The sequence below is a fragment of the Oryza brachyantha genome, chromosome 3 (assembly GCF_000231095.2).
Source record: "Oryza brachyantha chromosome 3, ObraRS2, whole genome shotgun sequence".
Classification (NCBI taxonomy): Eukaryota; Viridiplantae; Streptophyta; class Magnoliopsida; order Poales; family Poaceae; genus Oryza; species Oryza brachyantha.
In genome coordinates, this window is record NC_023165.2 from 5,550,374 (window position 1) to 5,663,602 (window position 113,229).

At 42.5% G+C, this 113,229-nt stretch overlaps 13 protein-coding genes and 1 non-coding gene across 26 annotated transcripts; 9 read left to right on the forward strand and 5 right to left on the reverse strand.

Moving 5' to 3' along the window:
* The first annotated feature begins 7,656 nt into the window (after nucleotides 1-7,656).
* Nucleotides 7,657-13,360, forward strand: LOC102706731 (two-component response regulator ORR21). 2 transcript variants are annotated; one of them, XM_006649597.3, is made up of 6 exons: nucleotides 7,657-8,020; nucleotides 9,315-9,467; nucleotides 9,547-9,945; nucleotides 10,114-10,190; nucleotides 11,275-12,609; nucleotides 13,046-13,360. In XM_006649597.3, the coding sequence occupies exons 1-5, from the start codon at nucleotides 7,900-7,902 to the stop codon at nucleotides 12,592-12,594; spliced, it is 2,070 nt and encodes a 689-aa protein (XP_006649660.1). In that variant the 5' UTR covers nucleotides 7,657-7,899; the 3' UTR covers nucleotides 12,595-12,609; nucleotides 13,046-13,360. The 2 variants fall into 2 exon arrangements, with proteins under 2 accessions (XP_006649660.1, XP_006649659.1); XM_006649596.3 differs by having other exon boundaries at nucleotides 7,658-8,020; nucleotides 11,275-12,617.
* Nucleotides 13,361-13,915: 555 nt separating this feature from the next.
* Nucleotides 13,916-18,256, reverse strand: LOC102708322 (alpha,alpha-trehalose-phosphate synthase [UDP-forming] 6-like). Of its 5 annotated transcripts, none has more exons than XM_040521953.1 (5): nucleotides 17,932-18,256; nucleotides 17,681-17,834; nucleotides 15,325-17,580; nucleotides 14,802-15,075; nucleotides 13,916-14,714 (listed from the first exon to the last, which is right to left on the reverse strand). In XM_040521953.1, exons 3-5 carry the CDS (start codon nucleotides 17,316-17,318, stop codon nucleotides 14,391-14,393), a joined length of 2,592 nt encoding a protein of 863 aa, XP_040377887.1. In that variant the 5' UTR covers nucleotides 17,319-17,580; nucleotides 17,681-17,834; nucleotides 17,932-18,256; the 3' UTR covers nucleotides 13,916-14,390. The 5 variants fall into 5 exon arrangements, with proteins under 5 accessions (XP_040377887.1, XP_040377888.1, XP_040377886.1 ...); XM_040521954.1 differs by having other exon boundaries at nucleotides 15,325-17,433; nucleotides 17,581-17,834; XM_040521952.1 differs by having other exon boundaries at nucleotides 15,325-17,433; nucleotides 17,513-17,834.
* A 16,556-nt stretch (nucleotides 18,257-34,812) lies between these two features.
* LOC102708604 (heat stress transcription factor A-9) lies at nucleotides 34,813-38,809 on the forward strand. Of its 4 annotated transcripts, none has more exons than XM_040522703.1 (4): nucleotides 34,813-35,290; nucleotides 36,842-37,727; nucleotides 38,005-38,063; nucleotides 38,442-38,809. In XM_040522703.1, exons 1-3 carry the CDS (start codon nucleotides 34,958-34,960, stop codon nucleotides 38,025-38,027), a joined length of 1,242 nt encoding a protein of 413 aa, XP_040378637.1. In that variant the 5' UTR covers nucleotides 34,813-34,957; the 3' UTR covers nucleotides 38,028-38,063; nucleotides 38,442-38,809. The 4 variants fall into 4 exon arrangements, with proteins under 4 accessions (XP_040378637.1, XP_040378639.1, XP_040378636.1 ...); XM_040522705.1 differs by having other exon boundaries at nucleotides 36,842-37,721; XM_040522702.1 differs by having other exon boundaries at nucleotides 38,445-38,805.
* Nucleotides 38,810-38,861: 52 nt separating this feature from the next.
* TRNAG-CCC lies at nucleotides 38,862-38,932 on the forward strand. The gene has a single exon. It is a non-coding gene; the product is annotated as a tRNA-Gly (tRNA).
* A 3,754-nt stretch (nucleotides 38,933-42,686) lies between these two features.
* LOC121053855 (mitogen-activated protein kinase kinase 9-like) lies at nucleotides 42,687-43,930 on the reverse strand. The gene has a single exon (XM_040521991.1). It carries the CDS (start codon nucleotides 43,883-43,885, stop codon nucleotides 42,866-42,868), a length of 1,020 nt encoding a protein of 339 aa, XP_040377925.1. The 5' UTR covers nucleotides 43,886-43,930; the 3' UTR covers nucleotides 42,687-42,865.
* An 8,544-nt stretch (nucleotides 43,931-52,474) lies between these two features.
* On the reverse strand, nucleotides 52,475-56,990 carry LOC102708882 (cyclin-SDS-like). 4 transcript variants are annotated; one of them, XM_015834995.2, is made up of 8 exons: nucleotides 56,286-56,990; nucleotides 56,013-56,183; nucleotides 54,721-54,887; nucleotides 53,683-53,811; nucleotides 53,404-53,584; nucleotides 53,105-53,149; nucleotides 52,923-52,973; nucleotides 52,475-52,785 (listed from the first exon to the last, which is right to left on the reverse strand). In XM_015834995.2, exons 1-7 carry the CDS (start codon nucleotides 56,943-56,945, stop codon nucleotides 52,938-52,940), a joined length of 1,389 nt encoding a protein of 462 aa, XP_015690481.1. In that variant the 5' UTR covers nucleotides 56,946-56,990; the 3' UTR covers nucleotides 52,475-52,785; nucleotides 52,923-52,937. The 4 variants fall into 4 exon arrangements, with proteins under 4 accessions (XP_015690481.1, XP_040378182.1, XP_006651183.1 ...); XM_040522248.1 differs by having other exon boundaries at nucleotides 52,475-52,973; nucleotides 54,721-54,800; XM_006651120.3 differs by having other exon boundaries at nucleotides 52,475-52,973.
* A 2,157-nt stretch (nucleotides 56,991-59,147) lies between these two features.
* On the forward strand, nucleotides 59,148-63,778 carry LOC102709162. The gene is made up of 3 exons (XM_040522847.1): nucleotides 59,148-59,210; nucleotides 61,732-62,079; nucleotides 63,446-63,778. Exons 1-3 carry the CDS (start codon nucleotides 59,148-59,150, stop codon nucleotides 63,776-63,778), a joined length of 744 nt encoding a protein of 247 aa, XP_040378781.1.
* A 3,934-nt stretch (nucleotides 63,779-67,712) lies between these two features.
* On the reverse strand, nucleotides 67,713-74,617 carry LOC102709450 (peroxisomal nicotinamide adenine dinucleotide carrier-like). Its single transcript, XM_006651122.3, has 12 exons — nucleotides 74,316-74,617; nucleotides 74,134-74,222; nucleotides 73,941-74,039; nucleotides 73,783-73,857; nucleotides 73,490-73,620; nucleotides 72,512-72,566; nucleotides 71,893-72,048; nucleotides 71,441-71,509; nucleotides 71,249-71,356; nucleotides 69,325-69,393; nucleotides 68,130-68,184; nucleotides 67,713-68,008 (listed from the first exon to the last, which is right to left on the reverse strand). The coding sequence occupies exons 2-12, from the start codon at nucleotides 74,212-74,214 to the stop codon at nucleotides 67,812-67,814; spliced, it is 1,095 nt and encodes a 364-aa protein (XP_006651185.2). The 5' UTR covers nucleotides 74,215-74,222; nucleotides 74,316-74,617; the 3' UTR covers nucleotides 67,713-67,811.
* A 1,259-nt stretch (nucleotides 74,618-75,876) lies between these two features.
* LOC102709727 (nuclear pore complex protein NUP133) lies at nucleotides 75,877-83,105 on the forward strand. Of its 2 annotated transcripts, none has more exons than XM_015835680.2 (8): nucleotides 75,877-76,221; nucleotides 76,408-76,532; nucleotides 76,629-78,404; nucleotides 78,949-79,676; nucleotides 80,310-80,468; nucleotides 80,653-80,971; nucleotides 81,907-81,974; nucleotides 82,349-83,105. In XM_015835680.2, the coding sequence occupies exons 1-8, from the start codon at nucleotides 76,046-76,048 to the stop codon at nucleotides 82,886-82,888; spliced, it is 3,891 nt and encodes a 1,296-aa protein (XP_015691166.1). In that variant the 5' UTR covers nucleotides 75,877-76,045; the 3' UTR covers nucleotides 82,889-83,105. The 2 variants fall into 2 exon arrangements, with proteins under 2 accessions (XP_015691166.1, XP_015691167.1); XM_015835681.2 differs by having other exon boundaries at nucleotides 78,949-79,664.
* A 374-nt stretch (nucleotides 83,106-83,479) lies between these two features.
* Nucleotides 83,480-89,417, forward strand: LOC102710008 (conserved oligomeric Golgi complex subunit 6). The gene is made up of 11 exons (XM_006651124.3): nucleotides 83,480-83,821; nucleotides 83,916-83,968; nucleotides 84,475-84,622; nucleotides 84,774-84,881; nucleotides 85,345-85,412; nucleotides 85,789-85,912; nucleotides 85,997-86,143; nucleotides 86,476-86,736; nucleotides 86,814-87,098; nucleotides 88,077-88,220; nucleotides 88,786-89,417. The coding sequence occupies exons 1-11, from the start codon at nucleotides 83,606-83,608 to the stop codon at nucleotides 89,299-89,301; spliced, it is 2,070 nt and encodes a 689-aa protein (XP_006651187.1). The 5' UTR covers nucleotides 83,480-83,605; the 3' UTR covers nucleotides 89,302-89,417.
* A 2,393-nt stretch (nucleotides 89,418-91,810) lies between these two features.
* On the forward strand, nucleotides 91,811-97,488 carry LOC102707196 (wall-associated receptor kinase-like 14). Its single transcript, XM_006649598.2, has 3 exons — nucleotides 91,811-92,577; nucleotides 93,786-93,860; nucleotides 95,943-97,488. Exons 1-3 carry the CDS (start codon nucleotides 91,815-91,817, stop codon nucleotides 97,211-97,213), a joined length of 2,109 nt encoding a protein of 702 aa, XP_006649661.1. The 5' UTR covers nucleotides 91,811-91,814; the 3' UTR covers nucleotides 97,214-97,488.
* Nucleotides 97,489-98,365: 877 nt separating this feature from the next.
* Nucleotides 98,366-100,277, forward strand: LOC102707473 (allene oxide synthase 2). Its single transcript, XM_015834928.2, has one exon. It carries the CDS (start codon nucleotides 98,594-98,596, stop codon nucleotides 100,016-100,018), a length of 1,425 nt encoding a protein of 474 aa, XP_015690414.2. The 5' UTR covers nucleotides 98,366-98,593; the 3' UTR covers nucleotides 100,019-100,277.
* A 5,076-nt stretch (nucleotides 100,278-105,353) lies between these two features.
* Nucleotides 105,354-106,490, reverse strand: LOC102707753 (non-symbiotic hemoglobin 2). The gene is made up of 4 exons (XM_006649599.3): nucleotides 106,246-106,490; nucleotides 106,024-106,138; nucleotides 105,809-105,925; nucleotides 105,354-105,713 (listed from the first exon to the last, which is right to left on the reverse strand). The coding sequence occupies exons 1-4, from the start codon at nucleotides 106,380-106,382 to the stop codon at nucleotides 105,573-105,575; spliced, it is 510 nt and encodes a 169-aa protein (XP_006649662.1). The 5' UTR covers nucleotides 106,383-106,490; the 3' UTR covers nucleotides 105,354-105,572.
* A 1,305-nt stretch (nucleotides 106,491-107,795) lies between these two features.
* Nucleotides 107,796-110,310, forward strand: LOC102708038 (probable protein kinase At2g41970). The gene is given in 10 exon segments (XM_015835015.2): nucleotides 107,796-107,898; nucleotides 108,519-108,760; nucleotides 108,833-108,892; nucleotides 108,895-108,961; nucleotides 109,266-109,363; nucleotides 109,366-109,541; nucleotides 109,674-109,703; nucleotides 109,705-109,801; nucleotides 109,943-110,029; nucleotides 110,126-110,310. Coding segments are annotated over 10 exon segments (1,080 nt in total). The 5' UTR covers nucleotides 107,796-107,798; the 3' UTR covers nucleotides 110,249-110,310.
* The last annotated feature ends 2,919 nt before the right edge of the window (nucleotides 110,311-113,229 follow it).

Sequence of the window (113,229 nt, forward strand, 5' to 3'; positions counted from 1 at the left end):
CCTTTGACGTAGATGTAGAAAGCTGCCATCCAACCAGCGGCCGGGGAGGCCTCGCCACGTCGATGGGGATGGCCCCTTTTCCATCCCCCGGTGAGGATAAGTACGAAGAAGGAAGGTGAGGTGGCACCCGGTGCGACCCAACGCGACGCGGTTGGATGTGGATCCAAACGAAAACGGCGACGCGCGACCGTGGAGAATGTGTTTACGACGCGGGGGGGAAGGAGGCAGCAGTCGATGGCTCGGCGCAAGCCGGCCGGCCGACCGAAAGCGCACCCCGGCGCGCCGCGAATTGTGGCGTCGCCTCCGTGGACGCGTGGTGCCAAGCGCCCAGGCCCCCAAGTGAGATTTTTTGGCTTTTCCTGCCGAGGCGGAGCTGGCACTTGTGTTCCAGGCTCCAGGGGCGCAAAAGGCGGCAGCGGCGGAAAGCGTGCGGTGCGGGAAGCTGACGACGAGGAGACGTATGTTGTTTGGTCAGAGTTGGACGGCGTGCTTTGGCTTAATGGCTACTCTACTACTACTACTCTGTGCTCAATTATTCGCGGCTTTGGTCCAGTCCAGTCGATCTCTATACGTGTTCCACTTCCAAATCAAGGAATTATAGGAGTTCTACGTGGAGGAGGTCGGCTCATGTTAAGGCCCCATTTAATTCAAAAAAATTTCATAGGAATTTTAGAGGATTTTATTTTTATAGAAATTTTTCCTACAAAGCTCTTTGAATCAAATAAATGAACCCTATGAAATCCTATGAAATACATCTTCCTATATAAGTTTTAGAGAAATTTAACAAGATGTTGAACCTCATGAAAAAAATCCTTTGAGTCTATATCTCTCCTCAATTTCCTGTGTTTTTCCTGTGGTCCAATCAAACGGTCATTCCTACATTTCTTTTAAATCCTATGTTTTTCATATTTTTCTATTTTTTTCATTCATGTGATTCAAATGGGCCCTAAAACTGCAAAGTTCTACATTCGTTTATATTATAATGCATTGTAAACCTATATATATATATTCATTGATATATATATTATATATATGTTTTGATTTATTAATATTTATATAATCTAGGTGAAACTAGAAATTCTTAGAGCAAGTATAATAGCAGGCTGTAAGCTGGCTAAATGCTTACGTGCAGTAGATAGAGGAGGAGAGAGTTATAATCTTATAGCCAGCTGGGACACAAGAACCAATAAATTACGTGAAAAGGACATGTGAGTCCTGTATTAATAATAAATAGCTAACTACTATATGAGTGAGTTAAAGAGAAAACTATAAAGAGCCTTGTTGGCTATATTACTAGCCTTGCTCTTATATCGTATTCTACGGTGAAGTGGATGCCTGCAACTGTCCGATGAGCCAGCGGGAATCGACTTGCAGTCCGCGAAGAGCCAGCATTTTCTTGGAGGCACGTCTCAACTTGCAAGCTCCAAGGGCTGTAACACATCTGGATCAGACAGGGTACCTTGGAGATTGTAGTTTGGCACGAAAGAGTAAACGCCTACAGCAACCAGGAAGCAAAAGAAGATGGTGGATCCAACTTGGGGGGCAGCAAACCACAAAGCACGCTACAGCTACAAGCCTACAAGCTGGCCATTTGGCTTAATGATGCTACTAAATCGCTTTCCTACAAATTATAAGACGTAGCATCAAGTTGTTGTCATGTAACTGCTTGCGTCTGCATTGTATAGCAACGAATGCTCTCATGCTTTTATGAGCCTCCTGCATAACAATAACCAAACAAATGGCACAGAAGAAGTACAGAACACATCGATGTCAAACAAGACGCAAAATATACTACACAACACCTCTCGCAAATGGACACAGGAAGCCACAGCAGCAGCAGCAGCTGCTGCTACTTGTAAAACAAGTGGACCGCGAGCCGCTGCCCCCGGCCTGTTTGCACTAGAATAACAAAAAATTAAAAGCCCCACTTGAGCTAAGCTGTGCGGCTCTGCCATGCCCATGCCCATGCCCAAAAAGATTCGCCATCAGGTGGATTTAGTTAATTAACTGCTTGCTAACCCATCGAAAGAAGAACCAACCTATCCTTTCTCGGAGGAACGAAAAGAGAGAGGAAAAAAAAAAGAAAAATGAGAGCAAATTCAATAGTATAGCCAACTATTCAATCTAATAGTTAATTCATACAATAACAACCTACAAAACATATATTACATGTCCTATATATCATTTATACATTATGTCTTAGAGGACGTGCTACAATTGGCTATAAATCTACAGCCACTTTCCTTCTCTCTTATCTTTTATCTACTTAAAATATCTTTGTAGCTGGCTTATAGTATACTATTATACTTACTCCGAACAAGAAAAAAAATGAGCTCCAAAGATTCCCTATCACCTTGAACGAACACCAACACCAGTAGTGCTGCTCTCTTCCCATCTTTTGGAGGTTATTCCAGTAGTTTTTCATAGCAGGATCCAGATCTTCTCCTCGTATATTATTATACTTGAGATAAACCTGGCACTATGTGCTGACCCTGCTGATAGTGCGGCCATGGTTTCGTCTGTGTCATGCAATGACACATGCTTGTTATAAGGGTGGTCCCTGATCAGTGATCACCCAGTGCGCAGCGCGTGTACTTTTGAGTTGCTCGAGCTGGAGTATCTCGTAGGCGTCACGGTTACCACAGTAATCTATACCCAACAGGTATGACCAGGTAACTTGTGTATCATCAGAAAGTTGCTTTTCAAATTATCTTTCGCAGCTAAAATTTAAATTTCTAGAATTTCATTTTAGAGTAGATTTTGATTTTTTTACTTGAAGCTGTAGACGAAACAATCACACCTGCAACTGGATGACCCAACCTATGCTGAAACAGCCGAATAAAAAACAAAAAAAGTCAAGAGGTGGATCAGTTGATCCTTTTCTCGATTGAATGCGCTTTCTGAACGCGGATTTGGTTCTGAACACCCAGTATATGATCTTGTATGATCACTGCTGGATCGACGAAAGCGTTTTAAAAGCATTTTCACCATTTGATTTCTGAACCAATGTTGTTCACTCGTGGTGTAATGTTTTGCTAAACAAGGAGGCTTATAATCAAGTTTTATTTGAATTGGAACCAGAACATTTTCAATGAACATAGCCAAAAAAAACCCCATGCATGCCATTGTTAACACATCCCAAGGTGGCTGCAAGATCCCCAGAGCCAGGAGAGATTGGCCGTTTAGTTCTCCAATTTTTTTTCTTAAAAACATCACATCAAATCTTTGGACATCTAAATAAAACATTAAATATAGATGAAATAAAAAAACTAATTACACAGTTATAGGAGAAATCGTGAGACGATCTTTTGAGCCTAATTAGTGCATGATTAGCCATAAGTGCTACAGTAACCCGCATATGCTCATGATGGATTAATTAGGCTTAAAAGATTCATCTTACGGTTTTCAGGTGAGCTATGAAATTTATTTTTTTATTTGTGTTCGAAAACTCCTCTGACGTCCAATCAAACGTCTGACATAACCTTAAAAAAAATTTTGTTTTTGCAAACGGAACGGGCCAATTGCACGTAGATGCATCGAAAGCAGGATGATGTCAAAGGAGCTAGCGCAAGGCAAATTCTGTACTCGCTCATCACGAGCCGAGAATGGATGGATGATCCAGCGAATTTTCTTGTGCAGATTTTGCTGGATGATGTGACTGTAGTTGTACTCCACCCAACAGTGGGGACAGGGGAGTCGGCGGTTTCTGAATAGGCACAAGTTTGGTGGCTTGCTTTTGCGTTGGCAGTTGCCCATTCGCTGCGTGCAAAACTCCGAATTTTTACCATGGTTGTTTATCGCCGTTGGTCCCAAAACCGAGAACGATCTCTTTGGCTGCCGAACCGAATGCCTTGTTGCTTAGTTTTGTGTTAAACTAGGATGGAGATTTTGTTTGGTTATAATTGGCATACTATTTGGGATTAGTTTGATTCTTAAAATAGTTGTCTGGTTAACGATATTCATGATACTAGCAACCATTATGACCCCAATTGCTCAACTAGAGTTATTTGTACTACCAATTATGGTGCGGTTTAATGCTTCTTTTCTTATGGTTCTATTCCAAAATTTTGAGATGACTCACTGTGTTTTGTTTACCTCAACGCTACACGAACCCATCATGTTGTATATCCTCCTACTAGAATTAGTACTAAAATACTACCTCTGTTCCATAATAAGCTCATTTTTTATTTTTTCCGTGTCCAACGTTTGACCATTCGTCTTATTTGAAAAATTTGTATAAAAACCTAAAAAAATTAGTCACGTATAAAGTACTATTCATATTTTATCATTTAATAATAATATAAATATTAATCGCAAAAAATTTCAAATAAGACGAATGGTCAAACATTGGACATGTAAAAACAAAAAATGAGGTTATTATAGGACGGACGTAGTAGCTCTATAGTAACAGTGGAGGCAGAAACGCAAAAAAAAAAACTTATTTAGAGGGAGCTATTTCTCTTAATTTTTTCTAGCTATATTAATTTCAGTGTAAAATTTGTAGCCATGGAAAATGCCAAACTTCTTCAATATTTGTTTTTTATGTGCAATGCTACTAGAATTACATCGTTTACCTGTGCTCTCTCTTTTCTTAAATATAAGAGATTTGGGGATATTTTTACCTTAAATCTGTATTTAAAGTATGGTCAATTAAGCAGGCAAGTACCTGGCCTGACTGCTTGAGACTTGTCAAGTGCCGGAAGTTCACATGATTCCTCCATCATGCTCCGTCCTGGGCTTCTTACGCCAGCCAAGTCCCATCACATGCAACACATCGCGTCACCTCACAGGATCCCACAGCCACGACGAGTAAAAACCTTGACCAATCATAGCCTCATAGTCACAGCGTGCTGGGCTCATTCTACGCCTTTCTACGGTGTGACCAAAGATGTGGCGTTGGTAGGAGCCACACAGGTGTTGCCAACGTTTGTTAGGTGAGGTGTCACGGATCATTGTTTTCTTTTCATTTTCCTCACTTGGTATAACTTTGTTTTCATTTGAGAAGAGAGGTGTCACAACTCATAGACTTGGTTTCTCATGTAACCCATTCATAATGTCTTGTCATGATCAACATTATTGTTTTTATTCTAATTTGACTTTTCTTAGCTTAAACATTATACGGAGTATTGGTTATATAGGTAATTTTATAGTTAGAAGTAGAAGGTTTTAGATTGATTTCATTTTTACTCTTTTCAGTGTTCAAATATTGATCGGCATGCTGAGGCAAACGTTTTCTAGGTTAGTGTTGATTTCGAATTCTTGACCGAAAGAAACTAGTGTCTCCAAAGGTTAGAAAAAAATTATATATGTATGAGAAGGTAAATAAAATGTTCTAAAGTCTTACATAAATGTTTGCAATAAAAAATATATATGAGAGTTGAATTTGTGTTTGTTTAAATTGATTTTTTTCTTGTGATGGAAAGTATGGTGTCATTCCAGCATGACGAGACAAATTTCTGTTACTTTCGATAGTAAAAAAAATACTAGTTGCTAAAAACAACCCCCACGAACACATAATTTTTGTAATTCAACTATTTTACCATCCTTATTTTTCTTTATTTTAAAATAGACCTTGGATCGTTTACCGTTCGATCAACATCGCACGGACCTATTTCTATCCCTCATTCTTTATATAGCCACCTTTCTCATCCACGCCCTAACCCTAGTTCAATACCTTCCCCTTCCCCCCACCTCGCCGCCACCGCCACCACCATTCCTACATACTTGCCTAGATCTCGCCAACAATTTATCGTCAACTATCCATGTTGATAATGATGTTTCCAGTAGATATCATCACGATTTACTCACTGATTACCTTTGCAGGTGCTCTTTCTAGCTCGATGTGTATTGTTCTTATAATCTCAAATCTTCTTTGGAATGGACGGATTCTACAGGAGTATCACAGGAATTGAATCGATTCCTAACATTCATGTAAAATTCCTATGTTTTAAAGAAGCTCTCAATGCCTTGTTCCCTAGATCTTGCTTGATTGATTAGCTTTGACAACTCCGATGCTCTTGAGTCTTTACCAAGACTGGAAAGGTGGGAGTGCCAACACTACATACACCAAAAGAGCAACACGATGCCGAAATCAAGATATACCCGCCTTCAAGCCCTTGGCAACAATAAATTGGTAAGAAACTAAACTAGGTTCAATGTGAACCTCTTCAATTTATTGGTTGTGCATATTTTAGATTGTATAGATTTTTTTTAATGAGATGGCAGTAGTGCGATATGTATTTTCAACGAAGAAATGGGGAAAAAAAATTAACTGCCAATTTCAAAACATATAAACTTCTTCAGCACTCGTTTGGCTGTCTATTTATTGAATTTTTCATTAGCATAAACATCATGGTGTACTATATACACGCTAATTAACACACATGGCAAGTGGCTACTACATGCAACACACAAGGAAAAAAAATCAAAAGCAATTTGTTGTGGAAGATTGTTCTTTTCCCTGTTTTATATTCATATACCTAGTAAAAAAACGTGGATGTATATCATATATGCCCTCTTGAGCTTGTTGCGATAAATAACTAGCACTGATTAATTTAATATTCACCTCTTTATTTGCATACTTTTACGATGAACAAATACTAGAACGAGGGAAAACTAGGCTTCCAATGTCCATCACCATCTGGAGACAACGATCTTAACATTATTGACTTCATTTGTTCTCTAATCAACAAGGAAAGTATATGTAGCAACCCTTGATAGTTAAGCCGCTTTCATCGTGTCAGTTCAGACCATTGAGGTTGAGGAAAACGTCTACAAGGACGCCTTCTTCGTACACATGTTATTTCCAAAGATTAAAAAAACTTGTCGTCCGTTAGATGCTCAAATGGAAAACTAGCATTAGAGTAAACGAGGCTAGTGAATTATCAATTGAAAGCTAATACAAATTATATTTCGAAACAAATCAACTTTTGATTTCCTATGAATATTGAAACATGCATGTGTGCATTTTGTTCTCGATTTTATTTGCGAACACCATTCACGTGCATATATAATGGTGTATTTCCTAGCACAAAACATAGAATACGTGCTCTAATTTTGTTGACACTCTGGTGATGTGTTCTCCATACAGTCAATTATAGTCCACTGGGAAGAATCTCTCGCCTTAATTTATCCGATTCTTCAAATTTAAAAATTTTGATATTCAAACAACACAGCCCATAAACACAATAGAAATTTGGCAACATCATAAAAGACACCGTAAACACACACAGCTGTGCAGTTCAGGTGGTGCCAGCCATGTACGCATGCTGTGTGCCACAGAAATCCTGGCACTACAACTGTGTGTATCTGTACTGAGGAAAATACATTTAATTGTTTTAATTGCAATTCCCGAAACAAAGGGGGAAACCCAGTTAGAAAAAGGGAAAGAAATCAGGGGAAAATCAACGCGGCCCGTTTTTAAAAATTTTTTATTTTATTTTAAAAAAGGGAAACGTCCCGGTAGCCGCCAGCTCAGCGCGCACGCAGCCGTCTCCGGTGAGGAGAAAAAGGGAGGAGCCGCAAGTGGAAAGCGGACAGAGCAGTAGCAGCAGTAGGCGCGGGGGCATCATTAGCTGCTAATTAATCCTCCAATCGCCAGTATTTACTCGGTTTACTAGTACTAATCACGCCTGGCGATTTGGTCTTCTCGTTCTCTCCTCCTCCCCCACCTCTCCCTCCTCCTCCTCCCCTTTCCCCCTCCTCTCTCTCTCTCCTCCTCTCGCGTCGCGTCGTCACATCCGCGGTTCCGGAGGAGACGACGGCGTTGGTGGGCGTGAGCGCGGGGGTTGGATCTGGCTGCCGTGATGGCGGCGGCTGGAGCGTGAATTTGTGAGGGTGATACGGGTTTGGTTTTTTTTTTTTTTTTTTGGGGGGGGGGGGGGTGGTATCCGCGGGGAGATGGCGCCGGTGGAGGATGGCGGCGGGGAGTTCCCGGTGGGGATGAAGGTGCTGGTGGTGGACGACGACCCGACCTGCCTCGCCGTGCTCAAGAGGATGCTCCTCGAGTGCCGCTACGACGGTGAGCGGCTTTGCCTTTGCCTCCCGACCCGCCCTCCCTATGTCCTCGTGGTCTATATCCTCGTGGTCTCGCTTGCTTTGCTGCTGTTGCGGGTGCGACATGATTGGTTTGAGGCGGTTGGTCAGATAAGTTTCGTTGCTTTCGGGGCTAGTTTTTCGTGTTTCGATTTGTCTGGGGTTGGGAGGCGGCTGCTCTGTGGGTTGATTTGCTTTTCCGTGAATTCTGGGGGATTTTTATTATTTTTGTACATCTCCGTTATTGGGAATTTTTGCCTTATTGGTTTTCTCAATCCGGGAATAGATTTTTTCAATTTATCTATCTATCTACATGTGGATTATTGATTGTGTTGGAGATCTGAGTGGGTTTGCTGTGTGAGAAATCCGAGCAGTGTTCTAATAGCTAATCCTTACTGTTTGTGCTTAAGAAGTAGATTCTTATATTCCGAAGATTCATATGGGCTTCGACTTATGATTGTATCACCGCAACTAAGACTTACAATATATTGGGAATATATTGTTGATACGCTTAGCTTTTCTTCCCTATCTTGATAATATTTTGTTGTCCACCACATATTGTCACGGAAAGTTTAGTTTAGGATAAGGAATTTGTTAGAGGAGCTATGCATCACATACTAACTTCTCTACAGTTAAGTTCTGTTGCAACAGGCAGTTTCCAAATGAATAATCCAAGGATGCAATGTGGCATTTCTAGGTTGCAGCCTATACAGAATCTGTGTTCTGTAAAGTGTTGCTATTTCTTTCTAGTTTCTGTTCTGGGCGCCAATGGTCGCATAAGTGCATCAAACTTTCTGCGAAAATAAATGAGAATTGGTTCTGATTTATTTTTTCTATACTACAGGTGTTTTATTTCCTTCTATACGTTGACTATGCTTGACTATTAATTCATGTAGGATCTGAGCTATCGATCTTTTTTAAGCATGAGAAATTGTTGAATTTGATTTCTTGTCCAGTGTTCTCTATCAAATGATCTACCTGCTTTTGAAACGAATGAGAGTAGCTTGAAACATTGGGCATGCCCACAAAGGTATATACCTAGATATAGGCGACTGACGATGTAATGCAATGGTACATCAACTATCGTTTGTGCTTTTATGCCTTCAAATATTCTTGTAAGTTTATAATACCATTTAATCTTACCTTCTGCATTGCTTCATTTTGTTTCCATTCCATGGTTCTGGGAAATTCTACTCATCCGTTGAAGGTATTACTGTAATTTGCATCTGCTTCATTTATATGTCTGATTTGTTTTGCATACTCTTTTTTTCATTTGGCAGCGACAACTTGTTCTCAGGCCACAAGAGCATTAACTATGCTGCGAGAGAACAGGCGTGGTTTTGATGTTATAATTAGCGATGTTCATATGCCTGATATGGATGGGTTCAGGTTACTTGAACTTGTTGGCCTTGAGATGGATCTTCCAGTTATTAGTAAGTAGATTAATATTCTGTATCACATTTGTTCATTCTGGTGTGTCAAAGGCATTACTGAAATCTGTTGATATTGCAGTGATGTCTGCTGATTCAAGGACAGATATCGTGATGAAAGGAATAAAACATGGGGCATGTGACTATTTAATTAAACCTGTCAGAATGGAAGAATTGAAAAACATCTGGCAACATGTTGTAAGGAAAAAGTTTAATGAAAACAAGGATCATGAGCATTCAGGAAGCTTAGATGATACAGATCGTACAAGACCAACCAATAATGATAACGAGTATGCTTCATCTGCAAATGATGGAGCTGATGGTAGTTGGAAATCTCAGAAAAAGAAACGGGATAAAGACGAGGATGACGGTGAATTGGAAAGTGGTGATCCTTCTTCTACATCAAAAAAACCAAGAGTTGTTTGGTCAGTCGAGCTCCATCAACAATTTGTAAATGCAGTTAATCACCTTGGGATAGACAGTAAGTTTTACGTACTAATTTTGACACTTATTTACATCAACATAAATGTCCGATTTTCTGTTTTTTGTTTGTTTGAGTGTTGTTACCACAGTTGAGCAGCTGAATCTTGCACTTGCATCAAATCTCTCCACTTTCATGCTTACACAAATTTTACAATTTTCTCTTCAGAGGCTGTTCCCAAGAAAATTTTGGAGTTGATGAATGTTCCTGGTTTAACTAGGGAAAATGTGGCCAGCCATTTGCAGGTTTGATTCTCGTTTTCATTTGCAATCCTAGATAGTTTTTCTTCTATCATATTGAGAATGGTGTGGTGGATGTTATGTTTTCCGGCACTGTGGAATATCTGCGCTTTCGTACGATCCCAACTGTTACTACTTGTGTTTCTTTTACGCATCCTTGCCTCACCTGAATTTATTACTCTGGTTTGGTTAGAAGTACAAATCAACTAACCATGGACCCAGATACTTTCTGTATACACTAGTATAGTGTTGTTACGCTCTTTTATTGTAGAATATAACCATAACAAGTTATGTTGAGTAAAATTTCACATAACACTCAGTATTATGTTTCTTGTTGCACAAATCCATACTAATTTTGGCACGTGGCATATGGCCACTGGTATTATGGCCCTAGAGTTTCACAAGGCATGCTGTTAATTTGTTCTTTGATTCACCATACCTATGAGTTCTAAAATTAACCTCAAATTTATGAATTCTTCAACCCTTCGCATAAAAGGTTTTTAACCATCTAAGTTAAATGATTTTTTAGTTTGCTACAGTAGCAAGTCAAATTGATTACACCAGTGTAGCTTTGTGAAACTCACCATGATACCCAGGGTTATGTGCCACGTGCCAAAACCCTTGTGTTTTTGTGTTACTAACAATTTTTTATCCTTCAACTCCAATACTATGATAGCACTACTTATAACACAGGGCAATACCATTGCTTTATGAGTGTTTGATCATAAACATTGCTTTTCTGTTGTTCGTTGCAAAAGGATCATCTATTTGATTCCCTTGTTTTGTCTACAAATAAAAATCCATTGGCATCACCACCTTGTGCTTCTGTTGAGCTCCAAGTTCATCCTTCTGTTCTTTTATATCAGACGATCCAAGTGTTCAGTTCAATATTCATGATATATAGTTGGAGCTTAGGGCCTGTTTGAACGCAGGAATTTCTTAGGTATCTATTGAAATTTTACAGTTTCCTACAAAATTTCTTACGCACAGTGAAGTCACTGAAACTGTTTGCTCTTGCTGTAACTTCCATGTTTTTTTGTCATGTATTGATAACCATGCTGATACTATGTTTTTTCTTTCCTATTTTCAGAAATTCAGATTGTATCTGAAGAGGATTGCTCAGCATCATGCAGGAATAGCTAATCCATTCTGCCCGCCTACTTCTAATGCTAAAGTAGGCTCACTGGGAGGACTTGATTTCCAAGCTTTGGCTGCCTCAGGTCAGATCCCTCCTCAAGCCCTGGCTGCCCTTCAGGATGAGCTCCTAGGGCGGCCTACAAACAGTTTGGTGCTGCCTGGAAGGGACCAGTCATCTTTAAGACTTCCTGCAGTCAAAGGAAACAAGCCCCATGGGGAGAGAGAAATAGCATTTGGTCAGCCTATATACAAGTGCCAGAATAATGCATATGGGGCATTCCCTCAAAGCAGCCCAGCTGTGGGAGGAATGACTCCATTTTCAGCTTGGCCCAATAACAAACTTGGTATGGCAGACTCGAGCAGCACATTGGGAGGCATGAGTAATTCTCAGAATAGCAATATAGTCTTGCATGAATTGCAACAGCAACCAGATGCTATGCTGTCAGGAACCCTTCACTCACTAGATGTCAAACCTTCTGGGATAGTTATGCCCTCGCAGTCATTAAATACTTTCTCAGCCAGTGAGGGTCTGTCCCCAAATCAAAATAACTTGATGATATCTTCTCACTCTTCAGGTTACCTCGCGGCCATGCCTCCATCCATGAAGCATGAACCTGTTATCGCGACTTCTCAACCATCAAGTAGCCTGTTAGTTGGTATTGATCTGGTTAATCAAGCTTCAACAAGTCAGCCCTTAATGAGTACCCATGGAGGGAATCTTCCTGGTCTTGTAAATCGGAATCCAAATGTGGTACCTTCACAAGGGATTAGTACTTTCCAGACTCCAAATAATCCATATTTGGTTAGTCCAAATTCTATGGGAGTGGGCACTAAACAACCACCTGGTGTTCTCAAGACAGAAAACTCTGACTCACTGAACCATAGTTATGGCTATCTTGGTGATAGCACCCCCCAAATGGACTCTGGCTTACTCTCTTCACAATCAAAAAATACACAGTTTGGTTTACTGGGTCAGGATGACATCACTGGTAGCTGGTCGCCTTTGCTGAATGCTGAGAGTTATGGTAATAATATTGGGTTAAGCCACCCTGGATCCAGTTCGTCTAGTTTTCAAAGTTCTAACGTGGCTCTTGGGAAATTGCCTGATCAAGGGCGAGGAAAGAATCATGGGTTTGTTGGTAAAGGTACTTGCATTCCAAGCCGCTTTGCAGTGGACGAGATTGAATCTCCAACTAACAACTTGAGTCACAGCATTGGAAGCAGTGGAGATATTATAAGCCCTGATATTTTCGGATTTAGTGGACAGATGTGAAGGCTTCTTGAATTTGTAAGTAGGTAGGGACTCTATCCTAATTTTGGTAGCAGATATATTGCTTTGATGTATTTATCCAAAATATTGCTTTAATGCATTTTGTCATCTCTACCTAATGGTTTTGATTTAACTAGAGTTAGTAGACTAGTCCCATAAATTTTGGCATATGGTTCATGCTGCTTCTTTTGGACAGCTAGTCATTGGTTATGTTTCAAGCTATGAACACCTTGATGGCTTGGTTGCTATTTTTATTTTACTTATACATTTGTTATGGCTGTGAAACACTTGCGTTATGTTATGTCTGATTTGTTTCGTATTTGCGACGATAGTGATTTTGCTGTAACAGTTTTGTTTCTCCCTTCGCAAGCTCTGCAAGTTGGAATTGTTGTTTCATTCTGCAATAACTGAAACCCCTATTTTTTCTCTAATGCTAATTGTTTATTTTATGCAGGGTAATCACTGGAAACAATTTTAGTGGGTTGATGAAAGGTTGCCGTATTTTCCATTTCATCTTTTTTTACTTCTGTAATTGGTTTATAAAGGGAATAATTTATGTGACAACATGTCGAATCTTGGTTTATAGAAGGTTGTTCGGTTTAAAGAACTTTGGATTATTTTAGCCGATGTGACATAGCTCCTCCTTTTCCTCTGTTCATTTTTTGTGTGTACAGTTTTCTGATTTGGTTGCATATCTTTTTTCTGCCTTAGTTCTGCTTTCCTGTTTTCCTCTCAAAGTTCCAAACTGAGATTGTTATCAAACTAGCTATTGGTCCTTGCATTTTCTGTGCATGTTCCAGTCACTTTTCGTGGATAAGATGTTCTCCAGGCTCATTACTTGTCCCGTAAGATTAACATGTTTCTTAAGTAGAGCAACTTTGGGGTTGTTTAGATGGGGCTAAACATATCACATCAGATGTTTGGACACTAATTTGAAGCATTAAATATAGATTAATAAAAAAACTAATTTCATCAGATGTTTGGACACTAATTTGAAGTATTAAATATAGATTAATAAAAAAACTAATTTCATAAATGAGTGGTAATCTACGAGACAAATTTTTAAGTCTAATTAATCTATAATTAGAGCATGTTTATTGTAGCGTCACATAGGCTAATCGTGGAATAATTAGGCTCAATGGATTCGTCTCGCGAATTAGCCTAAGATTATAAATGGGTTTTATTAATAGTCAACGTTTACTATTTATAATAAACATCTAAACATTTGATGGGACAAGGGACTTAAAAATAAGTCCTTTTCCCAAACATCACCTTTATTTGCATATGCACCAGATTTCACGTTTATGCATGTCAGAATTTCGTGCCCGAAGTCAATATGCACCATTTAATCTCAGTACACTCCATGTTACCAAACCTGTCTATACCCTTCTCCATGTGGTCATACTCTGTATATCGCATAGGCAGGCCCTGGTTGGGGAAGCTCTGCTAGACTGCATAATAAGTGTTCATCGACGAATCGGTAGTGAAATCAGGCGGGCAGATTTGCTCCAGATGAACTGGTCATCCATCGGGCATCCGATTTATCAAGATCTAGTTCGACACAAAAAAAAAAAAACCATCGTTGTGGTAACATGAGCATTAATCTAGATCAAATGCTGAATGACACTCTTATTACTAGCTGGCAAACCAATTCAGCAAGGACTAATTCACCGACGGTAACAATACCCTGAAAAATCGTAGGAAATCATATACACCTAACTACCCAGCAAACGCTCAAAGCGGGATAACAAACGCGACTCGCCGGTGCACTGCCTACTCCTTGGCGCGACGTGCGCGCCCTACGCCTCCTCTGGGTCGTCCTCCTCGGAGGGGTTCGCCGCCTGAACCAGCTCATCTGAGACGGAGGCCAAGCCCTGCATCAGCCTGACGACCTCCGCCGTGTCGTCGAGGTAGTACTTGGCCTTGCTCGGCTTGCGGCCGACGGTGCAGGCGAAGACCTCCGCTGTGGCCGCCAGCGACTCGCCGCAGGTCGGGCTGGTGATCAGCTGGAACATGTCCTCGTCGGAGCGGTCGTCGCCGATGCACAGCACAAAGTCTGTGCACATGCCCCTCTCCTGCATGATCGCCAGCAGCCGCCGCGCCACCAGGCCCTTGCTCACGCCCTGCCAATGGCAAAAGAATCAACGGCGCGAACGACCATGACGCTTCATGCTTTACGACAACAATGACGACGATGAGTATTTATTTACCTGTGGCTTGACCTCGACGGAGTGGATGGTGCTCTTCACTGAGACGGGCTCGTTGGCGAGCACGCTCTCGAGGTGGTCGACGAGCTCCTTGGCTTGGCACGAACCGAAGTCAGGGTCTGCGTCCTCGTAGTTCCAGACGAGCACCGTCTCCCTGTTCTCGATGATCGAGCCGTCCGTTGTCTCCCTGTACAGGCACATCACCGGCTCCGCGATCTGCTTCCAGCTGCAGTCCGCAGCCGGAATGGAAGTCTCCCACTCTGCATCCCTCGACGGCCTTTTTTTCAGTAGAAACATCATACATTTGTGTCAGTGTTCAGATTGTTCCCCTTTGCAAGAACAACATCATGGCAGCAAATTCCATACTTTTCCAATTTAAAAGTTGTCATATTTCCACATGAATCGTGTTAAAGATGATACATACACGAGAAATTAGATGACATCATGCACAATTTGGTACTTCGATTCATGGATCATGAGCGAACCTTGCAAGAACACAAACCAGAGCAAAGCAAAATGATCATACCTCAGGAAGTACCCGTGCTCAGCTGCCAAGCCGATGTTCTCGCAGGGGAACCAGTCATGGAGAGTGCTGCGGTCGAACCCGCTGCAGAGGAAGACCTTGTTGTTCTTGTCCCTGCAAAGGCTGGTCAGCGTCTCGACGGAATTGGTGCTCGGGCTCTTGTTAATCGCCTGCGGCATCAGCGTGCCGTCGTAGTCGAGCAGGATGGCGCGCGTCTTGGCCCTCCGGTAAGCAAGAACAATGTGCTCCATGGCGAGCTTCCTGAAGCTCAGGTCAAGCGACACCACCCTGAACCGCAGGCCGAAGCCGATGCCCCAGCACCGCCGCTGCGAGTGATCCTTGCACGTCCTCTCGAGGTCCTGCAGGAAGCTGGTGGCCCAGTAGCCGACGTCGTGGGTGTCCACGTAGCGGTAGTGCTTGTCGTGGCGCATCCTCTTCTCCTTCTCCGGCAGCACGAGCGCGCTCTCCATGGCGTCGGCCACGGCCTCGATGTTCCACGGGTTCACCCGCACCGCGCCGCTAAGGGATGGGGAGCAGCCGATGAACTCGGACACCACCAGCATGCTCTTCTTCTCCTCCGGCTTGCTCATCTCCACTATCCTGTCGAGCGCCTCGTTGCCCTGCCGGGAGACGATGTACTCGTAGGGGATCAGGTTCATGCCGTCGCGGACCGCGGTCACCAAGCACACCTCGGCGACGACGTAGTACGCCACGCGCTCGTAGAACTGCAGCGGCTCGTCGATCAGCACCACCGGCTCGTACCCTGGCGCGCCGTACGCGTCGTTGATCCGCCGCACCATGGCGTACGTCTCCCCCTTCACCTCGTCGACGTCCTTGCCGCGGCCGCGCGCCGGGTTCGCGACCTGCACGAGGACCAGCTTGCCCCGCCACTCGGGGTGCTGCCGCAGCAGCTCCTCCATGGCGAGCAGCTTGAGGCTGATCCCTTTGAAGATGTCCATGTCGTCGACGCCGAGCATGACGACCCTCCCGTTCCCGGAGTAAGTCGCCATCAGCTCGGCCACCTTCGCCTCCGTCTCCGGCAACCCGAGCACCGTCTTGAGCTGGCCCATGTTCACCCCCACCGGGAGGATCTTGATGCTCACCGTCCGGCCGTAGTACTCCAAGCAGACGTGCCCCCGCTTGGACTCGTAGGAGAGCCCCAGCATACGGCCGCAGCAGGACAGGAAGTGGCGCGCGTAGTCGAACGTGTGGAAGCCGATGAGGTCGGAGTTGAGCAGCGCGCGCAGCAGCTCCTCCCGCACGGGGAGCGTCTTGTAGATCTCCGAGGATGGGAACGGCGAGTGGAGGAAGAAGCCGAGCTTGATGCGGTTGAAGCGCTTGCGGAGGAAGGTGGGGAGCACCATGAGGTGGTAGTCGTGCACCCACACGAAGTCGTCATCCGGGTTGATCACCTCGAGCACCTTGTCCGCGAAGATCTTGTTCGCCGACACGTACGCCTGCCACAGCGCGCGGTCGAAGCGGCCGCCGAGGTCCGGGGAGAGCGGCAGCATGTAGTGGAAGAGCGGCCACAGGTGCTGCTTGCAGAAGCCGTGGTAGTAGCGCTCGGCGATGTCGGGGGGCAGGAACGCCGGCACGCAGCTGTGCGACTCGAGGAGCGCCTGCGCAACGGCGTCCTGCTCGGCCAGCGGGATGTCGTCGCGGAGGCAGCCGATGTAGATGAACTCCATGGCGGGGGAGGACGACGAGTGCTGTAGGTGGCGGAGGAGCGATTCTTCGTCCCAGGAGAAGGTCCACGGCTCCGACGGCGACGCCGGGCGGTGAGCACGGATAGGCAGGTGGTTGGCGACCACGATGGTGCGCGGCCGCGGCGACGGCGACGGCGTCGAGGGCGACAGCGGTGAGTCGTCGATGAGCCCCGCGGTGGTCACCACGCGCGGCAACCGCCGCCGGAGCGCGCCGAGCGCGGCCGGCGCCGGCGCCTGGTCCGCCGCACCGGTGGCCAGGTCCAGCAGGTTGGAGTAGGAGCGGGACACCATGGCTTCTTCACCGGAGCCTGCCTACCTGGTTCCGAGTGGAGCCTCGGATCAAAAATTTGGGATCTTGGCTGGGAGAAGAACAGTTCTTGCTGGGGAATCCAAGAATTGCGAAGACCTGAATCCAAACAGAGCAGCAACTGGGGTTCAGGGGAGGGATTTAATTAGCCAAGAACAGAGCCGGTGTTTTGGCTCACAGTTTCTTGCAGGAGAGTGGCACACTCGCAGCAGTGGTTTTTGGCTTTCTGGGGGAGAAGTGGAACACCTGGATTCAACGAGCCTCTCCAACTGTCAGTATCCTCCTCACAGTGGCATCTCTTTAATCTCGAATCAATATAAGTTGCGGTTTTAATACAAGGGAGAACCTTCTCTTGCAAATTGGTGGTGCTCTTTTCCAAGTTCTAATAACTTGTTTGGTGCAAAAACATGGGAGGCGCAGAGAGAAGTTCGCTCACAGAAAGTCTCTGCAGTAAAAATCGGATCTTTTTCAACTAATAATGAACCTGAAGATTTTATCTCCTGCAATCCAGGTGCCAGAAAAAAAATGAGGCAAAAGTGCCAGAAAAACTCAAAGAAAAAGAACCCAAAAAGGAATCTGGGAGCCTCAGTGCCTCACCGCCTGATCCAAGCCCAGATGATCTAGAGCTGATCATGTTGTGTGAGAGGGAGCCAAAAAAACAACTTTAATAGGAGGGTTCACTTCACCTCATCGCCAGCATCATCTCATTGAGTTGTCCTTGGATTGATCAAACGACCGGGACAAAATAGTCGCATAGGACAGCAGCGAGTGAGGGAGACTGCAAATTTTTTTTCTCTTCTTTCTTTTTTTGTGGTCGATGGATCAACTCAAAGCCGAGCAAGGGATGGGAAGTACAAGAAAAGGCACAAAAAAGGACGAGAGATTATTCTGAGTTCGAGAGGAGGGTGGCTTTGCTTGGTTTGGTGGTGGTGTTTGGATCTTTCGGCAGCTCACTCACAAGCCCGCATCTGTCAGATTAAACTGGCTAGGAAACTTACCGAGGGGAAAGAGAGACCAGTGGTTGTTCCAATTAATCAATCGTTTTATACTAGTAGGACACAGTGAAAGAGAGATCAGTGGTGGCTGACTGGCTGTGCCAATTCAAGATTCCAATTAATCAATCGTTTTATACTAACACTGGAATTTGTTTTTCAGAACATTTTGGCGTTTTAACACTGGATTTTTTACATGGCTCTACGGAGAAAAAAAAATGGACAGATGATAATATAGCGTGGAGGGTAACAAGTGAACAACCGAAATAGTAAACTGAACTGACTCCACTCACATATCATAGCCAAATACAGCCTTAGATAATATGCTCTCTGCCCAACAGAGAATATTGCCTCCTAATCTAAGCTACCGGTAGATGAGATCTATCCATCAAGACACTGTCAGCCTCCATCCTCATCAGTTCGCACCAAAGTGATAAAAAAGACCACCACTACTAAAACTTATGTTTAGCACCAGGGAATCTTGAATTCTTTGATCACTCTCTGCAAGTCTTTAACCTCACTCCGGTCAAAACAAGGAGATGCCCCCTCGCGTTTGGGTGGAGGCACCGGACAATCTTAGCTAGCGCGAACCTCCTTTCGTGCTTCACGATTGTTTGTTTAGTGAATATTTAACCTTTAATCAGTGTGGATTCCGTTCTCCACCGATGACTCTTCTGCCCCCCATGGAGAACAGTGAAAACGCGCTCTCCACTGCGACGGCTGGAGATGCGATGCGGATGCGCAGCCGCGATCGAGCGGCCGGCAGGGAGGGGGAGGGGCCGCGGCGGCGAGCGTGGGCGGCACACGTGGCGAGCGGGGCAGCCGCTGTCCCTGCGGCGGCAACAGCGACGGGGTGGGCGGGGGCCGGGGGGGGGGCGGCGTGGCGCGCTGCGGTACGTCCGCGGCGGCGAGTCCGGTCGGGCCAGTGCACCGGAAAAGGGCTTGACAGGTGGGTGCCAGGAGCTGGCTGTTCTTCTCGGGGAATGCGATAGGTTTGAGGAAGAGTGACAGTGACCAGTGGTAAATGTCACGGCTGAGGTTGGGTGGGAGGGCATCTGATTGGGTATCCACTTTACTGTCATCCATGCTGGATTTGGCAGTTTCCCGTGGAGTCCAATTCACCTAAAGTGTTTTTAGGTTCTATTGGAGGATACCTGTTTCTACTTGATTTATTCTCACCGGCCATCTTCGGTTTACAGGATTGCATGGCAGAAAAAATAAAACAGTTTTTCTTTCGTACAGGTCAAAGGGAGAAAATGGAGGAGATTTTTCATCTGGTAGGACCTCATGAGAAAAATCATTGCGAACCCTCTCGTGGCAAAAAAGGCAAGCGCGAAAATAATAAAAAAATCCTGACATAATGTTCATTTGTTTTTTTTTCTTTGGATGGATCCGAATACACTTTGCTTTTGAATTCTGGAGGTTTCGTTTACTATAGAATTGAAGTGCATGTGTCTTCATAATCCTTCACTTTTACTATCTCTATGGATTTGTATTCCTATGAAACGAATAGGATCTTAATTAAGTACTTACAAACATTCTTAATAGTACAAAAGAAACTCCAACAAATCAAGTCAGCATAAACGTTAGATCCACATGCCACGTCAATGTATGTTTGAGTTTTGTAAGAAAAATGTGTGCTTACGGTATTTTCCCTTTTCCTTCTAAGTTAATGTAACCTTAATATCTAGTATTTCTCATCTAATAGTATAATGTTATCGGTTAAAAAGAATTTGTGTTTCATCTATTTAACTTCTCATATGTAAGTGTTATCATATTTTTACCCTAAATAGTTATATCGGTTATGTAGCATAGACAATTTTAATTTTGCCATGATGTTATGTTTGCCCCCTCCCTCTTTAAATGGAGTACTTAGAAACATTCTTACAAAAGAAACTCTAACAAAGCAAGTTAGTATAAACGTTTGATTCACATGCCACATCAATGTTTATTTGAGTTTATGAAGGAAAAAATGTGCTTATGGTATTTTTCTCTTTTTTTCCTTCTAAATCAATGTAACCTTAATATCTAATATTTCTCATCTAATAATAATCTTATGGGGCAAAAAGAATTTGTGTTTCGCCCATTTAACTCGTCATATGTAAGTACTATCACATATTTTTACCCTAAATAGATTTATCGATTATGTCTTTCCAACTGAACAGAGACGGTTTTAATTTTGCCATGACGTTATTTTTGCCCCCCTCCCCCCAAACTAATTTTCTTAGAGAAAGTAAGTATAACGTTTGATCTATGCACAAGTCATGAGTACACAATAATATTTATAGGCATATGATTTGGACCATGTTGAGTAAATTTATGCACTCGTGACTTCATCACCACACCAATGGTGTTTTCCATTTGTACAATTCCCCTCAATTTCCACCATCCCCATATGCTATGAGATATAGTCGAGAGAAGGGAAAAGTGGCAATAACATGCCTTATCCTTCTCCCTCAGCATAACATCAATGACTCACAATCTCCTTTGTCCTCTTGCAAGCTCACCAGAATGGATCCAAGCGATGTTAGCTAATGCCTAGTAGATTTATCCCCATTTGTCCATTCTCTAATTGTAGGTTAGGCTCATGTGGTCCAGAAGTGATCGTTTCATGCTGGTTTTGTATCACCTTGGAAGTTTAGGTGGGTGAGGGTATGCTTATAGTTCTTGCTAATTTAACCATGGTATCTTGGATAGTTGGATTAACCCTTTTACACAAAGTAAGGACAAAAGTATAAGTGGAATACGATGCGAGCATAGGTATGTTTACCGTGTAGAGTAAACTAACGATGATTTGGAAACAAGTTGTAACTTTGGTATGAGCATACTTCTACTATATGATGTGTGTGCATTGATCCATGGTTTGCATCGAATGGGGTTTTGGGCTCTACCGTGTAAATGGTAAGCTTCCAGGGTGTCAACCTTTAAGGGGTGGTGGATGTAACATTCAGTTGAGGGCCTGCTTCGTGCTCTAACCATGGTATCATCGGATTAACCATTACATAAATCGAGGATGGAGACATGTGTTACACCAAGTGGTATATAGACATCTCGGTGGCTAGTTAGAAGATCTTGTGTAGCGCAATGATTTATAGTGGAGACGCAGAGGACATGAAGCTTGGATCCATGATTATGCTACAAAGAAAGAGATTGGCAAGGAAAAAAAAGGAAGCGGCACCGGTGGTGTTAAGTTACCGAGCTTAGATGGGGTTTAGAAAGGTGGATCGAACTTGCTTAGTTGCTAGTTTGCCACAACAATGCTTGTTAGAAAAGCCATGGTGCAATAACTGGTTATGGCGTAGCGACAACAAGCCCAAACAAGTAGGCCTGATGATTATAAAAAAATATATTGGATATAATGTTACGGTGATGAGAACAATTGTAAATATAGCTCGTACCATCCTAATCCTAACTTGACTAGAGCAGAGGGGTAGAAATGGGGAATAAGATTAACCTATTAATCATGCTAATTTGACCCGATGCGTGTCAAACCATGTCCATATGGTCGTAGATTGGACTTGAAGGGTAGATCCATAGATGTGAGACGTCGTTAAGTGTAAATAACATCATGTACCATAACATGGATGAAAATGATGTTTCAAGGAATAAATAAGATTTGTTGATTTAGAAAATGAGTGTCAAAAGTATACATTTGTTAATAGGAATTACACGTGCAACATACTTCATTTGGTGTTGATTCAAATATTAATTAACAATATAGTTTGTATATGTATATAGATTCATTAACATCTATATAAATCTAGATAAATTAGAAAATCTTATCTTGTAAAACGGACGGAGTATTTATTTCCATCCGAATACGTGAGATCGTCTACTATTTGAAATTGGTTTTTACTAACGCTCTACTCGTATGTAAAGAAAATGCATTCATAACGTACTAGCACAATGTCTCGTTACATGACTGAAATACATAAAGTCATCGGAGCATAGCATTTCTTCCATCATCATTTGCGCCATGTCTCATTACAGTACTGGAAATACAAAGTGGCCGTATCCTATTCTGCCCGAGCCTGTGACTTGGTGGGGTCAACTGGGCCACATAAAAGCATGTACAATAACAGGTTACAAGTCAACTATAAGTATATTTTAAACAGATAATAGGAAAAGAGAAGAGATGTGAGCTACTAATTTATAACTAACTGCACACAGACTCAAAAACAGAGTATGTATATAACATGTGAGATCATGTACTAATATTTTATAGGTAACTATCGTATAAATTGGCTATTAGATTGACTGTAGATGAATAATGTTTGGAGCTAGCAGTTGGCTATACTATTGACCTTGCTCTAAGATAAGGTTCCAGCAAGTATACAGCACACGTTTTGTCACCTGGTGCTGCCACTTTTTTCCCGGGCGTTGCACTGTCGATCCCGCTGGCGCCCGGCGGGCCTCGCGCGCAGAGCACCGTGCTGCTGCGCCGCCCTGCGCCCAGCCGCCCACCAACGCTGCTCGCCCGCGCGTCCCCCGTCCCCCGTCCCCTCCGCTGAAACCGAACCGAGCAAGAAACCGGGCCACAAGCCGCGAGCGCGCCCGACTCGACAGACATCGTGTGATTGTGCAGACACCACCAACGCTGTCGACTGCCAGAAAGCCAACAAATCAGAGCGAACGCACACGCACGGACGCACCCACGATGATTCTTTCGTCGGTGAGGGAACGTGACGGGCCGGAGAGGCCGCCACCCTACCTACGTACGTTACGTTACGACCACGTCGCCCCTCGTGGTTCGACCGCGATCCATCATCATCAAGCGAGAGACCGCGCGAGATGGCCGAGATGACCCGTGGGCGAACGGTGCACGCTCGTTCTGCGTACGCACGAACTCCCGGCTCCGATCCGGATTAGCCGTGCGAAATCCATCGACGAGACGGCTGCGGCGTTTAGTGCTATTACGGCCTTTTTTTCGGTGGGTAATTCGGCGTGATTGTCCCAGCCCATCATTCATTCGCAAATCATATAAAAGTTAATAATATATTTATAAACAAAAAATAATTTATAAATAAAACTTTTATACACGTATTTAGCGGTTTATAAACCAAGGTTAGAATAAACTTCAATAAAATAATATTAAATCAACTTTAATTTAAAAACTAAAAATTTTAATTTTAATTTATAAATATAAGCATAGCGAGAGGTTGGGCGATTGATTCCGAGTGCGAGCACGTCGCGTCGCTGCAACTTGCGATACCTGCGGCCCCGGGTTATACGGTTTGTTCCGCTATGGTGGGCGGTGGCTGATCACACTGTGGCAGTACTGTACACTACCCTGTGCGCGCGGTGAAGCAACTCTATCGTCGAGGAGTAGTGGGGGGAGGCCGGATGCGGGCAACCGGGCATGCCACATTGCCGCACGCAAAAGAAACTCCCACTGATCAGGCCATCAGGCACAGTGTGCTTCGGTTTAGAAGGATTTGGTGGTGTTATCTGTTTTCTTTCAGATGGTTGGGTCTCGTTGTCAATGGGGTCAGGTCGCGTATCGAGTGCTTAGTCACCTGGTCATGACGTCCTGCTGTTATTAACTGCTCTGTCTCCAGGAATCTTGGATGCAAGCCAGCCGCTAACAAAAGAAAAATCTTCAGGTAAATACCGTCGGTGCGATGGACCGTGAGAAGACTGCAACCGATGTTGGTTTCATTTACTACTAATATGTATTTGTCTTCGCGCGTTCATTGGTCGTTAATTACTCGATGTCTCCGGTACGACTTATACACTAGCAATCTATAAACCAGTTAAAAATATATTTTAAGAAGATAAGATTAAAGAATAAAAAGCAGTGGACTATAGATTTATAACTAACTGTAATAGAACTTCATATGAATGATGGATATGACTTATATAAGCAGATACAATAGCAAACTATAAGGAGATTAGAGAGGTGTGAGGAGAGCAGTGAGCTATAGATTTATAGTCAGCTATAGCACGAACTTTGAGACATAATGTGTATATGAATGGTGGATATGATAGCATATATTTTATAAGTGACTAACGTATAAATTGACTATAGATAAATTGGAGTGAGTAGTTGGCGATATACTATTGAACTTGCTCTACAAGAACAACTTTTTCGTTAAACAGTGTACTAATTGATTGATTGAGCTACGTTAGTCGAAGTATTATGAACGTAGACACTAATATCTAACGGTAAATTTACCACTAATTTAAATTATTATCGTATGATCACAACTAAATTATTAAAATAATAACATAATTGCTATTCGAGTGACATTCCAATATAATAAAAAACAAATAACAATATTGCAAATACCCTCCCAAAGCTTCATGTATTTTTTTATATGTAGTATTTCACGGTAAACTTACACCCTCTACTGTTTTTCTTCCGTTTATACTTATAAGTCAAATTTTGAATTTTTAACCATAAATTTTGAGTTATTTTTAAGGTTTCTTATCGAAGTTTATTCCCCAACATTAACTTTAGATTGCTAAGAATATATATATATATATATATATATATTATTCATAAATTATTTTTTATTTGCAAATATATTATTTGATTTTTTTTCCTTGAAGAATCACGCCCTTACTGTTTCACATTGTCTTGGTATTATTACCTTGACACACCTTTGAGTCACGAATTCGAGCTGGGTTCATTCACGCTCTTGTGCAGAGCAGCAACCGACGGTACATATTATAATATAGAAAACTAGTGAGTACCCGGCGTTGCCCCGGTAGCCAAGTTACCCTAATTACTTAACTAATGACACCACTGGAAATTTGACCGCTGGCGCCGTTACTCCTTGTTAGCCACAATTTAATCTAGAAAGTCAATATAATTGCTTTAGCTTCATTGAGCATTGAGGCACTGTGCGTCGCCGAGGTGGTAGGGGAAGAGCAGCCCGGCGGTGGAGAAGCTGAACCCAGGGCTGGTCAGCTCCCGCCTCCGTCGCTCCGCCTCGACGTCCTCGGGCCGCTGCTCCCACACCACCCCGTCCCTCGCCTCCACCTCGTCCACCGCCGCCGCCCCGCCCCTTCCCGCTGGCAGCAGCAGCGCCGCCAGGCCCAAGAGCAGCTCCCCCGTCGTCACCGCGAGCGACCTCCTCTCGGCCTCCTCCGGGGGCGCCGATGGCTCCGTCTCCGGGTCCCGGCCCACAGCGGCCCGAGCGAGCGTGAGGCGACGGAACCACCGCGGCCGTGCGGGCACGGAGGCGGGGGGTTTGGTCTTGGGCAGGATACCAGAGACGGAGGAGGAGGTGGCGGCGAGGAGGAGGAGGCCATGCGGGCTCGCCGGCAGCCGCCGTCGTCGACACGTGTGCTCGCTCGTAGCATCCGACGACACACATCTATAATTAACTTGCTGTATCGAACGGCTTGGAAAAGAGAACTGTAGCTTCTACAGTAAAAACGCACCACGTGGCACCTATGCTCAGTTGGTATAAAAAACTATAAGTTTTATAGATGTGATCTTATTATCCACCATTGTCATACCCATGGATGATACCAGTAGAACTCAACACTATTACCCTACGGTAGTGACATCACCGCTTTTGACCATTGGGTGTTACCACTCCGAGCCTCTCTTAAGGCTCTGCTCATGGTTGCTAATCAAACTCAAAAGAGAAGAAGACAGCGCTGCTAAAAAGGTAACCACCAATCATCAATCATAATAGCCATCCAATAAAAATAGATTTTACTAGTTATTTTGGATAATTACTTAAATGTTTGTGTTTTGCTATGGATAAAAAGAAAAAATAACATAATATTTGTTTAAATTAAATTAAATCTTATTTTTCATGAAATATGTTTCTCACTTTTTTCTATATGGAATATACATCTTAACTTATTTTTATGTGACTATTCGTTTAGATATTATTGTTATGTAATATTAAAAAGTTCAAAGGATAATATAAAACACTTCAATAAAAATAGGTAAAAGTAGGCGTAGTGTGGATGATCCATTGCGCCATCGTCAAAGTCTTTAAAGAGTATAGACTTAAGCATATTTTGTTTGGCAAATCCCTTAAATCAATTAGTAGCAAGAATTCTATACTGCGAGATTTCAGAAAAGAAAAACAAAAACATATAGTGAGAACTGTAGCGATTTCGGACTGTTGGTACAATGTACAGGCTCTAAATGCTTTAATATCTGGATAAGATCCGCAGCTTGTACGACCCACTAGTTGATGTGCGGTTCATGTCACCCTGTCCGGTTGAGGATCAATTTTAATTTATGGACCGTTTAGATTGAAATTTTTTTGGGGAGAATTGTCACGTTAAATGTTTGATCGGATATTGGAAGAAGTTTTCGGATACAAATAAAAAAAATGAATTTCACGGCTAGCCTGGAAACAGCGAGATGGATTTTTTTGAGCCTATTTAATCCGTCAGTAGCACATGTTGGTTACTGCAGCACTTATGGTTAATCATGGGTTAATTAGGCTCAAAAGATTCGTCTCAAGATTTCTTTCATAACTGTGCAATTAGTTTTGTTGGTTCATCTATGTTTAATGATTTATTTAGGTGTCAAAGATTCGATGTGATGCTTTTGGAAAAAAAATTTGGAAATTTGTTACCTTAGGCCTTGTTTAGTTCCCAAATTTTTTCTCCAAAAACATCACATCGAATTTTTGGACACCTAAATAAATCATTAAACATAGATGAACCAAAAAACTAATTGCACAGTTATGCAAGAAATCTTGAGACAAATCTTTTGAGCCTAATTAGCCCATGATTAGCCATAAGTGCTACCGTAACCAACATGTTCTAATGACGGATTAATTAGGCTCAAAAGATTCGTCTCGCTGTTTCTAGGCTAGCCGTAAAATTCGTTTTTTTTATTCGTGTCCAAAACACTTCCGACATCTGATCAAATATTTGACGTGACGCTTGTTCTGATAATTTTTCTAAACAGCACCTTAGTCGATCGCTGGACGATTTCTTATTCATCACGCAGAAGGAAGCGATGACGACACTGCCGTCTGTGGGTTAACGGCGTATTGTTGCGGCTGTTTTTTTAGTCCGGTCCTAAAATAAATCTGTTTTTCAGTTTTTAGATATAATCTTTAACTCTTTATCTTATTTAAAAAAATATGATTAATATTTCTATTATCATTGAATGACAAAGCATGAATAATACTTTACGTGTGACTATTTTTTTATTTTTAATAATTTTTTTAAATAAGATGGATAGTCATAAACCGAAAAATAAAGTATTTTTTCACTCGTTTTCAATGTTTTTTGGGGCACGGTGGCCTCGTTCCGTGCCAACTCGTCACCACCAACCGGGCCAACCTTGCTTGCCGTTTTGCCTACCTAGTACAAACCTTTTATGATGCACACAACATTCCATTTCCGTTTTTGTTCTCGTGATTATCCAAATGATCGTTGGCAGCCAAAACTTGCAACAAACCAAACAACTAGCTAGCTAAATGAAGTGACAAACTGCACACAACTTTCTCATCTGAAATGTAGTGTCTGATCCTTACGCATTCTTCTTAGGCCGCGTTCGGCTGGGAGGGAGGAGTGGATTAATTATCTAGCGTGAAAAATTAATACATGCTTAATTAATTATTAATTATTTAAAAATATAAAATAGATTAATATGAATTTTTTAAACAACTTTTCTATAGAAAATTTTTATAAAATATACACCGTTTAATAGTTCGGAAAGCGTGCGCGCGAAAAAGAGAGAAGTTAGATATCTTATCCATGCTGCCAAACGCAGCCTTAATACTACCTGCAGTCATTATTGTACGATAGTTATGGCAGAAAAATATAACTATATTCAAGTCAATTTGGTTGGTCTAAAGGTCATGTATTCAAAAATGGAGGTATTATATTGATACTAATGTGTTTTTCTTCTTAAACATATTGACACTGCCTCTCCTGAAGGTGTGCTTATATTGGGTAGTAGGTAGGCAGTTGCTTGTCACTTTCTTTTCAATTAGATGGAAATGATTGAGCATCTTAAAGTTCAGTTAAAAAATGTTTCCCGAGCCAAAACATACAAAGCATTGGTAAATGAGTATCCCACATCTTTTGGCCCTTTCAACATAAACAGAGATGAAACTTTTCTGTTGGCTAAACACTTTTAGATGGACCCTATTTGGGAAGGAAGGAGGTGATTGTTTGGTTTTTACAGATAAAAGACCAAACGATATATTTGTAAAAAAATTAATAAATAAAATTTTAGATGTACAATAAAAACTATAAAATCAGCTTCTGGTTTAAGATTTAAGATTTAAATTTTAACTTATAAGTATAAGTAAAATCGAAAAGACGAGGATGAAGTCTAGTAGTGTACTCACCGATTGCTGAGTACGCACTACAACAGCTACCCAAACAACCCAAACAAGGCACCCACATCATATAGTACAACTGGTGATTAGATAAAGCTACGTCTTGCGGGGGACAAAGAAAGGTTGATGCTTTGTTAGTATCAACTTGCGGGGATTGTTCTCAAAAAACTTGCGGGGAAGATTCAGTGAACCTGAGACGGTGAGAGCAACGCTCCATCGATCAGCTGTAGAACACTGATAATAACTAGTGTAGTATCTTGACTTCAAATGGAAGCTGCTGATTTTCTAGCCATAGCAGCATCGCATATAACGCGGTCGCATTGCCGGCTGCTAGAGTGCTAGATTAACCTTGATCATGCAAGATGACGAAGCAAAGCTGCAAAAGCGACGGCATTCATGTTAAGTTCGGTGATTTACTCAAGTACTAAGCAAAGCCTTTGGGTAACCACCACCAGAGAAAGAAAATGCAGGCAATGCATTCCCTGTCGATGCAACATTTTTTCCTATGAAATTTCATTTAGGAGGTTAGGAACACATTGTATTCAGGTCCACTTATGGCATTGATAACTTGTCTCCATATCATCATCACTAGTAGGAGTACTAGTTATTAACACGATAACCATCTACACTTGGAATTATTACCTACATGAATTATTTGAAAAAGGGAATCAATGAAAGTTCAAAGTAAAGTCGATGAACGATAGTGAAATTGTCCCCTTGCATCAGCATCTACCAACCTGCACACGGCTGCAGGACCTGGCAGGCTCTAATTAATTTGGTTTGCTAATTAGGTCATTGCCTTATAGTAAACAAAGCCATATATACTCATGCCACTCGCAATTGTTTGGTCTGTGGATGGTGACGACCGATGACGTGTGACCGGCGGGCGGGCCCACCAGCGGGAGCGACGCCGCCGATACGTCAATCCACTCAGTGGGCGGCCGGCGGCCGGCCGCCCTGGTCCAACCACGCAGTTCACGCACGATGGAACGGCGCGTTTCCGTTTGGATCTTCTTCTCCGGCGTTGGTGGTCCTGGTCGTGGATGAATCGAAGCAGCAAACCATCATGCGGTGCAGTGGCGAGAGCTGGAGACCTGGAGACAGTTGCGTTATCCAGCGCGGAAATGCGTGCTCTGATGAAGAAATATATTGCTACCCCAGTAGTATGCAACTTGATAGATGCTCTCTATGATTCTATCCAGTTCTAGGGACCGTACGAGATAAGGTTGGGATTAGTTTAGTAGAGGTGTCATGTGCCCTGCATCCTCTGTTCCCAAGGACGAGAGAGGAATAGGATGGAGCCTATAAAGATAATGAAATCCATCTCTCTGTTTTTTTTAAATATAGTAAATCTTTGCTTAGAGAGTAATCAAGCAATCATGGTATCATCTTGCTGCGGAAACGACGGGTCCGTAGCATTGCCATTGTCAGCTCTGATCAGCACCGGCCACTTTGTCGACAACGATCTGCACACAGTTTTCTTTCAAGAGCAACAAAACGAAAACAAAGTAGGGTTGTGGACGATGCTTGGGCCAAGAAGGAGCACTGTTGCATATACGTGGGCCTTATCGTGCTCGCTGAAAACTTTACTGGGCCTACATTATGGCCTGTTCATTTGTACTAGCCCCGTCCGTCCGGCCGCCCCCTTCCTCTCGGCGAGGAGCGGCGGCGGGCAGAGAGACCGACGAGGCCGCGGCGTACTGCCGTCGACACGAATCAAACGGACATCGTCGCGGCGAAGCCGGAGGCTGGTCTCTCTCTACGGCTTCGATGTGCCACACCGTGCACATGCCCAAGAACTTCTGGCGCTTCGTCGATGACGCCGTCGAGAGGTAAGGTTCAAAATCCTGAATTCGCCCAACGTCCGATACTTCTCTCACCTGCGCAGGCCGGACGAGTTGATCTTGCGGCTGTCACCGTCACTGGAGATTGTCCGCGTCATGGATGAGATACCCAATACTGTAGTCTAGCCGGAGCATGGTTGATGTCTTGATGATCATGATTTGGTCAGGTTTACTCTGTTTACGATTCATAAGAGCTGTGCAAGAATAGCTAGATAGACAGGTGAGTCCGTGAGTGCATGGTGGTAGCATCTTCTGAGAACTGCATACTCTGAAATAAGGTTTGTCGGTTTGTAAATTACATATGTACTTTGTGAGTTTGTGGAGATTTGTAACCATCTTCAAGTAAGCTTGATAACATGAACGAATTTTAGTTTAAACCACTAAATTTCATTTTCCTGTAACTCTATACAGTACCTGTAATCCTGCATACCAGTAACTAAGAATGCTGTACTTAAAAGCTGATATTGAAGACATGAATCAAATTGCATGCTGACTTTGGATAGAACAGAATTCATCTTCCTGGAGGGTTTCCATCGTAGAGTTATCTTTTATTGCCTCTGTTTTTTTTTTGAAAATATTATTGCCTCTGTTTGAATTTAAGTGTCACTAAAAACATAATGTTGCTCCCATTGCAGATAAACTCGATCATGTTAATCAGGTCAGCCTTGGGATTGCCTGGCTGGGTAGAAAGTGGGTACTGTACAAGTCTACATGAATTGGAGAACGGACAGTTGCTGTCAATATACCATTTTTCCTCGTTGAACTATTCATCTTGGTTTTGCATTCCTTGTTCCAGTTGACTGTATGCAACCTACTCTCAGCAAGTGATATCATTGTTTGGTAATATTACTTGTTGTGAATAAGATATAATTGTTCAGTATATATGGTGTTAATACACGAAACTTTGTTCAAATTCTCGGGAATACCAAACCGATGATGGTTTGTTGAACGAAATTTTCTCTCTTGCATGTACAACTGAAAATAGGAAACATGGATATATGATATTGGTCCGAGTGAATAAGCGTATGTGCTCCATGTCATCTACAAATCTACAATATGCTTGCAAGTGTATTTCTACATGTTTTTTCGTCCAAATGTCATTCTGAATTGCCATTAGTTTAACTGCCTACTTGCCCCTGTGGTGTGCATAAGCACTACCAGAGTTCCCCTTACCGTTACTGCCACGAAAACCGTGGTACCGCGCTCCCGCGGATCCCGCAAGGTAACCGCAAAAACCGCAACGAATTTGAAAACAAAAAATTTGAATTCAAAACGCACAGTAAACGTGGTTACTAACCGCGGTAAATACGTGCTGAAACAGCGCAGCGTATGAGAACGGCGGAAACCGTGGTTTCCCGCGCGGTTTTTGCAGCCAAAACCGCGGTTACCGTAAGGAAACCGTGGGTGTGATGTCAAATACAAAAAACATTAAAAAATCTTAAAAAATATATGAAAAATAGGAAAATATTTTATGACTATATTTGTGAGTTGTAACATAGGAAAAATAGAAAAATAGAATATGTTTTAGAGAAAACAAGAAAATTTTCATATGACCTTTTCTAAATTCTTGATATTGCAACATACAAACATACACCGTCATATGACTCATATCACCCTTTATCAAATAATTCACACCTATAACAAGTAATAACTTCATTTTAATTGCTGCGTCACAACTATAACTACTACCATTTATTACTAACGCGCACATATAATTTTTCTCCATACATATTTTCCATATATTCATCGTTGTATATTTGTATTTCAACATTATGAATCCTAGTGTCTAGTGTAAATTAATAATGACTTAACAACAAAATATTCTTAACCATCTTCCTTTGAAATGTTATTTGCAATAGGCTTTGTTTTAATTTTGTTTCCCGAAATTCTTGTTTATGATTTTTAATTACGCCGGAAATACATTTTTTTCGTGAATTTCTTTGACAAAACTACATTATATATCAACATATACAACATATACATTTTTTATTAAATTTCCTCAAATTTTTTAATTTCTCCTCAAATTTAAACTCGGTTACCGCGGTTTACCAAAACCGTGCCTCTGCGGAGGGCGCGGTTACCGCGGTAACCGCGGTTTCGGAAACCCTGAGCACTACCGGCGTGTGGTGGTGCCTTTTTTTTTTCTTTTCTTAATTCCATCAGTGCTAGACAGCTTAGGGGGTGTTTAGTTGGTGAAATGAAAATTTTTGCATGTCACGTCAGACGTTTGATCGGATGTCGGAAGGGTTTTCATACACGAATGAAATAACGAATTTCACGGCTGGCCTGTTAACCGCGAGACGAATCTTTTGAGCATAATCACCTACTAATTAATCCGTCATTTTCGCATGTGGGTTACTATGGCACTTATGGCTAAGCACCTACTAATTAGGCTCAAAAGATTTATCTCACGATTTCTCACGTAACTATGCAATTAGTTTTTCGTTTTATTTATATTTAATACTCTATTTAGGTGTCCAAAGATTCGATGTGATGTTTTTTGATAAAAATTTTTGGAAACTAAACAGCCCCTTAGTTGCCTTTGTGGCATTCCTGTAGCTGTCCTGTCATTTTTTCCCTCATGTATTCCTTTTATTTTATTCACTAAATTGAGTCTCGGCGTTCTAATATAAAAATCAATCTCATTGATCTGAGGTTCTTGTATGGCTTTTTCATGTTGGTAAACGAAAAATAATTTCTAATAAAACGTTTATATACATAATCTTAGTGATCTGAAAGTCAAACTAGAAAATAAACTACGATAAAAAACTTCGAAATTAACTCTAAATTTAAGACTAGAAAATTTAATTTTGGCTTATAAGTATAAATAAAACGAAAAGGTGTGAGTGGTAGAAAGCTGCATGTGGCTATTTCGATCTTGATCTTGTGCCAAGTTCAATGAAAATGCTATGAACAAAGCACAGACCAGGTCTCTTGTGGATGTATAAGGGTGCTCGGCCTCTTTCACTTATGCTTATATTTATAAGTCAAAATTTAAATTTTTATCTTTAAATCTAAAGTTGATTTTTAGTTTTTTTATCATATATTAATTTATTTTAGATCGCTAAAAACACGTCTATAAACATTTTATTCATAAATTGTTTTTTAACAGACATGTCGTTTCGTTTTTTGCCTCGAAAAACAAACAATCACCGCCGTTGACTGTCTAGAACAAAACAATCCAATGGATAATTGAAGCTAAAACGGTCCAATGATTAGTTATAGGTTCAAGAACATTGTCATCAGCACAGAGATGTCCCCTTCGTTCCAGTCACCAAACATTAGCTAAAAAAATTGTGCCCCTTGCTCTAATCCAGTTGTGATTTGGGCCATATGCAGTGGACTGTTCAAAAATAAACCCCGTGTCTGTTGTCCCCACTCTAAGCATGTTTCCTGAATTCTATAATCTAATCGAAAGTTGAAGAACCGCAATGGAAATTCTATCTTAAAATTGCGTCCTCTTGGTAGCAGTACTGTACTGCTGTACTGTAGTACGGAGCAGTTGGTAATGAAGACATGTAGTAGGAGCAGGTCAGCAATTCAGCAGGAAAATAATTTTGTCACGCGCCTAATCTCGACGCACAAGCGATTCGTGTGGTCAAAGTTGAGGTCCAACTCTCCAATACGCTCTCAAGTCTCAACTCAACAGCTCGTGTGAACGCAACGCCCAACGACAAAAAGGGAGCGTAGATTCTGCGCTGACAGGCGGGCCCCAACTAGGATGCAGCCGAGCTGCCGAAGCGCGTCCGTAGACTCCTCCGTACTGGAAGTTGCTACGAACCGACGCCAGCTGGCATTTTATTACCTCGCCGGGAAAATATTAATTATATATTTTTTTAAAATAAAACAAGGAGCAAAATGTTATACGGAGTAAAAATAGTTTTATCGTAGGACGAAGAGAGTATGGTCCTATGGGCCCACACGTCAGCCTTACGCCTTTGGACCGCGTCGTCTCAAAGATCTCGCTCCTTTCGGCCCGGCCCGCCGCTTCCCCTTTCTTGATATCAAATTCACCATTTTGCCGGTGGGGCCCACATGTCATTGGCACGAAAAGTCCAAACGCACTCCTCCAACTGCACCCGCGGACGTGACACCGCCACGCTGACTATCGTGCCCCACAAGAAAAAAAATCCGGGACCCACCACAGGACGGGGAAACTGCACGCGGTAATGTTCGTTGCGACGCTTTTGACCGACAGGTGGGACCCAGCTTCCGGGGCCCACAGGCCATTGAACAAGGAAGGGATTTGTAGTTTAGCGCGGCGGTGCAAAATGGGATCGCATAAAGTATTTTACGGGCCACGCGCCCTTCGTGATCTCAGGTATAAGTAACCCCTCTATTAGTCTACTCGAACCAATTTTTTCTCCCACGCAAATTCAACACACAAAAAAAGAAAAGAAAAAAAAATTAAGCCGAACCGAAATCCCCTCATCCTTCTCGTCTGTTCGTCCCGTCGTCGCCGCCGCCTCAATCTCGAAGCCTCGGCGAGGGCTAGGGTTTCTGCGTCTCCATGGGCTCTAAGAAGCGGTCCCCTCAGCATCCCGCCGCCAGCGACGTCGCCGCCTCATCCCCCGCTCCATCCGTCGGCGGCAGCGAGGTCTCCGGCGATGCTGGCGCACCGACGGCGAGCGGCGGGGCGGTGGTGCCGAAGCCGTCGGAGGTGGCGCCCTTCCTGACGAAGGTGTACGACATGGTTTCCGACCCTGCGACCGACAAAGTTATCTCGTGGGCCGAGGGCGGCGGCAGCTTCGTGATCTGGGACTCGCACGCCTTCGAGCGCGACCTCCACCGGCACTTCAAGCACAGCAATTTCACCAGCTTCATACGCCAGCTCAACACTTATGTGAGATTCCTCTCTCGATCCCCGCGTCTCGTCATTTGTTCAGTTATTGTGCCCCGTCGTTTCGTTGCAAGGCGCAAATTTGGTGTCATTTCCAGTATATTGGATGAAATTAGTAGTGAAAACTAGGTTCTGCTACCAAATTGTTGTTTCTTGTCGCGGATAGACAGCAATCTCGTTTGCAAGTATTAATTTGCAATAGCTTCCGCTTTGTTTGAATTGTGATTGCGTGATTTATTTTCGCTTGGTACCATTTTCTCATATGATGTTACTTTGTTCGATTATGTGTCTTTTAAGTTGATGAAATTGATGGTGTATATTTCGGATTAGTAATCGTTTTGGAGTATGTTCAAAGCTGTTGGTAATATATTGGTAGTTTATCTCAGTAGGCATGTGTTATGGAATCTCTTGAATTAGATGCTTTTCTTCGTCTGGTCGTAGAGACAAAAGACGATTAGCTTCTGTGGTGGCTTTCTACTCAACAAAAACTTCTAGTGGTACATAAAACACATGGCATTGAGGACATATATTGTTTCTTTGAAACCAGTATCTGTTCTGTTAATGTTTTATGTAGGTCCCCATTAATTTGGCCATATATGTGTTGACAATAAACAGGTGTGCTAGGTAGTTAAGTTGAGTTTTTTCAGTTAGCATGAGCCCACGGTGTGTGTTTAGCCGCACGTGTGAGTCGGAGTCCAGGTAATTAGGATGTCCGGGTCTTGAGGCTTAGGCTAAGTTGTTATTGAGTCGAGTCTGTGTTGTTTTGCTATTTATGTTAAGAGAAAGCCTAAAACTGCTGCAAGTATGTGAATCCGCTACAGTAATCGCTTGTGTGTGTGTGTTCTTCGTGTTTCAGCTAGTGATCTCCTGGGATTCCTGACAGTATGTGAATCCGATAGCTGGCTGTAGAAGCTATGCTAAACTGCTCCTAGCTTAGCAAATTTCCAAGGGATGGGCTTGTGTTGCAACTGTTGCCATTTCTGCTCCTTTTAAAATTATTTTTCTTATATATGTTATCTATTGAACTTCAGAACTAGAGAAAAGCATATTGTCACTCTTGTTTGGCTGAAAGAAATGCATGATTGGTTTGCTGACATTTTACTGCCATTATCTTCTTCTGTGTCATTTCCCTCTAGGACATTGTTTTGCTTGAAGTGGGCTTTCCTTTTCCCAATAAAATTTGTTTGATGAAATATAAGATTATGAATATGTTCTTCCACTGAACCATGGACACTGAATGTTCTGCTCTTGACAGTTATCCTCATTTTGACTGCTGGATACACTGGACTCTTGCAATTGCTTAATGCGAAAAGGACCCGACTTTTCTTCATTGGGTTGCTTTCCTGTATTTAATGTTTTTTTGAACCGTTTATTTGTTGCTCTTTGCTAATATGCTCTGTAAAACTTACTAATGAATCCTGAGCAGTGAAAATTTCCGTGGAATCTGTAGAAGCATTACTTCATCTGTTTTCGTTGATATTCTCTACGCTGTATATTCTTCTGGAGCATTCATTTATATTGGGTGAGCTAACTCATGTTTCCTATCATAATCAGGGATTTCGTAAAGTTCACCCTGATAGATGGGAGTGGGCCAATGAAGGTTTTATTATGGGCCAAAAACATCTTTTGAAGACCATCAAGAGGAGGAAGAAGTCTTCTCAGGAAGCACCTAGCGAGATACAGAAGGCTACTGTCAAAACTGCACCTGGCACTGAAAATATTGAGATAGGAAAATATGGTGGCCTCGAAAAGGAGGTTGAAACCCTTAAGAGGGATAAAGCTCTTCTCATGCAGCAGCTCGTAGATCTTAGGCACTACCAGCAAACATCTAACCTTGAAGTTCAGAACCTAATTGAACGGCTTCAGGTAATGGAACAAAACCAGCAGCAGATGATGGCACTTCTAGCGATTGTTGTCCAGAATCCTAGTTTTCTCAATCAGCTTGTGCAGCAGCAGCAGCAGCAGAGAAGAACCAGCTGGTGGAATCCTGATGGAAGCAAGAAAAGGAGGTTCCATGCTCTTGAGCAGGGCCCTGTAACTGATCAGGAGACATCTGGCCGCGGGGCACAAATAATTGAGTATCTTCCTACTGTCCCAGAAACATCTGGTCAAGTAACTCCAATGGAAGGAGCCATTTGTTCACAACCAGTTCCAAGTCCTGCAGTTGCCACACCCATGGACATGCAAACAACGTCTAACATTGGTGATACTCTTGGTTCATCTGAGGAGCCTTTCACTGACAATTCTACATTACATGAATGGGATGATAGTGAAATGCAACTTCTGTTTGATGATAACCTGGACCCCATACTTCCACCATTTGAGAATGATGGCCAAGTCGAGGCTCCTTTGAGTATTCAAGATTATGATTTTCCGCAGCTAGAGCAGGATTGTCTGATGGAAGCACAATATAACTGCAACAACCCTCAATATGGTAATGGTAATGACTAATTGCTGTATGCCCTATGTTCATCACTTTGTAGAAAACAAGTCCGTGTCATTTAGGTAGGTCTGGATATTCTAGGTGCATGTTTCGTGTCAAATGCCAAACAACGTGCTTCCATTTTTACAGATAATCTTTTATTTTGGTCTGTTGTGCTAGGATTTGGCAAAGATGACATGGATCCTTCTCAGCCTATTCTTTGCTTAATAATATCCTTTTCTGCTATTCACTCAGCAGTAGCTATACATGCCTGACCTCTTTCTTGTTTCATCAGCTGATGTCATAACCGAAGCTTGATTGGTGGTCCAGCAGCACATTTGGCAGTAACATTAGGTGGGTGCAGGTCCATTTTAACATGAGAAGAATTATCCCGATCTGCTTTGTTTATGGAATGTTACTTTGCATGTGCAAAACCAAACGGAAAGCAGTAGCACCCTTGTTTAATTCCTCTTGTTGTGTTTCTTTAGAATTTTAGGACAGTGTATGTTGATGCCTTCATCCGTGCAACCCTGCAATCGCCTCTTCTGAGAAGAATTGCCATCGAAACCATTTTAAACATAGTATGACCTTTAGCTCAATGCTGATTAAATCTCATGATTGTTGCAAAAAAAAAAAATGCCACCGGCCTTTCCTTTTAGATAGATTCCCAAACATATGATCTCTTTGTACGACCGATTTTTGTTCCACAGACTGATCCAGCTTCAACGTCAGCAGGTTTTCGGTGACCAACCTCAGTGCGCATGAGATGAGCAGGCAGACGCCTTTGGCATCCCGGAATGGCGTGGCCAGAGGGTGTACCGATGTATTATACTGACACAGAGGAAGATTGTAACACTTGTTGACCATATATGAACTGCTTTACTTTTTCGAGGCATTTGTTTGGACTGGGGACTTCTTTTTTGTAGTTCTCATCGTCTTACACTAGCGATGGCTGCTACCATCGAATTCGTTTGATGTATATACTTCGTTTTTTAAAACATGAGCAGTTTTGTAACTTACCCGCTGTCTTACTTTCACTTTCGCACTTACCTCTGCCTTTTGTACTCGATCTTTATAGATAGTCTATGTAGAGGCGCCCTGCAGATCAACCATCACTACATATTTCGAAATAAAGGCATAAACATCAAGTAGGCGCATCTGGTGTAGTGGTATCATAGTACCCTCCCACGGTACTGACCGGGGTTCGATTCCCCGGATGCGCATTTTTGTTGGTTATTTCAGTCTTGCTTCTCGCTTGTTTTTTTTATTTCTATTATTAGCATCATTGAGTGTTCTTCCTCTAATATTTTTTGGCACTATCGATCCACTGTCCTTCCTCTTATGGGGTGGTCCTCGGTTTGTTCCGAAGAGAAAAAAGCGAAATAAAATATCTACAAACAAAAATAATTTATGAATAAAATTTTTATACGAGGGAACTATAAAATCAGCTCAAAATATATTTTTTATGCTAAATTTTAGCTTATAAATATAATAAGAAGTCAAAAATCGACCGGATGTTTTGGGCACTACTGAACCATGATATCATCTTCAGAAACATGCCAGCGTCTATCACAAATATCGTGAGACGATCATGTATAAAAGACTCGAGACAGTAGTTATCTCCGGTTGGAAACACATTTGCTCCCTACGTGAAACTCGGTCTCTAACTATCCGATGTAATGGAATTTAAGTGGAGAAACTCTTCGCTGTGGTGATCTCTGCGGACCTGCGGCTGCGGTCATGGTGGACCTAACTGTCGAGAACGCCTACGTCCTCCGCGCGACAGCCTGCTGATCCAGCAGCACGCCAACTCGCAAAAGCCCAAGGATCTAGCCCACGATGAATGATGGTCACTTTGGTCAGCCGACCTCATCCTCGGCGGTGGCCACGCCTGTTAATATGCTGTGTTCTTTCTTGATAAGATTTATCTATTTAATAATATACATAATATAATTAACTATCATAAAGTTAAAAATCTATTTAAAAACAGAAATGATAAAATTTATATAATTTTCATGAAATATATTTAATAATTTGAGGAACATGTGTGCAAAACTGAAGAAAAAACTAAAATACACTATCTTGAAAAACGCAGCTTGCTTGTTCCAACTCTCTACTGGCCTCACCCGCACTATACTCGTGCCGGTCGTGGCTCGTCAGCACGCCTTATCCCGTGCTTGTTTTGTTGGGCGGCATTGGCAACGAGCCTACCTATACTCTTTTCGCACCGCTCGGTGGCAAAACAGACGGCCGTGATCGCTCCCAACCGACGGCCGGGATGAGTCGGATCCAACCTGTCGCGTGGAGCGATCCGATGGGCCAACACCGGCCAGGCCGCCAGGTCTCGCCGCACATCATGCGGCGCCACACACCTGCGGGCTCGCCGTGGGCTCCGCTTCCGTAGTTCCGTGAAGCGGCCGGCGGCGCTGTCCTTCATCGCAGCAGGTACTCTGCCCTTCTTCCGGCGAGGCAGCGGCGGCTTCCAGCTCCCTTCTCGAGGCCGGCCGAACCGTCTCCGATGATTCCACGCAAAGCAGCAATCGGGTCGCGCCAGCCAGCCACAGCCAGACATTCCTCTGGAGTCTGGACGCAATAATTCGCCGTCGGTTATCTGGTAACTGCACTGCACTACTGCTGCTGCCACCCCACTTGTGTTGGTCACTGATTGCTCTCCATAAATGCCCACATTGACAAAACGGCGACATTTTGGTAGTACGTTGCACCGTTCGAGCTGCAGTGGTGCATTGCCAGCCCCCCGCGACTGTTTGATCCATTTTGTTTTGCGGCCGTGTGGCTGACTGACTGGACCGCCGGACGTGTCCAAAGGATAAAGACGCAGAGCTGTCTGTCTCCATCGTCCTGAATTTTTTTTTTTTTGCTGAACGCAAATAGCAAAATGCGGCGAGGCATTTCGTTATTTTTACTCTCTCTTTTTGTTCGGCAAATTCTTGTTATTAGTTTCTACTCCTTGTTAGTTTTGATTGGTATTGTTACGATCTTATCATTAATAATTTTTAAATGGCTAGACTACAATAAATGAAAATTATATGGTATCCTTTTAAGTATTGACAACTTTTTTTTTGCAAAAATACAAGTATCAAAAATTAAATACGAATATTGTTTGGTGAAAGGTATTTAACGATTACATAGGGATTACCAGCACCGATGAATTTTTTTACTTAATGCATCATTTCTAGTTTTTCTTTTGAAGAGGTTAAGGGTTAATGCTGAGCTCCTCATAACGGGGGGCGGTTGGTGAGCGGAATACTGGTTGGAGAGCATGATTATATGAAAATTAAGTAAGAGTTATTATTGGGGTGGTAATAATTTAGAAATGTTTATATCTACAAATTAATCTATTATACATATGAAGTAATAAGAAAATGATTCACCATGTCACTAGCTAGAAAATATCACATTAATAAAAAAATGAATCCGATTAGGATACAATTTTATAATTGAAAAAAAAGAAAACTAAAAAGTCTCTTTGTAAATACAATTTAGAAAAAAAATCCAACATTCAGATTAAAAATCATAATATTGAGTGCAAAGTCCATATATAAATACAAGTTGGAAATATGTAAAAGTATAGTTAAAATAAGTAATATCAAGAGAAAGAGTCGACTTACAAATACATTTTTTGAGGTATTTAAAATTTGAATTAAAAATAAATATTATGCAGGAAAGTGTTTATGTACATGTAAAGTTTAGAATGCAAGTTGAGAACTAAAAATAAAGAAAAGTAAAATAATGTTCCAAGTAGAAATACAATTTAGAAAACTCTAAAATTCAAATTAAAAATTTAAAACTAATTAATACTCCGTTAAGATAAGAACCCATGTATAGGTACAATTTATAATTATGCTAGCCTAGTCACATAGTATATGCAGGAAACCATGCTAGTTTTAAATATTGGAAGTGTTTATATTTCTAGATGGATGAGCAACATATAGATACATTGCAAAATTATATATTTTATTTAAATTTACAGTTTTTAAGTAAATTTACGGTTCCCTACCCTGTCCCCCGGATCTTTAACGACCGTTTTTTTAGGCATTAACGACCGGTTGTTAACCTAGATACAGTGGATGGTTCTGGGAATCAGTCGCTCTATATGGTCCTGTATTACATATGACACACAAGACGCATATATATACGACATTGTCACTGCACGTGTTAATGAAGAATCTAGCAGGCCACCATCTGCACATTTACAATGTGTTGTCTATTGTACGTTTATGCATGCTTAATTATTTTGCTCACTACCTAATGGCAGCATTATGCAGCTGTGCTGTCAATCTGAAACTAAAACCGGTCGTTGGAACTACACTTTCAACTCACAGCGAGGTGGGTTAGTTTTCTGCACCCGTTTTTGTTTCTTTTCGTCTTCTGTTTATGCCGCTTCGCACCTCTGTCGTATATCTTGATATGATCCAATCAGCCAGGACATGAATCCAGCAGCTTCAACATAGACTTCTGTCTGAGAGAAAACAAAGAAAAAGATAGAAAGAAACATTGGATTAATTAATCCACTTAAATACTTCTGCTAGCTCACGCTCCCTATACTTTGTTACAACTTGGTCTCCTTTACAAATCGGGAGACACAAGCGACAGAGTTGGCAAAAAAAAAAAAGAAAGAAAAAGGAAAATGACAAGTTCCTGGCCCATTGGAAAAAAGAACAGTTTCTCGCGAGAAAGCACTGTAGCATATAGCCAGCATTTCAAGTTTTCAACTGGAGCTATCTGTTCAGTGCCGTCAAGTTTCCTCCAATTTATAGATGTCTCAGTAACATACAGTAAGTAGCATTTAGTGAATTTATGAATCCAGGAAATTTATTTTTTCATAAGATCGGATTATTTATCTGAACTATCATTTTTCTTTCTGTGCTCTGCGTTTCATGATGCGGTTGCCGAAAGTACTACTATCACAGTAGCGAATGAACTGGAGCAGAACTCTTTAGCTTCTCATTGCGATTCCACAAAATTGCGTCTTACAATTTGGCCAAGAGAGAACTAAAAAACGAACAAATCCTCGAAAGTTGAAAAGAAAAAACGCCACACGGGACAGTTTGTTCGTCCACGTTGCAGAGGTTATGTACACGTCATCTCTGACTAGCTCCTAAATCTCCAGAGCTATCAAGCGGCGGTTCGATTGTCTATAGATCGCCGCCCTGCTCGGCCTCGGCGACGAGCGCGGCGAGGGAGCGCTGCGCATCGGCGGCGTCCCGCTCGGCCACGAACGGGTGCTCGAGCAGCTCGGCGACCGACGCGCGCCGGCCGGCCTTCTTCTCGAGGCACCGGGCCACGAAGTCCCGGAATTCCTCCGACGCCGCGGCAGGCAGCTCCGGCGCCTCGCCGAAGCATATGGCGCACATCAGCGCCGCCCAGTCGGGGCGCTGCCCCACGGGGAGAAGAGGGAAATGGCCCAGGTACAGCTCAAGGATCGCTACCCCGAGGCTCCACACATCCGCGGCGTACGGGTCGTAGTCGCCGGAGTACGCCTCCGGGTCGAACCTCTCCGGGGACATGTAGGCCGCCGTCCCGACGTAGGAGGCGCAGGGGTCGAGCCGCCGCCGCAGGACCTTGCCCGCGCCGAAGTCGGCGATCTTGACCTCGCCGTTGGCGCCGAGGAGCAGGTTCGACGGCTTGAGGTCGCGGTGCACGATGCGGAGCGCGTGCAGGGCCTCGAGCCCGAGGAGCGCCTGCCTCGCCACGGCGGCGATGGGGCGCTCCCCCATCGGCCGGCCGAGGCCGCGGAGCAGCCCGGTGAGTGACCCCCCGGGCATGAGTTCGAGCGCCAGCGCGGCAGGCTCCTCCACCCCACCGGCGGCCGACGGGACCACCGCGTGGAGCCTCACAACGTGCGGGGCATCGGCCGCGAGCTTGAGTATCTCGGCCTCGCGCCTCGCGGAGAGGTCCCCGGAGGCGAAGAGCTTGAGCGCGATCGGCTGCGCGGGGCACCCCCGGCGGTGGCGCGCCTTGTACACGGTCCCTCCGTTGCCGTGGCCGAGGACGGAGATCCTCTCGAAGTCGGAGAGGCGTACATCAGACGAGGTGGACGGCGGCGCGACTGCGGACTGCTGCTGCTGCTGCGGCGGCGGCGGCGGGCGGAGGGCGAAGTGGTCGAGCGGGAGGGTGAGGTGAGGTAGGTGGCGGCGCTGGCGGACGAGAGCCATGGGGTTGGAGCGGAGAAGAGAGGAGAGGACTCGAGGGGAGCTGGGAAGTGAGGGGGGGATCGAGTGGAGGGGCGTATATATGGAGGGGGAGATCACGAGAGCGAGTGAAGGAGAGTGGAGTGCGGGTGGAGGCACCGCCAGGTGAGGTGAGTGGCACTGATTCACGGTGGGATTTGGGTTCTGTTTTTCTTTTTTTTTTTCCTTTCCCGTTTTACATCTCCTGTCCTGCCGTGTGTAAAAGTGATGGATGAGATACGTAATATTATTTAAATAGTGACAGAAATATTTATATTTTAGCATAAGATTTAAATTCAGAATACTTAAATTTTAAAATGTATTCTAAACGTTCTAGAATTTTTTTCAACAAAAAATAATAAGTTTGAAAAGTGTATTTATGATAATCTATAATCCATAAGAGCAAAAGAACAGGATCTACACAAGAGCAGATATAACAATGGTATAATTCTAGGATATCCACGATGCAAATTTTAGGTGGCACGAAGAAGAGAACAACATTGTGTGCGTTGGCAAGTGGCGATAGGAGTTGTGCTAAACAGTACATGTAAAATGAGGGATGATATTAACATATGACTAATTAAGTATTAACTATTGTAAACTTTAAAAATAGATTAATATAATTTTTTAAATAACTTTCATATAATTTCTTTTATCAACATACACATCATTTAATAGTTTGGGAAGCATCACAGCATTCAAACTATCTTATAGACTATTTTATATTTTATAGTATCATAATATTGTTTATATAATAAAAATATTTTATACCTACCCATTGTAAGCTACATATACAACTTTTTATGAGAGTTATATGTTATTGTCTAAATATAGCAGAAAATTTGTACGTATAGCAATTATCTGAAACTGCACGTACAATTAACAGAGTGCATGTGAGAATCTCGAAGGTTTGTATCATTCGAGATCTCCGTGCAGGCTATGAAAGGTACATATTTAACCGGACAAGCTATATAACTTTGGATAAAAATTCATCCTAAAAATTTTCAAATATAGTAACCATGATATAAGTAAAGCCTAGTTAATAAGGTTGAAAACAATACGAAAAATCTTGACTATATCGGCTACGGTTTCCTCGGTCTCCTAACCAATTTAGCCGGTAAGGAAATTCTTAAAAATGAAAATGGTAAAATTGTCCGGAAGCAATAATGCATTTTTCCGTTCATTTTGTTGGAATTACTTATTAGGCTAAATTTTTTTGGAAAATTTTCGAAAGCCCACAAAACCCACCAATCTACCTAAGTCGCACGGTCACGACCCATCAGCCCATCTAGCTCGCTAACCCTAAACCAACTTTTCCCTCCCATCCTTTATACCTAGCATGTTATTAATTGATATGATATGAGTATAAATTGGTTTTTTATATACTTGTCCTTATGCTGAATATGTAATATTGTTATCGACATGCATTTGAGCCTACCAACCGATATCAATATATTTTCATTCCAGTGATTCCATTTCTGAACAAAAATATGAAAATAGAAACGAGTGAGATAATTTTTTGACTATTTTCACCCCCAACTAGCACACTTTGAAATGCAGGATTCGAAAAATAGCAGAATAGAAAAAAAACACATGATTTAATATGTCATACCAGCTTAATCCTATGAAACGCCAAAACATAGGAATTGCTCAATCATCCTGTTTGGTTGTTTTATATGAAAATCATACATGAATTTGGAAAAAAAGAGTGACACACATGAAAATTTTCTTTATGTTTGAGGTCATGGTAGATTTTCTCCAAAATTTCTATGTTTTCAGACATTTCGTAGTAATTTTAAGTGATTTTATCTTTGATCCAAAGGAGCATATAGGGAATTTTTCCAAACAATTCATACCATATAAAATTCCTCTAAAATTCCTTTGTTCTACAGGAGCCCTTACATTGTAACTGGGTTTCTATGTATCAAAAATAAGTATAAGGTGCAGTGGTAGGGTTGTTCGGCTAACAGAAAGTTGGTCATGAGTTCATACCATGCCTCCCCAGCATGAATATAGCTCAAGGCACATCAGTTGGCTGGAAATTAAAGGTTTTTCCCAGATATCTCGTGCGGTCATCGTGGTGAGGAGCGTATTATGCTTCTATCCATGGATCTTCCTTCGATATAAAATTTTAATACCATTTGTTATGAAACCGATCCCGAGATCATTATCGGAAACCGAACATGAAATTAAAGCATACAATAAAAAGATCTAAATCTAAACAACGATGAAGTGCAATACTTGTTATCAAGTTCCAACCACAACCTAATCCACCAATCACAAATTACAAACACTCCTACCGGATTTAGCATATTAGCGTATTTGCAATCATTGGCTGGTAACATAGCCCATTAATTGTATCCTCACCTAGCAAAATATTCAGCCATAACCCAGTCCACTAGTATGGGCTGGTAACATAGCTCGCAAGTTGTATCCTCACCTAGCAAAAGGTTCAGCCATATCCCAGTCCACTAGTCACAAATTACGAACACTCCTATCGGATTTAGCATATTAGCGTATTTGCAACTATCGATTGGTAATATAGCCCGCTAGTTGTATCCTCACCTATGCTAGATCAATGTGCAGTTACAATATGGGTACCCCTTTATTTACGAGAGAACTTAGGATATAGTACAACCTTAACTCTACTATACTCCTATTATGTCTCAAAATCATAACCGACTATATGCACATATTGAATATAAATTCTAACAATATATACTCAAAATTTTAAAAAATGCCAATTTTATTGGCTCATAGACTAGTCAAGCCAAAGATAAGCACAAAAATACTCTTCCAGTCCAGCGCGTCTCATCCTTTTTTTGATCAATAGCCGTCGGTTGCATCCATAGGAGTATGATAACATGCTCGTGTGGTTTTGAAACACGACGACTCAACAACCGTGATATTTTTGCAAGTTTGAAGTCTCTATTATCATATTTCTAAGACAGTAAGACATACACAGTTTTTCTCACAGTTGGGTTTTATCACGTTTGAAGAACATAATTAAGCAAATTTAGGGTGAGTTTTTAAAGATTAAAATACGTCTTGAGTCTCGCGTAAAACAAGATAAACCATTATTATATTGTTAATTATTTTAAGCTTAAAATGTTTATGTATGGTTTTAAAGCAACTTTTATGTAGAACAAATTTATAGAAATATAATTAATCACGTGGTAACAACTTACCTTATTTTACATGAACAAATTTGGGACGTCCATTTCCGCCCAAAAGAGCTCGTCATCGGTTTATGCCTATAGAGGCATTGTGTTTGGTATGTTGATGCTTTCCAAATTGCTGATCACGTGGCATATTAGCGGTTTAGCGCACATGAGATAAGCTCGAGAGACTTGTAATTAATCAGACTCGTAGCTTGCGCCTACGTTCTACCCACCAAGTTAGGCAGCGGCATTCTTATTCGTTTCAGTCCCACATATCCACTATCCAATGATCGCATTAGCACGGCAATGCATATCCATTCGCACAACAAGAGCGTACAGCTTCTCAAAAGTCTGGAGCCAAGCCACCACCGACAACGGAAAAATTAGGCACGGCGGCCGCGAGCGGTCCTTCGATTTTCTCCGCCTATTTCCGTTCTCCCGAGACTCGACTGCTCGAGTGGGGTTGGTTCTCCGACCCATTTCCTTCCGTTCTCGGGTGAGGCGTCAAGTCCATTTCCGCAGCGTCGCGGTCTGACCTCCGGCTCCAGCCGGTAACCACACCACACCCCCACCCACTTCTTCCTTCACAAAACGTGCGGACGGAAGCCGGGGTCAGGTCCCCCGGTGCGGCGACGAAACGAAAGCAAGATCTAACCGAGAAAGCGGTCGAGGGCGAAGTGATCAGGGCCCCGCCCGCAGTCCCGCACGCGATAAGGACAAGCATCTTCTCCGCTTCGTCCTGATACGATATGCGTGACGTGACGGCGGCAGCGTCTCGCGAACGAAGAGGGGAAGAACTTTCCGACGTCACGGCGCACGCAACTTGCGGCAACGGGAGCAGCCGCACGGCAAGCGCGCGTGACTCCGTATGCCTCGCGCGAGTGGGGGTGTTCGGTTTTGTGCCTCGCGCTGCGCTTGGCTTGTCGCGAGGATTTTTTTTTTCTGGTCTACTCGCTTGTGCAGTTGAGCTGCCACTGCCACCACGTCCACGTACAGTGCAAATTGGCCGCCGGAAAGCGATGCTTGGATAGGTATTTTTGCTCGTCGTGTGGCCCGGATCTCGGATTCTCGGAGGGATAAACATCCATGTTAGTATGTACCGTGCACCTGTGTAAGTAGTGAGAGCGATGTCATCCACAGCCACAGGAAATTTTGATAGGTGGCACGGCAGCGAACACGAGTACACAACAGGCGAATCTCTCTCTTTTTTTTAACCAGTGGTATGGCTACGACGAACGATCCCGGAAGCGTGAGTGAATACGGTGAATTTTGCATAGATGTGCGACGAGCCAACGTCCTCATTTATTTTATTACTTTTGTGTGTGTGGCCAGGGTAATGTCAATTTCAGCGTCGTTTTCCAATGGCATAAACAAATGCAAATGACGCACACGTTGTTCGTGATAGGATATCCATCCGCCTCTCTATCAGGCCCCGGCTATCCTCTCCCTTTCTTCCTTTCTAGGCGCAACTTGTCAGTTGAACACATCTCGCTCTTCTTTCGCTTTGCGTTCGGTTCTCGCAAAGATGGAATAAATAAAAAACCGATACCTTTGTGAAGCAAAAGTAACCCGACCCCGTCACACAATCCAAACCGAGGTACACGTGATCGAATACGAAGCGCTCACGATGGAACGAGAAGGCGCCCGCCGAGGTGGATGGGATGCTTCTTCCGCCTCGCCCGAATCCGCAGCCGTCCGTTCCTACCTCCTTCCCTTTTTTGTGGGCACCTGCTCTGCTTTTTTGCTGTCTTGAGTAGTTCATTTCCTGCCTCACATGTGCAAATCCCTGTGCGCCATGCAGGTTGGAAGAGAAAGAGAGCGATACGAAGCTCGTGGTCTCGTTTCATCTCGTGATCATGCTCATGCACTAGAAATTTTGAAACGATGGCCAGTGTTTTAAAAGGTTTTTCCTTTTTGTGTGTGTTGGGGGCTATGGTGGTTTGAGCTCACATCAGCCGCCCCCTGAAGGAAATCTAACATCCCAACCATAAATTACAAAGTGGAGGGGTTAGGTGTAGCATGACTTGTTTTTTTTAAGATAATGGTGCCATGATTAACTAGGAGAATTCCAGCAACTGCACATTGCAGAAATGAATTAACGTACGCGCGCATTTGTCTGATTGCGGAGGACTGCTCGAAGAATATCACATGCTAGCCGTATTTGGTACGAAGCCGCTAAGATGCAGAGATAAAACAAGGGGAAAATAAAAAACCCATTGCTAGCCAGTGCAGCCCAAGAAGCTGGATCAACCAAACGTGCAGATGATTGTTGGAAAGATTCTTCTCCCCCAAAGCCCTCATTTATTAGCGTTCTGTATTTTGTCCGGTCATGTGCACATATAAATGCCACTTATTCTAACTCGTAGATTAAAAACAAAGTACAGTTGTTCAATTCGAAGAACAGTTCCTATATCCATTTCGTTTTCTCACCGAACCAAAACCCAGGTAAAGAATCAAGCATGTATTGCTTGCAATCGCACGGTACCTGATAGTTTATCATAACCGATTTACTGTTAAGTAATCACCATGAGTAAGACGGGAGGTCACCGTTTGTCTTTTTATAAGGAAAATACAAAACGATATATTTACAAATTAAAATAATATATAAATAATTTTTTATATACTAGCGACCTAAAAGCGAAGAGGGAAAATTAACTGTGATGAAAAAACTATAAAATCAAATATTAGTATTTAAAAATTTAAATTTTGGCTTATCAGTATAAGTATAACCGAAAAGACAAAAATGCTGAGCAATGACTTGTACGAGTAGTTCTTGGAGTTTCTCGCTGGCATTAAAAGAAATTGAGACAGGATGCCGGCAAGAGAGCGACCGGAACCTTTTTGGATTAGCTGAATTTCAATTTGCAAGAGAGAGCAACATTGGCATCATAATCATCCTCAACAAGTTGCTCCATAATTCTTGAGGTAGGAACATAAGTGTCTTCGTGATGTTTTTTTGTTAGGACACTTATGAGATGGTGCGTTTTTTGAAAAAACGAAATATATAGAAAAGTTGTTTTAAAAATTCAACTAAACCAAAATTTCAACCTTGAAATAATTAATACTCAATTAACTATGTGCTAATATCTTAACCCATTCTGCATGCCGCAAAGTTGCTACACCAAATTGCTGGATCAAACTCACCCAAAAGGAGCCACTATATGTGTTCTCACGGTCTATAAATTCTCACATCTATATCATTCTTAAAAGGCTTTGGTTTGGCAGAGTGGATGACGCATGGGCCTCGCGTGGGCCCGGAAAAGGTTGGGAGGGAGGACTAACTGCCTTTGGAGAGGGAGCAGCGAGGATGCCGTCGCCGTCATGCCGCGCCGCCCCGCCGCTGCATGGGCCGAGCGCCGCCGGTCGGTGTCGAGAGGGAGAGGGAGGAAAGGGCAAACGGGGGCGCACAGGCTAGGTCGCTGCCGCGAGGCCACTCGACGGCGGCGTGCTCCCCTTAGGAGAACGGACAATTTGCTAGTTAATTAAAAATAGTTCTAAATTATAATAGGTTAGATTAAACCAAAAGAGTACAAGTATAAACACAATAAAATTAAAACAAAGTGCCCAGGTAGAAATACAATTTAAAATATATGAAAATTGGAACGGGAATAAAGTAGATTCAAGGAGGAGCTCATATAGAACATATTACGGGAATAACTGAAATTAGACATAAAAATACAATAAAATCAACATTTTATTACAATATAAATTCCAAACTAAAACATAAATTTCACTAAAATAATTCAGAATTAAAAATATTAAATACAATAACATAATTTAGTTTTAAAAAATCATAATGAATCTACAAAATATTAAAAAATGGTGGATAGCTGAAATCTATGCAAGAGAGTCCATATCGATACTATTCAATATTCAACATAATAGCTGAATTATTAATATGAAAAGTAGCAATCGACTTGCCATGCAAATTTCATAACAAAATTCTAAACTTTATAATCTTGAATATAAATAAGAATATTTAAAAACTTTTCACGTTGAAAATGCATAAATATATTAGCCAATAGATAATTTAAGAGCATTTTTCCTATTCTTGAGAAGGTACCATGAGGTATCACTGTTTTCTATATAAAATTTGATACCTTCTAGTATCTAAAATACCAAGAGGTATCAAATTTTAGTATTTTACGTAGAAAACAGTGGTACCTCCTAAGGATGGTAAAATTGCTTATAATTTAATCTTAAATGTGCTATCAAAACATGGGGTTTCTTGAAATGAATTTTTGTCGTAGGGTTTTATGTTATGCATGCCTTAAAATTTGAGTTCTATGAAATTTACTCTAGAAGTGTTGATAATAAGGGTCATTTTCTTACTTTGAAACATGCTATAAACTATCACGAATATGCAACACTGTGTGTCATCCTTGGTAAATGGAAATTGGAAAAAAATGTCGTGAGAGAAAATGGCATTGTTAGTCTTAAGATGGAGGAATTAAGAGAAACAAATATGCCGTAAAATTTTTATGTAACTGATTTATTCTATACTACTTTAAAAAGAAGCAAAAAAGGAGCAATGGCAGCAGTAAATATGTCATCATCCCATCACAGTTCTCAGTTTTTAAGAATATGACAGGGACCCACATGTTATTCATCCTCTATCAACTCTCTATTTTTCTATGCTACTTTATTTTCACCATCTCACTCCCAACTCTTATTTTTTAAGAAGGTGACAAAGGAACCACATACCAGTTATCCTCTAATTGTTGTATGATAGCTCCACACTGGCTAATTGTGTTATTGGATATAAGGTGAAAAATTACGTGAGAAAACAAACCAAACACATCGAGTAAAGCACTTCAGGTTCAGTGCGAAAGCTGGCTTGATTGATCATTTGATCGCCATCGGCTCTTCACTTCAGCAGAAGCTGGAAAGGGTTGCCACTTGACACACCGCCCACGAACCACATTACCCGTCGCCGGGCCCGCTGCTAACGTGCCGACCCTATCCGGTCTAGATCCCCAAAAGGCAGACGGCTAGGCGAGAGCGCCAGCCAACCGGCACAAGTGGGGCAACAAGGGGAGATGTATGCGCTATGCTAACGCCCTCGCTTCTTCTGCAGACGCCCCCAACATTTGGGGCACATGCGTGAACGCTTGACTAGGATGGCTCAACAAATGTCACGCCCTTCATAGCGGAAAGAAGAAGAAAAAAAGGGGCGCTACGCACGCACGCACACACTCGTTTTCCTCATTTTTATGGCGCCCAGGAACTCTCGCGATCCAAGTTTTTAAAGTGGCTGGGGGCATCAAGCGCAGCCAGGGTCCCACTCGAGCAGCGGCACGGAACCGCCCGCTTCGTCGTTTTCAGGTAGCAGACCTGGATGGAGACCCTTTCTGTTGCATCTTGATTGGGAATAGAGAGCAAAACTGAAACCTGATCATTTTATTCACCCAGAATCATTTTATTCACCAAAGATCTGAAACCTGAGCGTCAGAGCATGCGTCTTTCAGGGTCACAACATTGCACCAGTTGCAGTTTGTAAACAGGATGTTTCATTAAAACAACGGAGCAAGTCGAAGGATACAGGTTAGTGGTTGCCCTTAACACAACGAAGAAATGATTTTTAAGACAGCTTACAACAACAGGTTAGTTCTACTCACTGAGGCTGACGCCGGCAGTTATTAGCAAAATTTCGTGGTTGCAATGCTCCCTATTGGACTGACGCGATCACAACCACGTTTGGCCGGCTTCTTGTCCTTATCTACCCTGCTGTCAAACTAATGGCATGTAAGGGAGAATTTGCTACGGTGCAATGTATTATGTACACCTCCGTTTCCTAAGCGACTCTGTACGCACGACGCTGTGTTACTGGGACTAAGTAGAAGATTGGGTCGGCATATCACCTGGGTTTGTCCTGGTTAGCAGGAAGCATAATTGATCAACCACTCGAGACTCTGCACGACAAGATAACTGAACATTAGATGCCGTGGCACACTAAAAGTCTGGTTAATTACTATGCCATATTGCTGCAACCTGTGAAGAACATTTTCAATTCACGGAATCACAATTTGAGGAGAAAACAAACCATTAGGCATTCAGGCAGATCATCATTGTTCGTCCTCATGTGAGTCTGCATTTATGTGAAGAGCAATTGGTTACACATTTCTGTTATTTGCAAGGATCAGTATACTGTAAGTTGGAATAAGCTGTGAAGATCTATCAGTAAGGCGATTCATGGAATTTGACACTGGATGGAGATAAAATGAAAACAACATACAAAACTGAGCAAAAGTCTGAAACTTGTGCTTCTGGAAGTACTGAACTAATAGCAGACTACAGATATAAGAGAAAAGGCATGCCAGTGATGGAAGATTGAAGTATTACCTCCATAACCAAATGGCATGATGACTCATTATCTGTGGCAAGGCAAGCAAGGGCTACCACTGCGGCTGCCACAGTTGAGGGCCAGAAGGAGAGATGTTTGTGGTCTAGAAGTGAGAGCATGGCCAGGTACTTCGCTAGGTCCTCGACTCTGTCATCTGCATTTGCAGCCTTCAGATAGAACCTACAAAGTTGAAGCAAACAATTGTTAGTTCCTTATTCATTCCGTACAATTGACGCAGAAAAATGGAACAACCACAAACATAGGTTGATAGGAAGTACCAGAGGAAATGGTGAGCTGTTGTGACAAAGCACTGGAAGTCAAGGACCTCCTGAACCAGCCATTCCATGGCAACGACCTCATTTCGGCTGTAAGTATTGATCCCTACTTTGAAAGTTTTCTGAAGGATACTGGAAGATATCTTATTATTAGGTTCTTATCGAGTGTTACAAAAAAAGGTTTCTATTATACATTGCCCTTAACAGAAACAAAGATGCATGAAACAAAAATGTAGATCCAGGGGCAAACTTATACGGTTCGAAAGTGATATTTCAGTGCAGATTAGACAGGTAAAGTTTCTGGGTGCGCTTCACATGCTTCTAGCAGTACTGATGCATCTTAATTTAGAATAACACTCATAATGCATCTCTCACAATAATGGATACCTAAGTTATTTTAGTAGTCTAAAAAAATAGCTCAAGCATGCAAACTGGTATGGTCAATTATTTTGAGGGATGCTTGATCATAGGCAACACAATCAAGAAACTTTATTTCTAAAATAATCACCCTGTGAACCTTTTTATAGAACAATGATTTATTGGCCTGAGTTCTCACATCACATGCAGTTCTAAGTCTTGAAAGTGATAAATTGCTACTGGATGTGATACGAGTTACAATTACTCCCTCCATACCATATTATAAGGTATTTTTGTCCTATCTAGATTCATCCATGGATCATTGTATATGTTTTATATATGTGCCTAAATTCATTAGCATCTATATAAATTTAAAAAGGACCATAACATCTTATAATATAAAACGGAGTTAATACCATTGTATGTTCCTGTTGTTATTTATAGAACAGAATCAAACTCAGATTCATGCTAAAGTCTGTCAGAGCCATCAAAGTGCAGAACTAGGGATTTTGCAGCACTGCAATTGATAACCACCCCATTAAATAACACATGCTATATTCAAATGAGACAACCTGAACCAACTACTTGCAGAAGTATTCATACTGAAACAGGTGCATTTAAGGGAGCTTGTAAGAAGATAAACCATTCAGCAAACAAAAACATGTATGGCAAGGGAGCAATTACCAATTATAGGGTTGATTCTCTTCAATGCGGGTAGCAAGGGTGGTGCAGGCGATTCCCAGCAACTGCAGATTCCTTGAGCCCTTTACATATCCACGTGTCAAGAAGCGGTCCATCAGTCCTATCCCTATGAAAACTGTCTCTGGCTGCAGCTCCATCACATGGGAATGCTAGCAATGCATGGGTAACAGTCATTCTTTGAAAATTGTGTATGAACTCTATGTAAGAACAAATATATTCTCCACAAGTGACAGCACATTATGTTCAGGAAAAGTACGTCACATTACAAGTATAGATGATCATATCACTTTACATTTACAAGTACAGATGATCATATCACTTAAGAACTTAATGCTAGGTTGCCTAAAAAGACCTGCAGTTGGAAAACACTCAGTGACTTCATTTTCAAAGGCTGCCTGAAGTTTATATGCAAATATAAACTGATGGAACCATAGGGTTAGAAAAGATTAATTCCAGATGGAGGATACACAAAAAAAAGGGAATACACTGATAATATGTTCTAGCACTTACATAGCTGCATACACAGATAGTAGTAAAAAGTAATCCAGATATCCTAATTGCTATGATGTGTGTCACAGACATTTCTTAAGGTCATATATCTGCCATGGGATTTCATATGGCAACAACTTTTCGGTGCAAATGACCAAATTATTTATCTCTTTCTTGTCATACAGTCATGCCAAAATAAACAGCTGAAAAATACTTATCACTGCTACAGTCATGCCAAAATAAACAGCTGAAAAATACTTATCACTGCTCTAGAAAGCCTGGATGTGACAATGGAAAATCACTGAGTAGAGTTACATTGAAATTACTAGGACTACCACTACAGTGTTGACAGACAATAACACAGGGACTGCTGCAAACAGTACAACTAACTCTGTGATAAATGAGTCAGCAAATGCAATACAACAAATTGCTTGGTAGCAGATAGATTCCTCCACACAAAATATGCAATATCATAACCGGATCTGCTACCTGAGCACTCACAACACAGAATTTACACTGGAGAGTAGCATGCTCCTATGCTGGTGCAAAATGCAAACCTCACATCTAGTGTAGTGTGCTTGCAGAACATCAGTCAGGCAGAAAAACTTACAGAATCTAGATCAGTAGAGGACTCTACAAGTATGCATGTGAATTACCAGCACAATGCCCGCATAACAAGCCTCTGCAGAACTACCGCACAACAAATTGAGTTCGAGCTAAATGCATTATCGGACGGAGGCAAAGTGATGATCGAAGCATAAGTGTATAATGCAGAGCATACTGACCTCGATGATCCAGTTCACCATGACAACGCGCTGCTCCACGACGGCACGACCGTAGCTGCCGGGCATGGAGGAGTACACCTCAATGTAGTCGCGGGCTACCACCCCTCGCCGCTCGCGCCGCCGGAACCGCTCGTAGCTCTCCTCGTTGTCCAGGTCCTCAAATCTCTTCCCCTGATACGATAATTCCCAACTAATTACATCGAATGTCGCACTGATTCGAGAGAGTAGCCAATTTCCAACAAATTTGAGAGAAATTGTGTGGAAACTGCATACCGTTCGTACAGCGACGTCCGTGACGGCGGGCGTTTTGGGATGCGGGCAGGAGACGAACTGCTCCGCGAAGGCAAGGAAGAGGGAGAAGGTGGGGGAGGGCTCGGCGTCGTCGTCGGAAGAGGAGGACTCATCAAGGGGGGCAAAGGAGTAGTTGGCGCAGATGCAGGGACCACTGCGCACCTCCTCATCCTCCTCCTCGGTCTCCGGCAGCGTGAGGTCCTCGCAGGCTGAGGAGTATTCGGTCGCCTCGGCGTCATCGGCGAGCCGCTCGGGGCAGGCGAGGTCAGACTCTAGGACGGAGGCGAGGCACGACGACTCGGAGACCGAGACCTCGGCGTCGCACAGCCTCGCGCCACCGATGATCTCGGAGCACTCGGAGGCGGCGGGCTGCGCCTCGTCCGCATCCTGATACCGAGGCCGCTTCTCCGGGCGCTGAGCTGCGGCGAGAGAGGTGGTGGTGGTGGAGGTGGCGGAGATGACCTCGCTGCGGAAGCAGGAGGAGGCCGAGGTGGACGACTCAGCGGGCCGCTTGGCTGCAGGCGCCGCCGCGATCTGATCAGGGAGCCGAGAAGGAACCGCCGCCACCGCGCCTCTCCGCCGCCGGAAAGGGTGGGAGCGCGGTCTCGTGGGCACCGATGCGGGCATGGTAGGCGGAGGCATTGGTAGCGTGCGGCGCTGCGTGTGCTTGTGCGTGGATTTGTGATGCTACGGCTGCGTGTTCGTCAGTTCGGCTTGCTGCTTCCCCGTTATATTATATTATAGGCCGCAGCAACTTGGGCTGTATCCTCAGGTTTGATGGGTACTAGGGGGCAAAGCGCCGAAGCCAGTGTGCGGCGGTGCACCGTGCAAATGCGACGGCGGATTGCGTGGACCCACGTCAGAGTTCGGTCCGCGTAGATTCACCGGCGTATCCCCATGGGTTCCATCTGCAGCTGCCAGCTGGTGCACGAGAGACCCGCCACGGCCTTGCCTCCCGGGCAAATCGGAGGGCCTCTGCTTCCAGTGGGAATAGCATTGATGGTGCCGGTTGGCCGCTGATTGCCCGGCGGGGTCCAGGTTGTCAAGATGCTACCCGGGAATCTCTGCTTATATCTAACCCAACAATCTCAATCGGACGGTTCGTGCTAATCCAGTTGGGCCCAGGATGTCTCAAGTTACCCATACATACCTATTTCGTTGGGTTCTCTGTGATTCTTTAAAAGATTCCTGTGGTGTTGATCAGTGAATCTGTTATCACCTTATCACCAGCTCCTTATTTTATTTGAAAGACCAAAAAAAAAAATCTATGGAGCTGCATAACCTTATACTACTGCAGAGATGCTACGGATGTTTGTATGATAAAGTGTTTCTCTCTTAATTAGGTTTTAGGCCCATGAGCGATGTTACGTCTATCCCCTGCTATCTACGCCTTTAAGTTTAATCGTGTCAAGATTAAAAGAAAAATCGTATGTGTAGCATTTTTTTTCTTTACTACTAGATCGCATAGAGCTACATAATCTTATACAACTACATTGTACGTGTATTGCTATGTGCAACTAACTTAGTACTTCTATTCTAAAATAAATCAATTAATAGAGTTTATACTTTTCGTAAATAAAACAACGTTTATATTCTTACATACCTCCGATCTACAAATTTAAAATGTATCCCTTTAATATCCCTCACCTACCTGTTGATCAATACTATTTACATTAATTATGGGTATTTTGGATTTTTCTTCTTCATGGTTATCATATTGATATTTTAGGGATCCATCGGGACACATGGAGAATGTGAGAAGAAAAAGGGAAAGAACATGAGGGGATCGGTGTTTAACAATCTTTTGATCATTTGATACGGGGAAGTATGAAGAATCACGCTCGTAGATCTGCCATAATGATGACCCACAAGGAGGGAATCTTGAGTTCCTTTTTTAGATAACGGAAATTTTATTCCGATCTTCGCTTCATAAAAGCTATAACTAATTATTGTAGAGATTGCACGCCAAAATAACCGTATATTAAAATTAACATCTTGATTACAAAAATTAAAACTACTTAGAACCTATGAGCAAGGAGTTATAGCTGCTCACACCTCCACCTTTGTTCGTCCTACACCTCCACTTGACGGATCACGTCATACCAGAGGTCACCACTCTCAGCATTGAATCCGGCCAAGATAAGTCCCCCACATCCGAACTCCACCACAACAACTGGCTGCGACTCCATAGGATCCGCGATAACCCCCTACATCTGTCATAGACCCGCCACCACAACCATCCTACGCTATGGAGCAAGATAAGGCAGGCATGCATGTGTCTTGGCTAGAGGTCACCGCCCCGACACCGGATCCGGTTAGAGCGAGTCCCCCATGGGATTCTATTGCCGTTGCGCCACCATGGGACTGTCATCCTTTTGTGTCTACCTCTTCTAGTCTAAGCCTCGATGCCCTCACCGTAGGGTCATCGCTGCTCTGGCTCCATGGAGAATGAGGTGGAGGAAGGCGCATGTTGTCGCTACTCCATCAGGGTGAGGTTCTAAGGTCGCATAAGTTGGGATCACTAGATTTATTGTGGTGGGGTGGAAGACGGAAACTCAAGGAAGAAAGGGTGTTGCCTCAATGGGACTCGCCGACGCCCATTCATTCCTCCTGCCACTATCCTCGCTCGACACACGTACTCCGGTGACAAACTCAAGTGACAACGAATGGGGGAGGAGGAAGACGATGCGGTGTTGACTAGGGTTGATCGCCTCTTGAGTCGCCCATGCAAATGAGGGGGGGGGGGGTCATTGCTACTCCCGCTCCACTAACACCTCAATCTTGAGTTCTCCACTGGCGGATCATTTATTCCTTAGTGGAACACAAAAGGAAATAAATGTGAATATGGCTGTGATATTTTTGAGAATGCATATGAAATGGGAATCTCCTAAAAATGTGCATGAAACGGTATTTCTTAGGACGTAGTATATACACTCGATACTCATTCACTCGCCCGCGACATTTAGCTGGATTTAACGCAAGCGTTGCTGCTTCTTGGGTTCCAGTTGTCACACAGAAGTCAAAAATGCAGAGATTAAGATGTCCGCTGTTTAGTTCCAACGGTACAGCGTTTATTTCCTTTTACAGTCAATTTGTCTCATGTTCGCTTCTAGCTAGCTCCCATAAAAGCCCATTCCTCTGCCAGTACAATTTGCCCATTTTCGTGAAAAATCATTGAGCTCTGCAAGCTCTCTGGACACCGCGCGCCGGCGCCGCCATGTTTCCCTTTGGTTCCTCCGTGCCACCGAGCAACAAGGTAGGGAAAGGGCTACGGTAAAGGTGTTGTGTCAATCTTTTTCTTGCGTGCGTCTGATTTCACCGTGGGATTCTTGCAGCATGGTTTTGAAGAAGACCAGGAAGGCAAACTCAAAAATATTGTGTTTTCAGTCTTCTTCTCTTTTTTTTTTACCGGTAGAAACTGCGTGTTTGACTTATAATCATCATTTCTATGGAAGTTGTATCCTTTGTTTGTGATTCCTTTCGGACTGGCACGCGAATTCTAGATCCCTTAATATCTAGGGATATTGGGTCTAATCTCTGTTTGCTTAACCAAGTTCCTGGAAACCAAAATAGTTTGAGTTTCGCGGTTTTCAAAAGAAAAAAAATCTAAATGATTGGGTTTAGTTTTAAATGAAATGATTGAGGGATTTGTTAATTACAATTTTTTACTCTGTCCGTGTTTTAAAAAAAAAATCAAATTTTAGGGATGGATCTAGATATAGATATCTAGGTATCTAGATCTACCCTCGTAAGTCGGTTTATTTGGGAATTAGGAAGTTATCTAGACCCTAGATCTATATGTGTGCTAACGAATCTAGACACACACATAGAACATATTCATTTATCTATGCATGAATCTAGATATTACTAAAATATCTTCTACTGTAAAAAAAATACATATAAGCAGTGCTCTTAAAATATATTTGTTCTTCTGGTTTCATATTTTTCTCTTAGTCATAACAAGACGTCCTCGCTTGCACAGCTAAGAAAAACGCACTTGTTTGTGTACTTGACACTCGATCAATTCATATATGTTCGGAAGCAGGGTTTATAGTTTTAAATTAAAAACTACTCCATACTGGTTTACCGAAAACCAAACAAAAATGGGTAAAACCGATGACTTTTGCTCAACATTTTTATGATAACTAGCTAAATCCAGTCGTTTTATTTTATAAACCGACCACTGATGTTTTTATGAAAACTATCGGTTTTGTTAGCCATGTCTCAAAGTCTAGTCTATTTGTTCTATACACTAGAGTAATAGCTAGCATAGTTTTCATAAGTTGCAACCAAATCATTAAAAGGGAAAATTAAAAACATCTCCAAATATCACTGTTAGCATGAGATTCCCCTAAGTTGATTTATTATAACAATAAATACCATCTCCTAACTCAGCTTGGTTTAAAAATTTTCACTTGTTCTCATGGTTCTTTTTCACATGTTTTATATAACCTAGCGCATATTATGGTTCCTGTAGACACATGGTTATCAAACCTAGTACAGTCGAACTCGTCCCGGTGGAGCACGAGACATAGTTAATTAAGTCGCATGTTTTATATATTATACATATGGCCTCGAACATATTAATGACGCAATGTTACGTGGAACTTATCTTCCCGCCTTAAATTTGCTATATAAAACTCAATAAGAAACATGCAATAGAGCATAATTCATTGATCTCGGTCAGGTCTAGCTGCTATGAATTATTACCACAATTGTTCTTCGCCTATATATATTCCTATGAACATGTGAGTTTGCGGCTAAAAAATACGTGAACAACAATAATATGGGGCAGTTTCAAAATAAAGTGAATTAGGAGAGATGTATTTGCAGAAAATCAACTTAAACTTATAAAGGGATCTCGTACTAAGAGTGATATTGGGGATTTGCAATTTTCCCTTTTAAAAAAGAACATTATCGCCGATTCGTTTTTGTCATTATTTTATACATTCTTTATCTCTTGATTTCATATTCTTATTTTTTTGCTTTTATTTATGCTTATAAACTAAAATTTAAATTTTTAGTCTTAAATTTGGAGTTGATTTTAAGAAAGGATTTCATAGTAGTTTTTTTTCCAACAGAGACTTTTAGATTGTTAAGAATACTTATATAAAAACTCTATTTACGTACTATTTTTCATTTACAAATATATCATTACTATGAGAAAATCCAAACAATCACCCACCCCTTCATATAACTTTTGTGTGGCAGGTGGGCTCTTTGGTCTCACGTTCTCTTTTTCTTTTCCTTCACATGCAATTGCACCTGCGTTCTGTTGGTACTGCTATATTATTGACTCTCTATAGTGTACGTACTGTTTGCGAGCTAGCTATCTTTCTCAAACGAAAAAGAAATCCATCAGGATTCAAATCTAACCAAGAGAAAATCGATTAATCTGTTGATCATCTTTGTGTTTGCAACTCTCAAGGGCAAGGAGATCACGGCGGATGAGGCCGGCGGCAGCAAGGGGTCGGGGCCCGGCTGCGAGCACGTCAACAAGCTGCCGCCGCCCCTGTCGGCCGAGGAGGAGGCGGCGGCGCCGGAATGGCTGCGCGTGCTGCTGCGGACCAAGTTCTGGGGGCAGTGCAAGCAGCACGTGGACGCGAGCCGCTCGGAGGAGTGCATCTTCTGCCTCCGCTGCTGCAAGGTGCTCTGCCCGCACTGCGACCACGCGGAGCCCGGCCACCGCCTGCTCAAGGTCCGCCGCTACATGTACCGCTCCGTCGTCCTCGCCAAGGACATGCAGGACCTCAACGTTGACGTCTCCAGGATACAGGTAAGTAAGCGTGTGCTACGTACATGCCTATACTTCTTATTTACTAAAAATTAGCTTAGATACATGTACGTTTGCAACAGGTTATTAAAAATATTTTTAATTGGTTGAAACAATATCGCATATGTCTATACTATGTTTAAAAAGTACAGACAAAAACTTTCATCTAAAACAAATATATCATGGTTAAAAATTAAGGTGTTGTAGAGCTGCACAACTACAGAGAGAATTAGAGCATATATTCACATATATTATGTTGATTAATGATTCATGGTATATGATTAGAAAGTACACACAAAAACTTTCATCTAAAACAAAAAATATCATGCTTAAAAAATTAAAGAGTTGTAGAGCTACACAACTACAAGGAGAATTAGAGCATTCAAGTATATTATGCTGAATAATGACCCACACATGCTAGTGATGGTAGTGGTGACAGACTCATCATCACCATTATTGTATTTTGTATTTTTATCGTAGTATAGAAAAGGCTGATGGCGGCAACAGTGAATCGATCAACCAACCAATTCTCTATATTTTTCACTAGTTATTGTTCCATCTGTTTTAAATTATAAACATTTATATAATTTAAATTTGTTCCTAATATAAATATTTTTTTCATATTCATGGTATCATTATCTCGTTAGTCATTTCCCATTTGAAATTATTTATATTGTATTTGCATCTATCATCGTATCTCTATCCATTCCTTATTTATTAAAAGACATATTGATATTGTGATATTTTCTCGCCAACCTTAACATCTGCTAAACCACCAATAAATACTTATATTTTTGAACGGATTAACTATTTCATATGTTCTAATATTACAAAATTGTTCTTTTACATTGAGTTTACCTTATTTTTTTTTCTCTCGAGTACAAATTTATTATGCAAGGACATCTATATCAACTAAAATATATATTCTGAAAACATCACAATTAATTTGTACCTAATGTTAATATATGTATAACTATTTTAATCCATAGTAAAATATGGGTATTTAGTCAGAACCAAGTAAAACTTCCAGTATGTGTTACTCGATATGCTTACAAGACATTCACTCGTAATTGCAGACATACGTCGTCAATGGGCAGAAGGGTGTGCACCTGAGGCCCATGAGGAGGTCCGCACAGTTTAAGCCTCATGCAGATACGCCTCGCTGCTTAACCTGCTTCTGCTGGCTCCGCAGTGCACCCAATAGGTTTTGTTCGCTCAGTTGCAAGGTTGCATTCTCTCGAGCACTCTTCTCATTTTCTTTTAATCGTCTGCAAATATACTCCCTACATCCAATAATATAGCCATTTAAAGCATTTGAATTCTGTATAAGAATATATTTGAAATCTTAATTTTTTTCTTTGGCATCCAGGTTGGTGTAGACATATCCCAGGATGAATTCTCGGGGCCTGAAGCTGAGCGCAGGCACAGGCAGGTTCTAGGAAATGTGATGGAATCGCCTCCCCTCCTGCAGAACCCCCCGCGACCATTTGATGCCTCGCCGGTGGAAGATGAAGACGCCATCATGGCTGAAGCTGAGCGTGGGCAGGTTCAGACGAACGCCACGGAGTCGGCGTCGTCCGCGGTAGCAGCAGCAGCTGCAGATGAGATTATGGCTGAAGCTCCTGTGATCAACGTCGACCCCCACTCCCTGAGGAGGCGGTCTCGCAAGCAGGCGGAGCCTCAGAGGGCTCCGTTCTTCTGAATCCTGATCTGATACCTCGACAGTTTAAGGTTTGCCATGGTTAAAGCTTTAGATGGAGGAATTGAATAAAATCTGGCCGTGATGGCTAGGTCTGAGACATTGTCTGTTGCGACATGGATTTTGTTCAGGGTGAACCTGTTTTGCTTTTGCTGCCATCTGGAAGATGGGCTAGCGTGCTGAGACTATTTTTTTTTTACTCCATTAGCTGATCTGCTGGTGTTTTAATGTTGATTTGCAGCACCGTATTGGATTTGGAGGTGCTAAACTCTGTAATAATCTATCTCAGTGACATCTGATACTGGTTGAATTTGTGTTCCTGTTATAGATTTTCCCTACTTCGTTCTAGTTTTTTTATTAGAGATTTGCTCCAGCCTAACAAAAAGTATCTCGAGGTACCAAATCGTTTTTCAATATTGGATCTAGCTGTGTATCCAATAATCAGAAATGATTTGACACCGCGAGATACTGGTACTCCAAGATACTTTTTGTTGGACTGAAGCAAATCTCTTTTTATTAATTCCATGTGACTAAAATATGGGTAATGTTTTTTATTAGAGCTTTGCTTCGGTCATTCCTTTTGTACCGCATGGTACTAGTACCATAAGATACTAAAATCCTCACTTGTGTTATCCATCTTACAATCAAGCCGGTACTATTGGTGATGATAGATCGAACGGTTATGATTGCATGGTACCTCGAGGTACCAATTTGGTCGTGAGGTGAATAGCATGAGTAAAATATTAGTATCTAACGGTATAAAAGAAAGGACCGGAGTAGAACTCTTTTTTATTATCACTCAATCACTCATGTCACTGGGATGTTGATCTCAGGCCCACATTCCAATGAAGCAATGAGTTCAAGTAAGGAACTGGAGATCTTTTTCAATGGCAAATGAAACAGGGACAAATCTTTTCGCTTATACTTTTAAAATTTAAATTTTAAAACATAAATTTAAAATTAGTTTTGGGTTTTATTCATCATAGATTTTTTATCCTTTGTTTTTAGGTCACCAAGAACACGTATAAAAGTTTAATTTATCCGTAAATAAGTTTTTATTTGTTAATAAGTGGTTTTGCTTGTGCGTACGGACGATCAAAAGATTGGCTGATTTTTTTTAGAGTGAGACGTATTTTTCTTTTGGGAATGGGATCATCTGTAACCCACATCAGTATTTGCAGGGCATCACGTCTTTGCTTTGTTGCGAACATGGTGAATGAGGGTTTGAAAATGATACCTGGTGACTGCAGTTGAATAACTTGTGATCCTTCAACATATTGAATCTTTTATTCATGCTTGAGCTTGTTGGCTGCTACAATGTTTTACTCCCTCCGGTCAAAAATATTTGAGTCTAGAACAAGATTTTATCAAAATTCTAAAATTTCAATCCTCGATAATTTCTTAAATATGTAGTTTAAATACAAGACAAATAATATACATAAATCACTATCATAATATCATGAAATTATCAGATTTTATAAATTTACTTTAACAAAAATATTATTTGTCAAAATTTTATAAGTTTGATAAATCTTTATCTAAATGATAAATATTTTTGGCTGAAGGTAGTAATTTTGAAGATGGAAAGGAAGGTTCTTCTCTTCGGCGGGTAGAAACACTTTAGTGAAGTCGGTCTTTATCAGCCTTGCCGATCTACCACTTAACAGCCGCACACACTGACATGGGTTATCATGCACATTGATCGCATTAGAAGAGGTTACCTTTGGAAAGGCGATCTCCAGAAAAGGTGAGCGGTGGTAAAAGTCTATCAAATTAGCAATTGGTCTGTAAGCCAAAACACCTTGGGGCCCTACGTATGTTATATTTCACATGACACTAATTAAGAGAAAGTCATATAGACCTTTGACGTAAGCCCTAAGTATCAAGATGTAGCGTGGGACTAGATGGTGAGGTGAGGAGAGAGAGGATGAACCACCTCTCATGTAAGAGATAAACTTTACTAACCGCAAGAAATTATAAATAAAGATAAGACATAATTAGTTACAAATGAATAAAATAAATATTTATAGTATATTGGGGCTAGTATACTAGTGGGCACATTGCATATGTTAACTTTTAATTCACAAGCTGATGATGGGTATTGAATTAGATGTAACTTGTTTTATGGCTTGGATTGCTCTGGCTAGACCGGAAAGGCAAAGAAAAAAACATGAGCTGGTTCTGAGATCTCATGCGACAATGCTGACTTTGAGAAACCACCACTGATACTAAACTCGGTCATAATGACCATTCCAATGGTATATTAATGATGATTTTTATTCTCACTGTCGTATAAACAAAATAACGATATGACAATGTAATTAATGAAGAAAGAGATGGATAAACCTAGAAATGGTTTTCTCGGAAAGAAACCAAATCTTCTCTTACCCAATGCATAAAGAAACTATGAAATCACCATTGAGGAGAAACTACTAGTTTCTAGAGAGCATATGTCATGCTCACTATTGGTGAAATAACGTAGAGTTAGACGAGAGAAAGAGAAAATAATTATTACTCGAAGACATCTTCACGGTGAAAAATGGTTTCTATAAATGATTTATTACACTATAGCAACCATATCATATCAGTTTCTTTCATTAGGACTGTCCTAAAGCATAATGTGGCTTCTGACACGACAATTGGCTTAACAAGCTGTGCCCAAAGGACACGGCACCCCTCCTCTACATATTAGCACATTGGTAAGGTGAAAACGACACTCGGTTCAGGATGAAGAGTAACTTTTCGGTGCTCTCTAACAATAGTATTATATTATTAATAGAAGTAAATCTTGAGCCGTTGATTCAAAAGAATATTCGAGCATTTAATTAATTAAGCGATTAGGAGTACTATTTCATTTAGATTTTTCAGTACAAGCAAAAAGTAATACGTCGGTACAAGGCAAAAAGAATACAATTAATCTCAACACCTAATAAGCACGGCACACTGCGGATGGTGCGCGACTGGTCGACGGCAGTAGTACACATTCACGCGCACCGTTATGGACTCGTGGCAAGTACGGATTCGTGGCAAGTATTAAATAGTCCCACGTTAATTGTAAAGGTGTAAAGAACCTAGGATATAAGTGGGGGAGCCTAACTTTTAAGGTGAAAAATGCACTTTACGATCCTACAATAAGCACGCACATCTAATCAGTTCTGTCCGGTTGTTGGATCGATGAACACGTCTTTCCCTACACAGCGTGAGCAGCCGAGCAATACAGGCACACAGCAACACCAAGTTTTTCCCGGCAATAAAACTCCGGGCTCATATTTTGATAGATGAGAATACCAATCCACGTTTCTACTACTAACACAGATGGTTGTATAAACTTAAAATTTAAGGTGTATAATTATCTATTTTACTGTCTATGTGTAATATGTCAATTACTTATAGATAATAATTGTCTCAACTGTTATACATGCAACCTTATGGACAAGAAAGACATAATTTGGTGATGGTTATTCAAGATGGCTTACACGGCCGAAAGCACATGCTTGCAGTAATTCCAGGATCCCCAATACAGTGTGCTTAGTGAGGTACTTAATAACATGATTAAGCTAAGCATTATATTTAAGCTGAGCTCTTAAGTATAGCACTTAGCTTAATTATATTGTTAAGCACCTCACTAAACACCTGCATTGGAGGTGCCTCATGTTAATTTTCTAAGAAGTTTTTTAAGGTATCTTTGAATGGATATGAACCATCCATTTGTTTCGATCGAACGTACCATGATCATTTCTACTACACCAAAACATCTGTTTCTAGGCCGGCTAATCCTCCACCAGAAAACCCTGGCCACAGATAACCTCCTAGCTAGACACTGGCCATGTAACTGGAAGTCTGGAACTGTTCGCTATGCACAGAGGCTTTCGAGGTCACCAGCCACCTCTTCAACGGGTAGAAATGATTATACTATGATACAAAATTTTAATCCTAAAAATAATTATATTTTAAAAATGGAGGGAGTATTTTAGATCTTGATATATTAGTCTCGAGGAGGACATTACAAATTGTGATGTTAAAAAAAAAACACCGCCTATCGTTTCCTAGAGCTAGTACCGAGCACAATCCTACTCCTAGCAATTAAAATGACCACGAATTTGACCAACTCTTCTTTTACCATAAAAAGAACTGAGGCCGCAAAAACACTCTGTACAATCTTCGTGCCCATTCCTTTGTAAAACCCGTGCAATCCTTCATACCGTATCATCTTTATGATCGCATCAATTGTACCTGGTAAACACAAGCAGTCGGCACAACATTACTTGCACGATAGGGATCAATTAGATGCACTGACACACAAGACATACAGCGACGAAGCACGATGATTCCAACAAATATCGGAAAATGATACCTGTGTATCTGGACATCACATTCCTGCCAATTTCTTGTTTCGCTTGCAACCTAGACTGCAATAGTTCAGATACAACAATCAGGACTGCGAACAAAACATGGCCCCTTCTTTTAGTAAGAAAACGTGACCCTATTTTGATATGTAAACCATTCGCACAGTAAACCCAGATAGATTTGTATCATGGCATGCATGCGGCATCGCTTGTAACTAGAATAGCAGGAGGACTAGATATTATTATTGCTGTTGTTGTTGTTATTGTTATTATTATTACATAGTATGAGAAAAATGTGACGTGGGATATGCAACAATGGGGGATTTGATTTTTTGACACCCGTCGGATTAATGTTTGATTATTTGACATTCTAGCCTGCAACAACGCAGGATATTTATTAGTAGACAAAATTTGCTAGAGGGCATCGAAAAACGTGTAATTAGCCGGTGGACACCGTAAGATCACGAATTTGCTGCATGACACCACAAAAATGTGGTAATTAGCTATAGGGCACTCCAGCCAATTTTTAATTATTTTCGGAGTCAAAAATTTTAAAAATGACGAGATTGCCCTCGGTAGCCAACTCGTTATGCGCTCTCATCGCAGCTAGGCCGCCGCCGTCGCCGCTAGCTCACTTGCCCTATAGGCTAGGGTACGGGTGTGGTGCGGCGCCGATACCGATTGGGTCTGGTTCGACCGAACCTAGTCAGTATAACGGATTGGTCACTAAGGGCAATCTCGTTATTTTTAAAAAAATTTACTTCGAACATAATAAAAAATTAACCGAAGTGCCCTATAACTAATTACCATATTTTTGTGGTGCTCTGCAGCAAATTCATGATCTTACGGTGTCCACCAGCTAATTACGAGTTTTTCTGATGCCCTGTAGCAAATTTTGCCTTATTAGTACTACTTGCTTTGGTGAAATCACTTGTTTTAATAACATCAGCTGGAGTATCAGACTACCCAACAGTTCCATATAATACACAATTTAATGACTTCCAGGTTTCCCTGAGCCTTTCAGGCTTAATTTTGTAAATCCCTAATTGCAGGCCCATCCCAATGGGTGGGCCATTAATCCTAATTTCTTAAGAAAAAAAGAGCTTTCAACGAAAGTACAAGTGAGCAATGAATCAACATTAACACTTCTTGCACAGGATAACGTGGTAAAAACTGCATATATGTATCTAAAATTAAGTTTACCTTAACCACTAGCAATGGGTATGTCACAACAGTAGCTCCCAGTTTTGCTATTGCACCTAATAAGAATACCTGCTCAAAGGAAAATGCTTAGAATAAGACATAAATATATATCAAAGGAAACTTCAAGGAGCTTAAGATGTTAATTTAGCAAAATTCAAGAAATAAACAAAAAAATCAAAACAGATGTTAATTTAGCTCTCAATCTGAAGAATAATCAAAGAAATATATGGTCTGGACTCTGGACTGTGGAATTAAACAAATGGAAGAAAAATGATGAATTTTTTATTGCATAATTCTAATAATATATTAATATATATGAAACTACTTTGTATAGCCAAATGATGCTCAAATAATTATAGCATGCATCTTTAAATATAATCATTCAAATGGAGTAAAAGAATTATAGACGAGTGATTTGAAGGTATTCAAAGCAATGACAACAACGATCCCTTTTACGTTGAACCAATTATTATTGATCAAGTAGATGTATATCTTCATTTGCCAAAGAAGATAAAAAGTGAAGACTGAACAGATTTGTAGGATGAAAGATACGTGCAGCTTTTTAGAAATAGAAAATATGAAGTTCCTAGAGTTGGACGATATAGGGAGAGAGATGTACTATGTAACTGAAATTGTTGTATTAAGCCTCGAGGGGCCGGTACATATAGGAGTATAAAAGGTAGAGATAAAGGAAGGTAGAAAGACTCTAAACAAATCAATCCTTTCCTAATAATTCACTAACTACCATATATCTAAAATCCCTCTGCAGTCCAAGCGTGAGCAGCGCAGACGCTTAGACTGTAGAAGAAACCGACAAGAGGACTCAACAATAGAGCTTTGTGTTGTAGTGGAAGTAGCTGAGACGAAGTTGTCAAAGTCGTAACTAATCGTTGCCGACGTCAATGCACCACAAAAGACCCAATAGTGTGCGACGCGATTTGTGGCAGTGATTGTGGTGCCAGGCGCGAGCACAGGCAGAAGCCAACAAACATGACGACAAAAAAAACACTAGAGTGATGATGGCAGGAGGACAATGGTGACGATTGGCAGAACAACGACATCAGGCAATATCACGTTGGTCAAGGAAGATGAAGCAACAACACCTTTGGTTTCGGTGGAATGATGGCAAGGGCAACGCAAACCGATCTATGATCGAGAAGAAGAAATCACAGCAACGAGGGGCGCCGATTGTGGTCTCAGTGGGGAACGTCGCAACGACGAGGGACTCAGTGGGGAACGTCGCAACGACGAGGGACAAAGCCTAGGTTGACAGTCGTGGTCTCGATGGGGATCTCCGTAGTTCGATGGCGATGGCAAGTCCACTAGATCCCGACGGCAGCTGGTGAAGATACCCCCATGAGAGGAGGGGACGGCAACAACGAGGACTCCAAGGGGTGACGGTGGTGGCCAGCAGATCCAGTTGTCGACATCGATCCGAGCGGCAGGGCTGGTGGAGCCTGACGACATCCATGGATATCGATACCTCCGTGGACAAGAACAGCTACAAGAACGACGACGACAAACTAAAAAAAATTCAAAAACAGGTGGCCGCTCTTGAGAGATTGATCCTTCCTGAGGACGACATTGCGAAAGTGTGAGAGAGGGATGATTAGATCACCCGCTCCGATACCAGGTTGGATAATATAGGGAGAGAGATGTATTGCATAACTGGAATGATTGAATTGAGCCTTGAGCGGACAATATATATAGGAGTACAACATGTAGAGATAAAGGAAGGTACTAGAGATAAGGAAGGACTCTAAACAAATCAATCCTATCCTAATAATCCACTAACTACCATATAATCTAACACCTAGGAAGATAGTACATCCAAACAATTGAAGTCATCAAACAGTTAATTATATCCAACAAGCACATATACAAGCAAAATTCTAGTGCAGAGCTAAATACAAAAAATCTATACCTCCATAGCAGTAATGTTCTTTTTGGGTTGTTCCTTTCCAGACCTCTTTGACTGGAGACGCTTTACCAATGTTTCGTAGATCATAAATTGAATTGATGGATTACATACCTGACAATTTAAATAGTTCATTCTGTACAATTACTTACATACCCACTAGTTTCAGGTCAAATGTTTTGAGAGTCATAAACTAACCATAATTAGTGTTGGAATAAGTCCTTTCCAGAATCCTCTTATGCCTGATTCACGGTAGACCTCCCGAACCTGTTTGATATTGATAAAAGTAAGAAAAATCATATTTGACAAAATTCAACTTCATTTGATGAGTTAAAAGTAAGTTAGTGAGACCCAGAACTTGAAATGCCATTGTAGCCATTATTCAATTTATACATACACATTTTTTTTGTAAATGAAATAACAAAATCCGTATGTGCAGTAACTAATCATAGAAAGGAGAAAGTGACTTAGTAAGAAATTCAAGAATTCTTGTACTATCTATACCCTTGGAGGACATTAAATATGTGGAGTGGATGTATATGTGATCTCAACCTATCTGGGTAGTTATAAGCTTCATGTATGTTGTATTATGTAAAATAATCTTTGGCAACTTGCCAAATTGAGAAATGTGAGTGTGCTCAGTTACTCACCGCTTGAACTGTACCATACGGTCGAGGCTTTTCAGAATCAAGTCTATATAACCTATCCTTAAGAATTGAGGCCTCTATCGAATTGGCCCTAGCGATATCCTTCAGCAAAAGCTCCTTTTTAGACTCCATGATCTTCTTTTCTGCTTGCGTATGTGTCTGAAAAATGGAACAAAGGTAATTACCGAACTGATGTATAAAAAATTAAAGATATTTTGAATAGCATTAGCATGTTCCAATTCAGCAGTAGTTGCATTGTTAGTAAAAAGCCTGGTTCCAAAAGACCATGGATTTTCAACTCATTTCACAAAAGATGTCATGACCTAATAACATTGTGAAGCACCTCCTGAAACCTCATGGATTGTTATCATAAAAGTACAGCTAATGTTTGGAGTCAGGACGCAGGTACAAAGAAGCTAAGTGTGCTATCTGAAAGTGGGGACAAATGCAACCTGCTTGAATTCAGTGGTTGCGATACCAATGTTAATATTCTAATACACTAGAACTCTAGAAGTTTTCTTCTCTTTTTCGACAGGACATATGGTATAACTAACTAACCCCATATTCAATGAATTTGCTGGTGCTCATGTTGAAACTACAGACCGATAAACAAAAATTTTACCTGCATACGTGTTACTAGAACCCATATTGGATTGGTAAGAAGAACATTGATTGACCTGCAGCAGAGAAAAATATTCATCAGAATGTCTGAGGATCAATTTTGCAATATTGCACATAATGCTGACTGATGGAATTACAATGACTAAAAAAACAGATTTAAAACATGTAGGGGATTGTAAGTTGCAATCAATTTGATGAAGTTTGAGATCTGTAATATTAGGTAAATAGAACCTTGTTAACCTTATTGATTATTCTTATCATTTACTATTCAAATTTATGTTCACCTCTGGTTCGGAAAAGTTTATCTTAAATTGTCTTCTTGCATCCAACACATGTTAGGGAAAATGCCATTAAAAACTGAAATGATTGATCTCTGTTTTGGTTGGAGTCTTGGAGGCATTGATTCACTAAATGGCTACTAAGAAGGATAAGTGTGCTTGTGATTCTGCTTCACATTGTTATGGTTTTCCAGAGGAAATCATCTTAACTGGAAAAGATTCCAAGCTTCAAGTTCAAATTTAATTATTGCTTTGGTCAGTTACAAGAAGGCAAGGCCAATAATTGTGACAATCACGCATTGGGAATTACATTTTCCAATTATTTTCTTGTCTCTTCCAAAAGAATTTCAGGTTTCAACATTTTGTTAGACTTTGCACGTTCAGTCAAATCCAGCTGATAATGTCCTCTTGGACCTCTAACAACAGGTCATGTCCCAATTATCCAGAAATGTATTGTTCATTCCAACATTAAATGGAAACAAGCATTTAATTTTTTGAGAGAATGTCTGGGATCCAGGTTGACTTGACATATAAATGAGGGAAATTTCAGTCCTTGAGAAATAACCTTGAGACAACAAATTTTTAGTGTAAAATTTTGGTAACAAAATGTGATGCCTCCCGGAGTCCCGGTACCCTCTCAAGGTTGGTAAAGTTAACCTATAAATGAAGTTCAACGATTGCAGTGTGAGTGGATAGCTTACCCAGCAACAGCTGCAATACCAAGCCAGGAGAACATCCCAACAGTGCCATCCCCTAGGCCCTTCTTACCACGAGAAACCGCTAGATCTTCCACCTTGTTTTTGAGAATCTGGTAAAAGTAGTAATAGATTCCCTACAACCACAGATAGGACGCGTCACAAATCCTGAATATTCACTGTATATAATAATCAAAGTATCATCACAAAATCACAACTTTGACAAACAGTACATCATAATTGTTCGAGAAAAATGATGTGCGCAGTACCAAACTTGCAAAACAACCAGTGGGATTTACCTGTGAGGCAGCGGTGCCAATAAGAGAGGGCTTGAGGCCGCTGTACAACCCACCCAATCCTTCCGTTTGGATCAGCTGCAGTTACTTGATTCCACACTTGGTCGTTAGAGCATCAGCAGAGGCGATTCTAAATAAACTGCAAGTCCGAGAGGAACCACCTGGAGCATCTGGAAGAGGGTGGAAGTGTTGGCGGCGGCGGCGGCACCACCACCCTTCTTCTTCTTCGCTGACCTCTCTGTCTGCTGCCGGGTGTTCACCTGCTCGGCCCATCATCGTGGGGCGAAAGGATTGAGCCGACTAGAAGGGAACATCGGAGCTAGCTAGGACGGAAGGGGGGGAGGAGGATTGTACCGTCTGGAGGGGGTAGGTGATGATCTGGGCGATGATGCCGCCGCCGGCGCCGGCCAGCCCGTTCACCACAGCGCTCGACATGCGCCAACCTGAAAAAAACACGGCCGCAAATCAGCACCTCAACGCAGCTAATTCCCTTGAGCTACCAAGATAATCGAGCATGCGCTCGAGAACTGAGCCACCTTGCCGGATTACGGGCTAGTACTCCTTGTTTGGTGGAGCCGTGGAGCGGTGGAGCCACGGGGGGAAGGCAGATGCCCCCGCGCTGGTGCGCCGTGCGCGTGCCTTCGACGCGGCACACGGTGCCGGGGGGTGAGGTCCGAGTGCGCCGCGCGGAGGCCGGCGGCGGCGGGGGAGGCCGGAGAGAGACGAGGGGGGAGCAGAGATCGAATTGGGAGCCTGAAGCTCACCACTGGTGGGAGTGTGCTCCGCGATTTTTCACGCTTCACTTTCCTTCGCGGGATTAGGGGAAGTTTTCAACTGAACCCTCTAATTTTCCGTTATTTATCGACTGTCCGGCTTTGCGCTCCTTCTCCAATCTCCATTCGTCAGGGACTGAAGGTTGACTCGTTTCCCAAACCTGGTGGGGTTTTGTTTGTATGGGAGACTGCGAGACGGATTAGGAAACGAGAAACGGCATGGACAGAACAGCCTTATCGGTTATCACTATTCCAATGTTTTGGATTGTGGGTTTTGGGCTGGAAATGAATCCTCGAACCATACCTCTCCTCCTTCCTCAGTCTCTCGCTCTATCCACGCAGAGTCGGCTAGACGCTTGTCGTGCTATAAATTCATATTTTTCTCATCTTCCTAAGAATTTTGGTATCCATAGATATGATGCATATGATCGTTAGAAATCACGATGCATATACAACTATATACGACTCTATTCATAAGTTCTAAATTAGCTCTTAGATTAGAACGTATAATCTGCACGCCTAAAAAAACTCGAGAAAACATAGTCTTGGAGTTGGATCTATCTATTCTACATCGTTCTTTCTTGTGATTGGCAATGTCAATGATGCGGCAACTCTATTCTCTTTGCTTGGATATTTTTATATCTTTATTGTTTTGTTTTCTTTCGATTATTCTCTTGAATCTAGACATCTATATTTTGTATGTTTGTTGTTGACTATTTTTTTGGCCTACAAAGCAGCAGTCCCTGTCTTAACGACTAGAATTTAATGTTAACGTATCATTATAGCAAAGGTGACTGTTACTCATGTGCTCTCTTTAGTTTTATCTTTCGATATTATGGTCGTATTAATTAGGAGCTATGGGTTGACAATAAAAGAAAAATGTCAACAAAAGAAAAAAGTTAGGCTATAACATATAGCGTTGATGCTAACACTACCAGACTCATAAAGAAAAATCTAACAAGCTGATCAACTAATGTTTTTATTATTCTACAACATAAGTTATATACAATTGATACAAACACTAATTAAAATTAAAAAAATATCATTATATCATGATACCTAGAAATGCCATCCCTCTTCACTCCCTTCTTATTTTCTAATTCCGAGTCCTCTTTAGCACAACTTCTCCATGTTGAATTAGATGTTTAAAGCTATGTAAATTAATGGATTCAGAACCATAATCACATTAATAAAAGTAAATAGGAATATTTTTATTTTATTTTGATGAAATATAAAATATTGAACCAAATTAGTTTAACTACAAACTTCAAACCAAATTAATAGTAGTATGAGGGATCCGGCTCCAAACAGAGGATTTGATTTTTCAGTCCCCTCGTTTCCTTTCCCACCCTCCATCAGCCTAACGGGACCCGTAAAACCCTAGCCTACCGGAGCGAGCCGCCGAGAGTCCAAGGCCGGCTGGTCGGAGAGGAGTCTCGTCGGAGAGTGTGACCGCGTGAGGTGGCTGCTGCTCAACTCGCCCGCCGCCAAAGATGTTCTCGCCGGCGATCAGGAAGCCCCACCTCCTCCACCGCAGGTGCAAGGAGGAGGCGTCCCCCTCACCCCCTCCTGCTCCCGCGCACACACCGTCGACCCGTGGATTCGCCGTCCACGACTGCCCCGCTACCGGGACCCCGGCCCCATGGACCTCCTCCTCCCTGCTTGCGAGGTCACCTTCTTGATTTCTTTGGTTTCACTAGAATCACCACATTTCGTCGTATGCTCGTCTCCAACTGAGGCGCCGGAAGCGCGCAATGCAAATGAGCTATTCTCCGCTCACTGCAGTAGTCTAATTCGTTAACCACGGATCGCTCAGCTCTGACATTTTTATATTTGAACTTTTGCAAACCGCCAGGATTTCAACATCAACGCGAACAGGCAGGACTGGGGATTCTGGCCAGATCCAGCCGGTGCACGTAGCAGAATTTCCCCAAGTAGTTCGGAATGCGCAAGCCAACCTTCTGCAAAAGAGTTTTCCCGGTAATTATTCCTGTCTGATGCTCCTATGCTAGTTGTTTCCTGGGTATATACTTTGCTTGTACTACCATACTGAACAGAAGTCGCCATCTCTTGTAGGCAAGAACTTGCTTGCTGGTGGCATTGATAAAGAAACATCCCTTGCATGGATGATATGCGGAAATGAGCTTTTTATCTGGAGTTATCTGGCTACTGTTGCAAAAGACTGTCTTGTACTTGAGGTCCCTTCTTCTCTTCTGGGGAACAAAGGTGCAAAGTCCCTGTGTGGTAGTCAGTGGACAGTTTGCATAATGAGATGGGGTAGTAGTGGTGCATCAACAAGGAGTAGTGGAGATATGTTGCACCGAAGAAGTTCAACTGGTGTTATCCTATGCAACAAAAGAACACAAGCTATGGCTTATTGGCCTGATATCTATACTGAAAACAGTAAGAGTCCAGTTCTTGGTTTATTTGGATGCCGTGATACATCTTCAGATGATGGCACATCTGGAAACTGCAGGATTAGTTCTCTTATTGCAGCGGCAGTTCCAGGGGGCATTAATGAATGCATTGTGATTGCTTCTGAGCCAACAGGCACTTTATGGTTGTTCCAATGTTCACCAGCTGCAGTTAATCGGAGAGAAATTCATAAGGGTTCATTAGGAATTCATGGTGCTGATCGTTCTCGGAAAAACAGTGGTGGAGGGTCCTTGGCTTGGCTACCAATTAAAGTATCCTCTGTGGCTGCTGAGCGGATGTTCTTTTTATTGACTAGTCATGAGTTGCAATGCTGGAGCATCTCATTCTTGCATGATATCAACTGCAAAAAAATAGGGTGTCAGGAAATTGTTGGTAGTGATGGTGATTTGGGCATAAAGAAAGACATAGCTGGACAGAAAAACATCTGGCTTTTGGACATGCAGATAGATGAGCATGGCAAGGAAATTGACATTCTTGTTGCTACCTTCTGCAAAGATCGGGTTAGTGGGTCAAACTACACCCAGTATTCTCTTTTGACAATGCTGTACAAACCTAACCAAAAGTTTTCATCTGAAGATAATGTGATTAAAACTGAAAGGTTTTTGGAGAAAAAAGCTCCTTCTCAGGTGATAATCCCTAAGGCTAGAGTAGAGGACGAAGAGTTCTTGTTTTCTATGAGGCTAAAAACTGGCGGTAAGCCTTCTGGTTCTGTAATCATACTATCAGGTGATGGAACAGCAACAGTAGCAATATATTGGAGAGGTTCAACCCGACTCTATCAATTTGATCTGCCTTGGGATGCTGGAAAGGTTCTGGATGCTTCAGTTATCCCATCTTCTGAGGACAGAGATGAAGGAGCTTGGGTTGTTCTTACCGAAAAGGCAGGAGTGTGGGCAATTCCTGAGAAAGCTGTGTTAGTTGGTGGGGTTGAGCCACCAGAGCGCAGCTTGTCACGAAAAGGCAGTTGTAATGAAGCAGTTGCTGAAGAGAAAAGGAGAAGTCAGGCACTCAATTCTAACGTTGTACCCAGAAGAGCTAGTTCTGAGGCTTGGAGTGCTGGAGAGAGGCAAAGACCATCATTAACTGGTTTATCTCAGCAGGCTGTGGTTGATGAAGAGTCTGAAATGTTACTAAATCGGCTCTTTCATGATTTTATTTTGTCCGGTACAGTTCATGAAGTGCTTCAAAAGCTTAGAGCTGCAGGAGCATTTGACAAAGAGGGTGAGATGAACATATTTGTTCGAATAAGCAAATCCATCGTAAACACATTATCTAAGCATTGGACAACAACTAGAGAAGCTGAGTTTCTTGCTTCAACAGTTGTTTCATCGCTAACTGAGAAGCAGCAAAAACATGAGAAATTCCTTCAGTTTCTTGTCTTGTCTAAGTGCCACGAGGAACTCTCTTCAAAGCAAAGTATGGGTTTTCTCTTGTCATTATATTTATTGATTTATTATTTCCCTATATATATATCATAGATATGTATGTGTTATTAGTCGGAACACATTGGTTTCTTCATTCAGAATATTATAACGAACGCCGATGACATTTTTATGGTTTTAAACCTATCGGATCTGTCTGGTAAAAAAAGAAAGAAAATCGAGAGGAGCTGCTGTAAATCATGTAAATTCAAAATACTTCACAGCTGATCTTAAAACTATATACAATTGCAGAGCTGTTCCGACCTTTATTTCTGTATACATGTTTGTTAAAATTGGTGAGTGAGCATGTACCTCTATGGGAATCTTTACCTAGCTAGCCTTATGTAGTATGCTAATATTGGTATGCCACATCCAGATGTGATGCAGACATTATTTTCTCTTAGAACAGCTCACACTTTGTATTTCTGCTAAAAGGTTACAAATAGCCGTACAAGTTAACCACATTTTTTAGATAATTGCTAGTGCATTATTTTGCACGACAAAATCTATTGGAAAAGAAGTAATTTGTTTGTTTGTAGGAACTGCAATGCTAACTGTCATGGAGCACGGGGAAAAGCTCTCAGGAATGATCCAGCTCAGAGAATTACAAAACACTCTTAGCCATCAACGCTCAAGCATAAATTTATCACCTCAGTCAAAAAACCAAACAACTGGTGCATTGTGGAACCTCATTCAATTGATTGGTGAGAAAGCTCGAAGAAACACTGTTCTCTTGATGGACCGTGATAATGCTGAAGTGTTCTACAGCAGAGTTTCTGATATAGAAGATCTGTTTCATTGTTTATCTCATCAGCTTCAATACATTATAACTGGAGAAGAAAACCCTTCTGTTCAGATGCAACGTGCACTTGAGTTATCAAATGCTTGCATGACCTTAGTTCAGGCAGGATTGCGCTACAGAGAGCAGCACAAGGACTGGTATCCTTCTCCTGAAGGACTGATAACATGGAACAGCCAGCCTGTTGTACGATCTGGAATCTGGCGAGTAGCATCATTTGTTATGGAGTTTTTGAAAGAACCAGGAGCTGCAGATATGTCAATGAAGTCCAATCTGTGGTCTCAGTTGGAAGGACTTACAGATATCCTGCTGGATGCATATATCGGGCTGTTAACTGCCAAATTTGAACGTGGTGAGGAGCATGGTGTGCTAGTCCAAGAATACTGTGACAGAAGAGATGAACTTCTTGGGTCCCTCTATGACCTTGCAAAACAAATTGTAGATGCAAAATATCAGGTTTGGTTTAAAGTAAAATCACTATTTGCTCAGTAATTTTCTTTACTACAGTAAAGTGCTTACCTTTTGCAATTTCATTTTGTCCAGTGATTTACCTGTTCTGTCATATCAATATGCTATCATTCATTATATTGATGTTTGGCCTATCAATCCTTAAGACAATGTGGTTGCTTAATAAGTCATAGCTTATTTAAGTGATTATGCTCTGTCCTACCTAGATTAGTGATTGCTTTATGTCAGAGACACACTTAATTTGGAGTATGAATCAAGCAACTGTTTTATGTTTAGATGACTGGCAATTTTTTTTTATTTAGGAGGCATATTTTATGGATTGCCCATCGGTTGAGTAGTGTTGTTGTCAGTTCTTGACATCATATTAATTTTTATTAAGTAGACATATTTTCTGGATTGTCCATCCAAGTAATTTAATGTTGTTGTCAGTTCTTGACATCGTATTTATTTATTTTTATTATGGAGGCTTATTTTCTGGATTATCCATTGGTCAAGTACTCTAGTCATCTAGTATTGCTGTTGGTTCTTGACATCATATTACATGAAGGCATGTAGCCGTGTAGCACTGTCATTGAATTTGGCATTGATTTTTGTTGTCCAACTCCTGATATCGGTATTGTGTATGTATTTCAGGAGTCAACAGAAGTCACTGACAATCTGGATTTGAAAGAATCTATATTCAGAGAAGTCACTTCTCCAATTTTGGCAACAGCTAAACGGCATGAAGGATACCAAACATTGTGGCAAATTTGCTATGATCTCAGTGATACAGGTCTTCTTCGCAGTCTTATGGTATAATCACAAGACCATAAATTTATCCCATTTCATCTTTCTAGGGTACAATGTTGACTATATTCTGCAGGCGATAACACACCATATGTTATTGGCTTATTGCAATGAGTTCGCATATCAAACTGTTCACTTTCCACTAAGTTATACTAAGGGACATGGTTCTAATGTTGACCTTGTCTTGCAGCATGATAGTGTAGGACCTCATGGGGGATTCAGTTTCTTTGTTTTCAAACAACTACTCAACAGACGTCAGCATGCTAAGCTATTAAGGTTAGGTGAAGAATTCCAGGAAGATCTAGCTAGTTTTCTCAAAGAGCGGGATGATCTTCTGTGGCTTCATGAGATACGCTTAAACCAGTTCTCTTCTGCTTCTGAGACTCTTCATACTTGTGCTCTACATGTGAGTCCTGAGGAAGGTGCTAACCTTACAAGCAACAGGAAACCACTGTCCTTTGTTGACAGAAGACGCTTTCTCTATCTCTCTAAAATTGCAGCAGCAGCAGGTTAGCTGTTTCTTCTCTTGTAGTTCATCATGGTATACATGATTACCTTAGGCTGTGTGCACTGAAACAATTTTTGTGAGGTTGCACTGAGTTAACCATCGGTTGATGAGGAGTTATTCTCTAAATATCATGCTGGCTATGTGCAAAATTGGTTTCAAACTCCTCCTTGATAATGTGTAACTTTTATTGAACTAGCTAAATACCCGTGCTTTTCTACACAGAAATATTCCATCCCTTCCACATTATAAGACTTTCTGATCTTGCCTAGATTCATACGCGTGCTAATGAATTTAGACACATATAAAATATATACATTGATACATGGATGAATCTAGGTAAACCCAGAAAATCTTATAATATGAAATGGAGGGAGTATGAATTATACATATGTTAGTATTGTTTGGAACTTGTATTTTAGAGATGAAAAATAGATTCAATATATAGGACTATTTTGAAATATTTTATATACATAAAGTAGTTGGTAATACAATATATAATATAGTTGGTGGACGGCAGATTCATTTCCACCACCATTACCTTCTTTTAGAATAGTATAGATATAGATATAGATGCTGTATAGTTTGATTCTGCATCAGTTCATGTGAGCTGTAAACAAAATATATAGTGCACCTTGCAGGATTTTGTTCTGTGCAAATGCACTGGCAAACAATGCTGTTTCCTGCCAAGAGGCCCATGGTCCTTTCATTGTTCAAAGAATATGTTAGTTACCCTTTGAATTGCTATTCAGTGTTGATAGTGCAGACACCTCAAAGTCATGAACCTTTAATTTGATGGGGGCGCATTGAAAACCTGAACTCTGGAACATAGTTCATGCATGATTGTACTGTATTTGCTTTAACATGATTCTTATTTTTTTTCCTTATTCCCTCCCTTGAATAAATTCGTTCCTGATATATTGCAATTTTAACAAGTAGGGAAAGATGTTGATTATGAAGTGAAGGTTGTTCAGATAGATGCAGATATCCGAATTCTAAATCTGCAGGTGAATTGTCTTAAGCAGAAAAATGTCATGTTGTACATTTGTTTTCCTGGCCATAATATTTTGCTTTTGAACTTCAATGTGGCGTTATGTTTTTCATTTTTGCCTTCACACATGCATCAAATGTTGGTAGGGCAAGTGAATCCAAATCTACCCATGGGTGATGGAATCTACATCTTCCATATTTAGATGCTGAACATATTTACATTTTTTTCATATTTATATAATTGTCTTATTTAGATTTAAGCGAAGTGTTCAGGCTGTAAAAAGATGGGAAAAAACATGTATAGCCACATTTTGAAGATGCATTGTCTTTTATCAAATAAGTAGGAATTGACAACTGAATAAACTAGTACCTTTTTTTTCTCTCTTTACAGGAAGAGATTATTCAGCATGACCCAGAATATGCACACGACAAATATACTTCAAAGCCAGTTCGTCCATTGGAACTGATTGAGATGTGCCTGAGGAGAGACCGAGAGCTCTCCCTTAAAGCTTTTGAGGTATTTGCTTGGACAAGCGCCTCATTTCGATGCTCCAACAGAGGCCTGCTAGAGGCTTGCTGGATGAATGCAACCGACCAGGACGACTGGGTTAGCCTTTCACAGGAATCAGAGGGTTGGAGCGATGAACGCATCCAAGAATCTCTTCAGGGTACGGTCCTGTTCAATGCCTCCAGGCTGTGTTATAGCCGAGACGCCGTGGTCTATGGTGGTTCATTTGAGGAGGTGCTACCTGTGAAGAAAGAAGATTTGCAACTGAGAGGCTTGGAGGGCAGGTGTCTCTCGGTGGAGGAAGTGCTGATGCAGCATAAGGATTTCCCTGATGCGGGTAAATTGATGATGACCGCGGTGATAATGGGCAAAGAACTACCTGATACTGTTGCTGCAGCCGAACCTGTTGAGATGGACTCTTGATGCTGCCATTCTGTCGTGGAGAAAGACGTGCAGGTTTGGACTTCCAAATCAGAGGTTTTTTTTTTCTCTTGGCAGCACCGAGTGTGCAGTTACAATCCAGTTGTATTCATATTGCGGCGAAATTATTAGTAGAGAATGCAAGATTGTCAGCTCGTGCCTTTTTTTTTTAGCTTGAGCTGTGGCTTGAAACGAGCTTTTCTCCCCCTGATAGAACAAAGCAAACCTGATGTTCTGTTTGCTTAAAAATTTCTATGTAGGAAATGCAAAAGCATTCTTTAGTAATCTAGATTTTTTTACTGTGTTATTGGAAATTGTGTTTTGATTTTTATGGGAGGAAATCACACTTTAGGTAACGCGAGATTCCTTGTTCAGTGGCGAGTTTAGGGGCCGATAGAAATTGTCAGTTCGATAGAAGCCATAGAACACACGGGCATGTTGGGCTTCCCTGGCCTTGAATTCAAGGACGGCCCACTACATATTGGTGTCGCGGCGTCGGCTCTATTGCGGGCTTTTCATGGGCCTCAAGTCAGTCCAGCATTGCAGCCAACACAGGTACACGGCACGGTAGCCGGCAGAGCCTGGCCACTCCCGACGCCTCCCCGTCTCCCCCAACCCCGAGATCTCAGACCAGCGAACTCCTGGCGGGGGAAGCAGGAAGCCGGAGATCGCCAACCGGGCGGCGTTGAGGGCAGTGGGTGCGGCTGCGCGGAGGCCGTAATGGCGGCGGCACTCGCTCCGGGGGTGTCTCGGAAGCTGAAGAAGGTACTGGAGACGCGGACGGACAACCCGGATCTGCTCGCCTCGCTGGGCGCGCTCTCCACCTTCTACGTGCAGAACACGCCGCAGGCGCGCCGCAACCTCAAGTCCTCCGTCGAGCAGCGCGGCCTCACCATCAATCGCCACTTCCTCGACGCCTCCCTTCCTGCCCATAAGGTTTGCTCTCGCTACTGGTCCGTTGCTACCCACCGCGTCGTGAGCCAGTCGTTTTGGGCTGTGAGTCTGTGACTGATTATTCGTTCTGTCTCAGGCGTTGGATCGCGTCGAGGGGGAGGTGCACGCGCTCAACGACTCCTGGAAGAAGTGAGTGTACCATCCATTTCCACGTTTTTTGTTCTTTTTATGCCTGCGTGAAATTGTACCGAAATCCTGGTCTGACTTTAGATTAGGGTAACCTTAATCGTGTCTATTTGTAGGAACAGTTGGTGTTTGGATGCAATCTGGTACTTAGCATTTTATGGCATACATGATGCTGAAGTGTATTTGCAGAAGGTTTTTACCTTTTTACCATGAGCCAAGTTGTTGGGATGATGATTTTATAACCAGATGCTCTGCTACATGGAATTTACTCCTTTGTTTTTAAACATAGTTTGACACTTGGTGCCTACTTGTCTTGTATTGAAACAATCCAAATGTCTAGCTACAAGGCTATGTTCAAATAAACTGAAGAATCATTACATAATTGGTTATATTGTTACCCAATGCTTGTCCCATTGTAGTTCTGTTTTCCTCTTATCAGGCACAAAGCTCAAGGCATGCTCTGCTTCATTTGTCTACTGATGCTGATTTATTCTGTTTCATTTTGTTAGGATTGAGGAAGCATTGGGAAGTTGTAGTGCAAGTACGGGCGATATCATCAGTACAACAGAGAGGCTGCAACAAGAACTTGAGGTTATCACACAGCGCCAAGAAATCGTGTCATGCTTCCTGAGGGATTACCAACTTTCGAATGAAGAGGTAATACCCCCCCCCCCCCCCCCATGATAGAATGAATTAAACAATGAATCAATCATTTGGTTGCCAAACGTTGATGCATTATTAATTTTTTAGGGACTGCAACCTTGACTTTCTATGTCCATGATCTTCATCTATTTTTTTTTATTAATAGATACATGCACTCCGGGATGAAGAGATAGATGAGAAATTCTTCAAGGCATTGTTGCATGTCCAAGAAATACATTCAAACTGCAAGGTTCTGCTGCGAACACACCACCAGGTACTGACGCTTAATCCTCAAATTTAATAAACTTACGTAACAGATCATAAAAAAAATCAATGTTTTCTGTACATATTGCCACACACAAACTATTAACCTTCAACCCAAGTAGGACAATTGGGTTTTCAGTTGTCAGTGACGAAGAAGGATCTTGTTAATGAAGTAAAAATAGTAATGAGTGCTGCTACAGAATAGAAGCACCTGATAGGATTTTAGTTGCAACTTTTTTAGCTTGGAATTTTCCATAGTTATGATTTCTTTTAACCCAATTATTGCTAAAGACCACCCTAAACTATACCAAGAAAGTGGTTTTTCTATAATTATGCCAATAAGTTGAAGCCACCATCCTTATATTTCATTTCCTTGACATTCCAACTTTTGTTTTATTGCTTAAATTACTAACTGCTGATTTCAAGAGAAACTAGTGTTTACTTTGGTATCTTATTTTGGTATATTTATTCAGCGTGCTGGTTTGGAGCTTATGGATATGATGTCTGTCTACCAAGAAGGAGCTTATGAAAGGTTATGCAGGTATTGGCTGTCCTATAGTAATCTTCTCTTATTTTTTCTGTCATTTCTTTTACTTACCTTGGATCTCAGCATTTATTCCACTATAGGATTTACGATTTTCATTCATCTGCTTTTAGTGGTGATATCTCTATTATGCTTCCATATATTTTTTTGCCTACTTCGTTAGTTGTTGATCTATTCTCTTAATGCTGCACCAATGAGTTTTGTCATGAAGTTTAACCACTAATTTCGTTAATAGGTATGACTGAGGAATTGGTTTGATAAATAACATAAAACCTTCAGAATTAACCAAACCACTATTTCATTCTGCTCTCTATAACATGTTCACTTGGTAATTGATGTTCAACTGGTGTAATTCACGTTGTTTTCCTTTCAGGTGGGTTCAAGTTGAATGTAAAAGATTAGGTGATACTGACAATCCTGAAGTAAGTGAACTTCTAAAGAAGGCTGTTCGATGCCTGAAGGAAAGACCTGTTCTGTTTAAGTACTGTGCAGAAGAGGTATGCTATGTTATATACCCTTTTTACGTACTGAATTTACGTTTCAACATAGTAAAATTGCCACAATTAAATCTGCATCCACAGGTTGCCAATATGAGACATCATGCCTTGTTCAGGCGGTTTATAAGTGCTCTTACTAGAGGTGGACCTGGAGGGCTCCCAAGACCAATAGAAGTGCATGCTCATGATCCTCTTCGCTATGTTGGCGATATGCTTGGGTGGCTACATCAGGTGTGTTTTCTTTGATCTATCCTTAGTCCTAGTGTAGGAACCAGGGATGAGTTGATTTCATGTTCTTATGTCACCCTTCCAAATAGTTGCACAATTACACACACCTTGCATCCGTGCCTTTATGATACACTTTAGACCTCCCAAATTTCTGTTTTCCAATTTCTGAAGACACTGCCATCTGAAGGAGTGTCTGTTGCTTGATCCATCTGATATACCTGACATGAATCATGAATCCTTTTTTCTCCCAAATAATTAGCATAAACATACACTATAAATATGTTCCTGTAAGACAATGCTTTAGCACCCCTTAATTCAAATCTTTCATTGTGTAGGCGCTGGCATCTGAAAGAGAGCTTATAGTTGTGTTGCTTGATCCGGATGCAATGACTGACAGTGGCCCAACTACTCGCCGTCATTCTGTCCGAGAAGGTGATGCCTCCAAAGGAGATCATGATATTACTTTTGTTCTTGATAGGATTTTTGAAGGGGCTTGTCGACCATTTAAAGTTCGAGTTGAGCAAGTTATGCAGTCACAACCAAGCCTGATAATTTCTTACAAACTTAGTAATACCTTGGAATTCTATGGTTACACAGTAAGTCTGACATACTATATTTTCCATTTGGTAAATCCATGAGCTGTTCTGTTTACAAATAATGTTTTCTGTTCTAGATATCAGACCTGTTGGGTGGAGACACAGCACTGTGCAATACAATATGGTCCCTTAGAGATGCAGTGCAGCAGACATTCTTCAACATCCTAAAGAGCCGTGGAGAAAAGTTATTGCGATATCCTCCACTTGTTGCTGTTGACCTCTCTCCCCCACCTGCAGTGAGAGAAGGAATTTCGTTGTTGCTTGAACTTATAAATACCTACAATAGCATGATGGTTCCTGCTTCTGGGAAAAGACCAAATTTTGATCCTGTCATCTCTGCCATCCTGGATCCTATAATTCAGGTCAGTTTTGTGTATTTGATGTGCTTTGTAGTTTGTTTATATATCTGAAAGGTGTGGTTCACTGGTTCGTAACTTAAGTTTTGCCATTTCATTCATGTGATTAAAGTTTGTCCATAGTGCAAATTTGCATAGTTATCATTTCCTTTTCCAATGATAGGGATAGGCCACTCTGACTTCTAAAGTTAGTGCAATATCATGGGGCTATTTGGGAGTTAACAGTGTACCAGTGTCTGTATTTGACATATTCTTTTTTTTAACAGATATTCAACTCAAGAAAGCTTTTATCGTTCTACCCTGCTTAATGTCATTTGTTATACATTGCATAGTTGCAATGTTTGCTCCATCGCGCCAGCCAAAAATAACCGTTCCTTATATTTTTTATAAATGACTTTTATGCTATTTTTAGAATTTCTATGTGTAATTGTATAAAATTGAGTACTATAAACTAAGGGACATATAGTATCAAATTTATACTGATTTAGTATTTCAGATATATGATCTCTAGCAATTAGCAGCAATGTACTTGGCAACACTTGAGCTTCTCCCATTTATTTATGCAGTTTTGTGACATAAGCGTTAATGCGTCTAATGATTATAGACTTCCATATTCACATTGATAGACCAGTGACTAAAAACTGCTTTGTTACTGTACTTTTATATCTGGTGCAACCAATTACTACAGATGGTTTAATAATAATAATAATAATAATAATAATAATAATAATAATAATAATAATAATAATAATAATAATAATGATAATGATAATAATAATGATAATGATAATGATAATGATAATGATGGTGCAAAGCTTATACTACTACTTTACCTAGACAGCTCTTCTGTTTTACATTTTCTGTACATAATATTTATTCTGTAATATGTGCCTTTATTCTTGTTTCCATGGAATGTTGGGATGTTATCTGCTGTATGTCTTCTCCACAATATATTGTTACTGATATTTCTGAGTTGCTGTTCAGATGTGTGAGCAAGCTGCAGAGGCACAAAAGTCAAAAGGGACACTTGCACGGCGTGGTAGAACTAGTTCTGATCCCATTGGAAATAATAGAGATTCAATCTCAGTTGATGCTATTTTATCTAAGAATTCGTCTACATCCTTTCTGGTTAGTAGCATATAATTCTTTTGTCCTGTATATAGAACCACTGGAGTAAATGGAATAGTATTCAGCTACTTTACTGTATACTAAGCTTATGGCACAGGTAATATTTAAAGTCTAACTGTAGAATGTGGATCACTTAGACCAGCAAAATGTGGGTCCTTTGAACCTTTTTTCTCTCCTCATTTCTAGTTCTGAATTGGTAACGGTCCGTAATGGTCGATTCTAGTTCTCATATGTTGATGTCATTAGATATGGGAAACACTCGTGGTTTATTAATATTGCTCTTACACATGCTAAATTACATGCAATCTGAATTTCAATTCCTGAACACTGGCTTTAATGAGGAACTACACATGTTATAAATTTAATGATTCGTATCACTCTCTGAGTTAAAACTTTGTCAATGGAAATCAGATTGATGAAAATATGATTTCTGATACTGGTCAGAACCGATTTGCTTTGAACCTTTCAATTGTATAGACTTTGCTTCAGCTGTGCGATTCGTTTTTAGACATTTGCCTTACATGGAGATTTACCATTTTCTTCATTTCTGTCATAAAATGTGCAGAGCGGTGAATCATCATCGAAAATCTACCTCATCAACTGCTTGTCAGCTATTCAGGAACCTTTGATGGGCCAGGAGGTTGCTACAAGCTATATTAACAACCTTCGATCTATGATTGAAACACATTTGCACACCCTAGTAGATAAAGAGGCTGATAGCATCCTTAGGAAATGTGGACTATCAAATAAGATGACGTACATAGAGGACTATAGCTCTACTGGCATCAAGGATGACGCACGACCTTTGGCTGATATTGTGGAGACATCACCACAAATGCTGTTGGAATGCTTAAAGGCATTCTATGGCCTCGTGACTGGAACAGAAGGTTCCTTGCCTGAATTTGAGCAGCTGCAGGTACCAAGGCTACGTTCTGATGCATGTTATGGTTTGGCTAGAGCTCTGGCAGAAGCTTATGAACTTATCTACAAAGCAGTGGTGGATCCAAAGAATTGTTACCCTGACCCAAGATCTTTAGTAAAACACACTCCTGAGCAGATAAGAACTATACTGGAAATCTGAGGTCTACCCACAATCTTCGGATACAATGTTAATGAGAGTACCCTTCTATACAATCAGTATGGTGTATATTTGCTACCAAAAGATGTGGTTTCATTTACTGAAGTGGTTAACACCTTTACTGAACACTTGTATCATAGTGATTCTCTTGTATTCAAATTCATTTAAAACTGCTTGAAGCATAGTGTCTCTCTTGTATATCTTTGCACGTTTTTGCAAGTGGATATTTAGTTTCAAATCCACGTCTTTTTAATGCATTTTTATACCCTTTAAAAAATGGGTGCGTACGATACTTGATTTGCTTCATCCAACGGGCCAACTAATAAAGTCAAACAAGTGGCAGTTCGGATGCTCAGATGCAGATTGGTAAGTTTGTCCTTCTGTACCCATTTGCATAACATTCTCTCCTTTTAAGCTTCAGAATATCCAAATTAACTGTATCCTTATCTATATTTTCAGTACTGGGCACTTGTAGAATAGCAGTTGATCTTATTTGACCCTTTCTTGTGGCCCCTTTTGTAAGTTCGATCGAGTTGCTACTGCGCTGATTTGGCGCATTGACCAGCTAGAGTGGTTGACTGCAGCGAGGAACATCTGAAGTTTGGCAGGTTGGAAATAAGTGCAGCTAATCAGGGACAACGGGACAAGTTACACAGGTTTGGTTGGATCGTAATCCATTTAATTTTATGATAATCCGTTTAGTATCCTTAATTTCCACGACGCACACGTCTTGTTTTCCATTCCGTCCTTTTAAAAACTGTAATTATGTTAGGCATGTTCCATAAGGTCAACTTAGAGAACAATTTGCAGTAGATCAACACAACTTCGTCGAAAGGATTCAGTAATCCCTTATTGCTTCATCAGTAGTATTAGCACTACACCTTTCCTTGACTAGCTGTATTATATTATCAGTAGAATTAATTCGAGCTCTTGATTAAAAATGGTATTTTAGTAATTTATTAATCAATTGATTAATAGTATTTCATAATTTAGATTTTTTTTTGCAAATAAAAAGGTAATACATATGTGACCTTGGCAGTCTGTTAGAAGAGAAGATAGTTTTTTGTGTGTGCGTATTCGTGGCGACAAGGTTGCGATCCGCGGCAGCCCAAATAACCTATGCTTTCCAGCTCATAATTAAAAAGCCAATAATACCTCTATAAATTTCTACTATTCCTAATATCATTGGTAGTATAATTTAATCGCAATCATTTGATAAAAATATATCATTAAATTTTACTGCTAGTAAAGAGTACCGGAAAAGAGTTCTTAACAAAAATGGCTTCATAAGTAAAGACCTATTAGGTTGGTATGGTTTGCTCCATCGACCTGATGGATTAGTTCATGCAATGCCGGTCTCCTTACTAATTACTATGTGAGCGTACTACTAACTACTAATACCAGTACAACTAAATTAGTCTTTAAGCATTGATTAGGTTGACTCCCTAATTAACCTCTTAGTCCGTATGTAAGACATGGATAGACTTCGAACTGGGACAAAATGATCTATATCTACAAAGAAAAGAAGAACCGTCTACCCGCTGCCTGCTCGTTGTGTTTTCTCCGTTTGATCAGACCGTAGGTTTGTCGTTCTTTTTGGGTTATTTCGACGGTTTCGTGCGCTGGCAGGCGGAGCGGGGCAGCGGGCAAGTGGGCTACGTGTTTTAAGGGTGGAACGGGTGCGAGTCGCCGGTCCACTGCCACGGGGGCGTGGACGACCGCCGTGACAGCGACGGGAGAGCGATTTACGGGTCCGTGCGGGCAGTGGGAACGGGTGTCCAGATGACGACGGCTCCTGCATTCCTCCCCATGACGGCCAAGAGGAACAGGATGAAAGTGATGGATAATTTAGATGATGTTTGTTTTTATAAGCTTAGGGACTAAAATATAAGTCACTTTTAGTTCTATCATGTTTATTTAGAGAAACTAAAAGAGACCAAAACATCATAAAACGACTTACTCAATAGTACAAACCACACACAACTATAGGTCTAGAGTAGTAGAGTATATGTACTATATACCTTTAATCCCTTTTAACACATCGCTTATAGATTTATAGATTTAGATAATTCTTTTAGTCGCTTTGAGGCTAAAAAGAACTAAAGTGAATGGACTTGTAATAAGTCTATCCAAACCAACTCCTTAGTGATCGGTTTTCATGCCAGATTGCACGGTTGTATCGTGGCGTTACTCCGCCAGGGGGACCCAGCGATGAGCTGCTGCCTGTGTAGTACAGGATGGGGTAAGAGAGGGAGGAGATGCAGGAGTAGGTTGGTCGTTGGTCCGACTTGGCCTGGTGTTTAATGCGGAATTCTGCGCCAAGGAAAGGCATCACCAGCCGCGGCGGCAGAGCAAAGCCACCACCCACCCGTCCAACTCCAACTTCCCGAGCGCGCGCCTCGCCGTATGCCCGTATTCCCCACGGCGCGCGCAGCAACGAGCGCGCTTCCGCCGCTCGGCGCGGATAGTCGGATGAGACGCCTCGCGCGGAAGCGATAGCCGGCGTCCCGCAGGAGATGCAGTGCGCGGCGCGGCTACTCGTGCCGGTGACGCTGCTGCTGCTGCTGCTGATGGACGCGGCGCACGGGTCAGCGGGATCCGCGAGCGGCGGAGGCAACAGCAGCTGCACGCGGAGCTGCGGCGGCTTGAGGGTGCCCTACCCGTTCGGCTTCTCCAGCGGCTGCGCGGTGCGGCTCGGCTGCGACGACGCCTCCGGCGTCGCGTGGCTCGGCGCGAGGCGCGAGCTCGGCCTGCTCGTAACCAACGTGACGCCGCGCGCCCTCGTCCTCACCCTGCCCCCCAACTGCTCCCGCTCGCTCAACGCGTCCCTGGAGGCGCTCTTCACCGACAACTACGCGCCCGCGGTGCAGAACGCCCTGGTGGTGAGCTCGTGCGACGCGCGGTCCGCTGCCCTCACCAGCAACTGCACAATCCCGCCGGAGGCTTACCTCGAGAAGAGCTGCAGCTCCATCCGCTGCGTGTTGCCTCCCACCGGAGCGAACAGCGGGTCAAACCTTTTCGCGAGAAGCGAGATGCGGCGGCTCGGCTCGGAGTGCGCCGGGCTCGTGTCGTCGTCGATCTACTCGAACACGTCGGGGCCGGCGCTGCAGCTGACCGCGCTGGAGCTGGAGTGGTGGGTGCAGGGGCAGTGTCGCTGCTCGAGCCACGCCAGCTGCGACGAGTTCACCGCGCCGACCACGCAGCAGAAGGCCTTCCGGTGCGAGTGTCCGGAGGGGTTCGAGGGCGACGGCTACGCCGCCGGCGCCGGTTGCCGGAAAGGTCAGTGCAATGGCTGGATGGTATCCACTGGATTGCTCCTTTGCTCTACCTTTTGGTCTATTGAATTGGTCAGTCAAATCCTGCGAGCTAACTATTCAAGCCACTCGACTTAACCATTAATTCTCCGGAGCAGACGGTATAGTAGGCATTATCCTGTGCCTGATTGACTACACACCTAGCTAAGCCGCAGCGCCAGGCCAAGGATTGGACCAATGGCTAATGAGCGTTAAAGATGAACAATTAACTTAATCATCATCTGATTGAGCAGCGAAAGGCTCTGCTTACCGACCTTTAAAGTAAAAATAAAACAGCCTCAGTTACTGGTAGGTACGTGCGAGAGCGTTGACAATAACATTCCTTGCACAACTGCAACTGATGTCAACTGGTTCTCATACCGCGTCACACATGTAAGCGACTGGTAGTTCAAGCTAATTATTTTGAATTGGGTGGTTCGTACTTCATAGGTGTCAAACCGTAATGTACTACTCGCACAAGTGACATAGGAGTATATTCGACTATTTAGAGGATATATATTTGATTTTAATACTAGCAGAACTTTTGTTTTTTGGGGAAGTTGCTTTAGCTATAGTACCATTTATATATTACTCCGTTCTATATTGGGCATCTTGAAGCTTTCGAAAAAATAATTTTCTGATATGTTGGCTTTGATGCTTGCCAGCCTGCCTGCCTATATATACCGGGGAATATTTGTTTGTTTATTTGCTTGACATAGTGACGTCCCATATAGTCATATAGATTGTGTTGGGTCACATAATCATTCATAAATAAGAAACCAGTTGCTAAGAAAAATACATACTCCTTCCTTCCACAATTGTTTAGCTAAGACTAAGGTTAAAGAGAAATTAGTGTGATAGCAATGCAACTACCAGTGAGTAATAACGGTAGTGGTTGGATGGATTGGGAAACTAGTACTCCAGAATCTCTTATATTCCCGAGAAGAATTATACCCGTAATTCCTTATATATGTGATAAAATTTAAACACCTAAACCTTATATTTTTTTGACCCATGCTTACCTTCTCTGAGCAACTTCATCCTTGGAAAAAGAATATTTCAAATCTGCTACATAAATTATGTTGATTTTTCTCAATGTGTGAATTCGACTTTGATATACTGATGTTTTTTTTTCCAGTTCCTCCGTTGTTCCCCTCTTCTATTTGAATCTCACACTGATGTCTTTTTTTTCAGTTCCGAAGTGTAATCCTTCAAAATACCTATCAGGATCATGTGGCAAGTTGGTTCAAATCGGCCTTCTCATTGCAGGTAACTCCTTGATTATATCTAGTTTTGTCCAAAAGGGGTTGGGATTTTTTTTAGTAAACAACTGTTTTGCCTCGTTTTTGACATTAGTTTGCTACTCGATCTTACAAGTAGAATCCAGAAAATTAAAGACAATGTTTAGAGCGTACGATATGAAGATAGAGCGTTCTAAACACAGCTCCATCATGGCTATATAAGTAATATTTAGGAGGATGGTGCTAATATTAACTTCTTTTTCCTAGGAAAGTTCCTCGAACTTCCAACGCAAATCTAAATACCATCCTAAACATCTAAACCGAACAGTATTCACCCCAAAACATTCAATATTGTTCAAACAGGTAATTGTAAACTTTGTGATAGAGGTATATGGAAGCACACACCAATATTACTCCCTTGCCACCTAAATATGTTCAAGCCGAACATTTCAAGACTTTCGAAAGGACCCATGTAGTATGTTCGTACACAAATTTATATGGAACCGATGAGTTTGAGGCTTTGAAAAGGGTTTCCGAAAACATCAAGAGAGCCGTTACTAGCACCCCACGGTAGCACAGTTACCGTGGAACCACGAAAAATGTTCAAAAAATTTGAATTCAAACTCCACGATTTCTGTGGTTTTGTTGACAAAACCGTATGGCTTCACGTGGCTATTATGCGGTTTTGCTAAAAATACCACGTCAAGTTCAATCTGAGTCGACTATAAATGAAAAAAAAATCCTACAATGTTTTAAAAATCATGAAAAAAAGGGAAATAACTACTATGGTATATTTGAAACATGCAGGATATATTAGTTGGCAAAAAAAAAAATTGAGCATGACCTTTGCTAAAAGTTTGACATTCAAACAATTATAGATGGCATTCACAGTTGAGAAATTAATATACAACATGATTGATATTTAAAATTCATGTATGCACCATAACATAAATATGAAATATAGTAGAAATGTTACAGTGTTCATTACATAACTTTGATCTTAGAAATGTTATTTTCGCAAAATTTCATTACCAAACCACTCTGCAACTCCATATGTATAACCGTGTTTTTTTTGCGATTTCCCCAATTTTTTTCAAAATTTTTGAATTTGATCAAACTTCATTCAAATCAAACCACCGGTAATTGATAACATATCATCGTGGTTTGACCGCTTACCACGGTAACCGTGGGGGTTGGTTATTGGCGGTAACTTGAACCCTGACTGGAAAATGTGTGCAGAAGAATTTCAATGTTTCAAAATCCAAACTAGCACTAGATAGGCTTTGAACTCGGTCAGTATTCAGGCCCATATTATATAAAGTTCAAACTATTTGGGCAGTAGAGTTGAGGCCCTGCCAAAATGGGCTGATTTCCGGACAAGAAAATGGGTTTGTCCCTTATCTTTTATTTACCAGGTCTGGCAATCCAGAATTTGGCTATTTTTTCAGTTATTGATCTCTCAGCCTAGTTCCTGTTTGGCTAATTGGCCGGAAAATAGTTTTTAGCACACGGGTGTATGTACACCCGTATGCTTGCATGTCACCTAAATAGTCATAAAAAAACATGAAAAAATTTGACAAGATAGATTAATATGATTTATATCACTTCACAAACATGCAAGTTTAAATTCAACTTCTACAAATTGTAGCAAAAAAAATAAATAAAACTGAAACTAAGTATACGCATATTCATAATTGTTTTTGTTATTTTTGCTATAACTTGTAGAAGTTGAATTTAAACTTGCATGTTGGTGGAGTAATATAACTCATATTAAACTATTTTGTTAAATTTTTTCATAATTTTTTATGACTATTTAGATGACATGCAAGCAACGGATGTACCTACACCCGTGTGCTAAAAAATTGCTTCCCTAATTGGCATGAAGGTAGGCAACTACACCAGCCAAAAACTACTAGTGGCTCAACCCCAATTGCAATTGAGCATTACTACAAAACTCGGATATTAGAGAAGGACCTAATATAAATTAAATGGGTAAAAGTGAGGCTTCCAGACCGACTACCCACCACTTCGTGGAGAAGACCTTTGAGTATTTCTCGCAATTGAGCATTAATTACATGATGGATTAATTGTTTGCACTTACGCAACGCAGGAATCGTTTTTGGAGCCATGGTGATGGGCGTCACCTGCTTGGTGTACCACCTGCTGCGGCGGCGGTCGGCGGTCATCCGCACCCAGCAGACCACGAAGCGGCTGCTGTCCGAGGCGTCTTGCACGGTGCCCTTCTACACGTACCGCGAGATCGAGCGCGCCACCAATGGCTTCGCCGAGGACCAGCGCCTAGGCACGGGCGCGTATGGCACGGTGTACGCCGGGCGGCTGAGCAACAACCGCCTCGTGGCCGTGAAGCGGATCAAGCAGCGCGACAACGCTGGCCTGGACCGCGTGATGAACGAGGTGAAGCTGGTGTCGTCGGTGAGCCACCGCAACCTCGTCCGCCTCCTCGGCTGCTGCATCGAGCAGGGGCAGCAGATCCTCGTCTACGAGTTCATGCCCAACGGCACGCTGGCGCAGCACCTGCAGCGGGAGCGCGGCCCGGCCGTGCCGTGGACGGTCCGCCTCCGCATCGCCGCCGAGACGGCCAAGGCCATCGCGTACCTGCACTCGGAGGTGCACCCGCCCATCTACCACCGCGACATCAAGTCCAGCAACATCCTGCTCGACCACGAGTACAACTCCAAGGTCGCCGACTTCGGGCTGTCGCGGATGGGCATGACGTCCGTCGACTCGTCGCACATCTCCACCGCGCCGCAGGGCACGCCGGGGTACGTCGACCCGCAGTACCACCAGAACTTCCACCTCTCCGACAAGAGCGACGTCTACAGCTTCGGCGTCGTGCTCGTCGAGATTATCACCGCCATGAAGGCCGTCGACTTCAACCGGGCGGGCAGCGAGGTCAACCTGGCGCAGCTGGCCGTTGACAGGATCGGGAAGGGCTGCCTCGACGACATCGTCGACCCCTTCCTGGACCCGCACAGGGACGCCTGGACGCTCACGTCCATCCACAAGGTGGCGGAGCTGGCTTTCCGGTGCCTGGCGTTCCACAGCGAGATGAGGCCGTCAATGGCCGAGGTCGCCGACGAGCTCGACCAGATTCAGGTCAGCGGGTGGGCGCCGTCCACGGACGACGCCACGTTCATGTCGACGACGTCATCGCTCTGCTCGTCGGCTCCGTCGCGCTGCACGGAGAAGTCGTGGGGGACGGCGAAGAGCAGGAGGCAGGCCGCGGCCAACGCGGTGGCAAAGCAAGAGACGGCGAAGGGTACGGTCACCGACTCCCCCGTGTCCGTGCAGGAGAGGTGGTTCAGCGATAAGAGCTCCCCTTCTTCAAATAGCTTGCTGAGGAATAGCTCCCTAAACTAACTGAAAACTTCTCTGTCTCCCGTCTCTCGAAGGTTTAGATGTAAGTAGCATTAGAACGATCTGTAATTGATCTTTTGTGCATCTATCAACCGGTTCCTCTCTATTTGATCACACCGTGTTATTGAACACAGAGGGAAGTGAAATGTACATTTGGGATCATGGCATGCAAAGAAGGTGGGAACAGATACTATGTCCAAATCATCACTTGTGTATCCTATGGTAGATAAACAACACGTGAGATAACAGAACATTACATGGACACCAGGCAACATGTGCGAAGACTAAATTTAGGAGGAAAATTTACGAGACTAAATTTTATGTTATAATCCAAGTCAATGTGTTTTTACCATGTTACTCCTCATTTTATTCTTCAAAATCTCTCTCTCCTCCACTAGTTTAGCTAGAACGGTCTTGTTTTTCTTGATCGAGTACCACAAACTTTCAATGATAATATATTATGGCCACATCAAAGAACAGTAGCTCATGACCATGATATTTGAGCACGTGCGTTTTAGACACCGAACATATATCATTTTTTTCTTAGTGCGAAAATCTAAAACACTACGTAAGATACAATTCTTCCGGTATCCTCCTAAAGTGTAGTTTTAATCAATATAAAAAAGGAAATTTTACTAAATTGGTATTTGCTAAATGTGATGTCCCATTTTTGCATTTCATACTAGGGTCTTCAATCATATGGCCGTGGTAATATAATCTTATATGTTACATTTGATTTCGACCACGTCACATACATATATAGAAACTCTGACAGGATATACATCCGTTCAGGGGCGAACGTAACCCCACTCAAAAATAATATTTAGTGTATTATTAAGTAAAAAATTTAAACATACTAACCATTCTAATAAGATGTCTATACTTGATTTTTGGGCTATATCTGCCCTGCATCCGTTCGTTCGGTCGTGGACTTTGTGATGCGAACATGTGGAGGTAATTAATCTGGAAGCGCTACCAAAGACCGTCACGCATCAACTGATCATCTGTCAGCTTCGTACGTACATGTACTCCTAATCAACTTCAATGACGTACCATTCTTCGACCCGTCTACGACGCCCCCGGCTAATTTATCCAGATCGATTATCGGTCGATCGATTTCCACGACTCCACGTACGTACGCTCACCTACCACGAAAGTACGCCGAACACGCAACGACGAAAACCGTGCCCTCGTTACATCTCTCTCCACGCGCACGTACGCGCGTGCGCGGGCTATTTCTACCCCGCGCCAAGTAGTAGTAGACGTCCACAATTCTCGGAGCTCGTCGTTGATCGATCGAGAAAGAAGAGCATAGCAACCAAAAGTGATTAGTTGCACGTAAGCTAGCTAGCTTAATTATCGATTGCAATAGCAAGTGTGCAAATGGAGCTGGGTGTGCCGCTGCCACGGCGGCCCGTGCCGGGGAGCTACGGCGTGCCGTTCGTCTCGGCCGTGCGCGACCGGCTCGACTTCTACTACCTGCAGGGGCAGGACAGGTACTTCGAGTCGCGCGCCGAGAGGTACGGCTCCACCGTCGTCCGCATCAACGTCCCGCCGGGCCCCTTCATGGCGCGCGACCCCCGCGTCGTCGCGCTCCTCGACGCCAGGAGCTTCCCGGTCCTCTTCGACGTCGCCAAGGTCGAGAAGAGGGACGTGTTCACCGGCACGTACATGCCCTCCACCTCCCTCACCGGCGGCTACCGCGTCTGCTCGTACCTCGATCCTTCCGAGGCTAACCATGCCAAGGTCAAGCAGCTGCTCTTCTCCCTCCTGGCCTCCCGCAAGGACGACTTCGTCCCGGTCTTCCGCTCCAACTTCGGCGCGCTCCTCGACACCGTCGAGTCGCAGCTAGCGAGCGACGGCAAGTCCAACTTCACCGGCCTCAACGACGCCACCGCTTTCGAGTTCATCGGCGAGGCCTACTTCGGCGTGCGCCCCTCCGCGTCGAGCGCTCTAGCCACCGGCGGGCCGACCAAGGCCGCCAAGTGGCTGCTCTGGCAGCTCGCTCCCCTCACCACGCTCGGCCTACCTATGCCCATCGAGGATCCGCTCCTCCACACGCTGCCGCTGCCACCCGTCCTCGTCAGCTCCGACTACAAGGCGCTGTACGCGTACTTCGCCGCCGCCGCGTCGCAGGCGCTCGACACCGCCGAGAGCCTTGGCCTGTCGCGGGAGGAGGCCTGCCACAACCTGCTGTTCGCGACGGTGTTCAACAGCTACGGCGGCTTCAAGCTGCTGCTCCCGAAGATCCTGGCGCGCGTCGCGGCGGCCGGCGAGAAGCTGCACGAGGGGCTGGCCGCGGAGATACGGAACGCGGTGGCCGACGCCGGCGGCAACGTGACGCTGGCCGCTCTGGAGAATATGGAGCTGACCAGGTCGGTTGTTTGGGAGGCGCTGCGGCTGGACCCGCCGGTCAGGTTCCAGTACGGCCGGGCCAAGGCCGACCTGCAAATCGAGAGCCACGACGCGTCATACGCGATCAAGAAAGGGGAGATGTTGTTCGGGTACCAGCCGTGCGCCACCAGGGACCCGCGCGTGTTCGGCCCCACGGCGAGGGAGTTCGTCGGCGACCGGTTCGTCGGCGAGGAGGGGAGGAAGCTACTGCAGTACGTGTACTGGTCCAACGGGCGAGAGACAGAGAACCCTAGCGCCGACAACAAGCAGTGCCCCGGCAAGAACCTGGTGGTGCTCGTCGGCAGGCTGCTGCTCGTCGAGCTGTTCCTCCGGTACGACACCTTCACCGCCGAGGACGGCACAAACGTGGTCATCACCGGGGTCACAAAAGCTGCAACCTCCGTCACTGCTTAAGTCGGCCATCGATCACTCACTGGAGGCGATGGCCTCCTACGTATACAATAACAAATGCTCGTAGCTGAATAATCCTTGCATGGCTAAACACTAATATGTATTTATATTCTGTTTATTCTTTCGATTACACATTTATATTTTTGTTGTTCGCTGTTGATCATTGTAGTTGGGTGGAGTATATAGCAATGCTGACAGTCTGTAATTAACACCTCTAATATGTACTTGTAAGATCGATCCTAAACTTATTAAATCTTATGCACCTGTGCAAATCTTTTTCTTTTCCACGTACTTCCACACGTACGTACGTACGTACATAGTACTCCCTCTCTTCAAATCGAACATGTGAATCAGTGAATGCTTCGGCATTGGACTACTACAGGAGCGGATTCAGATCAGGAAATTAGGGGCTAATTGCTTTCTTCCTCCTTTCGCTCTTTTACTCTTTATATTTTTTCTATTTTTCTTTCCTTCCTCTCTCTTATTTTTCATAGGAATCTAGCGGGTAGGGAGGCTTGAGCCCCCTAGCACCCACGCTGGATCCGCCCCTAGCTATTACCAAGAGTAGATCCAGTGTGGGGCTCTAGCCCCCTACCATCCACCCACCATTTGCAATCTAAGGGTCTGTTTGGTTCCAATCAACTTTTTTTTAAGTCTACGTCACATCGAATGTTTGGACACCAATTAAAACTATTAAATATAGACTATTAATAAAACCCACCGCATACTCTGGACTATTTCGCGAGACGAATCTATTGAGCCTAATTAGTCCATAATTAGCGAATGTGATGCTACAGTAAACGTTTGCTAATCGTGGCTTAATTAGGCTTAAAAAAAATTTCTAATGAAATAGTCTTTATTTATGTAATTAGTCTTTTTATTGGTCTATATTTAATGCTCCTAATTAACGTTCAAACATCCGATATGACAAGGGACTACAGAAAAGTCACTAGATCCAAACAACCACTAAATGTCACTGGCTACTATGTATGTACATCCTATGGGTGGATTTTTTTTTCATTTTCCTCGTACTCCCCCACATACAAAATTTTGGTGGTTTTCAGCTGGTATCGTGAATAATAATTATAGATTTTTAATTAAAAAAATTTACAATGATATGGATCCACTTAATCCTATATAAAATGCAGTTATATAAGTTTGTCAAACCTCTAACTATATTTTGGGGGCATCAGCTTCCCATCCATGCCATTGTATGAAAAATAGTTCTACGATGTTTTTATCCAAACATCATGTAAATCTATACAAAACAACACTATTGTCAGTACTTGGCAACAACATGTAAGTTCACACAAAACTATGAAAATATCATCGGTACCTCTAAAATAAACTTATCTATATCAGCGAGATATCAATCAAGTTTTAGTGACTTTTGTGCCCTTTAGCGAATTTATATTTTTACCCTTCCTACCTAAGCGTATATAAGTAGGTTATCTTTTAAGTAGGTTATCTTTCATCATTTGTACCTAAGTTACCTTGTTTTGTTGTGTAAAATTTGGTGCATCTCTAGGTAGTAGGTATCTAGATACATCAAAATTTTACAACAAAATTTAATACCTCTATATATTTTCTTAAACCGTAAAACTTCTCTTTACATAATACCTTTTGTTGTTGAGCACCGTCAAATCTTCAACGTCGTGAATACAAACACAGTAAGAGTCTTCTTTAATTCAACTTGTTTATTGTGAGTGCTTCTGTATTGGGCTTCGGAGTAACTTCCGGTTGAATCAATGGTTGGTTAATTTAGTACTCCACAACGACGTTCAAGCTGTTCCTCAGTCCTCATCTAGTCATCTTGAACTTCTCTACCATGCCATGCGCATGTGGTAATTACTATTCATCAACCGTGAGGAAGTCAATCATCTAGACGGATATGTAGAAATTAACGCCGCCGCGAGTACATCAGCAGCCACGTACCGCTGCGAGACGCCGCCTGCGCGGTGTAAGATACGTACGTGACGCGTATAGTTACAACTTAGTACGGAGTATTAGTACGTACTAGATAGAATAGTACTCGTACATCCAGGACTGCACGGATACGTGAATTTTTTTTAACATTTTTAACAAATAATTTTATTACTAAACACCCGGAAAAAATATTTTCACCGTATGAACGCCTTTGGCCGCCATCAACATTAGCGTGGTGAAATGGCTTGCCACGCCATTATCGGTGGTGTGGCAGTATTGTCTTGCTTGCCACGCCATGTCACGCTGCCCAGACTGCGTGGTAGCGTTGTCTTGCTACGTCACCAGCACTGGCGTGGCTAAAAGGTTCAGTTTTAAAAAAAATGCTCAATGATTTAGTAATAAAATTATTTGCTAAAAAGTTTATTTAATAAACAAATTTCCCAGTACGTACGGCATGGCGACACATCCCATGGAATTTCTCAGGTAAGGTCTTGATTCAGCCAAACCGGAATTATACCATGCCCATGCAAATTGGCCTTTTAAGGATCGCATGACGTGAATTATCATTCTACTTCAAGCACTATCTAGATTTAATTGCTCCCTTGGTGAACGCCATTGATTTTTTTATATACGTCGTCTTATTTAATTTTTTTTATAAAATATGTAAAGCTATGTATATGCATAAAATTATATTTAAAAATAAATAAAATGATATAAAAATAATTAATAATTATGTAATTTTTAAAATAAGATAAATATTTAAACGTGTATAAAAAAGTTAACGGCGTCAAATATTTAGGGGCTAAGGAGTAATACCGATCATTCAAAGAACTCGAATAATTGGCATCGGTAAATTACCCATGTCAAGTGTACGATCTAAATGCTCATCTAAATGCTCATAGCTTTTAGAAAACTGACATACGTATACGGTAGCATGATTCAGATACTCTGCCAGAGAACTTATTCATGTAGCCCAAACAAGCTACAACCGCAGTAAACAAATTTACTCCATAGATCCTTTTGGTCTTCTAGTATGAATTGAACTAACAACATGTATGAATTGAACTACCAGTTTTGTTTTTGCATAATTAATCGAGCACACAGACATGGTCTTATAGTTCAGCAGGTGATATAACGGTAGGTATAGTAGCCTGTGATAAGAACGAATATATGTATTCTTGATCCTTTAATTTTTGTTTCCTTTTTTGAATTACTCTAGGTCCAAACAAATATATACGTCACGAGTAGAAAACTTTTTTTTTATAGATATGGGCCAAAAGTGAAAAAATAATAATAACTAGATTTCAGGCCCGTGCGCTAGTTTTCGGAAAGGATAAGTGGGACGAGTTTAAGTGGGCTGAAAAAATAATTTCTAGTATGGAGCTCTAAGGGATATTGTGTGTGACGCCAAACGGACAAGGCGAATATAAGGAACTTCGGGAGGCCGTGGTGGCATGTGTCGGTGACGTAACCAATAATAGATGAGCTCGAGGAGTTCACGGCGACACGGGAGCTTAACGAGTGTGGCAATGACGGAGTCCATGAAGGAGTGAGGGGTTTAAAGTCGACGAGTCTCTGAGCCAGACTTGGCAGCATCAGTGGTGGGGATATGGAGGCAATAGGCATCAAGGGTGTACCTTGCCCCACCCTTCCTAACCTCCTCCACATTAGCATTAATGGCATCAATGGCTACCTCAAGCCCAACATCCTTCTTGGGTGCTAGCGGTGGCACACAAACTATGATAGCCACGAGGTTCATCGAGATTCGTAGGTGTTGGATGCAGACCCCTAGATATGGTCGCTTATTTGATTCGCCCGACATTGAGCACCATAGGCTAGAGAAGGAGCTCTTGACCTTGGCTTCCTCCGTACCTCCGACGAGTTCCTCTCCCAGTGTCCGTCATTATCATCTTCTACTCAGTCCTCACGATCGCCCTCCATCTTCTACTCAGTCCTCACGATCGCTCTCCAGTCTAGTGGCAACGTCCTCTCGTCCCTAGCTAGCTCTGCCTTGTGCTTGGCCTCGGTAAATCTCTGCCTCCCCTCATACCTATCTAGCTCCATCTTATGCCTAGGGAGTTGATGTTACTGCTGTGATGAGGATATGAGAGGATATAGATGTATTGAGGAATATAAAAGGATGGTCACTGCTAGATAAGACCCACAATTATTTTTAATTATGTAATCTTTTCATGACCAGAAGGCCTTGTAAGCACCATGTAGGCATCATATCAGATGAATACCAGGTTAATACTAGCATTTCATTTTGTTGTAATTGGATTTACTACAAAATATATTTTAACTACAACTTACATTTCTATATATTTGTACATTTTTAAAATAATAGAAATAATCAAACATATGTTAAAAAGTTAACGGCTTCATTTGCTAAAATATGCAGCAAGTAACTCGTTGTTATTGGACATGTACACGGGAACAGTTCACATAACCTGCAGACAAATTGAATTAACTCTGGTTTTTTGACATAGTGTTTGCTCATTTAGTTTTTGAATTACTCATATAGTTATTATTATTTTGTTGTTATTTGATTTTTTAGTAAAAATACTTTGAACCTGACGTATATTTTTTATATATTTGTTCAAAGCTAGTCCAATTCACCCCATCTAAAGCTAATCCAATTAAAAGGTCTAACCTGGTTGGACCATTTGGCCCCAAACCATTAGCAGGCCTAGCGACGAGTGGCGTGATCTGATTTTAGGATAGAAATATGCCTTGCAATACTATATTTCCACTTTGCTTTAGCATGCCATCCTCTGGAATACCGTGTTGAGCCACGTGGATGAGTTGCTTGTATCTAGCATGAAGCGAGGAATGTCATCGCATTTTAGAATCTGACGACCATCTTGCGCTACTACGGTGAAGAAGAAATTGGGTAGCAGAAGGTTGTCTAGTAGAAGATGAGGCTCAAAGATCATTAGGTAAGCATGGTAGTGCAGCAAGCTATTGGCCACCGGGTAGTCTATTGAGTTAGCAATTTCAATTTATAGTCAATTTTATCATTGAATATATGAAATAATTTTCAATTATGTGTTATATTGTACCACGCAGGCGGCATGTAGATGTAGGCCAAAAACCCTGTCCATTTGCAGTTTTGCACCAAGTTTGATAGTTGAGGGATCATTTATACACGATTTTACGGTGGTGGAGGAAGCAAATCAGACTCCGGGCAAAGCGGAGGAACTCATAATCTGCCCCTGCGCTTACGGCCCAGTCCTGCGTGAAGGATGGGCTGTAGATGGTCTGGCATGCTAGTTCTTTGCCCGCGTGGTGGCCTTTGGTGCAAGGCCCAATGTCAGAATTTGACCAGCTGCGTGCTAGTGCCCGTCAACACAGCCAGCCAACGACACACCAAAGTTGAATGAGTGCTACAGATAGAAAGGCATGCAGGAAATATAGAAAACCATCTTTATTTCTGTGTAGCGTTTCAACTTTCAAATCTAACACAAAGAACAAAACAGCAGCCAGCAGGTGATCATTGGATCAACTTTACATACACACTCCTTTTGGGATCGGCGATGAATGTTGAACGAGCACAACGCAACGAAGTTTAATCGGCTAGCAGCGGACGATGACGAGGAACATGCAGTGGGGGATGTGGTAAATATATCTATCACTCAGTAGGCTTCATCTCCTGCTTGATAGCCGCGACCAGGTGGTTGTAGGCTTCGCTCCACGCGCTCTTCATCGCAGGGCTCCACATGTCCGCCGGAATCGCCTCCTTGATCGTATCAAGCAGCGCAAACCTCGTCACCTGTTCACGATCGTACATTCGACGGCAGGGACACAATTAATCAGAACGCAATCGACCTCCTTGAAACGGAGAGCAGCCGTTACAGACCACGTTACCTCGAAGTGGGCGTCTCCGACGCCATACTTGAAGTGCGTGGCGCCCAGCCTCTTGAGGGTGGTGTCCCTCACGGTGACTTTACCGGCTTTCCGTAGCTGCGCAGCCGCCTCGCATGTCTGCAACATCGATTGATCGCGACAGGATTCTGTCAGTGCCTGCTACAGATGGTACTTATCTGTAATAATAACGAGTTGCTTTTGTATCGTGGTATTACCAATACGAAGACCGACATGGCATGGGTCTTGAGCTTGGGGTTCTTCTCGAGCGGTACGTCGGAGTTGCGCAGGAACGGGAACATCTGGCTTGCCGATGGTGCTATCTCGAAGATCCTGGAGTACAGACAGCACAGAGTAGCAAACCATAGACACGTGTATCAGCGAAATGTTTCGTGCAGTATCTGATTCAGAAAAAAAAAATGGTAGTAACATGAAAATACTTCAAGAAGAAGCGGAGCCCAATGTTTGCGGAATCCTTCTTCATGACGGCCCATGACTTGAGCACCAACGCCTCCTGCTCCTCGCTGAAGCTGACCGCTCCCTCCGGCACGCCGTTGTGTCCCTCCACGAGAGCCATAATATTGGCTTCCTGACCAAACTCCTGCTTCGACTGTTTGCTCCGTGTAACGTTGTCGAGCACAGAGGACGCTAGCTAGTGGATATCAGTCAATCAGGCTTAGATTAGATGCCGTTGCGATCTGAGCTCGAATTGGAGATTGAGTCGGGTCGGTTTATATAGGTCCATCGGCCCCAGGGCTGGAGCGGCCTTTGGCGCGCGCGAGGAGCCAAGAAGCATGGAAGCGAGGTGGCCATGCCGTGATGACGCTTCACTCCAACTCTACGGTGAGTCGACTTGGGGCCATAAAACTGTGTGCCGAATGCCGCTGCGACAGCGGGAAAACTGGGAAGCCTCGCAACATCTCCTCTCAATAACGTGGGCGACCAACCAGCGGCGGGTTTATAAGAATCCAAGTCAAATACTCCACGCTCTCTCTCGGTTGTTTTTCTTTGGTTCCACCAAGAGGCAAACAGGTCGTGCTCGGTCGGTCGGCCGTGCAGCCCAAAAGTCCAGTAGTGGAACGTTCCACAAACATGGACTTTTTTGGGCCCAGTTAGCGGGGCACTGGGACGACCGCACTCGTCCGTCTAGACGAGAAGGCGTCGTTCACTGGGCTCGCGGCTGGGCCTTCGACGTAGAGTTGTTTACACCAACTCGCCTCGCCGGCGATGGCCATCGGAGGCGGAACCGCCGGCGACCGCACCATCACTTGGGAGCTAGTCGTGAGTTCCAGCAGGCCCCAGTGTCAGTGGTCCGTGCAGTCTACGTGATATATTCATCAATATGCATGACAATGTCTCGTCCTCTCTCCGCGTTCGCGTCTCCGCGAAACGCCGTGGTCTGCTGGTGCGTGTTCTCTTTCCATCCCATATTAGCCTCTCGGTTTTAGTCTCATTTGCCGCCTCCTCCTCCTTTTCCGACGGCGACGACCGTCCATTGCAACTCCTCCCTCGTCGGCGCCGGCGAGGCGGCGGAGGAGGAGTTGGTGCAAACATTACGGCTGGCTTGAATACTTGTACGTAATTCGCATGTTCCCATTGCATGCTTCACGCCATTCACGGCACACCCTGAAGTTAACATTTTCGTTTTCTCACCTTCTTATGAGACTAACGTGATCCGGTTAAACTTTATCTGCTATCGTTTGTCATATCTGTTGTCCGATGAACAAGCAAGGTTTAAAAGTTGAAAATTATCTCGCAAAAAAGAAAAAAAGGTAACAGTTGATTTGTCTAGGCAATTTTTCTCACTCTGCATCCACTCATGCGTGATATTTCTCTATCTGAAGCGTGTGAACTGTCAGTTTAGCAGCGTTTGTCAAGGCTCCCCGGCCGATCCGGTGGATCGGATCGGAGGGGGCGCGCACAAACTGCATATTGCCACGGGTCCTTGCACTTGATTTCGCACTTGTCTTCGGGTGTTATCGGACGCAGGAAGATGATTTGCTGCGGCGGTGAGGAGGAAGAGGCGTACGCTCCCCGTGCAGCCAGTCGCAGTCGCAGCCGGCACCCAACACCAGCGACGCAGTACAATGCAGGTGAAAACGAAATTCCTCTGTTTCCTCCTCCGGTTCTGCAGATTGATTGCTGACTGAAACAGAGGCCAAATGCTCAAGTGTATAAATGTGTACTGTATCGTCTTGACGATGGTTTGGAGAAACTTCAGGCTAAATACTTTTCCATGCCAAGTTGCCAACTCTTTCTTTCTCTAGTTCTAGATACCACTTATATCTGAAACTTCCAGAAAGAAACGGAACTGAAACTTTCAAATGAGCAGCTGCATTTTATTATCTTTTTAGATAACTGTTATAATTGCCATCCTTGCATATTCTCTGTTCTAATCGGCTACCTACCTGCACATTCAGATTCTCTCTACCCCCAACGTCAGTAGGAAAAGAGGACAAATTTGGCAATTTTGTGCTGCCTTCGCAACATCTTATTTTAGAGTTTAGGTAGGAGTAAAAGATTCTTCAACAATGGCACACCATCTCATAAAATACAACAAGTTTAGTACGGAGTAGCAGTCATTAGCATTTTGGCACAATCCTTATTCTGGTCGTGTGGGTGACACGCTCATGCTTCTGCAATCTGCTGGATCTCAAGACTGAAACTGCGCACCAGGTGACTGAATATCTCGTGTGTTTTGGTTGTGTATCAGGCCCTGGTAAGCCAAGAGGACCAAATGCACCGAGGAACGGCGGGCCGCCGCCGAAGGTCCTCCCAGCCATCTCCATGGCTGAGCTGAACAACATCACCGGACACTTCGGGGAGACGGCCTTGATAGGAGAAGGTTCATACGGCCAAATCTACAGGGCCGTGCTGACCTCGGGCGAGCCGGTTGCCATCAAGAAGCTTGATCCCAGCGTGTCAGGCGATTCTGAAGCAGACTTCTCTGCTCAGGTTAATCATCAGCGGATTCGTTCAAAGCATCAAACTTTGCTGATTAAACTCATCTGGTTCTGTGGCGTGCAGCTGTCGATGGTTTCGAGGCTAAAGAACGAGTTTTTCATCCAGCTGATGGGCTACTACTGCCTGATGCAAGACACAGGATCTTGGTCTACCAGTTTGCCACGCACGGCTCACTGCACGACACTCTTCACGGTGGAAACATTGGTCTGATGAAACGTTTAAAAATTTTAATTTTATTAATTAAATCCGGTTATTTGCATTGAATGATAATTTGAAGACATGAATGCAAGTCAAAAATCTCATATACGCTCTTTGTTCAAACTCCCGTATGCATTGCACGTGTGTTTGACAGAAAAACAAAAAATCAAATGTTTGATAAATAGCAAAAATGAGAAAGTTTCATCTTGTCTGTTGACGACTGACGGCCAATAATGGCACGCAGGTTACATCAATTCTCGGCACATGAAAACCTGACACGACAACGGAAAACCCGCAGGCAAGAAGGGCGTGAAGGACGCGACGCCGGGGCCGGCGCTGAACTGGAGCCAGCGGGTGAAGGTGGCGTACGACGCGGCGAGGGGGCTGGAGTACCTCCACACGAGAAGGCCCAGCCGTCCATCGTCCACCGCGACGGGCGGTCGAGCAACGTGCTCCTCTTCGACGGCTACGAGTCCAAGCTCGCCGACTTCAGCCTTACCGCCCAGCCGCCCGACGGCGCCGCGCGGCTGCACTCCACCCGCGTTCTTGGGACCTTCGGCTACCACGCGCCGGAGCAAAAACGTCTTTTTTTGCCTTAGTCCACGCGTTTTTTTCTTGGAGAAAAACCAGCAGTAGATTACTCGAGTCAATTGTCAAGGTTAATTTGACCGGGTAAACGGATTCTGATCTCTTTCGTTTTCTGAAGGTACGCGATGACGGGACAGCTTAATCAGAAGATGTGTACAGCTTTGGGTCATCCTTCTAGAGTTAATGACCGGCAGAAAGCCAGTGGACCACACCATGCCTAAGGGACAGCAGTCTCTTGTAACATGGGTAGTGTAGGCCATGTTCTTGCACATCTGATCGCAGCTTCTCATGTTTCCAAGAGCCATATGCTTTGTTTGTGGTTATCTGAATTCTGAACTTCTTTTCGTTCTTTTCTGAAAATGCTGAAATTCTGAATATTTTCACTAGGCGACGCCGAGGCTGAGCGAGGATAAGGTGAAGCAGTGCGTGGATCCGAAGCTTGGGAATGACTATCCTCCAAAAGCTGTTGCCAAGGTCATCAGATTCTAGCGATTTCGCACGAACGATCTGAGATGCTAGAGCTAGACGGTGGTGCTCCTTCAGATGATCAGATCATCTCGTGTGTTTCAGATGGCGGCGGTGGCGACGCTGTGCGTGCAATACGAGTCCGATTTCCGGCCGAACATGACGATCGTGGTGAAGGCGCTGCAGCCTCTTCTCAGCAAGCCAGCCGGACCTGGAGGAGGGCCCTAGTAGAGCACGACCATACTTACTGCATCCGTCTCATAATAACTTTATTTTTTATTTTTTCATGTCCAACGTTTGATCATTCATCTTATTTGAAAAATTTATAAAAAAAACTTTAAAAAATTAGTCACGTATAAAGTACTATTTATATTTTATCATCTAGTAAAAATAAAAATATTAATTATAAAAAATTTTAAATAAGACGAAGAGTCAAAACACATTGTATAAAGCGTTGAAAAACGATTTTATTTTGGTACGGAGGTAGCACTACAGTTTGCCCATGCATAACCCCAGCTTAGCATCCAAAACAAAGGTGTGCTACTGTACTCGGTTCTTCTTGGATGCTTTCACTTGACAAACATGCTGGTGACTGTAGCTGGTACAAATCAATCAAAACTGCTAGAGGCCACTCCAAACGGTCGCGAAGTTTCAGATCATTGGTATTGATGCTCGCATTGCTCCTTCTGCATTCCAGGCTTCAGACTAGTGGATATTTTTCGTTGTCTCCGTTTATAGGTAGGAGAAGGGGGTCCATCCATTGCCAGGCTACGGCGCGTTCTTATCTTATTATTGACACCACACTAATGGCGCGACAAACTGACAACCACAAGGACTGTAGAGAGCATAGGAGAGCTCGTTGTCAAAGAGAGATAGGAGTACGTTCTTAATAGAGACAATGATTTTTATCATTTAAAAAAAATAGAGACAATGATTACAGTGCAGTTGCAAGTTTGTGGTGACTGCAATTGATCGTACGAATTACGTTATCACTTGTCAGCTGTTATGGGTTAGTCATGACTTTCATCTAAATATTACAGATGATATATTGATATTTTCATTTCGGCGCTAGCAGTGGTCACTTAATGCGGGCACTTATGCCATCTATTATATATATAAAAAAAGTAGTAAAAAAAGAGCGAGATAGAAAATCTCACATTAATCGAAGAAAAATAAGAGATAAAAAAAAGATAAATCCCTTTTCTTGAATCGGACAAGGGCGTTGAGAACGATCAGTTTTTTTTAGAAAACAGAGATATTTTTTTTAACAGGACAGAAGTAGTGGAGAACGATAGGTTTTAGAAAAGAGATATATATATTTTTTAAATCAGATAGGTTTCCATAAGAGAAAAAAACTGAGAAAATAATGGTTTCTTTTAAATCAGACAATGAAAATCAAAGAAAGATAATGTTTTTTTAGATCGAACAAGGAAAGAAAAGATAAAGTAAAAATAAAGAAGAAAAATCTAAATCTCGGATAAATTTCTTAAAAATAATTGATATTGAGGGTAAAGTCCATCTATAAATGCAATTTGGAAATATTTCAAATTCCGGTTAAAAAGAACCAGATTAGAAATATAATTTCAGAACTAAAAGTAAATAAAAATAATAATAACAGTCCATGTTAAATACAATTTAGAAAAATTAATCTCGGATTAAAAATTTTAAATAATTAATATTGAGGGAAAAGTCCATCTAAATATAAATTTGAAAGATCTAAAATTTTGGTTAAAAATTGAAAAATTTAAGAGAATGCCTTCATTTATAATTACAATTTAGAAGTATCTAAATTTTGAATTATAAATTAAATATTATATAGAAAAGAGCTTGTGTGCCCGTACAATTTAGAATATAGGTTTCATGTAAAAATGTAATTTAGGAAAATTTAAGTTCAAATTAAATGATTAAAAGTAATTATTATGTAGATATGAGACCCTATAGAACTACCATTTAAATATTGCTAGCCGCGCAAAATGCATGGACCAATAGTTATCATGGAAAAGAGCGTCTCAGCTGTCATAATATTGATTTTTCAGGGAGATAGTCGGATTAGTACACAGGATTCAGCGAGAATCATGACATATTTATACCCTTGGCATTTATGGAAAGCTTATAAACGCGTCGGCTTCTGATTTCATCCAACAATCAAAAGATCGACGGCTATCAAAATTTCACCGTTAACAGCGGCAAACAAGACCATAGCCGGGCAGCACGAGCGGCAAGCTACAACGGCGACAAGCTCCTATTGTGCAACCTATTAATTGTGATGGAAAATTGGTAAGTGTAAGAGAAACGTGTGTATTGACTAACGAGGGTCAGGTCGCAAAATCTGTGCCCACAAAACGATGGTTCGGATTGTTTGTGTGCAGGTGCTTGGGGTCAACCTTTGTCAACGACAGACCGGGATCAAACTCAGGGGGAGTTGGGGTCTAGCACGGTCGAGGGCGTCAGGTGACAAGGTGGACACAAGAGCATACACAAAAACGAACGTCGTGTGGACGCATTGGATATTCGCGAAGAAAATAGAAAAGGAGAAGGAGTATGTACATGGATGCATGCATGCACAAGTGTATATGGCTGTATGCATACCTACGTGAAAAGAATGGATGGCTAGCTAGCTGGTTGGTGCAAGGCATGGCTGGCTTAGATTGCATGGTCTAACGTGCATGGCCTGGTCAACCTGCATGCATGCATGTACCGGTGCTAGCTAGCTTTTGGGCGGATGGCAAGCAATCGGCAGAGAAGTCGGAAGTGCGAGTGCACGCATGCGTTTTTGCTCACGGGAGGAAGCGGCGTCGACCGTTCGGTCTATGGAGGAAGCGTCACTGGCAGGCGGGCCTAGCGAGGCATCAGGACGCGCGTGGTGCGACCGCGAGCGTTGTGCTCGGCCGCTGACGAGCGGGCCCAGGCCGCAGGTGCGTGCGTGTTTGGCTTCAGGTGGGAGGAGCTCTCCCGCACGGGACACGCGGCCTATTCTGCTTCGGCGCTCGCGAGCGTTCCAAACGGAGGGCGACGCGTGGCAGGATTGCTCTCCCGTGCGCGCGGGCTGGAGGCAGCTGGAGGCTAGATCTTCTACGGTTCAACGGATCAAGATGTGGCAAGCTACGTGGTGCATTCTGGAGCGCTGATTCTCAGTCCGACGGCTGTGAGGACTTAGAGTAGCCGCCAAGTTTTGGGGGTATTTTGGTCTTTTTCCAATGGAGGATCAG

Coding starts and splice junctions, on each gene's coding strand:
- LOC102708882 (XM_015834995.2), bottom strand. CDS start 56,945: ATGCCTCCGCCTACCATGCCCGCATCGGTGCCCACGAGACCGCGCTCC. Junction 54,888..56,012: donor TGGTGAACTGGATCATCGAG/GTCAGTATGCTC, acceptor ATGCATTGCTAG/CATTCCCATGTGATGGAGCT. Junction 52,974..53,104: donor ATCTGCCTGAATGCCTAATG/GTTTGTTTTCTC, acceptor CTTGTCGTGCAG/AGTCTCGAGTGGTTGATCAA.
- LOC102707196 (XM_006649598.2), top strand. CDS start 91,815: ATGCAGTGCGCGGCGCGGCTACTCGTGCCGGTGACGCTGCTGCTGCTG. Junction 92,578..93,785: donor CGGCGCCGGTTGCCGGAAAG/GTCAGTGCAATG, acceptor CTTTTTTTTCAG/TTCCGAAGTGTAATCCTTCA. Junction 93,861..95,942: donor AATCGGCCTTCTCATTGCAG/GTAACTCCTTGA, acceptor TACGCAACGCAG/GAATCGTTTTTGGAGCCATG.
- LOC102709162 (XM_040522847.1), top strand. CDS start 59,148: ATGGCTGTGATATTTTTGAGAATGCATATGAAATGGGAATCTCCTAAA. Junction 59,211..61,731: donor CTAAAAATGTGCATGAAACG/GTATTTCTTAGG, acceptor GCAACTCTCAAG/GGCAAGGAGATCACGGCGGA. Junction 62,080..63,445: donor TTGACGTCTCCAGGATACAG/GTAAGTAAGCGT, acceptor TTTGGCATCCAG/GTTGGTGTAGACATATCCCA.
- LOC102708322 (XM_040521951.1), bottom strand. CDS start 17,318: ATGGTGTCCCGCTCCTACTCCAACCTGCTGGACCTGGCCACCGGTGCG. Junction 15,076..15,324: donor GAGCACGGGTACTTCCTGAG/GTATGATCATTT, acceptor ACTGAAAAAAAG/GCCGTCGAGGGATGCAGAGT. Junction 14,715..14,801: donor CCGTCGAGGTCAAGCCACAG/GTAAATAAATAC, acceptor TGCCATTGGCAG/GGCGTGAGCAAGGGCCTGGT.
- LOC102710008 (XM_006651124.3), top strand. CDS start 83,606: ATGGCGGCGGCACTCGCTCCGGGGGTGTCTCGGAAGCTGAAGAAGGTA. Junction 84,623..84,773: donor ACCAACTTTCGAATGAAGAG/GTAATACCCCCC, acceptor TTTTATTAATAG/ATACATGCACTCCGGGATGA. Junction 87,099..88,076: donor TCCTGGATCCTATAATTCAG/GTCAGTTTTGTG, acceptor GTTGCTGTTCAG/ATGTGTGAGCAAGCTGCAGA.
- LOC102708604 (XM_040522703.1), top strand. CDS start 34,958: ATGGGCTCTAAGAAGCGGTCCCCTCAGCATCCCGCCGCCAGCGACGTC. Junction 35,291..36,841: donor TACGCCAGCTCAACACTTAT/GTGAGATTCCTC, acceptor TATCATAATCAG/GGATTTCGTAAAGTTCACCC. Junction 37,728..38,004: donor CAACCCTCAATATGGTAATG/GTAATGACTAAT, acceptor TTGTTTCATCAG/CTGATGTCATAACCGAAGCT.
- LOC102707753 (XM_006649599.3), bottom strand. CDS start 106,382: ATGGCTCTCGTGGAGGGACACAACGGCGTGCCGGAGGGAGCGGTCAGC. Junction 106,139..106,245: donor GGGCTCCGCTTCTTCTTGAA/GTATTTTCATGT, acceptor TCTGTACTCCAG/GATCTTCGAGATAGCACCAT. Junction 105,926..106,023: donor CCATGTCGGTCTTCGTATTG/GTAATACCACGA, acceptor TCGATGTTGCAG/ACATGCGAGGCGGCTGCGCA.
- LOC121053855 (XM_040521991.1), bottom strand. CDS start 43,885: ATGGCTCTCGTCCGCCAGCGCCGCCACCTACCTCACCTCACCCTCCCG.
- LOC102706731 (XM_006649597.3), top strand. CDS start 7,900: ATGGCGCCGGTGGAGGATGGCGGCGGGGAGTTCCCGGTGGGGATGAAG. Junction 8,021..9,314: donor CCTCGAGTGCCGCTACGACG/GTGAGCGGCTTT, acceptor TTCATTTGGCAG/CGACAACTTGTTCTCAGGCC. Junction 9,468..9,546: donor GATGGATCTTCCAGTTATTA/GTAAGTAGATTA, acceptor TTGATATTGCAG/TGATGTCTGCTGATTCAAGG.
- LOC102707473 (XM_015834928.2), top strand. CDS start 98,594: ATGGAGCTGGGTGTGCCGCTGCCACGGCGGCCCGTGCCGGGGAGCTAC.
- LOC102709450 (XM_006651122.3), bottom strand. CDS start 74,214: ATGTCGAGCGCTGTGGTGAACGGGCTGGCCGGCGCCGGCGGCGGCATC. Junction 73,621..73,782: donor TTGGCACCGCTGCCTCACAG/GTAAATCCCACT, acceptor CTGTGGTTGTAG/GGAATCTATTACTACTTTTA. Junction 68,009..68,129: donor TGTGATGTCCAGATACACAG/GTATCATTTTCC, acceptor TGTGTTTACCAG/GTACAATTGATGCGATCATA.
- LOC102709727 (XM_015835680.2), top strand. CDS start 76,046: ATGTTCTCGCCGGCGATCAGGAAGCCCCACCTCCTCCACCGCAGGTGC. Junction 76,222..76,407: donor TCCTCCTCCCTGCTTGCGAG/GTCACCTTCTTG, acceptor GCAAACCGCCAG/GATTTCAACATCAACGCGAA. Junction 78,405..78,948: donor GGAACTCTCTTCAAAGCAAA/GTATGGGTTTTC, acceptor GTTTGTTTGTAG/GAACTGCAATGCTAACTGTC.